Source organism: Fringilla coelebs (genome assembly GCF_963513975.1).
Source record: "Fringilla coelebs genome assembly, chromosome: 6".
NCBI lineage: Eukaryota > Metazoa > Chordata > Aves > Passeriformes > Fringillidae > Fringilla > Fringilla coelebs.
This window is the reverse complement of record NC_140034.1, coordinates 15,421,880-15,555,677: the sequence shown is the minus strand read 5'-3', so window position 1 is coordinate 15,555,677 and position 133,798 is coordinate 15,421,880. Positions and strand designations below refer to the sequence as shown.

Genomic DNA, 133,798 nt, shown 5'->3' with positions numbered 1-133,798 from the left:
AGAATCTAGAAACTCTCACAAGAAAAAATGGTTTCAATTTCCTTTGCAAGAACTAATGATTGCTTTGGCTTCAATACCCTGAGAGAGGCGAGGAGCCAGAGGAACTTGTATGGGAAAAGGTGCAGGATGTCATGCATGCCCAGGGGTAATGAATATGATATACATTATTCCTTATTAACTTTGTTGCTTAAATACTTCTTTGGTGATAAGATGTAGCTGTTTTGAGATCACTCTACCAAGATTATATTTCCCCTTTCAGGAGGAATTTATTTAATTTCTGTGGTTGCTGACACACATCCTGAAGTAAGGTAGACTTTGCCTCAGTGCATGACTTCCGCCTCTGCACAGTAGCTCCTCACAGAAAATTTTTCCCTTTCAAACCCAATCAAAATGAAGTCCTCACTCTTCTGGAAATGTGACATGAGCACAAAGGGGAACACCCAATATCCAGGCCCTAAGACCACTTTTAGGTGTCCAATGACTCAGCCCTGCCAGTGAGCTTTGTAAGAGTGTACAGCTACTACAGTCAATGCCACTCTGCAAATGTCACCATAAGGTCACATCCACTGACTCAACCTGAAAGAAGAATCAGTCAGAGGGAACATGAAAATCTAATATGAAGTGAACACAACCCAAAGATTATATAAACAAATGCATGCTCCTTGGAGGAAGAGTGAAATCATAAACATTATCATTTAGTTCTCTTTGCTGTGCAAATATCATTTATCTTATGTTATAATGTATGTTAGTAAGAATTCTAATGAAAGACTTGCCTTTACCTTGACCTTTACAAAATCCACAAAATTCAGAGATATTGCTGCAATCCCAGGGCTCTGAGGCTCCTGCAGGGGAGCAGGAGGATGGGAATGGCAACCTGAGACACAAGCTGCTGTGAATAGCAAAGGTCCTGGGAAAAATAGTGTCTCCATATTGATGGAAAGATGAAAACAAATTTTTATGGAAAACAACTTTTTCATAGGTTTTTAAAAAGAATCCTTGGATATATGCAATGGCTGTTTACCTCTCTGTTTAGTCTCTTAGGATAGTTTATTAACAGTGTCTCTCTTGGAGCTTTTCTGTGGTACCCTCTAATTCCTTTCAGACTGATTTGTTTTTAACTGCTGTGCCTGCTGTATGCAATAAGACCTATTGCATTGCTCTCCTTCCCTTCCTGCAACAACATGAGAGGCTTTCTGCATATGGATCTGTCTTTGCTTTACTCTTGTCACAGATCAACAGACCTCGAAAAACAAAAAATGCCCCTGCCTAAATTCAGCAGCTTGCAGTAATGTGCATAACTTTTACCACAATGAAGTCCAAGGAGTTGCAGGTCTCTGTATGCTTGGAGGGAAGCTGAGGCAGGTACTAACAGAGCAGCAGGGCAGAGCAGGACCCTCCTGTGCACAGCCCCAGGTGAGAGGTGCAGGAGTTGGGCTCTAGAAAGATGGGCTCCAGCCTGGCTTGGGATGGATGCTGGAAGTTGCTGCTGACCAACTCAGCTGGAAGAGACTCTGCTGCTGTGGTGCTCAGAGACTGAAAGCAAGGGGACAGGTTGTCCTCTACATTGATCCTGCTGTGCTGGCCCACTCCCCTGATGAGGTGGCCAGGCCTGGGACATGGGTGCTTGTGTGCAGACAAGAGCAGCATAGGCTGGGCTAAAGGACACTGCACCAGCCTCTCTATTTACCCAGCGCTGGTTTTGTGTGCTGTCAAATTTGTATGAAATAAATACAATCCCTGAAGCCCTGGTCAAATGAACTGTCCTTTATATTGTCATGGAGAAAGCTTCCTTGTCCTGCACAGACTGAGCATACAACCAGAGAAGAGCAGAGCCTCCTTTAAGTTCAAATCACAAAGCAACAGGTTTGATTCATAAGGCTGACATTTAATTATTTGCCCTACATCTCAGGTTAAATTTAGAGCTAAATTTAGAACAAGTGTCTGGACAGAATGTCATGACACTAGTGTATATCTGTTGCACAACATACCATATGAGCATGTAATGTTTAACTGGGTTAAAAATAACTGTACACTTACCTAACTCAGCAGACTCCTGTAGTCTGTCTACTGAGTTGGTAAGCAGACAGTGCAGTAGTAAGAGTCACAAGTATATTCTGGAAAGAGATATTACTAAAAACAAGAAGACAGAAATTTTATTTTTTTTTTCTGTTCTAGTTTAGCTTTTTTTAAATCAAGTAGTAAGTGCTGTTTCATTGTAATATAATCATGAAAGTCCAGATAATCTTCAAAATTGATGTGAATGAGGAAATGAGAGTGAAGTTGTGAAGAATTTTTTGCCACTGAAGTGAGAGATCACTCATTCCTTAAGAGCAGACTTAAATCTGTTAAAGATTTAAGCAGACTTAAAGCTGTTAAAACTCCCACCTTAAGCCTAAAAGAGGACAGATTCTTTCACAGTAAAAAAGTAGCTTGTTACATACAAGCTACCACAGGGCCATGCAACACCAATCAATGTGGCTGAGTCAGGTACACCCAGATCTCCAAACTAAGCATCATTATCTTCCTTGAGTTGTGTTTGGAGATCATAGCTCCAGGAAAAACCACACCTGTTTTACAAGTGTCAAAACCACAAAGTGAGATGGAAAATCTGCTTAACACCTTTATAGATAAGATGAGAACAGCACGAAAGCACAGATGAGGGCTGGAGTAAAGAGCTGATGCTTTGATGTCACTGAGAGCTGCAACAGTAAGCAGAATATATTTTCTGTGCTTGAGCTGCAGCTGCACTTCTGTTCTTTGGCATTTATCTAGACCCACCCTGCTGCTAAGGACAGGTTAGGGTGTTTTCACCAGGCCTTGTTTGTGGGGCTGCAGGTGCCTCAGCCATGGGTGATGGCCAGCACTACCAAGTTCTCCTCCAGTTCCAGGAGCTGGCAGCCTCCATGGCTGCCTGCTGGGGAAACATCCTTGTAGGGCTCCAGCTTCACCTTGGAGCTACAGCCTGGCAGAGGGCAGGCCACCAGGATGAGACAGAATGCTGAATGCTGCTGACCATCAAATGCAGAGGCCAACAGCTGTGCAAATCAGCTGGGTGTCAGGGTGCATTGAGAGCCTCCAGGCAGCGTGCAGGGCGGCTGAGCAGGCACGGGAGAGTGCTGTGGTAGCTGAGCAGGGAGAGAGTTTTGTTTCAAGGCCTTACAAGTGGGATACACTTCCCTGGGTCATGAGGCTAAAGGTGGTCCAGCCCAAACGGAGTGGGCTGGTACCTGGCAGTTGCCTGGGAGGCGATGGGAGCCTGTGCAGGCTCAGTCTGGGGACAGGATGATCTATTATATCCTGGTCTCCTCAGCCAAAACTCTCACCCTCAGGTGGGACAGTCCTTTGGGACCAGAGCAAGGAACAACACCATGTTACTGTAGGGAAATGTATCCATGTACTTTGTGCTTGCTTTCTGGATACCAGAGCACAGACATGCCAGTACAGCACCTTTCAAAAGCGCTCAAATAATTTAATAATTTTTTCCTTTAATGAGTGATTTCCTTTTGACCTGAGATTGTGAGACAAGATAGGGTGTCTTAAACTATTCACAGGATATATATGAGTGAAATGGGTGCATGCAGGATGTCAAAGTTATTTTCTCTGAAATGCTGCAAAGACTGAGTCATTTCTTGGTTGGCACGTTCTATTTTTCATGAAAATGGTTTTGCTTTCTCTGCTGCAATTGTACATCATGTCTGTCACATCAATTGCGGCCACTATTATGTGTCATGGGTTAACCTCTGAAATAATCTTATTTTCTGTAGCTTGGCACCTAAAAATCAATCAGGCCAGTGGTCAGCTTGAGTGGACCCTATAGGCTGACCGTAACAGTGGTAGTTTGGGAGCATTTGCAAGAAACTTTGGTCAGGATAAATAGTTCCCCACAAAGACATCCTGCCAGTTCATGATGATTGGTTTAAATTTTCAAAACTTGGCACTTTGCAACCTTTCCAAATATTTTTTGGTTATTTAATCCTCAATATTCTTGTTTCCATATAACACTGAACTTAAATATGAACCTTGCTAAATTATTTATCTCCGTGACATTTTTAAACAACAGGTCCCAGAGCCATAAATAGCACATTCCTGTGCTATTGTTGTCAAACTTCTGACAACCTCTTGCTGTGACCAGTGAAGACCTTCATGTGGCTGGAACACCAGGAGCAGGGACCTCACTCCCTGGTGCATGCTGGCACTGTGGGTCAGGCCCGAGGGGAAAGGCAGGCTGCAAACACCAGCCCAGATCTGAGTCACACGGAAATGACACTGGGGTGTGCTGGAAACACGGAGGTCAGGTCGCACAGAAAAACTGTGGTTAGCTTTAAAACATAGCCAAAGGTAAAAAAAAAGTCCAAAACCTCATACATGCACCAAGACTTCACTTTTCCAGGCAGCAGCTCTTAATGAACATGCTGGCAGACTCACCAGGACAGCACATGGCAGCAGCAGAGTTTCAGACACATTTGTGTCTAGCAAGAACCAAAACACTCCTTCATATCTCAAAAAAAAAAGTGATTGATAGTGTAAATTTTCACCAGTTCTATTAAACATCTGTGGTTACTGGTTCACTGCTTAGGATATGAAGAGGAGTGGAGTGTTTCATAGTATTTTTATTTTTACAGAGGAGGAAAAAGGAGAATTTACTAGAAACCACTAGACTAAGTGAAGGGTGTTGCCCTCATTACTGATCTTTGTAATTGCAATCTGTACCACATGTTTGGCCTGAGGATTAGTTTGTTTCTGCTCTGCATCACATCTGTGTAACAAAGCATGGTAACTAATATTTGTTTAGTGGTATGCACAGGTATAAAGTCATAAAGTCCCCAGGACAATTGGTTCAGTACTAGGGAAGCTGACAAAGTCACACTGGAGTAAGTGAGGACAAAGCTGTCAGCCAAAACCCCTGAAGGTCTCATAATACACAAGAAATAACACACATAAATATGTAAAGAAATAATAGGACAACCAGGCATCGTCAAACTTTCTTTGCCTAGGGTAATTATGTTTTGTTATTTATGAAAAACTATTATTGTCTCTGCTGACCCTCTGTCAGGAGACACATGAATAAGGACTCTCTCTCTTCATATGAATATGCACATATGAACAGATATTTTACTACAAATCTGCTATACTTGGGTAAAGACTGAAGTCCTTTACCTGAGATATCCATTACAGGTACAAGTTAATGTGGCAAGAGAATAGCTGGGGAAAATAATACAGAAGATATGGGCTTTTTCCAGCTTTCTTCCTATAAAGAAATTGTTTGTATAGTTAAAACTCTACTTCCAGACAATTTCCATCTCTCCTTGCTGGAAAACTGACAAACAAGGGCAGAGAACATACATTTTTAGCATTTATTTATGTAAAGAACAGGCAGATCCCTAGGTACTATAAATCAGTACTGTCCTGATTATTTTAATGGAACTGTACTTACTTGCTTCCAAAGTAAATGGGGCTCAGGCCTAGGAGCACAACAATCACTTCAGGGAGAGGCAGATGTTCCATCAAGAGATTTTTAAAGCTGTGCCACAGATCTGTGAAATAGCAACACACGAATGGTGCACACTGACTCGCAGTATGAATTTCTCACGACACATGAACTCTTTTCCTTTTTGAGCTCCAGATCAATATCCTATGTTGGATAAAAAGAGGCAAAAAGACTTCAAGCTCATTCAAGGTGAGTAAAAATGTCTTTGCTGATCCCATATGGTTCAGGGTAATTTACTGACATTCACAATTGCAAATACATCTGGAAAGGAACTGAGTCTACCACTCTGTCTGAGTCAGGCATCAATGCAATGCAAGTGGTTAGGCTGAATTGCAGTAAGCAGGAAAAAGAGTTTATTGTATGTTTCTATTTCTCTACCACCTTGAGTGCACAGATCAGAATTCTGTACTGACTAAACTTCCTTAGGAAAAGATCATCAGAGAGGTTAGCAGCACAGTATGCATAATATTAGAGAACCAAATCAAACCACACCAAAATAAAGCTACTGTTCCAAGCTAACTAAAATGGAAACCAGATATAAGCATGGGGCTCTGCGCCTCTTGCTTTTTTCATACAAGAAAAACACACTTTGCTGTGCAAATTAAACAAAACACTGCTGAGACTACTTCCACTGGGAGGAAAATTTTTTTTAAAATAGATAAAATTCATGTGCCTCCACACATGCTGCAGTAAATATGCACAATTGCACCAGAGATGCAAAGAGAGGACTAGGAACTGTGTGAATAAAGGGCAGCATCAAGAAAGCCAAGATCAAAGAAATCTCATCCCAGCCCTCCAATTCTATTTGTAGCATTTGTATTTTGAAGCTATCCTCAGAACTGTATTGCATAACCTCAGATTATATTGCATTTTTTGCAGTTGATTTAGAAGCTTTCAGGCTGAAAATTCTCCCAAGGTCCTACACTCAGCAAGGAAGGGACATTTTCCCAGATAAGGGTGTTAGCATGACTTGGCAGGTCTCTGAATAGTGGCATGCAGAAGAAATATTTGCCAGGGTAGGCCTGGAGGTTTGTGATCTGCCTGGCCATGGCTAAGGCTGCTGGGGGAACAGATCTGCGGCTGTGGCCAGGAATGTGGCTTCCTGCAGCCCCTTTCTGCTCATCAGAATGATTGAGTAATACCTTTCCTGTACACACAAAGACCTTTTATCTGTACACTCTATCTGTATACCTAGTGTTGTACATTTATGGGTGGCATCCCAGAACAGAAAAGCAAACTGGAATGATGGCAGTAGGCACTGACTGAAGTTAAAGCTGTTTTGCAGCATGGGGAAGTGAGATTGTAGAAGACAGTGAGGTGATCATCACTGCAAAATCAGAATTTATAAAAAATTATCTGGAGTAAATAAAATTAAAAGAGAGAGTAACATCATGCATAATAGGACACATAGTGCACAGTTGGTTAACTCAGCCCCAGAGAAGCTTAGGGCAGACCTGGGAAATTGAGTATGTGCAGCTGCTGCTCATGCATTGAGTCCATCTAATCCATCCCTCAGCCACAGTGTGCCCACCACTGTGGTGTCTGTTTACATACCACAGAGCTGTGGCAAACATGCATTGATCTGCTCTAGGTTGCTGCACAACCCTACTTCCTCACTGCTTACACTGAGCTGACTTGTCCATCAGCCTTCTCAAAATGCTGCAAAAGGTTCAAGAGGCACAGTCCTTCCCACAGGTGCTGGCAGCAGTTCTTTCCAGTAGAGTATCTCTCCAAAAGAATCAGCAACATACCAGACGTGCCCATTAGTTTTGCACATTTCAAGGCCATTGTCTTGCAGTTTGCCTTCAAAGACACTCATCCCCAAACTTTATGAAAAGCATGAAATGCATAAGATCACCCAAAACATTTTGTACAGCACTAATCCTGGAACAGATTCTGTGCCCAGTGGAAAATCCGTAGCGGGGCCCATATCTCATTTTCCTTTTTGTAAGCCCTATGAGACCAGGTGCTTTCTCAGATATTCCAACCATCATGCCCATTGAATAAATCTCTGCAGAGGTTGTTAGGACAAACACTTCATTTGAAGAAAATCTTCAGGAGCTGTTTAGCATCCATCCATACTGAAAGCTCCATTCCAAAGACCATCACATGGAATTATACTAATAAATACATGACAATCTTGCCCATCAGGACTTGGGCTCACACTTTTATAAAATTTCAAATCTTTGGAGTTCAACAGTGATGTTAAAGCAAAGTGGAATACAAAGGTTGTCGTGTTGGTAATTTCTGTGTTGAATCCTCTGTTGGAAACCCCACCTTTCTCCATTGTGCAATATGATGTCATGTATTTGCTGTTTGGCCCCTGTGTAATCTTAAAGTATAATCTTTGCACCAACTTGTCAGGAAGCTGGACAGGTCTCTGTTTAGTCCACTTTAGTCCACTTTGTCCTCAAAAGGAGCCCTGCCCACATGGATATATATTTTATAAAAACACTGTCATGGTTTGATGCTGGCGCAATGCCAGTGCCCCCATGAAAATACGTTCTCTCTGGTGTCTACGGTGAGATATGATCAGAAATAGAGCAAAGCAGGCTCCAGCTTGGGAATAAAGGGAAAAAAAAAACTTTATTAACCTACAATATATAAAAGAAACACACAGAACTCAGGATGAAAACCTTCCAAATATTCCTCCTCCCCCCACCAAATTTCCAACACATCACAGTAAGACAAAACCTTGGATTCTCAATTCAATTACCACCCCTCAGATAACCAACTCTCAGTCCATCACCACCCCTCAGATCATCAATTCTCAGTTCATCAAGGAGTCCCTCTTGCACCATGGGCTTTCCCAGGAAACACAGTTGAAACCTTGTGTGTTTCCATGTCACACATGACACCGCCTGAAGAACATTTGCCATCGTGACATCTTCCTTCCATGCCCAGTGCTCTCACCACTGCACATGGACCAGAGCTGCTTCTAGGGTTTTCCTTTTCAAGGATGCTTTGCCCAGTTCCAACAAGACCACAGTCTCTCACTTTTGGGACACCTGTACCCCCAAATTTCACCCCCTGGGGCTGAGGGGTCTTGAGAACAGAGATCTTCTCCTTCACTAGAGATCAAGAGCACTAACCACCCTCCTCACCCGTCGTCTCTGTTAATACACTCCTTCACATAACAACACTGCACTCTCTTGGCTCCAAGCCATTGCCTCCCCCTAAATGCAGTCTCTGTGTCACAGGAAAAATGGTTCTGTCCATGGCTATACAAGAAAAGTCCAGCCAAAGGCCACTCCATCATCTCCTCCCACCTAGGATTCTTCTCAGCTTCTCTCAGACATCTTTCACTTGCACAAACTTGGATCACACTTGCACATTTCCTGCTATTCCATCTCTATCTCTCTCCTCATTCAGCTGCAGGAGGAGCATTTGTAAGGTTTCCATCATCCAAGAAAAGGGTTAAAATATCAGGCTCTGTCTGTCCAGAACTCCTATGCTGCCCTGCTGGGCACCTTCTCGCTGCACCCCCTTCTCCTTCACAGCTGGCTGTGCTGCCGGCACACGATATCCAATTCCAAGGTGGCACAAGCTCTCTCTCTCTCTCTCTCTCTCTGGGGGGCTGCCTGATGTCTCTCAGGGTTCCTCCACCCTTCCATCCTGCAGGGGCCTTCTCCTCCCTTCTCTGTCCAAGGCCTGGCCTACCTCACCTGGCTGCATGGCTCCCCCTCCCCCGCCCAGCCTGCAGCCAGGCAGGGCAGGTCTGACCTCTTTCACTCTTTCAGGGATGAACCCAGCAGAGATGTCTCCTGGGAGTTCTCTGCTTTTAACCCCCCTGTGTTCTCAGAGATATATTCACGTCCTCAGTGGCCACACCAGGTGCCAATATTCAAATCTGAGCACCTATTGGTTTGACCACAGCATCCCAAAAAACTCAGTTCCTCTCAAACCAGGACAAACACCCATTCATTTCATATGCAGAACATCTCAGAGTCAAATCATCCCCATAAAGACTCAGACCAAAACTCCTTTGGCACTGAAACTGCTGATGCCAGAGCAATAGAAGAGACTCTTTCCTTTGTCTCAACACAACCCTTCCTCATCTTTGCTATCATGCAGTACCAGGCAGAGCTGTGTGGTTGTATGCCATGACAATGCACCACATACCATTGCTATTATCAGGATCACAGAATCAAGAATCACAGAATATTCTGAGTTGGAAAAGACCCACAAGGGTCATCAAGTCCAACTCTTAACTGAATGGCCTATATAGAATCCAAAACCTTGCCATTATTTAGTACCATATTCTGATCAACTGAGGTAATCTGTATTAGCTCAAAAAATCTTACCACTGCAAGCTGGTATTTTTCATGCAAAGTTTGATTCCAGAAGCAAATTCTTGATCTGTTTCCAAGCATGCAGTGTAATCTTTATTTAAAAACAAAATCTAATAAAATACATCAGATTTCATGTTACATTTCCATTAAACTTAGTATTGAACCTAAAAGATATGTCAAAATAACAAAAATACTGAAATGACCTTGCTTCATAAAATTTTCCAAGTCCTGTAATTGCTTCTGAAACCAATCAACTACATAAAAATCAGAATACTAAACTTTCCTGTTATAAATTCAAAATTGTTTTAAGAACTTTTCAAGCCATCACTGCATTGAGTATGCCCAGGACAAATTTACTATAGAGAAGTAGATACATCCTGCCCTCGTCTCTTCTAACTAAACTGATTATAACACCAACAAATGCAACTGATTCCCTTTTAATTTGCATTAGCATCACTGAACTTATGACTTGGCCAAAGAATTAAATAAGAATGTCTCAAAAGAAAGTTGGTAACTAGGGATATCATAGAAGGAAAAGATGGTGTCTCATTCACCTGTTAAATGCAGCATTGTTTCTCTTGTGCCTGAAGCAAAATTTCATTTTAGTAAGTTTTTTAAGGACTAACAGTGGAAAAAGGAAATAAGGCAGCAGAAACTACTGAGCAGAAACAGAATTGAATGAAATGACAGAGGGAGAGAAAAATAAACTGGTACCAGAGCTTGAAAATTGAGAACCAGGTAGGGCTAAGCTCACTCTGCCACAATATAAGATTGTAACACAGGGCTGCCTCTGACAGTCTCATCTGACCTCCTGCAGGTCTGTTGTTTCATCTGTTCTGTTAGTAAAATAAATCAGCACAATGCTACAGTATTGGTAATAGGAGCGAGGTACTAAAAGGGACTCATTGCATCTTTAGGTCTTGTCCCCTGCTGTAAATAAACGTTATGCTCAATCTTCATTCAGAATATAATGAGACCCATCAAAAAGGAGCAAGGAAATTTGGGCAAAACACTTTAAGAGGCTTCAAGAACAGCTGAGCTGGACAAGACAAATGCTGATTTAAAACAAAAGAGGGTTTGAAATTTGTGAGCTCAGGTTCCTCCTGCAGTCAGCAGGGATTAACCTCTATTATCTAGCCTATTTATCAACAAAGCAGCTGCCTGAAAAATGTGGGTGATGGAACACTCTCTCCCCCTCCTCTAGTCATGATTTAAATACAGTGACTCTTGACGATGATGAGAAGACATCCAAGTTTAACCCCCAGGATATCAGCTGGTGATCAACCATTTTTGAAGGGGCTCATAGATGAGCAATGAATGAAGCTGCTCATCCTGAGCAGTGCTGGTCCTGGACACAGGACCTGCAGCTCCCCAGAGGCTCCTGATGCCTGTGGGAAAGTGCTAAGTGATTTAGGTACACCCAGCATTAGAGGGCTTTCAAGAGGCTGTACTTGCAAGGACAGGATGCAAAGGGATAGTGTCCAACATGGCTCTAGCCACAGCTCCTGTTACACCCAGTAATATATTGTTCAAAACCTCTTTCCACTGATTACAAGGGTTTTTTTACTTGTCTCATGGTCCTGTATTTCTTTTGCTGCCAGCTCTATCGTTTAGCTCAGCTGGCTTTCCATTCTCCCTGATGTTATGCCCTTGCTTTATTTATAGAAAGCACTGGTATCCACTCTGGGATATTTTCTCAGTAGCAGTGAGCCAGCCAAGTTCCCGTTGTTCCAGCCAGGCTTTCTGCTCCCCTGCTCTGCTCAGATCTCCCTACTGCACCTGTGTGGTCTGCAGCAGCCTTTTGGGCACACTGCTTGCAGTATTGGGAGTAGATCTCATAAATGTCTAGTGCTACGGGACATTAATGCTTGCTATTATTAAGTATTATGGTTATTAAAATTCTTTTTATTTTTCAGGAGACTGAACTGTCAGAACTGCTGGATTTCCCCCTCAAAGCATAGTTGTTTTATATACTCCTTCAACATCATAGAAATTCTCTTCATGAGGCATAACAGGATTAAAAGCTCCTTTGACAACAAAAGGACCCTTTAACAACACCTTTCATTCTTCCTGTTTGAACTAACTCTTCTAGAACTGCCTTGTGTGTTTCTCCATTTTCTTTGCAGAGGAAAATTGCTAAATACAAAGTATATGAAGGATTTCCTTCTGAAAAACAGTGACAAATTGCCTGGTATTGTTACTCCAAGGCACCTGCTGTCTCCTTTACTGTAATAACAGCAACTGGTGCTGCTCGCTTTGCTCCTAAGCTGGGTCTGGTTACCAGCAATCAGCTGTGCCGGGCTGTGCTGGGGTGCACCTGGCAGCTGATGGCAGGAGCAGCAGGGAGCCAGTCAGACCCACTCCATGGGCTGAGCCTCTGTGCCTGGTCAGCACGGCCAGGGGCAGCAGAGGGTGAGAGAGACAAATCCCTTCAATGATAGCAGCAGCCCAGTTTGACCCTGGGATCTGCATTGCCTCGTGGCTGCAAACTAGGAGCGCAAACCCCTGCAGCTGACACCAGCACAAGGGGCAGAATTCTTCAGCTTACCAATACAACTTGTTTGGGAAGAAAGTCAGGACTGCATAGTGCAGCTCAGCAGCATCACCACAATTAATTGATGGTGTCCACTCCGGAACTGGGTTGGACCAAGATGACATGAAGTTGCCGAAAGGATTCACAAAGTGTCTGGTTCATTTCTGCCTTGCTGTGCTTGCTTTTGAAGGTGGGCTCTAAAGCATGCCTCTGGCACAGGGAGCTCTTAGACCTGCAACTCCAACCATTTACCACAGGCAGCAGGTCTGCTGAGCCTGCAGAAGTGGGCAGTGGTGCTTGGATGGCTACACCACATTATCCCTGCAAGCACAGGCTGGACTCAAAGTGACTATAAGCATCCTGAGCCTCCTGACCCCCTTGTTTCCCATTTCCATTGTTGCTGTTCTGTTTTTCTCCTGGCTCCACACAACCATGCAACACTCAGGTGAGGCCAACCTGAAGAAAACTACCTGGACAAATTGCAACCTATGTATGGCCTTGCTCAGCACTTTTTTCAGACCACACAGGCACATCTTCAGACCCCAGGAGTTGGGTTTTGACTATGGTTGGTTTCCCTTGCTCCAGGGGATTGTGAATCTTGCCCTAAAATGGCTCTGCAGCACATGCTTGCATGGGAGCAATGTGGATGGGAGACAGCCCTGAAATTCTACTTCTGCCCTTTTGTGAATGACACAGTCTGATTATTTCCACTTCTTTATTAGGGGATTAGAGCTGCAGTAGAAGAGGCTCCAGACTGTTTTATTGCTCAGTGTTTTTCAGTAAATTGGATGTGACCTCTGTAGCCCCATGCAAGAGGGTTGAGATATGTTTAAACTTTTATTACACTATAAAATGAAAACAGTCCTGCCCCCTGGCCCCCTCCCCACCACGTCTAAGGTCAACTATGCTCTGTCAGCTTCTCCAAGCAAGCAAATCAGTCCAACAAGCTTTGATTTTTTTTTCCTCTTGCTTTTATAACAAATATACTGGGGTCAGGGGAATATTTATGTTAGAATGAGGGGGGCACCATCCAGTGGAGGCTGTTAAACATAGATCCAGCTTGCAGAAGGCTCGTTGGGTGTAGATAAATCCATTTGTGGTTTAATGCTGTATTTAAACACATAGGTGATTTTCTTTCAAATACATTCCCTGTTGTGTTGTTTACATACAGGCAAAAGACCTGTCTATCATTATCAAACTCCATAATCCTGCTGAATTACACAACCTTAGAGAAGATACATTAAATATACCTTTTAAAATGCATCTTAAATCCTACCTGAATCCTTTCTAGCATTTCAAGTCTTTGGGTGTCCAGTCTTAATCTGGAGTGATAATTTTGCACCAAAAGCTTTATCAGCCAGAGCTATTTAGCACCTAGTCAGGTGTTAAGCTTATAAATAGTTCATCTCGTGGCAACATTTAAACCTTGAGCTAAGAAAAGTCACTGGCTTGCTTTCACTGTCAGGTCAAGTCTGTTTGGAGGTGTGGCCTATTTAAAGGACATGAAGTACCCATGCAGACATTAAAAAAACCCCAAAACAACAAAAAAACCCCACCCTACAAAAACCAAGCCAAAATCCAAACCAAACAACTTTTCTGAAAAACTCATTTCACCCATTGGTGTGAAGTCTCACAATGGATTGATTTCCTTGTTGGATCACTGTATTCATTCTCTATTGACGGAGCAGCATTTTACTTGGGAGAGAGTTTTCCTTCTTTCTGTCCTTATCACCACGTTTTACAGAGATTAAGTTCCCTGAGATTAGAAGTTTAAATCCCTCAGTAGGAGAGGTATGAAGTCCCACTCATTTCCCTGACAAAACTTTAACATGAAATCACTTCACCTGCCTTGTTTTCTTACCTTTCACATCCTATGAGTAGAACAGACTTTTGCCAGACTTCCACCAGCACAGGCATTTTACATAATGTTCTCACCTCTCAATCTAGCTCATGCTTTGGATTCAGCAGGTTAAGCAGAATTCCCCCTGTTCAGGTGGGAGTGGGAAAGAAAACAGTGTGATTTTTTCCCTCAGGAGTCTATTTCAAGTCTCTTCAAAGCAGCAGGGAAACCTGCAGTTGCACCTGAAAATGTGAAACTCCCACATTTAAAAATTCACAAGCACAAATCACTCCCAATTTCCATTTTTGGAAATCTTCACTGTTCTGAGATGACCTTCAGATGCAGTAGAGGGGAGCAAACTGAGAGCTGAGACACAAGTGCTCCTAATCAGTCATCTTGAATCACTTCCCACTACTAGAGGCACTCCCAAAAAGTGAGATTAGGTTGTTATGCAGAGGTCCTGGTCCTTTGTGACTTTGTAAAGTGCAGTCACTTCCTGAGAGGTCCATGAGAATCCTTCAGGAAGAAATCTGTACATCAGTAGGATTTGTCTCCTACCATGCCATGAAAGGACCACCATGTACATGTGATACATGGTAGGTGGCACCTCTGTCCACTTTGTGTTTCATTTCTCTCTGTCCTTTACAGATTATTTGGAACATTTGGGAACCATCAGGAAACACAAGACTCACCTACAAACCAGATCTTGACAAAGAATTTAGTCATCCTGTCAGATGACCACAAAAATACCATGACCACAAAAATAGCATGACCCTGAAGCCAAGCCATGGGAACATGATACCACAAAAATTGTAATGTTATTAAGCAGGTTATTTATGGTTTATAAGGTGGTATTTAGGTCGAGTCACACCACCTAAAAATCAAATGCATAGTGGTGCTGAACTTCATCTTCTTGAAAGAATTCTTTAGACTCACATGTAACAGCTGAGCAGGGGAACATTTCTTCAGTTATTGCTAACCATTAATATAAAATATATCTCCCTCATTTGAACAGGAAAAAAAAAATCCCTCTTGTCAAATGAGTGGTGTCAGTGGCCACTGCACAGTCTGGATACCATCCCTGTTGGAATCTCTCATGGATATCAAGTAGGTTCCTGGAAGGAGGCCAAGTGCAATCCAGGCCGTGGTGATACACAAACATGGTGACTGAAGCCTATTTTGAACATATGTTTACAAAACGCTGCTACTGAGTCTGCGATTAAAAGAAAACTGATGATATTTTTGCTTCAATCAATCGTTATTTATTATTTCAATTGGGATAAATTGAGAAACAATGCGTTTGCTGTGAGAGAAAGCAGCCCCAAAATACCCTTCTCCTCATATTATCCCCCTGGATCTGATCAATACTCCAGAGCAGGTCCCAGGGAGGCTCCAGTGGTGCCCACCGTGGGCTGTGTCTGGGTGGCACTAATCTCATCATCGACCTCTCTGAAAGCAATGGCTGAGTGCTGATGGCAGAGCTGCTCAAGGTTCATTTGGTATCGAGAGTGAGAGAAGGAGCTGGTCCTGCCAGAAGGACAGAGCTGCACCACCCTGTGCAGAGCCCTGGTGTTTGTGGAGCTGCCCAGCCTATGCTTGTCCCTGCCCAGCCCCAGAGCAGGATTGGCCAATTTGCAAAGACTTTTGGAGTCACTAAGAAATCCATTTGGTAACTGGAAGCAGCCAGAGCCAGCAGTCACTCTGCAAGTGAGAGGCACAAGAGTGGGTCAGCTTGCTCCTCTCTTCATCCAGGGGCTGCTAAGTGAGTTTTCCCACTCCAGAAGAAGGGCAGCATCTTATGGAACAAAACCAAAGAGCTACACACCACCCAGGAGAAAGGTCATTACAGACAGCAGGTGAGCAGGTTGCACAAGGCCAGCCAGAGTCACAGGGAGGAGATGGGGACAGGGACAAAAGCAGAAGTGGCATTGGCTAGCTGCCAGAGGAAAGAGAGGATCTCCCAAAGGGATCTGTGCTGGGCTGAAGCCCTGCTCTGTCAGCATGGGAAGAATGGCTTTTTCTGTGAATTTGACAATCCTTACCTCTCTGCAGGGGGCAGAAATTCACACAGGGCTTTTGTGCTGGGGCAAAACCAGGAGGAAGTCAGGCTGTTGTCAGACACCCCACCATAAGCAGCCCTGGCAAGGAGGTGGGATGTTCATCAAGCCTCAACATGAGGCAGTTAAGTAACAAACTTTGAGTGTGGCACATCTGTGGCACTCCTTCTTGAGGACTACACACACCCCGTGTCAGCTAAACCTCTGGGGAATTGCCCTGGCTCACCAAAGCATTCTGGCAGCTGCAGTAATCCTCAGATTAGCAGCATTGCTGATGACAGCAGGAGTACAAACAACCAGGAATAAGGGGCTCCAAACTGTCTCTCTGCTCTACCAGCAAAGCTACAAAGAGACTGGGGAAAGGTGACATAATTCCATGCTTCAATTTCCTCACAAAGAGCAATATTTCTCCAGCTCTCGCTTTTTCTCTGAAAATTAATAGATACATTAAACAACAGAAATACTGGGGGAAATGTGCTAAAAAGGGCTACATATCACCAGCAGCACATGCACGTGTGCAGGTGTGGTGTGCACATTGCACAAAGCCCATTATGAGTCTCATCTTGCTGCCAGTCTGCAACACAAACAGTGCTGGTGGACTCAGCTCCTTTTAGGTGATCTGACAACAGACAGGCCATCAGACCAGGACAGGTCATAGAATGAAATGGAATGAGTTGGAAGGGACCTTAAATATCCTGTAGTTTTAACTCCCTGTGCCATAGACAGGGACACCTTCCACTTCACCAGGACAGGGAGACTTGTACTTTTTGGCCGAGGCCCCTGGGAATCTAAACCTGGTGAGCAGTGTTAGAGAAAGCCATAGAACATGCAATCTGCTAGAATAAATAAATCCACTTGGAGACTGTCTAAGTTTAGCTATATATGGACATTTCTAGAAAATGAGAAGTACCATGGTTTTTCCATCAGTGTTTCAAGAGTTTTCTCTGGCCTTTTCCAAAGCCCTGTATTAAAGAGGTTTAAAAGAATAATCCTGTCTTAACAGAGAGATAACAGAGACATGGAGACGTGCTTGGTCAGATGAAAGGGCAAAGAATAGCATCCAGACAGTTCCCAAGATGTTACCCCTTTGGGTCTTACTCTGAACCATGTATTGGGTCTCTCAATCTTCACCTGAAATCCTGGCCCTGTTGAGACAAGACCAATTATTTTACCTTGCAAAAATAAAGAGGAAGGAGGAAATCAGTTCAGCTTTGTGGTCTCATATCTCAGATTATGGACCTAGTCTGTGTGTACATGCATTTCATAGCAAGGGCAAGAAATCCTAAAGGTAGGATATGCTAATAACAATAAATAGTCCCAGTACTGGCCAGGACTAGTAAAAAGTGTACATAAAGATATACTTTATATAGTGTGCATACATAAAGATATACTTTATATAGTGTGCATAAAGATATCCTAGTTAATGTGTACTAGTTAGTAGTGTACATATCACTTACTGTGATTCACTCTGCCTGGATTCTGGGCTACAGCATGTCCCTGCAAGGCACAGCACAGCCCCATGACAATAGTATGGTAAAGGCACAGGCTGAGGAGAGCAGAACTGTAACTCAAATCCTGTAGATTAGAAGGGTACTTAGAGAAATTAATGGTTTCCTGGAGAGTATTCCTCTCCTTTTCATCACTAGAATTTACTTCTGAAAAAATTAATATCATACACTTAGTGACACAGACAGATGAATCCACAATGTAACATTTGGTGTTGGAGACCAGACTCTGTGCAAGATGCTGCAAAGAAGGCACAAAACAAGTTACCAGTGGGTAGTGATGGAATAATACAACATGGTGAGAAAAAGTGAAAAGTGTCCACATGCCACTATTTTAGATTAATGTACTGCTGTTTTTAAAATTGAGAACCTCAGCATTAGGCTAACTGATTTTCTTAACTAGTTCTTCTTCTAATGGCCTTTTAATTTCTTTTCCCTGCATATCCAACTTGGTAAAAGTAGAATGGAAACACACTGCAGAATGGAAACACACTGGTAATGCAAAACATTGTCATTACACTGATCATGATGGGAATCAGTGGGACTAATGTACATTTTGGTACATTCTGATTCAGGGCATCTACTTTGAAATTAGTGCGGGACTCCTCATTTTAATTCCTTCTTCTCTGGGAAAAAGAAGGTGTTACTGGAATCACTCACAGCGTCAATACCATATCATGGTACTTTAGAATCTTTTCAGGCTGAGGCCAATGGGGTTCAGAGGTTTTTGGCCTCTGTTTCCCCACACTAGCTCCTCACTAGCTCACTTTGCCCATTGGATTTATGCTATTCCCTTGAAACTTCCCCTGAACCTGGAGTTGAACAATGCTGTGCTGAAATTGGCCCTCACCCCTCTCCCCAATGCACACAGTGCCCTTCCCAGTCCATTTTTCAAAGACTGACACAAGCCAGTAGCTCCAAGAGCACCAGAAGCCACAAAAGGAGAGTGGGGTGTAATTCACTTTTGCTCATCCACCTTCCTATACTCCCTGCTTGATGACACTCCACTCTGGGGGGCTCCTCAGCTCAGGGGGGGAAGAGAGAGGAGGACAGCAAGATCAGAGGCTCTCCAGGGCCAGCAGATGTGAATAGCAATGGAGGAACAAGAAAGGGAAAGATGCAAACCCAGAATCAGTGATCTCATGACAGCACTTTGGTACTGGCCAGTAACACAGCTGTGTTATCACACCACGCATCGCTCTGTATAAGAAATTATTTACTCACTGTGAAACTCTACTGGCTTATGCCTGGTGAATACCTTACCCAGGATTTCCAGCAGCATAACATGCTGCATGTTCCATTCAGTTTTCCTGCAAGTTGCCAAATCTCTGCACTAGGGCAAGCTTGCTAGAAAACCCTACCAAACTAGAAAGGAAGTATCTGACGCTGCTTTGCACCAGGCTGCAGGGAACCAAGCCCTTGATTTCTCTCACACCATTCTAAACAGCAGAGCTGGTTGGTGAAGTTTTGTTTCCTAAGAGTCATGGAATTAGACACTCCTAAGTGACTCACCAGCGCATGAAGCTGGAGGCACTCATTGCAGGCAGCAGAGCTCTTTCAGATCTAGCATCAAGCTCGTTGTCTTTTGTCTCAGTCCAAAGGTAGCATCACCTTTAATAACTCTGGCATCATACCACTTGTCAAGACCAGCCCTCCTTGAGTCACAAAAAATTATCCCCAGCTAGTAAAAGCCCTGTGGGACAGCAGCTGAGAGCAGTTCATGCTGCATGCTTATTGCCAAACTCAACAAAGAGTGGTACTGGTGCCAAGGATGCCAACTTTTAGGACAGATAGGCAAGTGGTGGTAAGAGCTTGCACTGGTGCCTTGGCTGGCAGGTGTGGATCTGTGTCCAGAGCAGAGTGCAGATTCACACATGCTCTCCAAAATGTCCTACCACTGTGCTGCAGATCCTGCTCCCCCCCTCTCACCTCATGAGTCCTGAGCTGCTCCCTGGGTAGCTGCAGAAGCAGGGCTTGTGACTGCCTCCACCTTGCTTTTGCCCAGGCACTGCCATGAAATGTCATTTGGGCTCTCAGCCTGATGACAGGGGCCTGGGCAGGCACTTGTGGTGAGAGGCTTGGCTCTGGTTCCCCCATGCTCTCCAGCAGGGGTGTGGTAAAGATGGCTCTTCATCCAAAGACTGGGATAGTGGGCTGGGCTAACCTGGGCTGCCCACTGGATGGCACTGGATGATATGGAATGAAATTTTGTCTAATCACACAGAGGATGAAAGTAACACCTTTTCTCCAATTGTACCACAGCCCCATGTCCAGTTAGTCCATTGGCAAATGAATAGAAATTTCTTGTTTCAAAAAAGTGTGGTATAGCAGTTCATTCATAGAATGAAATGGAATGAGTTGGAAGGGACCTTAAATATCCTCTAGTTTTAACTCCCTGTGCCATAGGCAGGGACACCTCCCACTTCACCAGGCTGCTCAAAGTCCCATCCAACCTGGCCTTGAACACTTCCAGAGATGGGACATCCACAGCTTCTCTGGGAAACCTGTTTCAGAGCCTCACCAGCCTCATAGGGTTGAATTTCTGCTCTATATCTAATCTAATCCTGACCTCTTTCAGTTTAAAGCTATTGTCCTATCCCTACATGCCCTTGTAAAAAGCTCCCCTCCAGCTTTCTTGAGCTCCTTTATGTACTTGGTAGGTATAAGGTCTCCCCAGATTCTTGTCTTCTCCAGGCTGAAAAACCTCAACCTGAACTCTTTCAGCCTGTCTTCACAGGAGAGGTGCTCCAGCCCTCTTGATCAGCTTTGTGTCCCTCCTCTGGACTCACTCCAACAGGTCTATGTCCTTCTGATGCTGGGGGCCCCAGAGATGGCTGCAGTATTCCAGGTAGGGTCTCAAGAGAATGAAGCGGAGAGGGAGAATCACCTCCCTCACCCCAATTCAGTCCCCCCCGATTCGGTTAAGTTCCACACTTCAGATTTTTGAATGCTTTTATGATGCCACAGCTACTACATATAGTGCTGCTGTATGGCCAAAGACCAGAATGAACCGGTACTCCTATGGTTTGTACTGATATAAAGAAAACCCCAAACAAAATCACTGAAACCACATCACCTGTGCTCATTTGGAGAAGGACATGGATTTTCCTTTGGTCTTGAAGGCTCAGTTCAATAGTATTTGGAAGCTGATATTATCTGATAAGTAGGAAATATCAAAGTTCAGTTCACAGCTTAGAAGCCTTTAAAAGGCATCCCCTATATAACAAATGTCTGTACAAGCAACCAGGACCAAGTCAGGAGATCAACCAGCTGCAGATTAAGTTGTACAGTAAAACAAAGAAGAAAATAAGAATGTGTTTAAAGACCTGAGGAAGGCAGGTGCTCCTGTTGCTGATGTGTTAAGACAAATGATTGAAGAACAGTTTGTGCATATGAAACCTGACCCCAGTAACTGTCCAGTTCAGTCAGCTGAGGGACAGCATGATTTGTTGGGAAGGGACAAGCAGTGCCATTGTGCTCTGCAAGATTTCATTTACCAGGGAGGGCACCACATCTTATGTGATCAGCTTAATTAGGACTTAAAAAAAAAAGATTTTAAAGGGACTGCATGCTTCCCCTACTGCCTGGCTGCCTCTGTCCTTCTCCTGGCCCCCTCTCTTTACTTGGAGTGTCCTCCCCCAAAACTGCTTTGTGGGGTCTCTCCTCTCATGTTTATCATTGTGCAGAGGAGAGGACAAAGCATCAGGCATGTGGAATAGGCTGTTTGTGCACCAGTCCTGGAGTGAATCTCATTAACTCATTAACTGTTAACAGGCACTGCTAATGCTGAAACTGCTTTTGAATGTAAACAGGACTTTCTGAAACTGTGGGGTTGGATAGAAAATGAAACTGACCCTTGAGATACTACAACAGCTATGTAAATACCTGTAAAATGAAAGTCACAGGGTCTGTAGACTAGAGCTGCACTTTGCTCTCTGTATCCTTCAGCTTTCCTAGAGGCCAGGATCACCCTGTCTCTGCAAATAGCAAGGCCAGCACCTCCCAGGGAAAGGAAGCTGAGGGGTCCCCTCAGGATCTCAGCCTTCAGACAAGAATGACAGCTGCAAATGTAAAATGTGACTTTTCAGCAGCATGACAGCTCCTGTTTTGACTGCAGTCTTTCATGTTTTCAGAAATTAAATCAGAATTTTCCACTGAATGAAACATTCTATTTCAGCAACATTTTCCCTGGCTTTCCCTCTTCTACCAAAATGCTTGGAAGGATTTCAATTAAAACTGTAAACTACAACATAAATATTTAAAAATTTTAGTATTTTTTTTTATTTAGGCCACACTCAGTCCTTTTTCTATAAGAAAACCAAATTTTTGGGGCTGCTGTGGTCTTTCTTTCTGTGACAGACCTGCAAAGTCATAATGGTGCCCATGACATAGTTCCTCTGATGGAAATCAGGAGCTCTGACTATTAAATGAACAAAACTCAGAAATATCTCGTTCCTCCTCTTTGCACCTTTTTTTAACCTGTGCAGTAAAATGCAATGGAATTGCACTGGCCCCAGGCAGCTCTGGGTGCTGGGCAGTGGCATCCAGGTGCTCCTATTCCTTACCTGCAGTTCCCCACCACCTTCTTCCAGCTCCCATCAAGACTCCTGCCTTCAGATGCTCACCATTGCCCACTGCAGGAACATGATTTAACCTAGCCCAGGTCATTACACACTTGAGCAGATTGGAATTTAGCGGCTCCAGCCTCTTGGGGGAAGCTGAACAGAGGGTAGCAATGTTGCCTCTGGCTCATGCCTGTGGATTGCCCCACGGCACCCCAGGTTCCCATGGCTTGGCTGCTGCCCCACAAGGATCTGCACAAGCTAACCAGTTCAAATGGAGAGCTGGTCTCAGACTGTGAGAGCATCACAATTAGGAGTCTACAGAGAGCCAGACTGAAGCATCTGAGTGAGATTTCCTAAAGAGAAACCCATGAGAAGTGTCTGCTGAGACTATTTATGAACAGAAGTGAGGAGAGTTAAACAGTCTTTGTTTCAGGCAGGAGGCAGATGGGGAAAACAATCCAGAGCTGCTGTGTCTCCACAGCTTTGGGACAGTAACCCGGTTTATCCATCTCATAACAAAATGCCAGTCCTTGCTGTCTGGAGCCACACCTGATTGCTTCACAGCACTGTTTGGCTCAGAAGTTTTCCAGTTTCCTTCAGCCTTCCACACTGGGGAGGACATAAAAAACAACTGTGATCATCGTCATCCCCAGGACTAAAGACAACCAGATCAGCGTGAGGGCACAAGAACAGAATGGCTGAACTATTCTGAGGATTTAAATGAGGTTAAAGTGCAGTCTGCTTCACCTTTGTTGCTGAGACAAATGAGTTACGAAAAATCGGCAGATTTGGGCCAGGTAAAAGGGGCAGTGCAAATACCCAATGCTTCTCATTTCACTAGCGAAACGAAAGCAGGAAGATTTACAGAGAGGTAAACTTGGCCAGGGACACCTGTCTCAGAGGCAGTGAGAGGGGGATTACGGGAGCAGAGGGAATGACGCTGGGGGTTCGCAGCAGCTCTGGTGCCGGCCCCTCAGGCCGCTTTGGCCGCAGAGGCCCAGGCCCGGCCCGGGGCAGGGGGATGCGGCAGGCCCGGCTCGGGGCAGGGTGATGCGGAGGTTCGGCTCAGGGCAGGGGGATGCGGAGGCCCGGGCCGGGGCAGGGGGATGCGGAGGTTCGGCCCGGGGCAGGGGGATGCGGAGGCCCGGGCCGGGGCAGGGGGATGCGGAGGCCCGGGCCGGGGCAGGGGGATGCTCGGGCCGGGCCGCGCTGCCGCTGCATTCCCAGCGCAGCGGTGCCACCCAGCGCCCGCTGCCCGCCAGCAGCCCGGGCAGGCAGGAGTCGGGAGTCAGGGGGCTGTGCGCTAATGAGCTTAGCTGGGTGAAGGTACATCCGACACAGAAGCAGCGCAAGCGCCACTGCATCCATAGACACGCGGCCATTGCGACATTAAACACCAGGGACGAGTGCTGGCCAGTTATTTCGTGGACTCATGGAATAGTTTGGGTCAGAAGAGACCTTAAAGATCATCTTCTTCCAGCCCCTCTGCCACAGGCAAGGACTCACCCCATTAGACCAGGCTGATCAAAGCCCTGTCCAATCTGGCCTTGAACATTTCCAGGGATGGGGCATCCTCAAATTCTCTGGGCAACCTGTGCCTGTGCCTCGCCACCCCCATAGGAAAGAATTTCTTTCTAGTAGCTAATCTAAAATTTCTTGTAGGGCCCTTTAGATACTGGTCTAGTGGAAGGTGTCCCTGCCCATGGCAGGAGGGCAGGAACTAGGTGATATTTAAGGTCCCTTCCAACCCCAGCAATTTTGTGATCCTACATTTTCACCTAAAAGGTAATCGTACTCCACAACACAGGGAAAAAAAGAAATAAAACCAAAAACCCCAAAACCCAACCCTGAATAATTCACCCCCCAATCTATCAATTTCTTTTAGCCTGAATCTTACTTTTAACTGTTTAACTGTTTAAACGAGACATCAGAGTTCTCAATTCTTTTTCCAATCCAATAAAATAGAGCATTTTATCTGACATCACATCTGTATGGCTTCAGAACACACAAAAAAGCTTAAGGATTATAGAACAGTCTTTCTTTGAGGCTTGCAGAGGATCAGTACACTCTGAAATGTGGAGCCTGCTGCCTCCTGCAGGAGACAGGAGAGCGGCTCAGGCAGGCCTGCAACCTGGCAGAGAAGCCATCGGTGAGCGCTGCCTGACACAGGCAGAAACAGGCACCTACCAAGTAAAACTGCAAACAGGGCTGATGTTTTGATGGGAACCTAAAGAGCATGCCGAAGCTGGTACATGCAGCAGCTTGAGACACCTTTATTGCCACGTGGTGCTTTCAGTGTGCTGGAAAAAAGCACCAGACAGCCCAGGCAGACTGTGGTGCTTATGGGCAGAGCAGCTGATTTCGTCCTTCCACGGTGAGTAACGTGCTAAGCTGAGCACCTCCAGAGCAAGCTGCAGCTCTGCCTTACAAACTGCCCGGAGGATCACCTGCTTGACACAAGGGACAATGAGCAGGCGCAGAAAATGAGACAGAATGTGAGCAAAGGCACTTCAAGAAATCGGCAACGCTCCAGGAAACTCTCCTGCTTGTACTACAGCTGTGGCAGGTAGAGCCATGTTGTAGATCTGAAACAAACTCAACTGTCCTGTGAAAATTTCTCCTTTCTCTTTTTCTGTCAGTGCTTTGCTCTGTCCCAAGTGCTGCCCCATTTTGGTTCTGTCTGCTATGGGAGGTACAGGTGTGTGCTGGCAGAGGGCAGCAGCCACCACACAAACACAGCCATTGCCAATCGGAGGATGATGGGAACAGCAGTCAGCGTTTCAAGGTGTGCCAGCGGTCCAGGAGATAAAATGTGGGAGGTTCTGGCAATATAAATAGCTATTGCCTTATGCTGGATTAACAGGAGAAAGGCCAAGCTTAATCCCTCTCTTAGTGTGCTTCTGCATACTGGAAAAGGGCTAAGGAAGAGACTCGTCAGAGGAGGACTGACAGACAGGTACAGAGCATTTTGCTTGAAAGAGAGAGACACTGAAGGAAAGTACATTCCTACACCCAGAGTAGGAATTCCCTGGCTGTAGTTGCTTAAATTTAAACAACACTGTCCTATTACAATTTTTTTTTAAAGCGTATTAACAAGAGATAACAGATGCTTTTGCTATGAGTATTTATCATCTTTCAGGACCTCTCCTTGTAGTCTCCATCACAGCAATGCAACAACACTTGGCAAGATTTGGTTTTAGTGCAATAGCTGAAAAAATAAATAGGAAGGAAGGCTAAAATATAAAAAGAGAAGGATTTCTATGGTGATAAGACTCAGGGAAGCAAGGCAGAAAGGTGGGTGGTAACTACAGGCAGTGGTGAGGGACTTTGACATACAAGGAGAGCAAGGCTCTTCCTTTCACCTTTATGGACTTCATTTCCCTTTTGCAAGAAGGAGGCAGGATTCCACATGGGGGATAACCACTGCTTGTGCAGCAGCATCACTCTGGTTAAAATTTGTACAGGGGACAAAACAGTATGTCCACAAAAGACCTTTGTGTGAAATTAGTACAGGACTTAATCACTGTACCAGCTTTGCCTCTCAATGCATCCTCTGCTGCAATGTGCTATGCACTTTATAGTCCAGCACCAAATGGAATTTGTTTACTTTAAATTCCGTGCTGGGTAGGGAAAAATATTCTATCAGATTTGCCAGGATGAATAAAACCAGTGGCTAAAGCAGAGAGAAGACCTGTTTACAATTCACAGCAGCCACCTTTTGAATTTGATGGTTTCCTTCAAAACTTGTGAAAAAGATTTGAAGGATCATGGAATTTTTCTGCAAAGGGCATACAGACACAATGCCTGATATTCACCAGTCACCAGATATTAACAGAGGAAGACACCTGGACAGCATGCAGCCTGCTCAACAAACAGGGGTTTAAAGTGACAAATGATTTGGCACCCAAACAGGTTCTGACTTAAGGGGTGTGAACAGCTTTTTGATCCATGCTTGTTAAGCACACAGGAGCCTGGTCTGCAGCTGGGGATTCTGGCTGTATTACTAGTACTGGATCAGTAACTAATGAGAGCTGTGAGGAATTAGCAAGCACCACTTATAAAGCTGTCACTCAAATCTAGTTCCCTCTGTACACTTTAAGATATTTAACAAATTTTTCTAAAAGAGTGTTTACTGTTCACGTTAACTCATCTGAAAAGTTATGCTAATAGCTTGAAAATAAAGCAGAGAAAAAGAACATGAAGTTCCAGTAATTGCAAGGTCACAGAAATTTTTTCTTGAACTTCTTCCTCGCTAACTCCTCTGCTTTGGCTGTTGTGTAGAGCAAAGCTCATTTACCAGCCCTGTGTGTACCTGTGCCTTGTCCCTTACATCTCTGCTGGGGAAACAGGGCCATATATACAAGCGACTGACTTGCTTTTCAGAGCATATAAAATGGTCATAAATGTAAGTACACCAGGAGCAGAAATGTTAATTTATGACATTGATTGCCCAGCAGTGGAATCAGTGTCTGGCTGTTTGCTCTTGCACAGTAACTCAGCTCTGGGAGGCTATAATTCATCATAAAATAGGTTCTGGTTTCACCATCTGTGTAAGGAACAGTTTAATTAAAATACAGGAGTAACAGACAGCTTCCAATTATATACAACAGATAAACTTTTCCCAGTCTAGGGTTTTGGGTTGTTATTTGGTTTTGTCTTGTTTTTAAATAACAAGGCATTGCAGTAAAATATGAATGCCCTATAATGGAAGCTGCAAACATTTTCGTTATTTGAAGAAGGAAGTTGTCCCTGGTTATGGGTAACATCAAGACTTTTGAGTATAGAAAGTACAGAAAAATGCTTTTGTGTACAGAAAAGTGCTTTTGTGTACAGAAATGGTGGTACCTTTTTCTAATTAACACTTCCTGATAAATTTACTTAGTGTTTATTTTTGTGCTCACACTGATCATATTTTAAAAATAAAAAAACAACATTAAATTTCAACTTGATAAACCTGTCCAGGGGTTTTTATACCTAAAATATCAGGTCTTCATTCCTGGTTTGTTTTTGCCAATAAATCAATGTCATTTTTGTTGTCCTTGTATAAAAAATAGGAAGAAAAAAGGTAAGACAATAAGAGGAATCATACTTCAAGGCTTAAAGGAAGCTGCATTTTTTTGGCTCAGATTTAGTTGAGATAGAACATTGAAATTTTCTTGTTTCTTTTGAAATCTGTGATGGCAGCACTTTTTCCAGTTTGCTTTCATTTATCATTTGGTAAACATATATTCATTTTATTAATGAATGAAACAAACAACTCCCAGGGCAATGGAGATAATGATAATATTTTTTCTTATATAAAAATATGTAGTTTAATTAGCTAAGAAGTCACACATGTGCATGTATATACACATATATAGTTGAATGATGTAGTAGGAAATAGACTTTTGAAAACTTCCATGATGAAAGGGACATTATTTCCAATCATGTTTATACCTGCATATATGCAGAATAAACTGCATATGTGCAAGACCTGCATATGTGCAAGAATAAACTTTTTTCCCAGCTGGAATTTAGGAAATTTTGAGACCTAGAAAAAGGAAAGAAACTTAGTGAGAAATATTTCAGCAAATTAATTCTCACAATGTTTTTTAACTTGCCAAGAAAACCACACTGTGATGTCATCTCAGAATATGACGATGGAAATGGCCTCACTTGAGCCAGCTTAGAAGTAACTTGATGAGAAAGAGCAGTGACTGCACCTTATACTTTATTCATGTGTTATAGAAGTCATGATTATGCTGTGTTTCACTCCAACTGCACACATGAAGATCTGCTGCATCAGCTTCTAGAGAACTCAAAACTAACCCTTATCACTGACAGATCTTTATGCTACATGAATGGAAAATGATATGTAGGCTATGCAGTGGTGAAAAAGCCAAAGGTACTTGAAGCAGAACCTCCACAAGCCTTGATGAATTAATGGTGTTAGTATGAGCAGCCTGGTTGGGACATTAGCAGTGTTTATTCTTATTCTAAGTAAACTTTTGGAGAGTGTCATGCAATGGGTATGCTCTGGAAAGAATGAAGGTTCCTTACCTCACCAAGAAAGTATATTTCTAATGGAACTGAAATCTGAATGCTCTTGGGAGCTATTCAGCTTCCAAGGGAAATTGCTGTAGTGCACCATCCAGCCCAAATCAAAGGGAAACCTTCACTTGGAGTTGACATTAATCAGTGGGATCCTAGGGTTGGACCCTGTTAAGACGGCCAGTGTGTGTAATTCGTAACACCTGTTCGCTTATACTACTATAGATATTGCCATGAGTAAAGAAAAAGAAACTTTACTTCTAAAAAACCATCCACACTAGTGATTAGACTGATATGATCACATCAATAATAAAAACTAATCAGACCTTTAATTAGCCCAGTGGTACTAAAGCCCACATGTACTTTGTACTGCCTGCTCTGCTTTTCCAAGCCGGGTTTTGTATTTATGTTCTGTATGTGCAGCTCTCACCTACAGAAATTTGGCAATTTGTACCATCTAAAGTTGGTTGCTCTGGAAACTGGCTACAATTTCTTCCACTTTCACAGCAAGAGCTGCTGAACTCCAATGCAAGGAAGCACAGCAGTTCTTATTCATTTGCTTCCTCAGGCCAATAAACTTGCCACAGGAGTGACAGATTATTTTCTTCTTTCTTACTCACTCTGGGAGGCCAACCCCAGGAGGAGCTTATGACTGACTTGAGAAAACACTGAAACTTTTCAACACCTTTCACAAAAAGAAGCTGAAATAGAAAATCTCTCACAGGCCAGAACAGTATCAGACATCTTCCTCAATGCCAAAAGGGGGCTATATAGAGGGGATCTACAGAAGTTACAGAACCAGAGTAATTTTCCTAAAGAAAGCCCTTCTGTCTTGTGCCTCCCTTCTACTTCCCAAACCTATGACCACTGACAACATCCTACTTTTCTGCAATGACTGTTGGGTATTACTTACATATTGTTGCTTGCTATATCATCAGTCATTCATTTCATGTCTTCTGAGTTCCTTCTTTCACCAAGCCATTCATCAAAAAGTCTGGAATAGCTCAGGCACCCAAAAACCACATCCTGCTAGCACAGAACATGGCAAGGAGTGTTTGAACACCCAGGAAAGCACAGCATTTCTTACCACATTTTCCTGCTTGTCAGGCTGTGTGAGGTGAGGCTGTCATAAAGTGTCCCTTTCCTATCTCCTGTCCCTCAGGGAGTGATACAGACTAATTGCAGCAAGTGTGGGGTACCCGGCCCTCTCTCAGGAAGGTGTGAATTACCTCCCCTGTGCCACATGGCCAGCCCTGTGCCTGGGCTGCAGGCATATGGCAAGGCACCACCCCAGCTTTTGCTCTGCTAATTTACTGTTTTATTAACTACAGGAGAGGAAAGAAAAGGCATGGGGAATGTCAGGAAACTCTCTTGTCTAATATGTGAGATCCTGTCCAAACTATCTCCTCAGCAGATGCCTTAAACTGCAGGGACTCTTCCTTTTCATTATAGAGTATGACAGAGCAGGAACTCAGTGGCAGGGATGACATCAACTGGCCCCATGCGTTCAGAAAATAAAAAAGAAGGTTCAGAAGCTATTGTTTCACTTTACTGTTAGATAGTACTGGTTGCTCTGTATCAGCTTGAGGACTACCACCCCTCTGCTGAAGTCATGCTCTTATTAAACTACTTGGAAGTTGCTTTGACAGCTTAAAGAGACTTAATAAGTCCTTTAATTATGGGTATTTCAGCAGACATAACCTGCCACAAAACGCGAGATTACTGGTTAGAGGCCGCAGTATAACTGCTGTGCCAGCACAGCATTAGAGAAAACATTTGCTACTACATATTTGATAAACATGAAGATTACACTGCCCATATGGACTTAATGTAAAACTCTTCATGTCTAATATGCACATACAAATCAGAGATAGAGAAAACACTCCACTTTACTGTCCTCTTTCTCCAGTCATTCACATAGGAGTGGGGCTGTTAAATGGCAATATCTTTCAGTTATAGATTTAACAATTTTTTAAAATTAGCTAATGCAAATATTAGGTTTTTCCTCTAGTTAGAAGACTCAGGGTATCCTGGTAAGATAATGACAAGGCAAAACAAGCAGCCACAAGACAGCTTTCAGAGCTCTAGACAAGTGTTCTTTTTAAGACACTGAGATATTTTTAGGGTCCAATCTCTGCTTTAGTTCCTGTGGGGGTGCAGCATCAGTAGATTTAAGCATTGAGAGTTCATGCAGAGCACATAGGAGGCTGCAGAAAACCAGCCCCAGAGCATGTCTCACAAGCAAACATGAACCATTAAGCATTGGAACAGGCTCTCCAGGGGAGTGGTGTGGTCAGCACCCCTGGAGTGTTCAAAAACAAGTGGATTTGGCACTTTGCTATTGGGCATGGTGGAATTAGGTTTTATGATTCTATGAAAGCAGCAATGAGGGCACAAGTGCCACGCTCCATCCTGGGGAGACTTGGCAAGACAGTGGGCTGGGAGTGTGACAGCTGGGTTAAACACAGGGAAACAGAAGCAGCTGAAAAACTTCATAGCAATGATAGAAATGAAATAACAATACTCTCAGTGTCCCCCAACTCAGTTCTCTTAATGATCTCATGGAATTAGAAATTGACAAAGTTCATGCGGATTCAGATGGGGAGATGCTGAGCTCTGTTGTCAGGATCCAGCCTTGATTTTGTTAATGAAATGGAAACAGAAATGAATCATAAGATTCAGAAAAGGCTTGCCTGGTCTTCAAACCCTTCAGGATGCAAAACCAATACAAGTTTCCTTATTATAATGTAAGACTCTGATTAAAATGGCATGCAAAAAAAATGAGGGCATGCTTACCTTTGTTCAGTTCCTTTTTTCAGCCTTCCTTACAAGGAACTGTCCTAAAATTGTTTTTATTTTTCAGACGTCACATTAACTCCACAGATGCATCTCCTCACATGAGGAGGAAACACAACCTTCCCATCTCTTCTCCCCAAAACTTTCCCCTCTGCTCCCAAGAGCATGAGACAAACAGTGCCTTGTAAGGAAAGTCTCATACATCATTGACAAGCTCTGTATGCTTATGATTACACTGTCAGAGCTCTTCTTCAGTAATGCAAGAAAACAAGAGAAAAGCCCTCCAGAGACAGAGGGCTTCAATTATTTACACAGATGAAAGAATAAAGAGTATACTTTTCTCACTTAACTAGCAAGTCTCAACTCCACAGACAAATTTCCCTGGGTAGCTGAGTAAATTGGTGCTTCTTGTCATGGCAGTGACACTGGTTCATTCCACACTGTCTGAGACACAGAAACTAAGCCTCATCCAGAGCCAGCAGGTGAAGGTTACCTGTCCTCCCACCAATGCAGATTCCATTGTCTTATCTTTTGGGTACTTTTCCCCCCTCCTTGCCTGCTAAGTGTAAACAGCATTAGCTGTGAGGGATTTAGAAATTTCAAGTAACTCAAAACAGACTCAGGCTTTGAACTTTATGGCAGATATAATTTAATAAAAATTCAAAATATATTTTTCTGACATATTTTAAAAAACAGTTAAAAATATTTGCCCAGATCAGATTAGAATTATTTAAAAGCACAATTATCATGGAGCAATATTCAAAAGTAGCATTTCAAAACATCATATCTTCTATTACAGTGAAGATCATGGTTCTAACATGTTTTCAAATACAGGCTTAACTTCAAATATTAATCAAAAAAACACTGAGTAGCAACACTTACTCCTCAGAAATCTACACATCTCCCAAGGTCAGTCTTGACCCATTGCCACCCTATCATTTTTTTGCACATTCAAATGTATTAACACAGGACTAAGAGAATTAAACCTGTGAAGAACAGAACAGAAAAATTATCAGAGGAGAAAGAAAACAGGGACATTTCCATAACCAGAACTGTAGACTTACTGGTAGCATTATCTGTGTTTTCTGCCTTCCACACTGAGCTAGAGGCAGTAAAAGCCAAACCTCCCACTACCACCAGCTCAGACTGTACTTGCACTGTATATAGCTGACCTTCCCCTGTCCTTCAAAAACATTAAAATTCAGATCAAGTTTTACCATTAGAGTATGTCCACAGTGAATTCCACTCAGTAACTCTTACCCATCTCAAAAAGTGGAGTAATTATCAGAACTATGTGAAAACTAATTAACTTCTATTAATATAGAGATTTATGAAAAAAATAGGAACATAAAAAACCAAGATCCAAGACAAGATTCAACAGTAACTAACCAGATGTTAATTAAGCCCTTTAAATCAGCATTTTGTTTTGTGCCTGCACAACCAGTACACGGGCAACATCCTTACACAATCTGCCTTCTAGCTGGGTTCCTCCATAAGCACTGACAGCCTTGATTGAGGATAGTCCTCGCTTCTGTCACACTGAATGATCTTGCTGTTATCTAATTTTATTTTATTGATTTCTTCTTCTTGGCTTGCTTTTTGGACATGGCACCTAGAGCTGAAATGCTCTCTGATGTCTGAGGCAAGAGTAGCTTTCCAGACTGTGTCGGGTACTTGGTTTTCATAAGGACTTTAAACAGTGGCTGGGACAACATATGTTTCAGTTGTTTTTTCATCCCCTTCAGCATCTTTTGCTTCTGGCTTTCTTCTTGCTCACTAGCTTTTCTTCCTTGGGGCAGAAATCAAAGATAAAGAATGTTACAACAAGAAAAAAACTTGCATTGAAGGTTTTTGTAAGACCTGATAAGGGCAGATGCTGGCCCCAGCTTTCTCTCTCTAATAAGGTCACTCAACTCCTAGTCATCTGTGACATTTTCAGATCGCTCAGGCTGTTCACAAGGTAATGAGGTCAAGAAGAATCCTGACTACTGAGTAGCCGTAGTTAAGGCCTGAACTGAGGAGAAAAATGAAATCAAGCTTGCTGCAAGGTAAAATTGAAAGCATATTACTAAATCTTTTGTAACTGTGTAAGAGGCACTTCACTTATGGCACGAATGACTGGGAGTTTAATTGGGATCCAACAAGCCACACGAGAATTAGAGACTGAGTACACTTTAAAGCATAAACCTGGCAAGTTTCTGGGTGGCAATTAGAAAGTGTTTCACTTGGGAGTCCCAACTTACTTGGACTGGATGTGCTATTTGGAAACTCATTCCAAAGCACAGCATACTCAGATTATGTCAAAACAAGAAAGCAGAGTGCTAATTATCTGCAAGCACTCTTGAACAATGCAGACAGAGATGGTTAGTGCTTGCTTGCAAAGTGGTTGAGAAGCAGCTAGTCCAGGCATGAATGAACAAAGACATTAATCTAAACATGTTTCAAAATAAAGGCATTGGTGAACTTAGCAGCTAACAGGTTAGAGCCAGACTAATCTGAAATGGTCTCTGCAGTAACCCTATTCAGCCTGCCTTCAAAGAACTGGTAGGACATCATACCTACAGCTCCTGAAATATGAACACACAATGGGGCATTTTACAGTGCATCTAAGGTTTGCAAAATTTCATGGAATTGCACTAACAGCCACTTGCAGTTGTACAACCCTACAAATTCTCTCAGTTACAGCCTGCAAAATATTTATTTTAAAAATGTAAGAAATTATTTACCTTTAACAAACCACCAAAAACCTCATCAACTTCAATATATGCATCGGCCATTTAGCCCACACAGCTCAACCTACTTAAGGCTCACATAATATTTGGTGTTCCCTAGCACTTCCTGCTTGTTCCCACACAGAGCTGTCAGGCTCCTGTCCCGATGCCTGACTACAAGAGAGTGGGAGAGAGAAGCAGAAGTGTGGAAAAAGCCTTCTCTACGACAAGAGGGGACAAGACTCAAATCAGGACATACTGGGCTGCTTAGATTACTTTGAAATTTTCGCCAGAAGCTCACCAGTTCTGGTCCTACAACATGTAGACTTGTCTGCAACTTGCCAGAACAGTCACACCTCACTTCCTCAGCTCCAGCTGCCCAACCACCCTGAAAACAGCACTAACACCACGCACCAACAACACTCCTTTCGTTTCCCCCAACCCCTGCCCTGCAGCTTTTGAAGCTTCTCTGCCATGGTGAGGCATCTTCTGGACACCAGCACTAAGGGCCCTACTGAGCATATCCATGAAAAAACATTTTCTACTTGCCCATCAACATGTCATCATCAAGATCAATCTCAAGAGCCTCTGCAGCTTGCTGGAGCCAGGAGTTGTGTTGTTTTGCCCGACTGTTGAAAAATTCTGCCTTCTCAATCTGCCTTGCCAAATTCATCCGTTCCTGCAATGAAAGTACATTTAGACATCATGATCAGGTTTAAATGTAGGCTACTTCAGCAGAATAAGTGTTTGAGAGCATGCACTGCAATACAACTGGGGTGCAGAGACACTTTTGTTCCCTACTCACGTCCCACCTAATAAACACATCACCATTCACCAGCGTTTTCCTTCCTTAGATCCATGATAGAATCTGACTTCTTAAACATCTCAACTACTAAACATACCTGAATGTTAACTCAACTTTCTATGAATGAATCATTTATAAACGCTTGACAGACATCAAGAACAAACCATGATTCAGATACCAATCATTTCCAAGTTACATACTTATATAGTACAGCTTGATCTCAGAGTTATTAGTCTCAGCAGTAAGGAGCAGCCAGTACTTTCATTCCACTCTGAAGAAAGTAAACTCCTGCAGGCCATATGGAAGAAACAGATCATATTTTCTGGAATGCACCTGGATCTCGTTTAGGCACAGGACAGAATGTCCTGTCCTTTTTCCCAGCTGCACACAGGTGGAACAAAGATGTCCAGCAAACAACCTGACCTGCAGGCTTCCAGCTGGGCCAAACAAATAACTAATTCTCTGTGGAAAGAAAATCTGCACTAACAGAAATTATGAACCAACTAGAAGCAAGTTCTGCTCTTTGGAATGTGCCTGAAGTTGCATAAAGCAAAACCATGCAGGAATCAGAATAAGTCAGGTGCTGCACAGTAACATCAGCAGCCAGGACTGCCAGGGTAATTACTACAGAGAGAGAGAAGTAACACTCACAGTGGACTACTAAATCAGTCACTTGTTAGATCATTACAAGAAATTTAAAGTAAGCTTTTCCATCTCTGTAAAATTTAAGTCCTCTTTAAATCTATCCTGCTTCAACAATTCTTTTCCTCTCAAGTGAAACCACTTCAGACTTTTCCTGAACTTGAATGAAGGCATGCAAAAGGAGAGAAGGAGTGTGCCAATGGGACGGATACAAAGAACCAGCAGCACTATTTGTCCCAACTACAATGACTTTGTGATTAAACCCAGGACAAAGCATAAACAAGATAGGACTGCTGCAAGGGCTTATGAGGCTGGAGTCCAGCAACTACAATTAGAGAGATCTCTTCTGGGGAGAGGAGCACTATTACAGATAGGAGAGTTCATTGTGCGATGGTGACAGGAAAAAGAAAAGTGTAGAAAGAACATTTATTTGCCCATTAATTGACAGAGCATGATCAGAGCCAACAACTACTCATCAAGAATCACAGAAGGAATCTCTGAAGCAACATTCTTCAAAATAACAGATTTCTCTCAGTAACTAGAAACATTTAGTGGGTGGAAGGGGACAATGGGGGAGACAGGGGTGGAAATCAGATTCTCTTCATTACTCCCAACAGGAGAAAAAAAAGAATCCATGGAAGCATTTACTTGATTTCCTTTCCTTTTTCAGAAAGCTGCATTTCCTGAAAGGAATACTCTATTTGCAGCAAGCCTGGGTTTTGAAAATTCCTGTCATTATTCCCAAGTATTGCTGTTGCCACTGGGGTAGACGCTGGGCTCAGTCCAATCCAAGTAGGTAAGCCTGAATCAAAATACCATGAGGAAGACACCTGCTGCATTATCTGTCTGCTTGCACTCTTCCCTGTTGTCAATGACTGTGCAATATTCAGACATTTCTACCCCAGCTGGATTCCTTTAAAATCTAGTATTTAAATATGTCCCATTTATATATGACTGACCATCCAAACTGCTAAGAGACATGAAATAGTCTCTTACTAAAGCAGAAAATCTGCAGTGACTAGATGCTTTCTTAAAAACACTGTTTTGTAAATTCTAGCTATTGTCTATCTCGTGAGTTAGTGACCGAATTCTCTTTAAAATGAGCAATAACCTAGGAAAGGGCAACACAGTTTGACAGGGTTCAGTGGCAGCTGTGGCTTCACAGCACAGGAACTTTTAGAAAAGTAGACAACTCACAACTTCAGATGGGAAGAAGCAGGTGAAGACCACTGAATATCCCTGAACCTGCTACTGTTCTCTAGTCTGTTCCTAACATAAGAGGCTTTAAACAACATACTTAGCAGAGACATCCCAGCTCCCCAGCCACAAAATATATCCACTTCCCTATACTGTTTCTCAAAAAACATAAGCGATGGTTATGTTTGAACAACTTTCTTGGGCCAGTTATTGATGAGAAATAATAGATAGTGCTTTTTACAAAGTATAAAGTAATATAATAATTAATATTTATAAGTAATATTTATTAAGTAATATAATAAGTAATATGTAATAAGAAATATTAAGTAATTAACTCAATTTTCAAATCCAGATCCTCAAGAGTAAATTTCATCTGAAACCTGGAAAGAACATGACAGGCAATACTGTATCAGTAATATAAATAAGGAAACAACTACTCAGGCTGCAAAAAGACTGTTATTTCTTTACCTTAATAGAAGTCATGCACTTGGCGTCAACTGGGAAAAATGGCAGCTCTTCACTCTTCTCCAGTGTTTTATAGATTTTCCGGAAATTGATCAAGTCCTCGGGGCCAATCAGCAGCAGGCTGAGGCCTTCGTTGGCAGCTCGGGCCGTGCGGCCGCTCCTGTGCACGTAGAGCTCCGAGGTGCGAGGGACCTGCAGGAAGGCAGAGGAGCCATGCAGCTGGCCAGCACAGCGGCAGCAGCCTGCCCTGCCTTGGATAAGAGGCTGCCAAAGACTATTGCGTTTTATACACAGTACGTTGCATGTAACACAGATGAAAATAATGTAAAAGATGATGTCAGGACAGACTTTGTGTCCTCTGATCCAGAATTTTTCCTTGAGTGATCTTTTGTGAGTCTCTCCTAACTTCTGTCCCTCTGTCATTTCATTTGCAAAGCAGAAAAATTTTTTATGCATCTTCAGAGAAGAGTTGTAAGACTGAGTAATTTGACATCTTTGGATATCAAAGCAAGGAGGCTTTGCAAAAAGCAAGGAGGATCATATCTATTATGTCATTTCTGATACATAATCACACATTCATAAAATGTTACCTACAGTCACTGCAGAAATGAGATCTTTAGGTACAAAGCACTAAGGACAGTTAAATGATTTAATCTCTATACTATAGATTGGGACAATACTATATATGGGACCGAGAATTACAGCTTTACAGTGTTCAGGATTTGGATCAGCAAAAACTTACATGAAACCAAAATAGTAAAAAGAAAAACATTAAAAATGCTTAACCTGGTAGTGGATGACATGCTGGACATTAGGAATATCAAGACCACGAGCTGCAACATCTGTTGTCAGGAGGACACAGCTGAGAAAGTGACAAAATTTAATGAATGTAAAATTGAAGAACAAATAATTTGCCAAGGAACATAAAATACAGTAACCAAGAATTCCACCACAGCAGTTTAAGAAACAGGTTTATACTGTATTTTCTGTAGGACTTATGCATTCTGTTTGCCCTTACAGAAACGATACCCAATTTACCTCAAGGGCGGTCTTGAAACAATAATTCTAAAAGTAAAATTTAAAATGCAAGTGTTGCCTTCAGCAGGTCTATTCTGTTTTCAATAAGTAAATGCACTACTAGATTCTGTTTTTCTATGTTTTTCTTCTCTCTTAAGTTCACAAGAATGCTAGAAAAAATTGCTATTCAATGAGGAAGGGGGGGATATGTGCCCCTGCATAACACTTTTCAGTGCACTGTCTAGGTTCTAAAGAATTTCTTTAACCTGCTACGACCCCACCATTAACAACACAGTTGATCCCCTGGCAGTACATATTAATAATGTGATTTTTCTCAACTGGTGAAACTTTTAATAACATTATCTATTTAAATAACAGGTTTTTGGGGATGAAGTATCTTCTACCAACTTGCACTCAAATACACTCAGTAAATTAAAACCTAGAAATAAAGGGGGGGGGGAGTTCTGCTCTAACAATTACTATTTCTCTTTATTGTTAGTCCAAATGAACTACTCAAAAAAGTTGTTCTTTTATATAAACAGTCTCTACAGAAACAGAAGTCTCCCCAGGATATGGAACAGTTTGTTTTAAAAACATCTCCCAGCAACTGAAATGAGTAACTTTAAGGTAACAGAAATTTGTTAAGATTTTATGGCATCTGACTGCATACTCTATTGCTACAGGGTTCAAAGCAGAAATAACAACAGAAAATTCTACAGCTTGCAATCTGCAGAAGGCCATGAGAGATGGTCTCATAGATTTCTTTCCTGCCTTGAAAATCTGCAGTCTCTGAAAACACTTCACCTGACCTATGCAAATGCTATCAAATACATATGCCAAGGGATGCTGCAGCTCCATCACAGCAATTCAACCTCTGTTCTCCAAGCCTGGATCTATTAACAAGGTACAAACTCCCAGACAGCACGCAGCAGTTCACAGCAGGACTGAACTGTGAGGCTTCTGCACTATGGAAGTAATGACATGAAAAATCTCCTCCCAAAGGCCACGCCAAAGGCAACCCAAAGCAATGTTTTCTAAAATGGCAGGATGAGTCTGCTTGGGTAAGCCCTGGCTGCCCACTACTGCTGGAAGGCACAACTGCCTTTTCTTCTGCATTACTCAAACATACTTCAACCCTTGGGATACTGATTTATGAAACTAAATTAGTAAGTAATAAGTGGTTAATTTTCTGATGGCTTAGGGAGATTCAGTAACTTACAGAGGATTAAATGAGTTGCAGAGCCCAGACCTGGGCAGAGCTGTGTAGGACAGTTCTAAAATGTCTGAAAACAAAGGGAGTCACAGCTCCTTCAGCAGCAACAAGCTCCTGGACCACAGACTCTTTCAGGCTCTAGTGGACCTCAGGAGATCTCTAGAAAGATCTCTTCAAAGCAGGATGAGCTGCAAGACTGGACCAGGCTGCTCAGGGCTTTTATCCAACCGAGTCTCAAAAAAAGTCCAAGACAAGCAGCCTGTTCCCATGCTCAACTGTCCTCACAGAGAAAAGGCTCTTTCTCATATCCAGCCTGAATCTCTTATTTCAATTTGCACTCATTACCCCTCATCCTCTCATCAAGCACCACTCTGAAAAGCCTGGCTCCATCTTCTGGACAATCTTTTTTTATGGTGTCAGGGGGCTGGTATTAGGTCCCTACAAAATACTTTTCCCAGGTAATACAAACACCCAGTCCCTTCAGCCTCTTCTCTTGCAGATCCAGTGCTTCTTGAGTATCTTGGCGGCCTTCCACTGAACTTGCTCCAGTTCATCACCTTACCTGTGAAACCTCATCCTTAATCATTAATATCTTGGGCTCATGACCAGGGGATTCACATCCTCAGCAAACTTCCCCAACCTGCTCATACTCTAACAGAGTTCTTACCCCTCACCACCACCCTTTATGCAATTTCTTTTTTTCTCTACTAGGAAGCTGAAAATCAACTCACCTCTCTCGCTCAGCAAACCTTTCCAGGTTTTTCAGCCTTTGCTTTTGGTGCATGTTGGCGTGCAAAGGAAGAGGATCACAATTTAGGATTGTAAGGAGAGAACTGAGGCGTTTTACACAGTCTATGCTGTTTGCAAAGACCATGGTTCTTCCTGGATACTGGAGAAGAAAGTAATAGAGATAATAGTCCTTCTCATTTGTGTTACAGTGGATTCTGGTTTCTGTCAGTGTCTCAACAGTAGCCTCTTTCCTTGTTAAGTCTATTACTTTGGGTTTGCCCTTTATTCCTACTTTTTCCATTAATAATTCTAGTTTGGTCTTCTTGTCCATCTTTTTAGCATTCTTTTTTTGTAAAACTCTTGCGGGAGTCTGATGGACTAAAGTCAAAGTGGCAGAAAATACAAAAGTCTGTCGTCGAGGGTTATACTGTGAATCATTTAAGATTTCCAGCAACTGAGACAGCTCTAAGAAGTGACCTTTCTCAACCATTCGGTCTGCTTCATCAATCACAAGGCACCTGTCAAGTAGAAAACACACAGTAAAAATACACTTGTGCCGCTAAATACAAACCTGATACATTTAAGAACTTTTCCTGCTAAACACATAAAGGACGTTATGCAATAAAACCAAAAGGAACACCAGGTATGCTGGGGCAGCTACAGCCTTCTGCATTTTTTTGAAAAATCATGTTTTTACTACTGTCTTTAACTGACATATCCCTGCATCAAAATAACCAATGTGTGTTTCAGTAAAACACCAACACAAAAATAGGTGACCTTGTGTAGCCTAAATTATTTAATCTGTTAGTAAACATAACCAGTATGAAGGGCTGCCCAGTTCAGTATCCAGAAGTTATCTGAAAAGGCACCCTTACCTGAGCTGACGAAGATTTGAAAGATGTGGGTGTCTCTCTTTAACTAACTCCCACAGACGGCCTGGGGTTGCAATCACAATTTCTGGCTTTCGATTCAGCACACGTTCTTGCTTCTGTGCAGCCATGCCTCCTACTAGGATTGCAGTCTTAATGCCTAGAACATATAAATAACAGATTTTATTTCACTAATTTACCAGTGAATGTTTTTATATACCTCTGCTTCATGAAGTATTTTAAACAGTCTACATTGCAACTTCAACAAGCGCTTTGGCCAGGAAACTTCAGGGGTTTTATGTAACATTGAGCATACAGAAATGCACTCAATTTTACAGAAGAATTCTCATTATAGTCAGATGTCAAGAATTAGCGCACCAGTGTTTCAACAGCATGAAGAATCACATCCATAGCTGCTAGTTTTGTTTAAACAAATTTCTGAGTCTTGTGTTTTCTCATTTATATTTGCATGAACAAACATATTCCTGTTAAGAACAACCAGCAGATCCTTTCAAGAATAAGACTGAGAAATGCTTGTCTTGCTAAATAGCTGCTCATTTGCTATAGAATAATCCTACAAAGTATGCTCCCACCTGATTACTGATTCTTGCACAGTAGCACAGACCTCTTTAGCTTTAAGTAGATTGCAGAGGCACTAAAAGGAGTTTATCTTTGGAAGCAGACTCCACACACAGCTTATTTCACTCTATTTCTTCAACAAATACACTCGGCACTGAAAAACTCGATGCTGCTGTGCAAGACCCTTACAGTATCCCAGTTTCCACTGATCTCTCTTCTGGATTCCTTGTGAAACACTACAGCAGTTTTTTTTTTCCCCAAAGTGAGTTTGAGACAATAAAAAGTCCACATCAAAATATTGCCTCTCCTGCTGCAGCAACTATATTATCACTTGGGCAGCAGATTTTTATACATAAATAGCACTGCTCCTATCAGAACTGTATGACATAAATTGATTATTTCAGCCTAGCAGTTAAAATAAGCTTTGTAATCAGATGCAGACTGAGGAGCATAGCAGGACATATGGGCACCAAAGAAAGATGGGCTTTAAAGTAGTTGCACTACATAACCTCTTTAATAAATAAACAATTACTGGTACTGGAGAAGTGGAGAGAATTGGGAAGAACTCACTGTCTTCAACAGTTTCATGTCCTCACTCATTCACTTAACAGATGTACTGACTTCTGGTTTGGAAAGGAAAGGAAGAGGGGGGAACTGTTTTTGTCAGGCATATTATTTAGTAACACTACTGTGGCTTGACTGCTGCAGGAGATAAGCCAGACGATCCAGCAATGCCATCTACCCTAAATATTTCTGGCCATAACTTTTTTTTTTTTAATTAGACAGAACAAAGTTATGCATACACAGTATATACAAAGATTGATATACTTGTAAAAATGAAATTATTATACATATATAATCAAAAATTTATATATAAATGAAATTAGTAATGATATAGAGCCTACACTATCCAAAACTAGAACAAGGTTAGCTGTCACCAGGTATCTGGTACTGATTCTATGTTGTGAGAGCAGGAATCAATACCTCTTTGAAGGAAGACACATTTTAAAGCAAAATACCTCACTTTAACTGTTTACCTCCATGTGCATGTCACTGAAGAATCTCCATGCATTTCTCACTAAAAACTCTAAAAACTCTAACCCCTCAAAAGCTGTACCAATTTTATGATTTTATGGAAGAAAGTGCAGCACACATTCTGGCTCAACACCAATGCCAAGATCCAAACACAGTCTAATCTGGCTGTGGAACATGGCCTCTGTGATTTACATACCTGTAAACTTTGCAACTGCATCAATGTGGTGCTTTACTTGTACAGCTAATTCTCTTGTAGGAGTAAGGACCAGTCCTAAAAGAGGTCTGTTTTTATTGGAGCCAACAGTGTGCGTCTCATCATCGGAATCAAATTCAACATTTTCCAGCACCTTCACACAGCCTGTTGTGAAAGATGCATCATCTTCATCTCCGCTGTCTTCAACCTGCTGATGGGTTAGTTTTTCTGCTTCATCCTCATTTTCCCATCTTGGTTCATCATGATGCTGATGGGACTCTTTAGGAACACTGTCATTTCTGGTTGTTGAGTTATTTGATTTTTGCCACTGCAGCACAGAGTGAATCATTGGAATTGCAAATGCAAGCGTTTTGCCGCTTCCTAAAAAAAACAAACAAGGATAAAAACACAGACTGACAAGTCATTTATTTGAAAGGATGAGAAAAGCAACAGCCAATCACACACTGTTCTTAAAACACACCATTGTAACAGATGCAAACTCATGATCTTTAGAAGACCAGAAACTTGCAGCAGTAGCATCTTTTCTCCTGTTCCCTTTATATATCTCCATTCCCCTGTTCCTGGGGAACAGGTATTTTTCCAATCTCTAGCAGGTCAGGCATATTTATTTGTTCTAAAAGTGTTTTTAAAAAGCTGCAGTTGCAGTCAAGATATTTTTAAAGAACTGTATGCCCATAAGGAGAATTCCATGCCCTAATTAAAAGTTCTAATCAACATTCTCCAAATAAAGGAATAGCAAATGAGGCCAAGGACAAACTGGAATGCACTTGAAGGATTAGCTTCCATCTTCAATTTATTGTCCTGTATTTACAACTTTCTAAGATACTGTATTTTGAAACACTCCACTGTCTAATTTCCTGATCTAGCACTGGGTCACATTTTTAAAATCAGAACACACGCCTCTAATTTAAAAGAGAGAATCCACTTTGGAGAGACAGGGCTTGTCAAAAGCAAGCTTAATTGCAAAGGTTCACTGTACTAACTGCAAGTTACCTCCCTGCCAAATATTCCCTTCTGAACTATCTGTCAGTAATAAAGACATTAGGAAAAGCCTGGTAGCACATCCACCCCAGTTAAGCTTTTCAGATCTAGCAGTTCACTAATCATGAAAGCAGCATCCAGAGTACAAGATACTATTACACCATTCCTGTAATAGCCCACCACTGGAAAACAGTCCTCTGGAAATTTCATCTCAATTCTTTCCACATCAAAAAGCTGCAAAGGTTTTCCAATTCAGGAACACAGAATTTTGCCTATTTAAGGGCAGTACCTTAATATGAGTTAATATAGATAAGCCCAGTGTCACCATCCTAACCAGTGTTGCTGCGAAGTCTGGTATCCATCTACCCACCTTTCTGCATGGCTGGGAGGTATTTTATGACTTTGGTCTGCACTTGAAGTGGAAAATGTTTATAACCTGTATTTAGAGCACTTATACAACAAAGTTCTGGTAATACGGAATATCTGTTTTTAAGGTGAAGAGCACTGCTGATTTTGAATTAAATGCATGCAGTTTGCTGATGCAAATAGTAGTACTGCACCCAGACAGATTATGGCTGTGATAAATCAGGACTATTCTACAGGCACTAGATTCACCCACAAATTAAACAAATTATCACCTCACAGGGCATTATCTTTATAACACACAAACCACAGACAGGCATGCAAAACCAGTTCTAGTACTCCAGTTCAAGCCAATTCGCGCTCTTTAGAACAGTTTCATTTGTATAATTTCACACAGATTTGGCTCCTTAACCAGAAACTTCACTAGTTCTACATAGTAATGAACAGCAACGGTTAGACCCACTGCAAAACCAAGTCTTGACATTCCCTTTGTCTGATCTTCACATGGATCTACTGCCATAACAAAATCTTCCCAGTCTTCCCAATGTTGCTACTACTAAAGATTATTAGTTCTTTAACTCTGCATATTCCTCCCTTAGGCCCAAAGCTAAGAGGTGCTGCTTCAGAAAGAAGAACTAGAGTGTTTCAACCTCTCCCAACTGCAGCACCTCTTGACAGGCACCTGTCCACATCTCCCAGGTTTCTACAGGAACATGATGATCCTATGGACTCCCTGGAGAGAATCTGGATTTCAATCTGGAAAGAATAAATGAGCAAAACACATTCCTACTAGCTCAGGGGTATACCAAATTATAAAACAAGAACACAGCCTGCCAACAACCATGCTTTCCATTCTGCAGCTAGAGAGGAATTTGCTTACCAGCACTGCCAAAATGGCACTTTTTTGCAGTACAAAAACATCATTTAAATTTTCAGTTCCATTTTTAAAAACACTCCCTGTGGGGCTTTCTAATCTTGCTAAAGATAACAGCATCAACGCAGCTTCTAATTAAAATAAAAATGCAAATGACTACATATCTTATTACTTACTGTACCTTTTTGCTGGAGAGCAGTAAATGACTTTACAGAGAAGCAGTGAGATAAAGCAACAGGAACAAATGAAGAGAGTCTAAAGGGAGCTTTTAAACCAAGGCAACTTCCAATTGTGCTTCCTCTCTCTAGGTGTTTTAGGGAAAAAAATATTGCTAAAGACAAAACTTCAAAGGTATGAACCGCAAAGTTTGAGGGAACATAACATTCTGAGACTTCACAGCATTAAGTAAACAAGCATTATGAAGCGGCAACAAACTTCATGAAGGCTAGCAATGCTCAAAGCATGAGCTGAGAACAAGATGGATGCAAATCTACCTCTGAAATCATTAATGCAATAACTCACTAAGCACTTTAAGCAGGGAGAAGGGCTGGTGACAACACACAGCCAAAGCTGGGGGACAGAGCACAGGGTGGGCCCGTTTAGCTCTGGGTCATATTCACACTTAACACTGTGCCCAGTGTTTATTCACTACTCCACACTAGCATGAATTATCTCCACGGAAGCCTGGGAGCACGTGTTTGGCTGCTGCAGAAATGACCCTGCTCGCTTCATTCATTCTGCCTTTTGCAGAATATCACCTTACCATTCCCAAAAGAGGAAGCAGTTTGAGAAACAGGAAAAGAGACTTCTGCCAAAAGCACAGAAACATTGAGACTTCAAAGCTTTGCATGCTTTGTAAAGATGGGAGTTCCCATGTTTACAAACACCTAAGTTTCAAATTTTTAAAACTCTATTAATACGCTTGATATGCAAAAGACAAAAGCTCTTTTATAATACAGAAAAGCTGCTTCTTCTGCAATAAAACCTTGCAGCCAAGGGCTACATTCTAAGGAGAGACAGGGATGCTCCCAGCACACAGGATCAGCTGAACAGACTTGTACCTGTTTCTGCAGCACCAAGAACATCCATATTATCCCGAATGGCAGAAGGCAAGGCTAAGGCTTGAATAGGAGTTGGAGCACTAAACCCCAGGTAGCTCAAGGCCTGCAGCACTGGCTCAGGTACAAACAGGTCTTTCCATGCAGACACATCAGCTTTTTGATCAGTTGAGGCAGATAAAACTTCTGTTGTCCAGTTTTTGACCTTTTTAGAAGTAGCTACTGATGGAAGAGCTTCCTGTGCTTGAAAAGCCTTGTTTTTAGGCACCTTCTTTTTCTTCTTCTTTGGAGTGTCTCTTCTGCTTGATATGCTCTCAGTCACATGTCCATAGTCCTCACAATTAGCTGCTTCTTTGATTATTTCATTACACTTTGCCTCTTTATCAACCAGCACATCAATTTCTGCTGCATTAGGAGTATTGCCTTTATCTGTTTGGCTTCTCAAATCTTTGTTTTTCTTTTTCTTTTTTGAAGGAACAACCTGTTCTTCCACCTCCTCATTGCCTTCTCCCGAAGCACTCTCAGCCTTTCTCTTCTCTTTTACTCTCCCCACCTTGGAAGAGCTTACTAGCTTGTACTCTGTGAGTTCCTCCAAGCACACTATATCTTGAAACTCCTCCTCAGCAAATAGATTAGGGTCGATCGGCACGGTTTTCCATTCTCCTAGTACTTCAATGCCTTTTCGTTTCAATTTAAAGGAAGATCTAAATCTCCCTCCTTTTCTGGCCTTCATTTTTAACCTAAAAAAAAAACTGAGGGAGGAAAAAAAGGCCTTAAAATCCAAGGAATGGAGACCACCTTGATGTTCAAGCAAACGGGTATCAACGGAATAATTACTTTACTTCTTTTTCAAACATATCAGTAACATAACTTAAATATAACTTCGAGCTCTTATATATATATATATATATATAGCTAAAATATAACTTCAACTATAAAATAACTAAATACAACACGCCTACTGCGTTCCTCCTGGAACACCTCCGAAGATAAAAGCAGGACGGCTGGATAAATCCCCTCAGCAAGCCGCGCAGCGCTCCCACCCCTGCCCGCTCCGGGAACCACCGGAGCCGCGGCGGGGCCCAGCACGACCTCCGCCGCCACACGCGGGAGCTCCGGGCGCTTGTTCCCCCCGCCCCGTCCCGCCCAGCGCTTACCGCGCTCAGGAGCCCCGGGACGGAGAGGGACGGAGAGCGACGAAGGGGCACGAAGGGGCACAGAGCGGGACCGCGGGCCCTGCCCAGACCCGGCCTCCCGCTACCGCCTCTGCGCCCCGCGTGCGCCCCTGGGCGCCGCCATTGCCGCGTGACGTCACCCGGCGCGTGATGTCACCGCGCGGCGCCGATCCCGAGGGGAGGCGTGAGGGGCCGCGGGAATGGCGGGGGAATGGCGGGGGAATGCCGCCCGGAATGCGCACCTGCGGCGGTGCGGTGTCACTGCTCCGCCAGCAACGAAGATTGGTCATTCACGCTTGCTTGGGTGTTCGTGTGGTGCTGTTTTTAATGCCTTCTGCGGGCAGAGTTAGGTGTTGTAAATACCTGCAGGGAAGGAGCGAACATCACCGAAGTCACAGCCAGGGTCTTTTTTCCCCTCGAGTGATCCATGCTCTTCGCAGCCGGGTACGGCCGTAGCAAGAGGACGGCATAAATATAGTGGAAGGTTTTTGTCTCTTCTAACAGTTTGGCTGATGTTCAGAAGAGCACTCTCCCCTTGCTGTGAGACGGGGGAGTGAGTTAAAAACCAGGAGCTTTGTAGGTGATGGAGACTGGGACAGTAGACTCAAGTAGAATTACAACAACAGTTGCAATTACTTCTTCTGTTTGGTGTTTGTAGGTCTTTCCTGGTTCTGTGAAAAGATGGGAAAACAGAGGATTGTTTTCTCTACCTTTTTATTATTATTATTATTTTAATATTTTAAGGCCAAGGGCAGAAATAAGCATATTAAATGTTTTCAGTGACAGTTTCAGTTCCAGGTAGTTATCACTAATCAATGCACTTATCAATGCACAATATGAGGAGTTTCTTCCAATTCATATTCCATGAGCAAGGATAAAGAACTTTTGATGCTTGGTCCTGATGTTCTGTATGAGATGAGTTTAAATCAGCGACAGTCAGGAAGTGAGTTCAGAGAGCAGGGACTCCCCGGTAATTCATTTATGGTGTAGTTCTTGTAAAATATATCAGTGTAGTTTATTAATCATCTAATTATTAGAGCAGGATTAAGTGTATTTTTTGGCACTACTGAGTCTTGTTAGAATTTTTCCTGGGATTCTCTGGACAGAAATATGTACACACCCTTGAGTTCACTTGCTTGTAAATTTGTCTTGTGATGTGCACAGTAAACATGTCTCAAATGCTTAGAAATCCCCCAAAAATGTGTAAGATACTGTTCTTCCCACACAGCAATACCAGGGCAATGTGCCTGTGGAGATGGAGACAGTGCTGCTGGTTTTTGTGTGTAGAACAGACCCCAGTGAGTAAATTGCTCTTTCTGTGGCAGAGAGGACACATTGCAGGAGTATTCCTGGAGTGGATTTGGCAGAGGGGAGAAGGTCAGGCTGCCAGTCAGGAGGGAGCAGTGCCACTTGTGCCCCCACTGTGAGCATTGCTGCCCTGTGAACTGAGGCAGTGACTTTGGCACGAGGCAAAAACCCCCAGCCTCAGCTCTGGGGCACTTACAGAATTCAGTTTTTTCAGAAGACTCCCCCTTCTTGGTGTGCATGGTTTACATGTTTTACATGGTACCTTTTGCACTACAGCCATCCAACCTGATTTAGGGAGCGCTGATCTGGAGGCAGAGATGGCTAACAGGACTGTTTCTCTGACAGGAACTGGGACTGCATCCTCATGCCAGCCTTAAGGAAGGCTCTCAGCACTCTGCCTGCATTCCTTCTTTAAAAGTACAGGTTTATTACATTGCCTTACAGGTGGTTTAGCTTTAAAACAAGTGACAAAAAGGCTTATTTACAATAATTTTCATTTTTTTCTCTTCTTATTTACTGCATGTAAGCAAAAGTAAATTTGCAGAAGCAAAATAAATAGATTACTCTGAAATTCTGGTGTGGTTGACTTAACACTGGCACTGAATAAAAATAATGAAAAACCTTGGACAGAAGAGTTCTTACCTGTTATTCCTAGGTATAATTACATGTCCTTTCGTAGTTGTAGAATTTCCAGCTTTGTCCTGAAAGAAAAATTTATTATGGAAATTATTTGCCAAATTATGTTGAATTTTGCTTTCTAGTGTAATTGTGGACATGTTTTTATGGGAGAAAGGAGTATTCTGATTTTTTCTCTAAGAATTCATGTGAGGGGTGTAGCTGATTTTCTTTTTGATCACTACTGAGCTCTGTATTCTAGACAGAGGGACTGAATTGCAGGCCCTAAATCTCAATTTGAAAGAAGGGATGTGCCTGTTTGTAATGAGCAATGAGCTCAGAACAGCCTACACAGGCATGGTAACTTTCTGTTTGGTTATTTGAGTTGCTTTGAAATGGGATAACCAAGGGAACTAAACATTTGCTCAGTATGACAGTAACAATAATCTTTCTAAGCCTGTGTAGCATTAATCTTTCTGACCTTTGTGACCTGAAAGAGGCCCAGCTTTGGTATGTTGTGACAAGGCTTTTTCAATGAGAAGTTCACCTTCGTGTCTAACAGAGAGTCAGCTGTTAAACTCCTGGTAAATAGAATTCCATTATCAACAATGCAGAGTGAGCTCTTAGTTAAACTGTAAGTGACAAATGAAACAGGTCTGCTTTACCCCCCTAGGGCTTCTTTAGGTCAACAGTTCTTTAAATACGAGGAAATTGTGAATTGAAGATAATAACCTGTATTAATAAGTTAAGGAATTATGTCATTTGCTTGAAGAACTAATGTCAGTACATGCATATTTTGTTATTTTATCAATAGTTTCCAAGGTATTTAAGCCAGTATGTCTGAGAGCCCAAGAGAACTTGAAGGGTTTGATGTCCTCGTTACAGAACTTTACCTGGTAAGAGATCCTGTTCTTCCCAGCTGTAAATTTACATTCCTGCAGATCAGTAGCCCAGGGATGGTGGTTTGGTCCCTACTGTGTAGTATGACATAATAGATGTTATATGTTTTTTCAATTAATATTTTGATTTTTTTATAAAATATGGAAGAATTCTCCTAAGGAAACTTAAGCCAGAGAATGTTTTGACCAGTACCTCTAATTTTGGGATTAATGTAGCTGAATTCAGCACCAGGAACAGTTGAATGTGCATGTCAGCAACTGATGTAGGCTTTCACTAAATTCTTTGGTTTCTCTCTTCTTTTTTTTTTTTTTTTTTTTTGTCTCTTGCAGGAATGTCAGTATGTGCTTAATTACTGATTTTGATAGCTATTTCTGCTAACAAAAGAATGTCACTGTACTGTGATTTATATTAATACTCACAGTGCACTGTGCACCTGAAGAACATGCAGCTGCTGGCCAGTGGGGGACCTGATGCCTCCTGTGCTTTGCAGACTGTAAAATTTGCTCTTCTCTCTCTTCTCTCTCCAGGACAACAAGCCTCAGCCAGATGAGGCTTGTTGTCCTGGTCCTGAAGTGGCAAGGTAAAGCCTTGGTTCTTGGGCTTAAGGCCTTTGCTGTCATTTTCAGAAGTTCTGGAATACTGTTCTAGGACTGACAAGATCTTACAGCATAGCACCATGGAAAAAATAACTCTCTATTGTTCAACCTCATTTGAAAATATATACCCCTTTGCCTGTGCTGCCTTTTTTTACTTTTTCTCTGTTTGTTCTTCCAACTTCACAAATCATTTCTTACTTTTGCCAAAAATCATGCTCCTCCTTCAGAGAATGTGTTCATAAAGCCAGGAGAACAACATAATCTGTAAGCAGGAGATTTAAGAGTACTGGCATGTTTAGTTCTAATAGCAAAGACTTTTTCAAGTACAGATTTATCAAGGTGAAGATTTTTCTGTGTGATTGAAGAATAGCAAAGACAACTCCATTTAAAATAAGAGAAACATTTGGAATGGTTGCAAATGAAGTCAGTTGCAGTAGATACTTCAGAATGTATCTTCAAGGGAAGAATGCTAAAGGAAATTATGAAGGTAACAGGAAATTAAATAAAAGTCAGTACTGGTTAACCAAGGGGAAATGGGAAATCAGGCCATGTCCCTTAAGAGGGTAACTGGTTTTCTGGGCAGAAAAATAGAGTGCATGTAATTTTGGACAACCTCAAAGTATTCTTCATAGGGGAAGAAGGAATAGGAAAGAACTTCAAGGGGAATGAAGTTGGCTGAAGAGGAAGGGAAGTGTCTGTTTCTTTTGGGGGAGCACATTGGTGTGTATATTGATAGATTAACCTATCAGCTATATGGAGTTTGCTTGAGTTTCCTAAAGTCTCGTGGGCTAATCTTATTTAATGAATAACTGTGATACAATATTAAATTTGCTGATGACACAGTTATTAATACAGAGGGGAATTATGATATCAAGGCCAATTGAAAGGACCTTGAGAACCAGTATAATTGGATGAATGGTATTATCCAAAGTACGGCACTATTCAGCTAAAGCTAATACTGAGAATGTATACCATTAAGATGGGACTTAATTAATTTTAGGTCACTGTGGACGACAGGAGTAATTGACCACAAGATTAACTGTGAGCTGCCAATGTAGTATATTTGGTAAACTAACTTCTGTACAGATGTTCATTCTTTGCAAGAGGCATTCTTTCCCAGAAATTTTTTATTTTCAATACTATATTCTGATCACCTTAATTCAAGAGAGGTGAAGTCAAACTGCAGCAGCTGCCAAGGGAACTGCTAGGGTGGGCAGGAGAATGAAGAGCCTGTTTTAGGAGTGTAAACTAAATACTGAGTTTAGTTTGTTTGATCCAGGATTAGAGCAAATGTGACTGTAGTTTTTACATATCAGGAAAGGAAGAATAAAGTAAAGGACACTGACACACAAAGAAACTTGGAAAACTCACCAACAGTAATTTTATGTAAGAAATCTTAAGTTTCTATGACAACTAATGAATAAAGAATACTTGACGACTAACAAAAAATTGTTAGTTTTAATATAATATTTGACATGAGTATGACAGTGTTCATGGTTGTCATAGCAAAGAACTGGACTGATCAGCTTCCTCTTATGAATCTGGCAGAGCCAGTTTTTACAATAGAAAATCATTCATTTAAACTTTGTAAAGTAGTTGGGTATTAGGTCCTACTGCCAGGTAAAAAAAATCATACAAATAGCTGGAAGATTTGAAGAAAAACACCACTTTCTGTTTTCTCTGTTGTTATTCTTTTTGGATGTGCTTTTAGCTACTTTTGGACAGAGGGCAGCAGATCAAACACTGCAGGAGCACATTCCCAGTTCTCAGAGAAAGGGTGAGCACAATGACTGTGATCTTATAGATTTTATACCTTACATGAAAATAAATTTAAGGATCTTTTCTGCGTTCTCGTAAAAAAATCTATTTGATTTTTTAGATCTTTTTGGAGAGAACTAAGTTACAGGAAAGACAAGGGGAGACCAGGCTGCAGATGAAAGCACATTGAATACAATCCAGTGCTTTTCCCTTTATAACCCATATATTTATATAGCTGTTACAATGAGATGACCGAAATGGCAAAAGAACAATCAAAATTTTTCTGCAAATGACAATAGTGAAATGAAGCAACAGTTTCTTAGCAACAAACTGGAAAATACACTAAATCACATCCTTTTCCTACCGAGGTTTGTGTGTGCTACATTCCGAGCATTGTTCTGAAGTAGATTCATATTTTTGAGCATGTTTCTTTTATATTATTCTTGTTACAGGTTTGCCTTGACACAGAGATTTCCTGAAGAACCACTTTTCATGGCTACATTTTTACTTGGAGTACAAATAGAATAAAAACAAGTTTGTTTTGTAAGGCTAAGGGATTAGATTGAACATCAAAATTGCATTTTTTAAGAATCTGGTGGACTGTAAAAACCAATTCCATTTGGAAATGGTGAGCAACAGCTGCTGCAGCTTTGGCTTTCTCTTAGTGGTGGTGAACAGACAAAATTCTGAATTGAACTTCTACACAGTTCAGGTGCTGAGTCCTGAACAGAATTTTAATTATGCAGTGCATAGCCTATGTTGTGTACATTATGAAGTGATACTTATTTTTCTTTGGACTATTAAATTAGGGAAAATGGAAAATGAAGAATGATTTTGGGTTTTTTTGTGAGTTTTTTTTCCAACATAATTAAAAAATACTTTGCTGAATTTTTCCTTCTTTTTTGGTTTGGCTATTGCAAGAGAAATTCTGACTCTTAATCAGGAGCACACATGTTTTGCCTGAAAGCATTTCTTGGCATGTCTTTCTGTATCCCCCAAACCAGTTCCTTCATACCTCACCTGATTCAGGCATTTTAATACATTCTGAGACCTCACAAGTTTTCAATTTCTCTGTGAATAGTTTAATTTACAGGTAGATTCTTTTGGTACATTTAACAGGTATGGTAAGAAACACAACTTTTTCAGAGCAGTTCCTAGAAGGCAGATGCCTCGCTGCTGGGTAGCAAAGGAGAACTGTGCATCTGTCCAACATGACAAATCACTTCACCCCAGAATCCTTAGGTAGAGTCAGAGTACCTAAAGAATCCTTCAGGTACAAAGTCCTTTCACCTATGTTATCTTCCTTTTTTTTTTTTTTTTTTTTTTTAATCTTCATCTGCATTGAATTTAGAGCTCATTGCTTTGGAAGGCATGAATAACACTCTCTCTGTTTTTCCACTAGGTATGGATGCCACTTTCCCAGGTGCACTGCAGTTGTCTTCCTCAAGGAAGGATTATTTGAAATCAGCCTGGAATGAAGCTGAGAGTAGAGTTTTATTTGAGAGAAAAGAGGAGTGGAAAAGGGAGGAGCTGAAAGCAGCAGCAGTGGAAGGGAAGTCATACCTGACTTTAATCATAGATGAGAATGAGACACCACTTGCCTGCAGATTTACTGTCAGAGGGGATTCATTTTTATGTATGTGGTTTTGGAACAAAATATGCAAACTTTATTTTTTCTGTCAAATGTATGGATCAAAATAAGATTCCTTCTGTGTTCTTTAATAATCTAATTCTTTCTGTGTTCTTGATTCTACTCAGGTACTATATTTATTGGAAAAAAAATTTTTTTTTTCTGCTTTTCACATTTCCAGGATATTTGTAGATATCTTTGACATACCTACAGATTTTAAAGTTAATGGGAATCATATTTGCTCAGTGTTTCCTGGACTGAATTAGAAGTACAGTTTTTTAAAGGCAGTAAGGAAGAGATGTTTTTCTAAATGTTTACACATTTATAAAAATCTCTCTTCCTTAGTGCCTTACAAAGTTGATGTAAAATATAACATGAGAAATCATCCTAATTGCATATTTAAACTCTGTATTCTTCAGGCTATAAAACTTAATTCTGGAATTCCTTGTTTGAAAACTGCATTGACTTCCTAGTTCAAGGCATTCAGAAGAAAATACCTTTGATCTCAGAAGATCTCTATAATTCATGAGAGCTACTTGCAAAGTGAAATAACCACAGATTGGCTGTAAGACAACTTGCAAAAGCATTTTCCTAACAAACTGTGTTTGGGATTTCAGTATGTTTTCCTAATACTTATCACTGGCAGAAGCCTGCATGCCAGGGTTTTATATTTGAGGAGGGAACATTGTCTAAAACTCTTTTTTCATTTCCTCTCGTAGAGCTAGTTCCTTACCTACTCTGAGAGGACTTAGGTTCAGTTACAGCTATTTATTGTATTTTCTGTCTAATGATGCTCCCTGGTTAAAAAGATTTTTCAAAGTAAATGTTCAAAAAAGTGTTTCTCATTTTAATTCATCATGCCTTGAAAATTCCAAATGGTTTTGGTTTGCTATTACATAACACTTTAATTACTTATATGTATATTGGATTTGATTTTTCTGCTAATAAGTCTGTTGTACAGAATTTGAAATTAATGAAGAGCCTGTAATTTTTAATGTTTTACTGCTTTATCTGAGCACAGGATTTGGCCTAACTGGTAGATAGCGAAGTAACAAATAGAGGACAATGTTTATTTTTTGCTAGATAAAAGCTGAGGTGCTTGCTAGTCACAGAATAAAAATTAATAAAATTCTGGGCAATATACCACATAGTAGCATATAATATTTACAATTTCTGGAATTACCTCGAATCTTTTGTCAACAAAACTTACTTGGTCACATGGGCATTTCCCAAGGATAAAAAACCATTGTGCCCCCTCAAATAAGCCCCTGCAAAATACAGGTTTTTTAATTCCTGGTCTGAGTGTGGCTGATGTGTTCATATAACCATTGCAAAGGCCACTTTCTAGAGGTCTGATAAATTACTTATGTCAGTAAAAACAGTCTAACTCTGTATGATGATTCTTGTCCTGTATTCATTTTGCATCACTAACCCACCCCAAACAAAGCTCTCTTACTAAGTTTTTAAAGATTATCCATGCTTATTTGTATATGAATCAGACGTAATGCCATACTTTTATTTTGAAAAATGTACTCTCCCTTCAACCCCCAAGGCAATTCATATTTGTGAGCCAAAATGGTAAAGGCATCCAAGGCCTAACTGCATATATCAGGAAAACTATCCGCAAGGAAATCCGTGCTGCTGCTGTGAGTGGTGTGTAACCTGCGTCTAGAATGCAAAACATGAAGAATAAGAATTTATGAAGAGTGTAAGTGATGTCTTCATCAGAGTTTCAGTTTCCTGCCAAAAAAATGTTGGGTTTTTTTTTAACATTATATAAAAGCATTCATTGGGGGAAGAACCTGGTTTGGAGTTTTCATTAAAAGCAGCACTTGTTTTCAGTTTCCCCGGTGTAATTTGATTTGACACAGCTGTGAGACGGGCGGTACTGGTGGGGGTCCCAGCGCCGCTGGCGGGGAACGCGGCGCGCCCCAGGGCAGGGGTCGAGGAGCAGCGGCCGCGGCGCTGCCGCCGTGCGAGGGGAAGCCCCCGCGGCCGCACCGCGGCCGGGCAGCCCCGCAGGCCCGGGGGTGAGGGGGCCGCGCCTCCGCGCCTTCCTCCGCCGCCGCGCCCGGCGCTGCCCTGCCCGCGGAGGCCGCGGTAGCGCCGCGTTGCCGCGGAGACCGGCTCGGCGGGGCCGGGGCTGCCCCGGCCGGGGGCTGCGGCGCCCACCCGGCGAGGGAGCCGAGGGGCTGCGCCGCGGGACGGGGGCGGGGAGCGTCACTGCACCACAGCGACCGTCCCTCCTCCCGGGGCGGGCGGGGAGGCGGCACCCGGGCACCGCGGCGGGGCCGTTTCGCTCCGCTCCGCGCCCTGCCCTGCCCTCCTGCCCCGCCGCTGAGGAGCGAGCCCGCGGCCGAGGGCTCCGCCGGGCCCTTCTGGCGCCCGGAGGCACCCCGGTCCCCGCGCCCTCGCTGCGGACAGGGTGGCCAGCGACGAGGGCAAACTTGGCTCGAAACTCCCGCCCGCCGAGGCACCTGCGGCTGCAGCGGGCTCTCGGGGCTGCGGGCGCCGGCCCCGCCGCCTGCCCGCCCGGGCGGAGCGGAAAGTTTGCCGGCAGGAGGCCGGGCGGGGGTGGCGGCCGGCGGCGCTGCCGCAGTGTGTGCGCCGAGCCGCCGCTGCCGCCGGCCGCGGGAGCGCCCGGGGGCTCCGCTCTTGCCGCCCTCGCTGCGATGTGAGGCTCGCGGACAGCGTCGGCTGCCGAAGGCTGTAGTTGTTACATGCGCCCAATAATCTTCTCCAAAATGGATTTTAGTCATAGCAGTCTTTTTGGATACATAGAAGACCTGCAGGAACTAACTATTATAGAGAGGCCAGTGCGCAGGAGCCTGAAGGTATATACCTCGAAAAAGAACGATGCTTTAAAATCCAGTTTAAATTTGGTCTGTTTTAATTGTGCACAAATAGGTGAATAGACCGCTTTTCTTGGCGTTTGTTTGGGTTTGTTTGTGGTTTTTTTTGTTTGGTTGGTTTTTTTTTGTTTTGGTTTTTGGTTTTTTTTTACAGCACCAGGATATGGAACATTGTTGTCAGTCATTTTAGAATAAACAATCTCGAATTCTATATAGCAGGGATTTGAGGCTTTCAGTCAGTATAAGAATATTAAGATGGGTACAAATAGACTAGCTTGGGTCTTTAAAATTATATAGTGATAGTTTCTGACTTGAAACTGTACTTCCCTGATGTTCCAGCTTTTCCTGGTGAAAGATTTATTTGATTGAATTTGAAATGTTGGCTAGAGGTTTCATGAATAAATTCAAATTACTCATGAAGTTATCCCTGTATGTGTGGGGAGAAACGGGTTGTTTTAAGATTAAAACAATGAAGTAGTCAGGCATTGTAAACTCATAATCTCTATTTCACACTTGACAGACACCAGAAGAAATAGAAAGATTGACAGTTGATGAAGAACTCAGTGATATTGAAAGGGCTGTTTATCTACTCAGGTATTTCCTAAAATGTTGCTGTAAAACATTGCTGACCATTGTGTTTACATACAGCTTTTTTAGTGTTTTGCTCTTCACTCCTTTAATTTTCTGTCTATTAGTAGTTCTTTTTTCCTTCAACTGTGTTAAGCATAGAGGCAAGATGAAAATAGGTACTGTAATTTACAAAAAAATCATGCTATAATGCGATGTCTTTGTACATGTATAAGAATTTCTGAGCTTTTAATATGCTCCTCACCAGCGCAGAGTTGTACTTAATCTTTTCCCCTGCAGTTGATTTTGCAGGATTCCCTGAGTGTCAGTGTTATTAATATCAATAATTCATGGAGTTCATACTCACTCCAAGCAAATATTCACTCATGGGCAGTTAACACAGGCTGGTAACAGAGCCATTCTAGCATCTTGTGTGTGTTTGGACTTTCAGAAGAGAACACTTGAAACATTAGTTCTATAGTCCTTAGAAATTACTGTCGAAAATACTGTGTTAATACTTCCCTCTGTTCTAGTTTTCATCATTTTACTTTCATCTTCTTGTTGAAAGTATTTGTTTGCAGCTAGTTGAATAACTTAAATTTGGTAGTTTAAAGTATGGATTTTTCAACTACTGTCTAAGTCATCTTTGAGACTACAAATGTTCTTGGTGGATTTTGAGTTGAATATGCATTTTTCAACAATACCTAGTAATTGGAGAACCAGCTGCAGCTCCCTCTCAGTTTGCTTATTCTGCTATTTTAAGTGCTTTTCTAGTCTATGGCTGTGCTGGGTATTTAGAATAGATATTCTTGGTGATACACTTTTCTCTTTTTGGGGTGCATGACAGTATTTGTAAGTTACCATTTTTGTCCACTGATACTGCTTTTGATATTGACTACTGAAATTTATTAAACAGAGGCTTTTAAAACTTGCTTTGCTCTTAGATGCTGTCATCAGAGCAGTCTGTCGACTGCAGGGAAATTCAGAGGAAACAGTTTGCATGTGGTACATATCACTGAAAGGATGTGTATCCATTCTGGGTTTTACCTCACAACAACCAGCATAGCTGTTTTTTTTTTTCTTTTCCAGTGTGGTAGCAAATTTCTTTGCTCCTTTTCCAGTTAAAAATCACGTTTCCAGCATATATGTCCTAACTAGATCATTGCCTTTTTAAATGGCAGAAGGCTCCACATCATGTCTTTCATCTTATCAATTGCTTTTCACCCTGGCCTTCACCTTCTCCTGACATCTTTATCTGTTTTTTCTCTACTCGAGCAGCTGTTTGAGACATAACATTCTTTTTCTTTTAATGAAGAATTCATTTTTCCCTATGCATTGTTCTCATTGCTGAAAAGTACCTTCAACTCTGCTTGCTTTTTGTAAGCTAGTCTTACTGTGCATGTATGTTAATAGAGTCATCCAGTGGAAGCTGTTGCTGTTGAATAGCGTGTTCCTGTCATTGTGCTGAGTGGAGTAAAAGCAGAGTTGAAAAGCTGCCTGTAACCTAGTAGTAGCTTTTATATAATGTTCAAGAGTATGTACTTTTGGCTCGTCAGGAATTTTTCCTCTGTTTTAATACAACATAACTGCCTGTTGCTGTTTGATAGTAATGTCAGTCCAGTCTTCCTGTGCCTCGTTTTCTCACACAGATGCATTATTCACTGTCCTTTAGGTTGTTCCCTATGTGGGAATAACTTTGATCTTATCCAAAAAGCCACTGCCTTTTCTGAAAATCTGTCTATAGAAATAGGTTTGCTGAGGTTATCCAATTGTTAATGATACCTCTGTTGTATCCCATCTGGAAAGGATGGTGTTATCTCCATATACATTAAAAATATACAAGAACAATAATAAAAAGCAGATCTCTCATCTTAAATATCTACAGGTAGCATCAAAATACTACTTTTGTCACAATATTTTTTGTATTGTCATTTACTTATTGCACCCTAATCTGCAAGTGAAGACTTTAAATTTACTGAGGCGAGTATCTTCAATGTTGCTTGTACAGTGCAATGGAGCTGATTAATAATGGGTAAAACCTGTGTATGCTACAGCAAAGCTAATGTTTACTAGTGACTTTCCGGAGAAGTTCAGAAAGAGTCTTCATGTTTTAAAGGCTTTTATTCCGAACAAAAAAACCACTTTCTTCTCTTTTCACATCCTTTCCTTCTAAAACCTGCCCCCAAACTTCTCCTCCCCACTCTTGAGCTTGGATTTGCTTATATGCAGAGTTGTTGTATGTTTGCTAGATACTTGTTTTTAGAAGATTTCTGCTCCTGAAATCTTTTACTATAGTAGTCTGAAAATGGGTACATTGAGATCCAAGTTGGAGAGGATAGATTTTTTTTCCCCCTAGTGACTGATTCTTGCTTACTGTATATATGAGAAGGTATTAATTTTCCAACTCTCAGAGTTTAATCAGTTATTCTTCTCTTTTCACTTCTCATTTGCCAGTAGTACCATACAGTTTCTGGTGTGGGCTTTTACTTGATACAGTAAAGTTAATTGCATTGCTCATCCTGTATGTATTTGTAACCATCTAATGATTATTTTGTATTTCCACAGTGTCTTGTCTGTATCCAGCCATGATGTTTGGTCACAGATTTTGTAAATTTCTGTTCATTGTGTTCTCTTAAGTATGATGTAATTATATGCCTGCAAATGTTTTTAGCATGTGGGGAGTACGTTAATAGATTGCTCTTGTGTGAGATCTCAGTTCCATAAAGACACGATTTCAATGTAATTGTTTTTTTGTTGTTGCCTATCATAATTTGGTTTCACATTCTAAAGTGAAAATTGTAATTTTGATAATCCTGAAAAGTTAGTCTCTCTCTCATTATTATTTCTAGTGGATGTCTTTGCTTGCACTCTCCCCTTTTCTGCTAGTACTGTTTTTCAGATAACTATGTAATGAGATGGATTGATAAGAAAAGCTAGCTAAAGCTGATAATTTCTAGTCTCATTGATTTTCAGATAAATCAACTCTTTGATTTGCTTCATCATGTGGATATAGAAACAGTTCTGCAAGCAAAAGGAGAGGCTGTAGTACCAGCTCTCCTGGTGGCTAGGGTTACTTTAATGACTTGAGCATAAGTGAACTTCTGGTTTAAATCACTGATGCCCAGAATACTCGGTTTTAATTAGGTAACATTCTGCAATTAGACTGAGCAAGTTCTAATTTAATAAGAATGTAGAAACAAAGTGGTCTGTAATTTATTTTAATCTCATTTAACCTTGTTTCTGGTAGAGGAACTGGGCTTCCTTAGACCAGACTGTCAGGGATGTTTGTGAACTTCTCATTGAAACCAAATGGGTTTAGGGACTTAGGGAGGGAGAGGCATTTGAGTGTCTCAGATCTATGTTTTAGAGCTTCAGCTTGTGTGTTTGGTGGTTTCTGGAGCCTCTAACAGGAATCACTGAAGAGTTGTATTCTGTCTGTACTGTGCATGATGCTGGCCCAACAGAAGAACAAAGGCAGCAAAATAGCTGTGCATCTCAACCCAGTCAGTGTCAAGATTGATGGCTTATCATAAAACCATCAGCAGATTAAGAGAAGCTGCTGGAACACACTGAAGCAACTGAATAGTTTGCATTCCACCTCAGGGCATCATGACTGTTACCAGGACAGTGGCAATAAGCAGCTCAGGGACAATAATTTTTATTCCTGCTGTGAATTTTTGCCTGTAATTAGTTTTTCCATGTTTTCTGATGCTTGATTGGTTTTATTACTTATATTAATTTGTCTTACTGTAGCTCACTCTTTTATGGTAAGTCCAAAGTAAGTATTTTTTGGCTGATGAGAATCTGGTTCTGGATGCTTACTGGCATATGCACTGCAGGGTGGTTTGTTTTCTGAGGACTGTCTGATAGATTTCTCTAGGGCTTTTGCATTTTTGTGTGTATTATATGATTTTGTATTCAGCTACTTTTTTTTTTTTAATTTGTGCCTGCATAGTGTTAAAGCTTCCAGACCTTGACATTTGTGTCTTACTCAAAATAACACAGTAATAATGAGTTTTCAAGGTGGAAGATTGAATTATTCACCCATTTAGGAACAAAACCATTGTTTTTGGAGAGATCCTGTCTATCAGTGTAAAAAACAACACAATCCCTTTCTAAAACATTTAACACAGTTTTTGAAGACACAATAGATACTCTGTCTAGACTGGAAAGAATTCAATGCTTCTGAAGTTATGGTGACTTAAAAAGGCCACAGAAACAAGAAGAAAAGTTGTACTTTTTTGTACAAGCTATCCTTGATTAGCTAGAGCATTCTCAAATTCTAAAGATATTTTAATGCATTATATGTTGTTGATTTTGAATGTCAAAATCACTGCTGTTTAAAAGCTTGTGGTTTTGTTTTTTTTTTGTCTGGTTTTTAGTGATGGTGTTAATTTTGGAAGATTTAATTTTTCTGTAGGTTCAGGCAAATCACTGTAAAATAATTTGATTTTAAATGTAAGCTTTCATTTACATGTAACTTTAGGAGCTGATTTTCTGCATTGTATCAATTTTTTTTTGTGTTACATAATCGTGAAAACTGGCTACTCTATTCCAGTTATACAGTTTATGGTTCTAATGGTATGTTAAATGATCCAGCTGTAATGCACAGCATATTGGAAAATAGTTCTTCCATTTGTCAAGCTGTAAATATCAATGTAGAAAGTATTTCTTCATTTTCCCCATCCTTTATTTTTCAAATTGCAACTTAAGTTTTATAAAAGTTTCATTCCAGTTCCCTTAGTTGGACAGATGAACAATTTTTTTGACCTTATGTTATGCAAATAAACTAATGAGTATAAAAATTATTCTTTCACCTTAAAGTAAAAGGTGTACCTATAGACTTCTAAAGTGTTGCTAAGTCACATACTTCTACTTAAATTTAGATTGGTGCAAATACTTCTGTTAATCATATTTGCTGAGTTGAAACTGCAGCTGAGGAGCCAGCTGTGAATATACAGAGCAGAGTTAATGTAGTGCATTGAGAAACATTAAACAAAAAGGAGAGAGAAAAATTTCAGTTTTCTTTCTCAGGCTACAGTGCAGGAAGATGGCAGTGCAAGTCCTCTCCCTATTCTAGTGTTTGAACTATGTTTGCCCTTTTGCCTGCATAGCACATTGGGGACTTTATCTGAGGCAAGTTCTGAAAATGATGGTTAGTTTTAAAACTGATCAACTGTGTGGTCCAGGACTTTGTATACTTTAAAGAAGACCTGTGCCAGCACAAAGGAATTGAATAGCATTGGGAACAGTGCTTGAGAGGGGGTGAGATGCCTGAAACTTTGACTGGCTTATGGTATTTATGAGGTTATGGTTTCCTTGTGTCTGGTTTGACAGTCAAGTTAAGCTGAAAGAAGCTTTCCTGATATTGGAGAGGAGCTCACCTGTCCTTTCATTATGTGACTGCATGGTACTGATAAGTTTTGTGTTCCAGTGCTGATGTTGTTGCAGCCACACAATCTCACAGTCAGATTAGGAAATCCATTCTAATTCTAACAAAATTTTCAGATGCTTGCTTCCAACGAAGTGTGGAACAAAATGCAACTGCTCGTGCTGCTATAAGTGGGAGCATAAACAAGAAGTCACAGCTGGTAGATGACTTTCCTGTCAATAGCAAACCAGATTTACTTCTTGTTACTCTAATTTTGAATGTATACTTTGAATCTGTGAAGTTAAGTACTGGTTGAAATGAGCAGAGGATAGAAAGTATCAGCGTTGTTTGCATAACAAGGCTTCTGACATAAAATGGACTTAAAGAATCATTAAAGTTGGAAAAGACCTCTAAGGTGTTTGAGTCCCACCTTTGAATAAACACCACCATGTCAAATAAACTGCAGCACTAAGTGCCATGCCAATTCATTTTTTGAACGCTTCCAGGGATGGAAAATCTACCACTGCTCTGAGCAGCCTTAACTAAGGAAAATTCTTCCTGATCTTCAACTTGAATGTCCCCTGACACAGCTTGAGGCCATTTCCTCTCATCCTACCACTTGCTGCCTGAGAGAAGAGTTTGATCCCCACCTGGCTCCAAACCCCTTTCAGGTGGCTGTGGAGGGTTATAAGGTCACTTCAGAGCCTCCTCCAGGCTAAACACCCCCAGCTCCCTCAGCTGCTCCTCACAGCTCTTGTGTTCTGGACCCTTCCCCAGCTCTGTTGTCCTCAGTGCTCCAGCCCCTCAGTGTCTTTCTTGTCATGAGGGGTCCAGAATTGAACCCAGGATTTGAGGTGTGGCCTCACCAGTGCTGAGTACAGGGGGACAATCCCTGCCCTGCTCCTGCTGGCCACACCATTGCTGACACAGGCCAGGATGCCATTGGCCTTCTTGGCCACCTGGGCACTGCTGGCTCATGTTCAGCTGCTGTTGACCAGCACACCCAGGTCCTTCTCCACCAGGCAGCTTTCCAGCCATTCTGCCTCCAGCCTGCAGCGCTGTGTGGGGTTGCTGTGACCCCAGTGCAGAACCTGACCCTCCCTTGGACTTGTTGAACTTCATACCAGTAGCCTCAGCCCATGGATCCAGCTTGTCCAGATCTGCCTGTAGAACCTTCTTACCTTCCAGCATAGTGACATTCCTACCAAACTTGGTGAAATCTGCAAACCGACCAAGGGTGCCCTTGATCCCCTTGTCCAGACCATTGATAACAATATCAAACAGGGTTGTCACCAACACTAAGCCCTGGGGCACACCTCTAGTGACCATCTACCAACTGAACGTAGCACCATTCACCACCCCTCTCTGCATCCAGCCTTCCAGCCAGTTTTTAACCCAGCCAACAGCACACCCATCCCAGTGGTAAGCTGTCAGCTTCTCCGGAAAGATGTGGGAAACAGTGTCAAAGGCTTTGCTGAAATGCATGTAGCCTGTAGCCACGCCCTACACCACCCCTACATGGTTCACCTGGTCCTGAAAGGGAGGTCAGCTCTGCATGAGATTTGGAAGTCTCCTTGAGCTGGGATGTGTGAGACCAGGTAGCTCTTCCTTATGTGTTGTCAGATTCTTCTCTGGAGATGTCAATTATATTTGTGTTTCAGAGCATCTTTGCTCTTGACATAATAAGGAGAAACTAGATATATTTTTGAATATAAAACGCAGTTGAAAAATCTGTGAGTTTTCTTAACTTCTAAAAATTGTTCTGTTGTCCTAGGAAAACCTTATCATCCTCTCCTAGAAATATTTGACATAGGAATATCCAGCAAAATATTTCCCATATTTCTTTATTTCTACATGATGGATCCCATACATAAATAGCCTGCTGCCCAGCAGGAGGGTGCGTTTCTTTTGTTTTTGTTTGGATGAGCAGTGGCATTTAGTAAACAGGTTTAACAGTTGCACAGTTCATTTTAGATGTCACATAATTAATGTATAAATATTATAATTCTTCTTTATATCACCTTTCTTAGAAAGTTCCAAGTGTTTATAAAAAACATTTTGTGCACATAAGGAGCTTTTATCCTCATGCTTGCTTAATAATACTAATTTAAATTTTATCATTATTTGGCAAGAGATGATAATATTGGACTAGTTTTTGTCAGGTCCTGGAAATGCATCTATGAAGAGGTAGATGGGAAAATATAATATTTTGTGTTAGAATACAGCAAAGGTACAGACTCTTAAAAGAGTAGATCAAGCTGTCCATTTTTGGCCAGTCCGAATATGCTTTCACATCATAGTACCCTGTAAAATAATGACTGTTGTATGCTAGTCACTGAAACACAAATCTCTAGTCAATTTTTATAGAATCATTGAATGGCTGGGGTCAGAAGGGAGCAAAGGTCTAATTCCAGCCCCTTGCCATGGGCAGAGACACCTTCAGCTAGGCCGCTTTGCTCAAGGCCACATGCAACATGGCTATAGATGCTTCCAGGGTTGGGAACTCTGGGCAATCTCTTCCAGTGCCTCTCCACCCTCACAGTAAAGAATTTCTTCCTAATACTCAATTTAACCCTACTCTCAGTTTGAAGCTATCTCTGTTTGTCCTATCACTACATGCCCTTGTAAGAAGTCTTTTTTCAGCTTTCCTGTAGGACCCCTTTAAGTATTGTAAGGCTTCTGTAAGAGGTTGCTCTCTTCTCCAGGCTGAACAACCCCAGTTCTCTCAGCCTTTCCTCACAGGAGAGGTGCTCTATCCCTTTAGTTGTCTTTGTGACCCTCCTCTTGACAGGGTCTTTGTTACCCTTCTTCAAACACGTTGGTGTCCTTTCTCTGCTGAGGAAAACTGACCCAGCACTCCAGGCTGGGTTTAGGAGAGCAGGATAGAGGGACAGAGTCACTTTGCCTTGCTGGCCATCTGCTTTGGATGCAGCCCAGGAGACTATTGGCTTTCTGGGCTATTGCACAGTGCAATAATAGCCAGCTCACATCCATCCTCTCTCCCACAAACACCCCCAAATTTTTCCCAGCAGGGCTGCTCTGCTCTGTTCATCCCCTGGCCTGTCTTGATAACAGGGTTTGCCCTGACCCAGGTGCAGCACCTTGCACTTGGTCTTGTTAAACCTTATGATGTTCTAGCAAAGCTCAGCTTGGTGTTGATGGCAGACTTGCTGAGGCAGCACTCAATCCTTTTGTTTTTACCATTAATGAAGATACTGAATGACAGTGGTGCCAGTATGGACCTCTCAGGGATACCACTCATCACTGATGTCATCAAGACTGAGCTAATGACTACTATCCTCTAAATGTGAATATCCCACTGCTTCCTTATTTACTGAACATGTCTTTCTTGCAAAAGAAAAGTATGTTTTTCTTCCTTCTGGTGTTTTGAGGACTGCTTTGTTGTAGGCATAGGAAGCCCTTCATATGTCATGATGTGATGCTCCTGTGGCCCTGCACTCTGACTCCATATCTTGGTAGCACAAAGAAGAAGCAGAAGTTAGTACTGATTCAGCCAGTCCTTCCCTAAAGGCAGGTTAGTAGTATGCACCACTACTTGTCCCAAAACATCTGAGTACTCTGAGACTCTTCAGAAGAATGACTCTTAGTGCTGCTATGCTGATACACCCTGTATTTTTGCATTCAGGGCTGTTTAAAAGCTTTTCTGAATCTCCGCAAAGCAAGGTGATAGAACTCCACTATATATTGGTTCATATTGCTACACTGTAAGCTTTATGCAAAGTTGTTTTACTGAGGTGAAATTCTGATTTTAATTTTAGGACTTCAGGAACTAGGACTGCAGTCTTGGGCACATATCTGTGCCTTTGCAGATATGCTGTGACAGAAGAATTTGGAACAAGACAAGAAATAGCTTTGTTGAGATTTAAAATTAATCCTGCTCTCTGGGGTAAACTTGTATAATAGTTCATTTAGCTATTTTTAGAGTTAACTTTAATAATACTAATGTTTTCCTCCTTGTTCCACCAGCTGGTACTCTAAATGCCAGCACTAAGTTACCCTGGATTTTGTCAAGCCTTGGAGCCCAAAGCTTTATGTCGCAGGAAACAAAACCAGGATCATTTAATCAGACAGAATTTTTTACACTGTGGAAACAGAATGGGAATGTAGACAGTCCTTGGGACGAAGCAACTCAAAGAGGTCTACATTATTCATTGAGAAGTTCTCCAACGTTGGTTGGAGTATCTTATTTAATCTTTTAGGTGCGGTTTTTTGTATAAGAGAAGTTCTCTTTAGTTCTTGAGGACAAATATAAAAGGAAATTGAAGTGATTTCTATAGCAAGGGCTTCTATTGACATAGTCTGGCAAAGCGTGTATTACAGCTGAAGAACCAACCGTTTTCATTATACACAATTATAGGACTCTGTACCTGAATAAGAAGGTCGCTTCAGATTCAAAAACTGAGGCCAGAACTGGCATCTCTAGCCAAAGACAGGTATATCCTCAGGCAAATTTTTTTTAAAAAACACCAGTAATACAAAAGCAGATTGATGGGAATTGTTCATAACTGAGTTTTTCTTGAAATTCACCCTTTGAGAACTGACATGTCACTGGCATTCTTACATCTCGATTCTCCTCTCCTTCCCCCCAGTGTATCTTTATCTTTCTAGATCAGGTTGTGGATGTGTCTGAATAGTAACAGTATCCTTTGCAGGCATTGAAAACCAAACTTTGACAAGATGGAATGTTTGCCTTTGAATGCTTATTCCCTGTGGCCTATCCACCCTTATATATGGAAGAAAAATGTCTTTCTGGTGTAAGAGTGGTAATTAAACAGAATGAAGAAAGGGATAAAGAACCACTTGAAAATTTTTGCTAGATCTCCTGGATACATCTGTCTTGAGGCTTTTTTGCTGCTGCCTGATACTTTTACACAAGCAGAAGGTATCAGATGTTTCACATCTATGTTATTATTTGAATGGACTCTTGATGATGCAGGCATTCTTATTTAAATTATTCTATTCAGCTTCTTTTACATTCAAATAAATGTTTCTACATGTTTCTCTTTGCTAAACATTACCCTCTGAGGGGTTAATGTTAAGAAATAAAAATATCAGGCTTGGGATAGGTCCCTGTATCTTGGTAGCAGTTGTTCTAGCAGCAGTTTTGTTTATTCCATGTTAAATGACTGTGGGTTGTGAGAATGTGTCCGACTCTCATGTACAGTGGAGCTGAGTCATTCCTTGTCAGTCAGTCAATTCAGAGCAGTACCAAGGGTAATTGCTCTGCTTTGCTGAACTCATTAACTGTTGTTGGAAAGGTCTTGCCCATCTATCCCTTATATATTACCTTTTCTAACAGGCTACACATAGGCAGTCCTTCTTAGTAATTGCATAATTCCAAAATTGCAGTTGCTTTGTTTACAGAAACATGCTATGGTGTGAATTTAGCCTCAGTGTTTCTATGTAATGCTTACTCTCACGTTCCTTCTACTTGTTCTTGAATTTACTATAAGAAAGTCAGGTGCAGGCTGTGTGTAAGCAGGGTTAGATGAACTGGCATGAATGGAATTGCATCATTTTAAGTGTGTGTGAGTCCAAGCTGAGTATAGTAACAGAGGTTGTTGTAAGACTTCAGATATTCAGATTTTTTTTTTAAACTGACAATGTTTGTAAGATTCTATAAATGAAGGTGACCCACATTGCTAAGTCAATATGATGTGTAGTGGTGAGGAAAGGCTGCAGTCTCAAAGAGCATAGTCCTATAGTATTTCTAATAGGGAAAAAAATAATTTCTGTGTTCTTCTTGTACTTATCCATTTTTCAAGAATCATCCAGTTTAAGAGAATACTTCCAACTTTGGAAACAGACCAATACAGGATTTTTTCCTATGACATTTTTCTCATAAGTTTTTAGAGTTAAATCTCCTATTTGATTGTTGGGGAAAAAAAAGATTTTTTTTCTTTCCCCAATCTATCTTAAATCAGAATGATAGAATTTTTTTCTTAAGTTTTTTAAATGGCAAAGCAGTGCAATTTTAAGTAAAATTGCATAAGTTTCCACAGGGTTTTATGTGATAGTCTAAGAGGAAAGGTATAAACAGAAAATCTTGGAGGACTTTTGTTTAACGGAGTAGCTTTGTGTCCAAATTGTCAATTATGCCTCTAGTAAAAATTCAACATTTTTTGAAGTAAAACCAGTAAATTAATTTAGGTAGGTAGCGATTTACTTTTCTCTCTCCCCACCCCTGCTGCCTCCCCATGGCTATTGTTGAACAACAAAGAACAGCATTAAGCACTGCAGCCACCAGTTTATGCTACAATTAAATAAAGGCTGTTCAAAGCTGCTTGTTTAATTCCAAAGCATTTCTCTTTACCAGTTGGAGTAGACAAGGAAAGTTGGATTCCAGGTGGATCAAAGCATTTGATAACACAATTGATTTTAACAGAGCTGCACAGCAGAAGTGATGTTGCACTCAATAATACCATTGCATTTTGCTTGCAGTAGTTTGTGCCTATAAAATGGCATGATTTATTGAGTTTGTCTGTGCTGCATGAGAAGTGCAGCTGACCAGCTTATGGTCAGATTTTCTGAATTTTTTTTTTTCCTTCTCCTTAGTGAAATTGCTTGGTAACTTCTGTTACCAAGCATATATTGAGAAGGCTCAAGTAGGGACAGAAAGAAAATGCTTTAAACATGCTAACTGTATTTTTGTTGCAAATAGGGGTTGATTGTATAGTTTCTAGCAGAATAAACATATATAAAAGAGAAATGTGAAAGGCATCTGCTTTAATATACTTTTTTGCATGATAATATTGCTTACATTGTTGGGCAGGCTGGGAGATAAAAATCCTATCTGTAAATGGAGAAACAGAAAAGATGCCATTTTCACTGCTGAAATTGTAACTGAGCTTTTTGAGGGGGAGGATTTATGTCCATATTAAATAGCAAAACATGAGTCATTGCCTGATTGCTTCTCGCACCAAAATTTTTCTGTTATAAACATTTAATCTCTTTTATATAATTTCATTTCAAAGCTCAGGACTAGGACACCTATTTCTCTGCCATTTTGGGAACTAGAAGTTAGTTAGACTATAGTTAGTTAGATTCAGGGCAAGATTCAGTTTTATTTTTGTTTTTTTTTCCAACTGCAGCAATTGATAGTCATTAAATCAATGGAGAAAAGAATTATAGATACTTAAAATTAACCTGCTTATTTACTACAGGTTTTAACCCAAGAGTATGTCTATTTCTTCTTGTTTTTAATCACCATGTAAAGCAAACTTAGGTGTATTTTAAGGGTTACTTGTAAATTCCTTTGAACCGTGCATGCTTGTTGTATTGCAAGAAAATACTTGCACTATAAGTTTGTAATAAATCATTAGATGCATACTGGTATGTAAAAATCAACTCTTATTGTGGAGAGATACGCTTGGGCTTTGATCACTTAAACTGTCTCACCTATTTGAGAATGATGTGTTAGAGGGTAGAGAGATCAATAAAATTGATATACAGATCTTTTTATCTTACATATTTATTGCAAATGCTGGGGGCATTAAATAAAAAACTTTTTCAGTGTCTTATCTTCCTTATCAAATGAAGAAGTTGTGTTTGGTCTTTTTAAATGAACAGTTGGAACATGGCAGCTTTTGGATCTATTTGGTATAATGTTCCACACCTGTAAAACCCATGAGCTGAAAAAGAGTGGGTTAAAAAAGAGAGTTTAGTACTTGATAGGTCATTTGAGATGTTCATGACTCACTTTACCTGCTTTTTAGTAAAGGATGCTGTGAGTATTTTCCTCCAAGTGTTATTCCTTCCCCTTCTTCGCTTTCATTTTCTTTACTCTTGTTGCTGTGACTGAGAGTTTGCCTTAAGCTCATTATTTTCAGGAGACTGCACAGTGAATACCAACTGAGATGGTTTTTGTGGCATCTGTAAAGACTATGTTGGCCCAATGGAAGTTGTATAGAACTTTGGAGTTATTTATGCACTAGAATAACATTGATAGCTTCAGCACTGTGGGCTGTGTTTACAGTAAATTATGCCAGTCAGTATCCATTTGCATGGATGCCTCTTCACATAGCTAATAAAAGTACTCTTCATGAAAAGAATATATTGTGTTAATACTACACCATGAGCTTAGACTAAAAATTTATTGTCCCAAACCTTTCAGTGATCAGTTAAAGCTGTTTTTCAGTAACAAAGAAACCATAGGGAGGACGGCAGGGGAATGGCATGCAAGTAGTGTTGTATCAATGGATGCTTTTTAACATAATTTTTCTTCTTCTGTGTTACTTTTTCTTCCATAGAATGATATTGATATCAACATAGTAAATACATAAGCCAGAAATTCTGGTGCTTAACACTGAATATATGCTGTGAAGGATCTATGCAGCTGAGCATATTTGATATGCATTCAAAGGAAAGAGATATTCTTTTCTTCAGAGATGGCTCTGGACTAATTTTAGTAAATGTGGGTGGAATTACTGGTAAATGTTTTTGTTTATTCTTTCCATTGCAGCACATCAAACTCTTTCTGGGATAACTGTATCACTAGAAATAAGCTAATATGATGGTGTGAGGAAAAAATAGTGCAGCAAAAGGCTATTTAAGATTATTGTAGTGATTTTGAAGATAAGGAATGTTACTAGGACTACTACAGTTACCTAAACATAATTGAGTAGTGTCTTGGATTAACCCCAGACAGCTGCCAAACCCCACGCAGCCACTCACTCATTGTGGGAGAATCAAAAGGGTAAAAGCTGGAAAGCTTGTGGGCTGAGATAAAAACAATTTAATAGGGAAAGCAAAAGCCATGAACACAAGCAAAGCAAAGCAAATTCACCGCTTCCCACATGCAGGCAGGTGTTCAGCCAGCTCCAGGAGAGCATGGCCCTGTCGTGTGTAATGGTCACTTGGAAACTGAAACACCATCATTCCCCTTCCTCCTTTTCCCCCCCACTTTAGATACTGAGCATGATGCCATATGGGCTGGAATATCCCTTCAGGCAGTTTGGATCTCCTGTCCTGGCTGTGTCTCCCCCCAGTCTCCCATGCACCCCCAGTCTCCTCCCTAAAACATGGAGCAGAAAAAGCCTTGGCTCTGTGTAAGCCCTGCTCAGCAATAACAAAAACATCTATTATCTACCCTGTCTTCAGCACAAATCCAAAACACAGCCCTGTACCAGCCACTGGAGAGAAAATTAACTCTACCCCAGGCCAAACTAGCACAGGTAGGCAGGAGGATTCTGATGGTGTGCTGATAATGGTTTTATAAAGAGTGCAGATAGACATTAATTATCTGTATATGTAATGTTCATTATTATCTACTGTCTGAAACTATTCTGTCAGAGAGCTGGAAATTCGAAAGATTTGTGTCACTACTTCAATTTATTATGTTAAATGTATTACCTGGTTTGATTGTCCACTCCAACGTGGAACAAATCCTATGTTTGTTTGAGAGACGTGATTCTAACTCTTCTATTTAATTAAGTAGCTGAATTTTTTATCCTGCTTTCCAGAGTGAACATAAAGCCAGTAAAACATTTTTTTTTGACAGAACATAAATCAGGAACAGACTGAAATTGAAGCAGATTTTAGTTATTTGTGTATTTGCCTCAGAAAGCTGCCTTCGATCTGTGCTTGCTTTTGATACGTGAGAAAGCAGCACTAGAGTCAGCTGTTTGAGGCTGTATTGCTGATGCATGGAACTGCATCAGTCTGAAGTAGCTGTCCAATATACTTGAAAATATGAGTATACTTGAAAATATGAGTCCAAATTGCTTGAAAGTGTGAGTATTGAAGCTATGTATACTCTTTGAATAACGAATAGAATGTGAAACAGCAAAGCTTTCCACTTCTAACTTGTCAAAAATCTAGCTCTTATATGGAGTAAGTTCACTGCTCATGTTCATTTCCTAATTATTTTTTGCTTTTGAGTCATCAGGCTCTTTGAGTATAACAGCAGTAAATTGATAAAAATTTAATATGAACTGTTGAAAGTCATTCTGAGCCCACAGTTAGATTTCCTTGGCTGGGAATAAAGCTGCTTCTACAGCTAAAACCTCAAATTGTTTCTAAAATTTTAGATATATTTTTCAGTGCTCACATTTTGGCTCCTGTATTTTTCAATTTAGAACATAAGCTGAGCTTGCATTATTAGATATGATGACTATCTACTTACAATATATAGATATCTATATAAAGTGTATCTAAGATACCTAGATATGGTTTTCTTGCATTTGAGGAAAATGCTGTGATCAAAACCTTCAACCTCTCTTTACCCTTTTTTATTTTTATTTTCTTGTGGCTTTTCATTCAGTCACTGTACTAATACCCTGTACTTTCATTCTGTACTCAGGTTTTTTTTCGTGTCTCTATGGTTCTTTTTCTTTTGCATTTTCTTTTGATCCAGTCCCTGTGATTTTGAAAAAGGCTGGTTAACTCATGTACAAAGTATGTTTTGTTTAGCATTTGTCTGTGTTCTACTGTTAGTTGGATTTTATTATGAGGATTATAAGCCTATTCTAAAAAAGTTTGAATTTTTTGAAAAATTGGAAGGAAGTTCTATGTGTACTTTAATTCTAAAAGGTAGGGTTATTCAGGCTTTTACCATTGTCTTCAACTCTTGCATATGCAGAAAGGTCTTTTTTATGAAGCCAAGCAGATATAGGCAGAAAACAGTTAACAGTTGCTTTCCTAACCTTTAATGTGCTTTTCTTAATAGCACGCAGAGGAATTGCAAGTGGATTTAGCATAGCATAATTTGTTTTTAAATGATTGAAGAGACTCATAGCAAGGGTTGAGGTGAAGTGGCAGCTTCTGTTAGAGCTGTCAATAAATCTTGAAAAAGTAAACAATTTTTTTAGACCTGTGAGTCAGTTTAGAAAGGAGAGGTTGAAATGTGCATCTACAGCTTTCTTTTTTTTAGAAATTGTCATCAGCTTCTACGACTGTCAGATTAGAGTTGCTATGAAAAAAGAAATATGGAATTGATTCAAGATGGAATATGCCATAGTCAGAAAGGCTGAGAAGGCATGATAGAAATACATACACTAATAAAGTGCAAGCTTTGGGATCTGTTGTTTATAATGCTCCATACAGGTGAGACCCACAAACTGAAGAAGACTCTAAGTAGATTTTAGTACTTATTAGGTCATTTAAAGTTTTCCTTTCTGTGTGAATGAAGTATACTGATAGGAAAACTAAGACTGGAGAATGAAAAGATGTCCTGTGTCTAAATTAGGCTATAAGAGAAATTTAGGTCAACAGAAGTAATTTACCCTTCTAGAATTCAGTTAGCATCTGTGATTTTTTTTTTCCACTTTCAGTTTAGAAAAATTACAGGCCTTGTACTTTTTCAGAAGACTTCTTATAGCACATAATGCATGATGTGAACATGACAAATCTTGTTGAATGTGAAAATTATAAGTTCTGGGTCAGTGAATGAAGACTGGCAGAATGAAAGATAATACCAGCTCGTAGCTCATTTTTGCTCTATCACCTAGGAATGGGAAATGGCATTATCTAGATCTTGAAATAAAAAGATTGGCTTTACTTTTCACATTCAACCTCAAAATAAAAAATGCCAAAATGAATTCTACCCAGAAACCATACAAAATGCAGTATGTGTTATAAGTCCTCTAAGGAAAAAGAAACATTTCTCTTCTAGGAGATTGTAATGTTGATATTGAGGTAATATTTGAGAGGAAAAATGTGTTCCTTAGAGGCACATTCTTGAAACTTTTCTTTTAATTCAAGGAAAAAAAGCTCAATGTTTGCTCATAATAATTAATATATAAACTCATAGATCTGATGGTATTAGGAAGAAAGAAATTATTGTGTCATTATAATGTATTTGGTTTGGTTCAGGAACAGAAAGGGGTATCTGTATGAGTTAGAAATTCTCATTTCTCTCTTTGACAGATATTCAGCAAGGAAACAAAAATAAGAGACTTCAGTTGACCAAACCTATCCTGGTAAACAAGGTTGCTATGAATACAGAACTACTATGCAGCTAAATCTTGGGTTTCAGTTCTTACTTTAATTACAGCAGAAGTTTCACATGTAGTGGTGTAATTTCAGATATGTACTAAGATCAGATTAGTTTCTTCTTATTTAATATATAGACCATGTAGATTTTTCCCAATAAACTAAAGATAATTCACACTTTTATGTTATTGACAGATGTATTTATCTGGATTTCTAGTTAGCCTTGGCAACTGTAGATTGTACAGGAAAACAGAAATCCTGGAGGGAGAACTGAAATGGAATATTTCTGAAAAGGCTAAATCCAGTCAGATACTGAGCTTTTATACAAATAGGAAATTAGGTCTAGGATTTATGGATCCCAGTCACAGAATAGTTTAGGTGATTGGGGACCCCTGGAAGTAATTTGGTCCAATGCCCTGGTTAAAGCAGAGCCAGCTTCCAAGTCTGATGCCATTTGATGTTAGATCACGTTGCTCAAGATATTGTCCAGATGAGTTATGAATGTGTCCAAAGATTCCCACAATCATGGGCACCCTTTTTCAAGTTTGAGTGTTTGTGAATTTCATTTTCCTAATACCCAGTTAGTTACTGAATACTTTAATCTTCTTTTTTTTTAATTGTGGAGTTCTAATCCCTCACTTATTGAAGTTGCTAATTTTTTTCTTCTGTCTTCAACAAATTCAGATATAGACCAATATAGAACATTATAGAATCTTGCACTGAAAATAATGGCACTTAAGGGGTGTTGAGTTAACACTGTATTTCCCTGCAGCCACTCATCAGAACTGCTGTTTACACAGAACACAGACTTGAGTGGTTGATTCAACAATGGCTATTTACAAATCATTTTTGCCAAACTGCTGCAGTTAGCCACAGTGTGAAAGAAAAGCCTTTACACAAACAGAGCTTGAGTTAGAGCTTGGGTAAACATTGTACCTCAGTCTTCTTTACAGTACTGCAATCTTTACAGTACTGTATTCTGCTCCTGCCATTGTGTTTTGTAAGCTGCTGTGAATGAAGGAGAGAGAAATGTAAATCTGTCTTTTCTTTTTCAAAATCCTTTGTGGTAATATTGTCTTGCAGTACATTCAGTGACTAATCTTCATTCTTCATGCTGCAGAAGGAGATGGTCCTTCCATCCATTTCCAGATAGAAATGTTTCCAATTCAGTACCCAGAGACTCTTAAGATTTTGTTCATTCTTACCTTGTAGAATCTGTTTTTAAAAAGGCTTTAAAAATTAATATAAGAAATCTTATTGTCTTCCTTGAGCTTCATGAAAGTTTGCAAAATTGGCAACACATTCCCTGAATAAAATCAGTATAGTGGGAAGGGATCTCTGGAGATCATCTTCCTGCTCAAAATAGTGTCAATTAGAGCAATATATTCAGTCTTGTCCTGAATGCAGGATTTTGAATCCTATGGATGGTGACTGCACCACCTGTGTGGGCAACTCTTTCTAATGTTTGAATACTCTGATGTAGAAGAATTTGTGGTTTTTTTTAAGGTTTAAGTGGAATTTCCTGTGTATTGAATTAGTTCCCATTGTTTTGCATCCTATCACTGGGCACTGCTGGGAAGAATCTGCCTCTGTCTTCTTTGCTGTCTCACATCAGAGTTTATACATGTCAAATAAGGACCCCAAGCTTTCCCTTCTCAAGATTAAAAATCCCTTTTGTCTAAGCTTCTGCACAAATATTGTGATGAACTCACTGCCACCTGTCTGAGATTCTTGTGTTGAATAGAGAAGAATAATTATGTTCCTTGAGCTGCTGGTGATGCTCTTGAGTGCAGCCCGGGATGCTGTCAGCTACCTTTCCCTCCAGGTCAGTTTTGTGTCCACTGGGACCTCCAGGTCCTTTCCTGCTGGGCTATTTCCCAGGTGGCTGGCCCCCAGCCTCTACTGGTACACAGGGCTGTTCTGCCACAGCTACAGAACTCGCATTTCCTGCTGCTGGACTCCGTAAGATCCCTGTTGGTTTGTTGCTTCTGTCTCCAGCTTGTTGAGCCAGCAGAGTCTTCTGGTCTGTCAACACCTCCTCCTGGTTTTGTGTCATCTGCATACTGAGGGTGCACTCTGCCCCATCACCCAGGTCATTAATGAAAACTTTATTGCCCCCAGTAAGGTAAACCATGAGGTAAACCACCTGTGGCTGGCTTCCTTGCTGCTCATCACAGCCCTTTAGGCTCAATAGTTCCCTCAGTTTTCAGTCCACATCACTTTGCATTTGTCCAGCTTGTACTTCATTTTAGAGAGTTTTGTAGATGCCTGGTTAGAAGAGAGGGGTCATGATAAGTTGCAGCTGGTAAAGCAATAGGGTCGTGGGCAGGGACACTGTCTCCTTGAGCAAGAAGTTATATAACAACAAGATAGAGAAAACAGGGTCTAGCCAGAGTAGCAAACCACAAGCATCCTGAGTATGTGATAGTAGAGGTGGAGCTGACCTCCACCTGTGGACCAATGATGAGCTCTACTTTTGCAATATGTATGAACCTTATTACTGTGCTTATAAAAGTATGCTTATTGCCTAAATAAAGTTGAGACTTGCTGATCATCATCGGATGTGCTTGTCTCCCATCAACTCCAACACTTCATCAGTTTATCCATGGGGATATGGTGGTAGACAATGTCAACAGCCTTGCTAAAATAAGTTAAACAACTTCCACCATCTCAGCCAGTCACATGTTGTCAACTTGGCTGGTCAGGATTGATTTCCCCTTCACAAATCCAGGCTGATTACTCACAGGCATGTTTCTGTCCTTCAAATGTTTGTAAATGGTTTCTAGGAGGATTTGCTTCAGTCTCAAGACATCACAATTATTACATGAACTTCATTTTATGATGGTAAAAGAAACAAGCAAAAGCAAATGTAGGGGCTAGAAGGTGCAGGCTTAGTGCTGTGATTGTGCTTGAGAAGTGTTTGAAAAGTGCTTTCCAATGGGTCTCACAGTTAGGCCAGGTCTGGTACCACTGCCCAGCAGCAAGCAGCTGCTGTTGCAGAGGAAGGAAGTATTTGGACAGGAGCATTGGGGCCCGAGAGCTTCCCTCCCTGCATGAGGATTCCCAGCATTGCTAAGTCACTGGGATCTCCTGTAGGATGAACTCAGAAGATGAGTCCTGAAGTTTTATATTTAAATGGTATGTGTGGATTTTGCTAGCACAAAAGAGGCTGAGCTAAATTGCTTCTAAGTATAGGGCTCTGTTGTGTTCTTCTATAGTTAGCACTGTTAATAAAGGAATAGTGCCTTCAAAACACTGAGCTTATTGTGACCCTGAAGAAAAGATTAGCATTTATTTTAATTTGTTTATTAGTACAAAAATGTGTACATCTGAGCATTTAGCAATAATTCACTATAATTCTGGAGTCTTCAATATTTAAAGAAAATCTGTGATGCAGCTCATTTGGTAGAAATAGAAGAGAAATCTTCTGCAGTTGGAAAATTACAGACTGTGTAGGTGTTGAAATGCCTCCTGCTTCACTTTCTTAATTGGCAGTAGGCCAGATACTAAGAATTTCTGGTTTAAAGGGAAATGCTTCCCTTTTCTTTACATTTTTAAGGATAATGGCTGCATTTTCTTTGCATTTTTTTAGCAGTTAGGGTTTTTTCCATCTTGATAAAAAATGAATAAAATTTCATTTAAATAACTCCAAGTTACCTTGGCTTTTTGCATTACTACTGAATAACACAAAGATATGCATGCTTTGCCAAAGGAAAAGGATGTGTTGATGTTTAGCTTTAATTTTGGCATCCAGACCCTCTTGCTTTCTGATTCTATTCTAGGAGTTGATCTATTTGAGTAATTTTTCTTTTCTTTTCACCTCATACTTTTTTTCATTGCTGCCTACCATTTCCTTCCCATCCTGCTTTTTGTTTTTTGCTTCCTTTTTCAGTTGTGGGATACCATTGAGAGACAGAATGAGGAGAAAGGTACAAGATCTGTAATTTAACCAAGTTTTTTTACATCCTTTTTTAATCATGTTTGTGTGCATATGACTATACGTCTGACTGCTTTCCCTACAAAAAGGAAATAATGGTAGATTTTAAAATTCTGTACCATGTATGTTATTTTCATGTATATCTTCTATTTGCCCCCTTCCTATGGTTTATCCCTTGTATTGCCAAAAGGCAAAGGATTCCATGAAACCACTGCCTTGATCATCTGGTTTGAAAAGTTCTTTCAAATGTTTCATTTTTTATGCAAAGCTACACTAAAAATGAAAACATTCCATGTAGGAAATGATATATAATAGCTTGATAGGTTGATATTTTTAAATGTGGTTTTCTACCACATATTATTAAAAAAAAATAATGTCTCTGCTTGCATGAAAAACCTGAGTAGTGTAGGTTTGTTCTTCTTGATTTTGTTTTGTTTTCTAATGAAAGCCATGAGCTTGTAATCATCATAGTGAGTAATGTATTGTGTGTTTATGTTTCTGTAAGTTCTGGTCAGGATATACAAGGAACAAGTGTGGTGGCAAATCTTCCAGTCCTTATGCGACAGAATCCTGCAGAAACGCTTCGTCGGGTTTTACCAAAAATCAGAGTAAGTTTTTTGTGTTGAGGTTTGAATGTGTCTTTTTCTGCCTGTTTAATTGTTTTAACAAAGAAAAAAAAAATCTTTTATTGCAAACTCAGTCTCTTGGAGGTGTATGTCCAGTAGGTCTTCCGCATTAATTCACTGAACTTACGAAGTATTACAGGTATTATAGTTTTTAAAAATTGTTACAACAGGGGAAAAAAAAGCAGAATTAGTAGTACTTAAATGTTCTAAAAGATTTACCAGTGTTTTGATAGCTTTTTTGAGAATTCTTTTTGGGGACTATCCAGTCATAATGGCTGATTCTGATGTTCTGAATCTCTTTTCATCCGAACGTTAAGATCTTCATGGTGCTGTCCAGAAGAGTATAGTTTGCTTTTAGCTGTCTGTGCAATTTCACATTCTGCCCTCCACATTTTAGTAAGTCACTGCTAGTTGTGATAAATGCATGCTGACCATGTAATGTTGTACAGTAATTTCATATAGAGATATGTTTTTATAAGGGATATTTGGATTGTTTAACCTCGAGAAGGGAAGGCTCTGGGTACATCTTGTTTTGACTTTTCAGTTCTTAAAAAGGGCTTATAAAAAGATGAGGACAAACTTTTTGGCAGTGCCTTTTGAGATAAGACAGGGGCAATGGGGTTAAATTGAAGAAGGATAGATTCAGACTAGAAATAAGGAAGAAATTCTTTGACATGAGGTTGGTAAAGCACTGGAACAGATTGCCCAGAGAAGTTGTGGATGCCCCATCCCTGGAAATGTTCAAGGTCAGACTGGATGGGACTCTGAGAAGCCTGGTGTGGTGGAAGGTGTCCCTGCTCATTGCTATGGGGGTGGACTAGCTGAATTTTAAAGGTCCCTTCCAACCCAACCTATTCTATGATTATGTGATTGTAAAGAAGATAACTGTCTCTATATTTCCACTCTGTCCCAGATATGTACCCTTGCCCAGAAGAAATATGCAAGTTCATTTAAGGTGTGGTTTTAGGAGCAACCTTGGCCAAATAAGAACAAAATAAATCACAAATGCAAATGCAAAACTTAATAATACTAATGACCCCTAGGACCCCTGCAGAAGACGAGGGTTGGAGAGGGCCTTGTGAATGTATACAAATACCTGACAGAGCAAAGACAGAGAGAGCCTCTTTGCTGTGGTATCCAGTGACAGAACTGCAATGCAATGCGCACAAACAGAAACACAGGAGCTTTCTTCTGAACATCAGGAATCACTTTTTCACTGTGAGGGTGACCGAGCAGTGGCACAAGTTGCTTAGAGATGTTTTTGTCTTCCTCCTTGGAGGTATTCAAAGGCAGTCTGGGCATGTCTCATCTGTAATTGGCCCTGTTTGAGCAGGGGGATTGGACAAAATGCCCTCCAGAAGACTTCCAGCCTTCAAGCTTTCTGTGAATAACAGATATCACCTCTCAACTTCATGTTGTGTCCTGAAACGTCCTGTCCTGATCTCAGGAGACTTCTCTTTCTTAAAAGGAGCTATTTCAACTTTTATCTGATTATTTAGATTCAGCAAATGGTCAAGAAATAGCTCTTCTCAGGACAAAGAACTGGTACAGACTGACAGATGGTTTAGAAAACATTAAAGTGCTTCTGGTTGCCTTCTGCACTATAAGATTCAGGTCAATAGGCATTTTGCTGAAATATGTATGAGTGTAAATGTGCTATGAGAAGAATGACTTAAAGTTGCAAAGTAATTGGTAACCCTTCAACTTGCACCAAATATCTGCAGTTACAACCACAAATTAATCTGGCATATGTAATGCAGTCTTTCTAAACCAACCTACTGGCTTCAAGAAAAGTTGGTTTGGTTTTTTATGCTTACCATACTGAATCCATTTTTTTCCTCTGGTTTTCTACTTTGAGAGCAGAATTCTTCCTAAAATTAAGGAGGAATAAGAAACACTAGAGATTTTCTACCTTTATTTTTCAGGCTATACAGAAGTAGTGGTCTTGGCCTGTCTTCAATAAAAAGTCTAATATGGGAATACAGTTTTTGATTCTAGTTTTAAGTTTTTTATTTAGGCATAAAGAAAATATTTGGAAGTATAATCATTTGCATGAATAAGAAAGTATTTGTACAGTGGGAGTTGGATCTCAGCATGATATTTGATCAGGCTGTACTTGGTTACTTTGTAAAAGTATCTTCCTATATAATATTAAAGACATTCAACTGAAAACAGTATAGGAAGAAAGAAGCAGTAGGAATTGAAGATAGAAATATTTGAAATGAAGCAGACAACTTTAACAATAAATGCATTCAGTCTTTGAGCAAATTAGTGAGAAAAATGGTGTGGATTTAATCTTACAGTATCATTTAAACCCAAACTGGATGTCTTCCTAGATGATAAATTAAATGAAACCTAAGCTAATGGGTTCCAGACAGAGGTAAAAAAGTAAAATATAACGAGGTCAGTCTAAATCCAAGAGTTCCTTTAAAGTTTAAGCTTTATAAACTGAAATTTTGTGGAATGTATATGAGTTAAGTTCCTTTCTGTGGCATTGCTCTTATAAAGCCAGTCCTTCAAGGGTGTTCTGTTATCTAATATTATTTATCTGTAGTAGAAGTAAAGTGATGTTGTAACCATGTGCACTGCACTTTTAACTGCAACACAGTGTTTGATATCATTAATTTGACCTATTATTTTTTTCTTAACCTTGTTTTTTATTGGAGGAATCATCCTGACCATTATATTGAAACTTTTACAGTCTGTAAAAGCATAATTGAACTCCACTGCGCTTAGAGTCTTGCAAATGTAATCTGCCATTGCAGGGAAATAAACTGATTTAAATTACTGCACTTGGTTCTACTTCTTTAGCTTGGGAGTAATCATTTGTGAAATCAAATTGGCACATGAAAAATGAATTGTGTAGTAGTTTCAGAGGGCTGTTTCTTTGAAGGTATTGTTACCATATAATTGCATAAGGAAATGAGTGTACTTATTTAGCACACTTGCAGATGCCCAAAGCAAAATTAATGTTTTTATTGGAGCTGAGGGTAAAGCAGATGAAGAAAGAAATAAATACAAGGAATGTTCCATCTGAATACATTGCAAATTTGTATTTCATTTGTGAAAAATTGATAAACCTGGTTACTTCTAGAAATATAGAAATGAGTGTATGCAAATTGCTTATCTTTCTGTGAAATCTAGTTAAATTAAAATTGTGTCAAAGACACTCTATGTTTAAGATGTGTTTTAGATCTGAGATGAGTAAAATCAATACATCAATAAATGTGACATACATAAGAAATTATTGAATTAAGTGTTGGCATTTTGGTTATGCTGTTTAAACAAACATAAGTATAAAATTTAGATGTTAATGCAGGAATGGGATTAGGAAGTTTTCTTTTAAAATTCTGCTGTTAAAATGAAGTTGCATCCTTGGATGTGTTGTTCTGCATAGAGAAGCCCACTCTGGATTTCTGCATGCACCTCCTCATGAACCTTGGAAGTCATTGAAATGCAGATTTAGGGAAAGCTTAAGCATTCTTACAGGCATTTCTCTTTGTGCACAAAATGGCTCTTTTCAAATGATCTTAATAGTATTTTTCCTGCCTTCCATCTTTGAGCTCTGCAACCAAAAGTGATGGAAGGAGATTGCAGGTGTCTCTCTAAATGACTAATAAGACATTTTTCCAAATGCTGTGATTGCAGCAAACTGTGATTATTCTCGTTGTTGTGTATATATCAAGCTTTATTCAGTGTTGTCTCATTAGTTCCAAATTCATTTTCCAAGTTACTTTTTTTCCTAATAGATCAGCCTCCTCTTGAAAGCTTTTTTTTTCTGTAGCTGATTTTATAGTTTAAGAAAAGGTGGGGTAATTTTTCTCCTTCCTTATACCGTACATTAATTTTAAAGTCCATTCTCATTATATCCTTCAGTGTCTGTAATCTCCATTATTTCTGTGTCTCTTAGTCTTTTAGTCTAAAATTTCTATCATACCAATGCAATTACTAAAATGATTTGACAATATCTCTGCTTGCAGCATTCTTTCAAGAGAATTCTGTTGTTGCAGGACAAAATGTGCATTTAAACTAGGGATGAACTTTTGTTTTTCCAATTAGTGGAATAAACTAGGCTTTCTAAATTTTAGGTTTTGAGGCCTGAGTTTAATTTGTAGACATTAGAATAGTTAAGAACATGTTAATACCCTTAAATTCCATTAAATACTTAATGCTTGTCTGAACAAGATAGACAGGGAGAACTTTTTTAGTCTGGAGTGAAAATTTGTGTAGTATCCATGTATAGAAAAATACATTACTTTCTAAGTAAATCAATTTATATTAAGTAAATATAAGTTACTCAGCTTGGGTTGTATGGAAATGGAAAGAGGAGACCCATACTTTTCCAAATGCAGAACTGTACAGTTCTGAGTGTAAACATCAGTGCAGGCAGGTGTGTAAGCAGTCTAGAAATTTATATTTCAATGTCTCCCGAGGTCCATGAGGAGGCACATCCAGAGAATGTGTTCTCACACATGACTATCCAGAGTTATGTGGATCAGTGGAGGAGACTATTTGGGAGCTTTGTGTGTTGGTAAGTAACCCTGTTTGTATCGCGTACAAAGTAAATATGTACGGAAAACTGAATTCATAGAGTCACGGAATTATTTAGGTTGGAAAAGACCTTTAAGTTCATCAAGTCCAGCTGTTAACCTGGCACTGCTCCATAATTTTCTGGTCTGCACTGCTGTGTTAGCATCTACAGTGTGTGGATGGTTCTCTTGGTTTTCTTGGTGATGTTTTTTTGAACAAGTGTTAAGCCAGAATCCCAGAAAAGTATGGACATGTATCCCAAAAATGTTCAAAACACAAAACTGGTAGGTGTCCTTATTCTTTCTTGGCTGTGGCTGTAAGAGCAGTGGTGAAACAAGGACAGAGCCTGTGGAAATAAGAAGAAGGCGGTTCCATGGGTGTTGAATGCAAATACTTTGATGGAAAGCAGCACAGTGCTGTTTATTTTTTTCATTTGCGGGAGCAAGGACACAGAGAATCCTTTTAGAATGAAACATGGCTGTAAACTGGGACAGGTCTTGAGAGATGAGTTATTGTTCTCCTTGAAATAAGCTGATAATTGTACAGTTGTATGTACAATTGGTTTGACATTTGTAGAATGAGAACTTGTTTTATACCAAGTCAAATAGGAATTTCTCAGATGTTCTCTACAAACTCTTTTCTCAGCAAAATTCCTTTGATATGTAATGCTTAGAGTCTTAGAATCGTTAAATCTGGAAAAACCCTAAGATTATCGAGTCCAGTTGTTTACCCAGCAGCACTATTTTCACCATGTCCTGAGTTCCCTTTCCAGGTGCCTTTTGAACACTTCCAGGAATGGTGGAAGTGGTTCCACCACTGGCAGCCAGTTCCAGTGCCTGACCACCCTTTCAGTGAGGAACGCCACTCTCCAGCCACTCTGTCCCAGGCTGTAGCGCTGCAGGGGTTTGTGTGACCCAGGTGTAGGACCCAGTGCTTGCCTTTGTTGAACCTCAAACCATTGGCCTTGGTATTGATTAAGAGATTAAACAGGACTGGCCCCAGCACTGAGCCCTGGGGATCCCCCCTTGGACTGGCTGCCAACTGGATGTAATTCCATTCACCAACACTCAGGACCTGGCCATGCAGACAGTTTGTAACCCAGTGAAGAGTGCAATCCATAAGCAACTATGCACTTAGCTGCAGAATTAATATATTTTTTAAATCTGATCCAGGCTTATTTTTATTTTCAATTAATTTTGGCTTATTTTTGATTTTTGGTGAGTGACCTGAGAAAACACTGTTCATATCAAGCAGTTTAAAAAAGAAACAAAACCACATATATAAAGTGCTAAGTAGGAAGTATGGGCTTTAGACTCCTACTGAATTTGGAGTAATTTGTAAATGAGTGTAATGCTTTAGTAGTAGAATAATGAACTTTTTATTTTCTCAGGAAATAGAAAGACACACTTAAAAAAGTAAGCAAATAGAATGTTCACTTAGTTGACAGATATTTACAGTTACTAATACTTACAATGAACTCTGTGTCAAAGATTTCATCCTGTGAGGTCTGTGCATAAATCTGAAATTTAAAATTGCCTGTTTTTAACTTTAAAGAAATAGTGATATTTCATTTCACTTCAACATATTAACTTTGTTTAACTTTTGACTGTATGATTTTAAAGACAGCCTAATTCATGACATCCTTGTGTGTCAGAGCTCAGAAATACAAATGTTTAATTAGCTAGCTAAATATTCTAGTGTATCTTGCTTTATTCTTAAGACTGTATATATGCACTTTCCATTTGCATTCCATGTTAGTCAAAGGATGAAATTTAAGTTGCCTTCTGCTATTTTAGTATCTCTTACTGAATGAATGAATGAATGAATGAATGAAATACTTATTTTTAATTCATGTGCATAAACAACAGGAGTGCAATTGTTGGCTGGTCTGTTTCTACCTCTCGTTTTGTAAAGTAGAAAAATCCACGCATTGCATTGATGAAACTTAAAGTCACAAAGAATATTATAAGTAACTTTTTTTTTCTTAGAAGATTGATGGTATATCATAAGAAAATTTAATCTCTGCAATAAATTGCTATTAAAAGAAAATAATTCTACAGCAAATTTTGTAGTTTATCCTGGTTGTTGCATATTAATTCTAAGAGTGAATGTAAAGATTTGGATGTTCTTTCAGTTCATTTCTGCCTCACTCTCTAAATTGTTATAATTTGTAATTATACAGGAGGTTCTGCATGTTGCAGGAGTGGAAATGCAGTTAACAGCTGCTGTTTCTTTTTTGACTGTTCTGCAAGAGGAGTCGGTGTCCATTCATACGTACTCCCACTCCTTCCTTCACATCATTCTCCAGAACCTGGAACACAGAGATGCAGGTCAGGGCTGCACAGCTACTCTGATGGCTGATGACCTCTACATGTTTTGTTTCCTTAGTGACCCTACAATACTGTGTCAACAGCGAGTGCAATCACTGTGACTTTGTATCCAGACTTGCATGAACTGAAAGATTTTTGCATGAGGACCACTTTCATACTGCTATTTAAATGTAATTCTGATTGAAGCAGAAAAACCCCTCTCACTTTGTCTGAAGGATTAAATCCCAAACTTGTTTCTGAGTCTGAGCTTCTCCTGAAGTACCAACATTTTGTGGCTGAGAAAATGGAGGGGGGATGGTTGATATTTCTTCTGTGTTGATTATTTTTTCTTAATTTCTTTGACACTAATTTTAGAATACAAAGGAAAGAAAAGGCCTGTTGTGTAACTAGAAAGTTTCAGTGGGCGTAAGAAAAGAATGAAATGAGGGAAATAGCTTTATAAAGCAATTAGAGTAGTTATTAATTTTATATAGGAATTGGAAAGGGAAAAGAAATGAGAACAGACCTTGCTTCTTATCTATCCTACTTTGTACTCTGAAGCTTTGAATGTTAATATTGTGGCTTTCAGATTCATAGCTCCTTCAAGATGTGTGCAAAAAGTTAGAGCAAATTTTGTAAAACTGGTATATGTTTTGGTTTAGTTGTTGTATGTACAATTTAAGACATCATATATAATTCATATCTTTTAAACAGGTGTCAGCAATGCATGGTTAGAAACTCTTCTTGCTGTAATAGAAGCTTTACCAAAAGAAACTGTCAGACATGAGGTAATACTAATTTTTCATGATCACAAAAAAATATTAAGTAAATTGTAAGATTATATTACAATTGTACAATTGTATTTCCCTGCAAGTTTTATTCACCTCAGTCAGATTTGTGGCAGTTCCATACCTGTGAAAATGGTAATGGTTGTGGAACACACTGTAAGAGTGTGCAAAAATGGGCAAAAAGGCGAGACAGGAAGGTCACCTTAAAAAAAGTAGTGTTCTTCAGCAAATAAAGTTTACTTTACACTTATTTACACTCCACTGTGACATTTCCCCTGCACTTTGTATTCTCAGTAGCACGTTTTCCTGCATCCTATTTTTGTTTACAGGGTAGTATCTCACTCTATGTCTTCATGAAGAAACATTTTGTTTACTATTGGACTGAAATTCCAATATCTGCTAAATGGAACTGAATGTTGGAGATCCATTCCTTAGTGTATTTCAGTAGTTCTTGGTGTACCAAAACTCTAATGCACTGCAAACACTCTTAATTTTTCGCTGTGTAGCTCAAGAAAGAAAGAAGAAGAAAATCTTACACTAAGTTATAATGCCAGTCCCCTTTAGTCAGCTAATTTATTCACTTTTAATTGTTCATATTTCATTAAGTTCAAAAGCTTTGCAACAGACATATTGACTGTGTTTATAATTTAAAACAATATGAAGATTTAAATAAATGATTGTTTATGTAGTATAAAAATCCTCATTAAAATAAGAGTAAAATTCAGAACTGTTTAAAATTGAACTTGTCAAGGGTAAAAAATAAAGTTGGAAGAAACACAGAGAAGTTATTCTAGTCACCTTCAAAATCTAATTGCAATGTAATTTGAAATACGTAATTTGAACAAAATTGACTATTGATGTGCATAGGTGCCATTATCGTTAGTACTGATTAATTCAGTGAAAAGGTTAATGACATTTGGGATATGTTTTTGTAGATTTTTTTTTTAAGAAGAGGAATACTTTATTTGATGCTCACAATTTTTTCCTCTCGTATTTCTTTTTTTTTTTTCCATGTAGATTCTGAATCCACTTGTTTCCAAAGCACAGCTTTCTCAAACACTCCAGTCCCGCTTAGTTAGTTGTAAAATCATGGGGAAAGTAGCTAACAAATTTGAAGCTCATATGTAAGTAGACTGTCAATATATTTTCATTCCATAGTGTAAACCAGTATTTCTTTATTAGTGGACAAAAAATTACTCCAAGAAAAGTAGACTTTATTGCAAAAATTAAATCCTTTTTTTTTTTTTTTTCACAAATCGTTTTCATTATTTAACTAGCATGTTTAGACTTGCTGATGTTCATCATTTTATAACTTGAGTTTGTGTGTTCTTTCACAGATTTGAAAATGGATACCATTTTCAGGTCATACTTCCATATTGTTTTTCTTATTAGAAAATAAGTCACACAGTGGATTTCTCTGCAAACTTACAGGCACAAAACACAACTTCATCTCCTTTGAGTTTCTTGTCTAAGTTTTTATTATGTAACCAAACCTAGCATGTAGATCTGTTTTTTTTTTCTTCTATCCCTAATTAAAATGTAGATGTATGAGGAACTAATGCAATTCCCTGGTATTTTCCCGCCCTTAGACTCAGGGTCTGTGAGCCTGGACAGAAGAAGGTGCAATGCTGAAAGTAAATCTGAGTCACTCATCTGCCCCAAGCAGTGGTGTGGTACATTCCTTGGTCAGTTTAGCCAGGCCTGGGATAGCAGGACCGCTTCCCCAAATGTGTTTGGGATCTGGGCAATCCAGCACAACATGATTTTGAATTACAACAGAAATCCACCATGGGCCACTAAATGCCCAGAAACTGCCTACTTGAGGAAGTCCATTCTAACATTGATTTTGATCTGCCCTAAAATTCAGCATAACGGGAAAGAAGAACAATGGGACAATATGACAAGACATTTAGGAATAAATTTCTTTAGATTATGGGGTTTTTTCTTCAATAAAAAAGAGCAAGAAGCACCCAAAATAAAACTATCTAAATCTTCATTTGTTCTGTGTGTGTATATCTATATTTATATATATATATACTTGCTGAACATTCAAACTTTAATGAAAATGGTAGAATAGTATTTTTTGACAATGTTACCAAATCTTTATGTTCCAAATCTCTAGGACTCTGTCATAATACTAGCTGCATTTATTTATTTGATGTTACAATCTCATTGAAATACTTTATGGACTTTATGGATTACTTGGAATCTTCTGTGAAATATAGTAGTGTTAATTAGTAGCAATAACTATCACATCTTTTGAGGTATTTCTTCAACATGATTCCTCGCTCTTCAGAAGCAGGAATCCCCACATTTCAGTAAACTGCTCTTAGCACCTTTTCTGCACAGCCACTACATTTTACAAAGATAACTCAGAATTTTCTGGGATGTCTTGTTCTTCTGGTAGAGAGCTCTTGAGTGCAGTTCAGAGCTGGTCCTCAGGTTTAGAATGTGGCAGACTGAGTAAAATTCAGGATGCACTCTCATTCCCCTTTCAGAAGGGCTCTTGGTACAGGCCCAGAAGACATATATATCCTCAGGAGTAGGCAATATGTAAGCATATCTCCACTTTCTTCCACAGAATGGCACAGTTTTTCCTCATAAAATGTATGCTATAATTAAAAACTTTGTATTTGATGTTATTCCTAGGTTTTTTTAATATCCAGTCCTTGTCATGGAACATTAGTTTTTCTACCCTCCAGTGTTCCAAGTTAAAAAGTCTTTTTTCCTTTTTATGTAGCCCTAATTTAGTGTATTCTAAAATGCCAGACTTCCAAGACTGTACAATTTTTGAAACTTGAGGCTAATTTTTTTCTGTATCAAGTAAATTAATTTCCACTGAAATGAATAGAGGCTGTGCAAGCTGGCTTGAAAATTTGCTTGTCAGTGTCTACATACTATTTATCTTGAGTTTTGCAATAACATAAGGATTTTTATAGAGATATTTTATGAATACTTATGACAGAACCTTGGGCAGTGAAAGGAAACACAATGGCTGATTATGCCAAGTTGTAATATGAGTTTTTACTGAAATAAGGATCAAAATTTTTATTTTGTATCTACCATTGATTTACATGAATACTTGGTCTGCTTTCCTGAAGGCATTGCAATATTCAAGCTTCTAATCTTAAATTCTTTCTCTCCTTTCTTCCTAATTATGTCTTGTGATACCTGCATATCAAAGATGAGGTATTACAGACATTTAATTGGTATTTGCATTCCCATTTATATAATCTTTATATTGTTTCAGTGGCTGTTCAGAAATTGTACTGAAGATTAGAAGTTATTAAATGAGGACAGCATCCCACTAAAGTAGCCTACCTACTATTTCTGTAGAGAAATTATTTCTTTTATAAGAAATAATAGATGAATATGAGGAAATTATAATGACAGTAATTATTCCTTTTCCTGTTCCTCTTTCTTTGTAACATGTATTTGCATCCAATGTACAGGATTCTTTTCTAATTGCTGATTATCAGAAAAGTCCTTTACTGTGAGTGATAAATTAGTAATATATAGGATAAACAAATAATATGTGAGTAAAGTTCAGTACTACTCAATGCTCAATAGATTTTATATATTCTTGTTCTATATATTAATAAAAAATGTTCACATTTTTAGTGTTAAAAGAGAGGTTCTTCCATTGGTAAAATCACTGTGCCAGGATGTGGAATATGAGGTTAGAGCTTGCATGTGTCGGCAGCTGGAACATGTGGCTCGAGGAATAGGGTGAGTGCCATTTGCCTGACTGATCTTAAATGCAAAATATTTCTCTAAAATGTTAACCTAAAAACTCCTTTTTAAATTGCTGAATTCATGCATACTCAATATGAATTTGGAAGGTACAGATGTGTTCTTAGTAATTGGCTGTTGGCAGTTGTCTCTTTTCCACTTTTAGATTTTTCTTTCTCATTTATAGTAAAATTGCTGAACCATAAACCCAGCAGATTTTTTAATTAATGACTTCATCTATAGCTTCTTGAAATGATCTCAATTATCCATTGGTGGTATTTGTCTTATTTAAAAATTCTGACAAGTATTAGCAGTTTTCATAATTATTGTGCAGCATTTTGAGAAAAAATGCTAAATGGCTTTTGTAAGCAAATTTCAGCTCAGTATCAACTTCTACTCAGAGCTTGAAGGCATTCAATGTTCACCATAGGACTGAAAAATGTCTGGAACTTTAATAAAAGACAATGTTAATTACATTACAGGATTGGTGTCTGAATGAACAAATATTTTAAAACTCAAGGTCTCTCTACCTGTTTTTTTGTCAGGGAAGAAAAAAAGCGGTAACTTCTTTTACAGATTGAAAATTTATCAAGTAATATTCCTTACCCAGTGCTAGACAGCAGAGATATAGATTAGATCTTATACTAATAAGTAACCGTACTGGAAAGGAAATTTTCTAAATTCTGTTTGGTGTCTTCAAAATGAACTAAATTTCACTTATTCTAAATTTCACTTATTCTGGGAGTTGAAAGTTTTAAAAAAAATCGTAGGTATTATGCAGTGGCAAATGGCAGCACTACTGGTAATTTACCCCCCTTAGAACAGTGGATTTGATAGGGCTAAATACTTTGTTATCAATTACTGATCTGCCCTGTGTATTTTTTCTTTAATTCTTTCCTCACCAACTTTTATTTTTAGCATTAATGTATTCATATAGACTGCTCTATCTCTGAAGTTTTTGCTTAATTCCTTCTCAGTGCTTTAGATGATTTAATCTCATGAGAAATGGTGGACATTGAGTGCTTTCAGTATGGAAGCTATTCCAGTGTGTCATGTTGAGGATGAAAAGGTAGTAGGTAAATAAAAAAATAACTAAACAGACATGAGCAAATTTTCAGGTAAATATTGAAGGTATAATGTGACAGCAGTTCAAATACTTATTTTTACTAGTTAGTGTTATTGCCACTAAATGATCTGTCATTTTCTCATAACTTTATTTGAATGTTTAATGATTTGCTTGGAAGAATACTGTTAACCCCTCTTGATTTGCTGGTAGGTATAATAAACTGTAAGATGCAAATCGCTTTGATGCTGATTATAAACATTTGAAAGGATTATTGTTTATATTGACTTACAAAAGGGGCAGCTGTTAACTGCTTTTGTCTGATTGGAAGGGATATTTTCAGCATTTTTATTTCAGCATCCTGGAGTTAAGTATCAGCAGTATGCTAGTAGGTCAGTATGTAACAAGGTAAAAAAGGACAAGCAGAGCCCCTTTTTTTAATGCTTTAAACCAAGGCCAAAAGTCAGTGTTTAGACTAGCTGGGAAATGGCATTTTCTCTGAGCAGTAGATGTTCTCTGTAAAGAAGGCTCATCTTTGATGCATAAAATTTCCAGACACTTCAATCCAACATGGCTTATATTTATTAAATTTTGAATTTGGACCATCATATTTAGCATATTTGATCATAAGAATTTTCTTAGTGATACAGTGAAATAGCTGGAGTACTTTGATTTTTTTTTCAGACAACATTTTCTCTGATTTATTTTGAGCTAATTTGAATGCTTTTTTAATGATGAAGTTCTGCATTTAAAGTTTGTATGTTTCCTTGGTTGACAAAGAAGAAAAGTCCTGATATTGACTGGAGATTTTTTATTTAACTTTAATTTCCTTAGAACTTGCTCCGTTTTTTCTTCTTGGCTACCCAAAAAATATCTAAATGAGTATTTCAAGGCAGAATTCTGTTTTGCAGTGGTAGTATTGTTTCGTTGTAAGTTTTCTTTTGACTGCTTGCTTCATGTTGCAGGACAGAACTAACAAAAACTGTGGTGCTTCCTGAGCTAGTGGAGCTGGCAAGAGATGAGGGCAGCAGCGTACGCCTGGCAGCTTTTGAGACCTTGGTGAACCTGCTTGATATGTTTGATGCAGGTAAGAACCTAATTTAGGCTTCCTAGCCCAATTCCTAGTGCTCTAGTGCATCTTATAATTGTATTTAAATGCTTTTTGTTCCGACTGCATTATTCAGATATTTCTGATTTTATTTTGTTCATTGCTTTGTCCTTTATATTTCCTTATATTTCATGTCTTGCAGTGCTTTATATGCAGAAAGTTTTAAGGGAGGTGAGCTAGTTGTCCATGAAATCAATTATCATATTCCAAGTTTCTAATATAATATGTATAAATGGAATGAGTAAAATTAATGCATAAATTATGGGAATATTGTCTTGCTAGTATTTAATTAATTAATGTAGTGCTATCAGTACACAGAGTACACAGTGTTAGCTCAACAAAAATGTACGGTACAGCAACTTGGTGATGAATTACTACAATGTATGTATTTAAGCCATATAGAGGAGTGGATAAGGAAAAGAAAAATATAGTATAGTTTTGGGGAGAATACTGTAAATGGTCTTTTTAGCAGTGAGTGTTTATATCAGTAAGTGTGATAGTAGGTTAATTTTCTAGTTCTTGAGCCTCTGTATTGATGCTATCAAGTTTGTGCCTCTCCTTGTACCTCTCACTCTTCACTCCTCCTCCCCCACCCCTGGCTGTAACTACTGCTTTGAGTTACTGTAAGCAGCTTAGAGAAAGCAATCAGGGGTTATTTACAGGTTTTTAAGGAATGTTTCTAGAAGTTGGGTTTGTGTGGGTTTTGCTTTCATGGTTGAACTAGAAAATGAACACTTTTGAAGGTAGATGACCCAAAATTACATCCTAGAGTGTCTCTCCCACAATATCAAAATATTTCTTCAGGCCAATCTAACTTTGTTCAGCCACAATTATTTGCTGAATTTTGCTGTTGATCTACCATTAAAAAATCATTATCCCTTTAACATGCAAACATTTTAATACAATGATTTTGTTTAAAATAAATCCAAAGATATAAATTTCTTCAAACATTTGCTCTTTTATTTTATAAGGACACAGAGTGTTTGGATTTGGCTTTAATTTCTAAATTATTTAATTTCTTTCCTGTGTCCTGTATTAATTTGTTTTTCTGTGAATTTATTGTATGCCAAAAGATTTTGAAAAACTTCTCAGTAGGTTTAAAAAATTATCTTGCAGAATATCCTGATTTTTCTATTTACTGTCACAGTCATGTTCAGTCTTTATCTCCCTTTATTCCTACTATTGTAGGAAATCTTATTGTAGGAGTACTGCAGTATTCTTTCTCTCTGTATATTCTTGGTGAATGGAGAAGGTAGTCACTGTTTATTTATTCTCTGCCTCATTCTTTTCACTAACAACAAACAAAAAATGAGCATAACAGGAAAGGTACTAAATTTAGGATCTTTCTCTCTACCTCTTGTTTTGTACCTTCAGTGAGTGCCTGCCAGAAGTAATCCTGAGAACGTTAAATAAAATTTTTCTCAATTTATTGCAGAAGTTCAGTCTTTGCGCTCTTTTAAAAATGTTCAAATGACAAATGGCTAATTCTAAAAATTTCTTTTGTTTTTTCAGATGATCGGAGTCAAACTGTTCTCCCCTTAGTGAAATCGTTCTGTGAAAAATCCTTCAAAACAGATGAATCTATCCTAGTTTCTTTATCTTTCCATTTAGGGAAACTGTGTAATGGATTATATGGTATGATTTAATTTCTTTTTAAAAATCTGAAACACAAGGGAAGATTGGAGAATTTGAACCCCTTGGAATGGGGGGAAAAATGAAATGCTAGTTAGTTAGATTTTGGAAATTTCCTCTTAGGGTGACCATCTTGTTTATTGTTGCATATTGTTTATTGTTGTTTTTGTTTTGTTTCTACAGGGTCAAAGATGGAAACATGGTGTTTCATCTTTATTGGTTTGACTAATTTTTTTTGGGTATCTTGAAGCTTGTGATTTGGATGATTGAATTTTTGAAACTAGAAACTTTTGAACACATTATGATGTTTACTTTGTTCTTTTCTGTGCTTGATCTGCTTTTTAAGGCACAGTGCAGAGTGTGGCCCATAAAGAATTTCAGGGGAGACAGGAGATGCCATGTGGATTCCCCAGCTGCAGCTGAAGCCAAATCTGTACTCATTACTTTTGCCCATCATCTGTGCTTGAATTTTCACTTGAGCACAGCACAACTTTCCTTGATAATGCTGCCCACCATATATTACCTGTGGAGGAAGAGCACAGAATCATGGCTTTACATTATAATTTCCCCTTAGACTCTTAAAACCTTTGATCTTTCCTACAGCTCTTTAAAATGAGCCTTCATGATTATGTTAGAGATGATCAAAGTGACTATGGCTTCACTGCAGATTGCTTTAAATGGCTGTTCCACAGTGTCAAAATGCTATTTTCAGAGACAGAGAGCTAGGACAGTCCATCCTGTGTTTATCATGTTTTTCCAGTCTTCTTTTCTCTTGGTTGAATGACTAACTCCTGATCTTTCTTCACCTCTGAACTCCATCTGGCAAGTTCATATTTTTCTCAAAGTGTTATGCCTTAGTACAGTTGAATGAAGTGAAAGGATTGGTTCACATGTTTTGCCAAATATATTGCTGTTCACTTTTTTCAGTATGAAAAATTGCCTTTTTAAAGAAATCTAGCAGCTAGTCTTTCTCTTTTCCTGGCCTTGTGCAGGTGGTGCAGATCAGGCTAAGCATGGTACCCTACTGCTGTTCTAATGGAGTAATAGTCTCAAGTTTTAAGACCATATGTCCAGTTATTGAAGATCATTTTAATCTCTGTCTTTCTGAAGAATAAGCAGTCCCTGTCCTTGGTTGATGATTTCAGAATGCTGAATAAGCAAAATTTCTTGTCTAGCATCCAGAAAATCAATGAAAATACTGTGAAATAGTACCACAAATAGGATAGAACTTACTTTATTCAGTTACCTATCCTAGGCAAGTGAATAAAGTACCTTGTCTATCCTAGGCAACTACTTGTCACTAGTATATGGGTAGTTTTCTCTTTGTTTTTTTTCCAAGCAGTTTTGGAGCACATTTATAGTTTTTAATCTATCATTCCCTTGTTGTGAAAGTCATGACCCTTATTGCCTCTTTTGTTTCACAGGTCCTGTTATCCCATACTAGAAGGAAATTGAATCAGTCTGACAAGTTTTCCTTTTGCCATGTTGGCTACTGCTATTTTGGGGGGGGGGGGATATATGTGGGGGTGTGTGTATGTTGGTATTTAGTAGTAGATTTGTTTTTTGTTTTTTTAAATTTTATCAAACATGTGAAAGTAACCTGATTTACATAATTATATAGCTTGTCCTTTCCCTCTCCAGCTATTAAATATAAGTACCCTTTCAGCTCTTTTCTGTTCTGTTATTTAAGATTTCGACAACTAGTACTTTGAGTACTGGAATGAAGCACATCTGGCTGCACATTTTGAAAACCTCTTGTTTAAGATCAGATCCACTGACCTGTTGTTTGTCTGCTTAAAGATGGAATTTTTGTCAGAGTTATTAATTGTACTCAGCCTGATGATATTAGTGGAATTTGAAAAAAAAAATTCTTAAGAATCTCAGCCTTCTTGATACCAATCAATGATAGCTTTTCCTTGTCATCTGGAATAGAAAATTGAGCCTTTTCTTGGTTATTCTCTTATTACTAATGTACTTGTAGTTTATTAGTTCTTCTTGCTAATTGCATTCCAGTTTGTTCTAAGTGTACACTACGCTTGCATGTACTAATTATATTCTGCTCGATTCAAGGGGGGTAGGAGGAAGAGGAGGGATAAAATCAAGATATGTGATAGATTTTACAGTGAGATTTGTTTGGGTACATTATTAATAGCATTTGTAATGAGGAAAGTTTGTTGTTTTGTTTGTTTGTTTTTTTCTTTTTCTTTTTTTGAGGCATTTTTACTCCTGAACAGCACTTGCGGTTTTTGGAATTTTATAAGAAGCTTTCCACACTGGGTTTACAGCAGGAGAACGGGCATAATGATAATCAACTCCATCTGCAAACTCTGGAACAGGAAAAGAAGTATATTTCGGTGAGAAAGAACTGTGCTTACAATTTTCCAGTAAGTAATATTTATTTAAGGTTTAATATTAGTGTTGTGCATATGTTTGCTAAATACTATACAAGTGATGGAGCAGTTATTCCCAAATTGTTCATTATTAGCTAGATTTTAGCTGTTTCCTGCAAGCTTTCAGTTAGTGAGCTTGTGCAGAAGAGTTAGCAGGAAATACTACTCTTTGCAGAGCCTCAGAAAATTATTGGCAAATTTGGACTGAGGAAATGGTGTTCTAAGAGTTTACTGGTCTTATTCTTTTCTGCACATTTTCTCCAAATGCTTATCACAAAGGATTTGGGAAAAAGTCTGTGAAGCAGAGTCCCCAGTTTCAAACCACTTGAATCTACACTTTCACATTCACTGTGTGTCACATCATTCTAGGGAGTTGGAGAGTGAAACTGAATGCTCAGATTGATGTTTTAGTCATGTTCCTGCCTGAGTACAGAAAATCTTTTCAATTTTATGTGGGGTCTTTAAATACACAAGTCATATTTCTGTAAATCTGCTTTGTATTTTGACATCTTGCGTTTGTATTCAGTGAAAACATGTTTGCACTAAGAGCCAGTAGACAGCTATTTTTTTATTCTGCCTTTTAAAGGCAAACACACTGAATGTAGGTAGACATCTGTTGGTTTGTTTGAGCAAAACCAAGGTATGTACAAACACAATCATATTGAAATTCAGATTCTTGCTTTGTTGCTTGCTAAAATGTTCTTTGTTTTTGAAGAATCCTTTTGCAGTTTTTGCTAGAGTACAGAAACATTAACAATATTACAAATCTGAAGTTTTATATCTCATGGTTTTAGATTTTACCTTCAAAAAAACAGCCTGCAGCATGTCTGGAAGATAAATAAATTTGGTTTAGTTCTCAGCTCTGGATTTTGTCTGGTGCCTGTGTTTTAACATGCCAGCAAAACCTCCACATTTCCTCTGTAAAATAACCTGTTACCTCTCAAGTTCATCTGATAATCTCTGCTAATGTCATCCTTTAGCTGTGCAGTTAAAAAAGGATTAATCCTTCCACAGGCCATGATTGTTTTTGTGGATCCAAAGAACTTCCATTTAGAACTTTATTCTATATTCTTCTGCCTTTGTCATGACCCTGAAGTTCCTGTCAGATATACCATGGCCATAAGTTTCTTTGAAGTAAGTCCACAATGGTTCTTTGTTACTGCTCATGTGGTTTTATTTTATTTTGTTTTCATCTTTAAAGCTTACATTTGTGAGAAAAGACATGAGAAAATGTATTGAAATTATTTCGTTTTTCAAGGGTGTTCGGTTCCTTCTAACCTCTGTATATCGCCCATATACACACATTATTTTATTGAAGTTGTGGGATATTTGTCTACAAGAGATTACTGCTAGGTCAGATTGTAAAGAGCAATGAAAAAAATGTACAAATTAACTATATGGACTGAATTCCAGAAATTAAAATGTGTTTCATAACCCTCGTGTATTTCAGTCTTTGAGCTTAGCTTTGATGCCATTTTTTTTTTTTTTGCTGGGGAAATTGGTAAATTAAGCAGTCTGCTAAAAACTTTTAAATAAATAGTAGAGAGAAAAATGGCTTTACTTCCACCATTGTAAGAAAGATGTATGGATTTCCAGTTCTCATTACTTATTGATGTCTTGTTTTAATGAATGATAGTCCAACATAATTGTTGAAATTGTAAAATTAGCATCAATTCTACATAATATTTGTTTTAGCTGTATAGCACTCTTAAGGTACTGCCCGAATACAGGGAAAGTATTTTAGCTCATTTAAAAAAACCAAACCAACCTGTAAAATTATACCTTGGTCTAAATGTACATTTCGTTCTTGTTGATTTAATTTTAACAGTTTAACTAGGCAACCACCTGACAGGCAAAAAGGAGTAATTTATGGCATTCCCTGCTAGCTGGATTACTTTCCAAAACATAAAAGTCCTTGTAGCCATTTCCTTAAAGCTTCATCTTGATTGGAAGTAAGCTCTTATTTTCACTTGGCTTAAAGGAACATTAAAATAACCATCATCTAAATATTTCTTGTGGCAAAAAAATCTCATTCCTTGTGTTATGCTAGCTATAAAAGCTTTTTAATAGCATGGAGATGGACTGCTGGTGTTTTTTAAAAATTTACATGAGACTTATGAATCACATGAGTCACTGTCAAAAACCAAAAGGAGTAAGGAGCGGAAACTTCAAGTGGAAGATTGGGGAAACTTAAAATCCAGCACAGGATAAGAAAATTTTGCGTTTCATCTTCTGTAAATTATACAGCAAGCTGAGTCTTAACTCTCCTAATTTACAGCATTTGAATATTCCTCAAGGGAATTTCTAGCCTTGCAGTGCAGCCTAAAAAATTCTTGTTAAATGTGAAATAGAGTTAATTCTAAAAGCATGTTTCATAGTTAGATAATAGACCTGTTTCTTGTCTCATGTTCTTTATATAAGCATATTTTAATGTGATCAGTGGGAAAGTACACAACTTTAGGAAGCTGATATTAAACACTTTTTTCGGTGTCTCTTCATGCTTGCTGTAAAGAAAGAAAGTAGTGTTGTGCCATAGAACTAAGGAATGTTTCACCTTGCTATTTTGCTGTCATTTTTTAGGTTGCTAAGCTTTTAAATTCTGATGTGTATACAATACATAAAGAACTGGTTACACTATTACAGGATGAGTCACTGGAGGTAATACACTTTTATTGGAACGTTTTTTGCTTGCTACATTGAGGCAGATTATCTTCATGTTTAATAACTCTTCACTAACATAGTAGCGTAACAATTTAAAATGATTAACAGCTTTTACTTTTATTGCACAGACTGTGCATAAAGACACCAGTCTTCTGTGAATAAAAAGGAGGAAAATAGGAAGGTGTTTGAATTTAGTAAACCCACATTAAATTTATTAGCTTTAAAAATTACTAATTCTAAATAGTTTTAATTGCTGTGTTATTTATTACCTTAAAAACTCTAAAAAGCTTTGGGTTTGGTACTATATTAAAATAATAGTTGAGAGGATTCAAGGAGTTTTGCTTTGTTTCATTTTTTTGTGCATTTGAGGAGGAGATAGAGAAGTTGTGCATGCTTCAAAGATCAAGATTTACAGAAAGAGTTTTGGTCCATGGTAGCTTGCATAGACCACAAATCAGTTATATTGCAGTAAGCATAGTGAGGCTTTTTAGGGTGTAAAAACCAGACATATTCAAGAAAAAAATCACCATTTCCTCTGATACTGGTTTCTCTGGTAGTAAGTTAGACTACTCCAGGTAGAAATCTTGTCTGATCACATAAATAAAAATCTGTAATGCTTATGTTACTTACTGCATTAAAATATCAGTCATCAATGCAACTAATCAGTGCAACTAATCTCCATTTTCTTTTCAATATGAGAGAGCAGTAACTTGAAAGGTGTCAGCAGGGATATGTTGGTGAGAGTTAAAAATGGAGTTGAGTTGATTTACAGACCTCTTTCATGCAGCCTTTCTTTAAATAGGTGTTAGATGCCCTAGTAGGTCACCTTCCTGAAATCCTTGAACTAATGACTAACAGAGGAGAAAACAATGGATCAGAAAGCAAGGTGGGTATTTTCATGGGGTTTTTCAAATTTTCTTTCTAAATGAGGGTAGTAAGAAATTTCAGACAAATTTTGTAGGAAGAGGCTTTCCTGATTAGTTTCTGCTTTGAAGAGATATGAAGTTTCTACTTTTTATTTTTTAAAATTGTTGACATTATAAGCTTTACCATTAAAAAAAAATGGAAAGATTAGACTTAATATGAAATGAACAGTTTATACATGTTCTTTTTCTAATTAACCACAGTTAAGTGAAAACAAAACTTGATTTTGTGTTAAGGGATTAATAGCTAATGCCTATTTTAAATTTTTTCATACTGATGTATCAATTGCTCATGGATGCCATTTTCAGGCTTTTGCTAGAAGGAAATCTATTTTCTGAAGTGAAGACACTGAATTAAGAAATCTGTACTCAGCTTCCACTTTTTCTGATTTAATTGTATGTGGCTCTGGATGATGGTTAATGCATGACTCCTCACCTCTAAGATGGAACAGAAAGGATGCTGGTTTTGAGCATACTTCCTAAATGTATGATAAATTGAGATATTGCAGCAGTGTAAGAACTGAAGAAATTTATTTTCTTGTACGTGAAGAGTTGACAGTGTAATTTAAAAATTTGAATTTGTCAGTTCTTTACAGCTGTAAATATATATAGCATATAGAAAATGTAATGTCAGGTGTGGCAGTTTGTTACATTTTTCTTATTATTAAAGGGAATTTACCTTGGCTACTGAAAATTCTTTGCCTTCTACTGAGAAAAGGTGTACAATTCCTACTAAAATTAATTCCTACTAGAACTAATTAGGGGATTGAGAACAATAACTGCAAAGATTAAGAGTATAAAAGAGAAATGGGATTCATTTGGTTTGAGAAAGAGAATGCTGAGGAGAGTTGGCGTAATGGTTTTAATATCTGTAAAAGGGTGTTACATAGAGAACAGTGTTTAGTTTTCCTTTGTCAGGAGAAGGAATTGGAGATGAAAGTGTATTTAACTAGGTACTGAAATAGCTTTTGTATTAGTCTTCCCTTCTTATATTGTTGTGATTTGCTTTTTAAGCATAGTGACAAGACACACAGCTTGAAAATGTAAAATTATTGTTTATCATTCTGTTTCTAGTTACTCTCTATTCCTGACTTGATTCCTGCATTAACAACAGCAGAACAGAGAGCAGCAACTTCTTTAAAATGGAGAACACATGAGAAGTTACTACAAAAATATGCATGTCTCCCTCATATCATATCAAGTGATCAGATCTATTACCGTTTTCTTCACAGGATGTTGACAATCATTTTGACAAATGTGAGCCCACCTGTCACTTTCTCATTTGCTTTTATTTGTTAATGCAAGTTAGACCACTGGATATTTGCTATGTGTAGTACTTCCTGTGTTATATTAATCTTAAAGTCCTATCCCTTTCATATGGTATATCAAACCCCGTCATTATTTCTGTGAGAATTTTTGCTGAAAACTTGACCCCATTTGAGGAGCAAAATTTGGATTGACAGTTTTCCTCCTACCCAAGACTTCTTCCTTTCCTTGTGCTCATCAGTTTGTTTCTAGCTAAATCAAAACTTTTTTTCTCTGGAATATGCCTGCTTTTTCCTGATTCCATACATTGCATTGTGTTTGTTCTTTATGAAAGAACTCTGCATTTCTAAACTAAATTATTATTTAGAACTAAGAGTCTGAATTTTTACCAAGTCAATTCAAGAATAAAACCGCTGTAAGAGAAAATGAATAAATTTTATTTCTAACACCTGCAATACAGAAGGTGCCTTGCAAACATGGGATATTTTAAGGTGCTTATGAAACAGTTAAATCTACAAGTTGGGCAGAAGGAATAAAGAAGCAGGCTATGAATTGGCCAGACTTCCTAATTCTCCCTTACGTTATGGCATTTATTTAAAAATTCATAAAGTTAGGCTACCTTTTAGCTATTTTTATTCTAATTCTGTATATGTTTTTAGTCATACTCCTGCAGACAGGTTTAACTATGTTCCCTTTATTTCTTTCAAGAATGTCCTGCCGGTGCAAAAAGCAGCTGCTCGGACCCTGTGCGTTTATTTGCGCTACAATCGCAAACAAGAACAGAGACACGAGGTTATTCAGAAACTGATCGAACGTAAGATGATCCTTCCTCCATTTCTGAGAAATGAAAGTTGGTTTTGGCTGAGGATCTATTTACAGTTACATTTATTCAGTGCAATTTCCTTCCATCATTGGAGGGACTGCGCTTGGAAGACATTCAGTTGTTCATATTATCAGCAGCAAAATGTACTGTGCATATGTGAGGAATAAGCTGGAGCTTATGTAAGTTTATGTAAAGGGCTTGGGGAAGAGGCAGTGCAGAAACAGATAATATGCCAAGGCCCTTCCAACCCTACTTCCTTTAGCCAAAATTACTAAGTAGTGGGTGCAGCAATAAAAAAAACAGGGTTCTGCTGTAGAAGTAAAATTCTCTGGAGACTTCAGCATAATAAATCTCAGAAATTAATTTATTAATCAGTCACCTAAATTTGATGTTTTGGTGTGTGCTATGTGTTTTAAAGATAGCTTAGGAGTTTTAACAGTTCTCATTAACATTCCTTGATGTTTACACAGTAATTTTGATACTCCTGTGACATGGTTTGAAAGGCATCCAGGGCTTTGTTTAACACTGTAGCTAGTTCACTTGCTCTTTTGCTTTTTCAAGTGCTCACTGACACAGTTAATTGATTTTAGAATGTTAAGTTTTTTAGTAAAAGAAAGAATTGAAATAGGTTGAGAATATGTCTTTTGATGCCTGTGATTATCATCTTTTAAGTCAAAGGTCAGCCTGTGAAATGTTTTCTATCTGACATTGAAAACTTGACAGATAATATCTGCAAATTTTTATTTTTCAGAACTGGGCCAAGGAAAAAGTTACTGGAACAGACTTCGTTTTTTAGATACTTGTGAATTCATTATGGAACTGTTTTCAAAATCATTCTTTTGTAAATACTTCTTTTTACCTGTGCTTGAACTGACACATGACCCAGTGGCAAATGTCAGGTATGTAGAATATGTAGCAGTGTACAGGAAAAAAAAGCTTTAAATAATATATTAAGAAATACTGTTATAAGCTTTATGTTTGGCTTAAATAATGGAACTTGAGTAAAAACATAAAGAGCCTTCAGAATGACTAAAGATGCAGGAGAGTATGGGAATGGTGCTAGAAAATCCCAGAAGCAGGTCAGTAGGTAACTGATAAAGTTAGGTCTGCATATCACTTGGGAAATCTGGAGGCTTCCTTATTTTTCTAGATTTTAAACTGACAAACCAAAGATGTTTATGGGCTGTATTCACGATCTATAGAGATTTTTTGAAAACAAAATGTCTGGAATCAATACGTAAGCCACAATCACTTCTGAAAAATAAGACCACTTAGTTACTTTGTGTCAAATGCTAGCATGCAATGCACTGAGAATTAGTGATTTATGTTAAGCATCTGCATTAAAAGGTGAATATTTGGGTTGTCTCTTTGGGGTGTTTTTTTTTGTAGAATGAAGCTATGCTGTTTGTTGCCAAAAGTGAAATCTACTCTGAAGATTCCCACTGATAAACATTTACTTCAGCAGTTGGAATTATGTATAAGGAAACTTCTGTGTCAAGAGAAAGACAAAGATGTCTTGACTATTGTGAAAAGAGTAAGCGTTTTTCTTTTTAAGCAGCATTTAATCTTGGGTTTATCACTGAAAGTTAAGATGACTAAAGTTATGCTTTCTGTGGATTTTCTCAATGTAAGAACAGGAGATTAAAAATTTCCATTCTCTATTATGTAATTTTGAACAATTAAAACATGATGTGGAATAGTATGTTCTGTGAAATTTAGGAGTGTTAATGTTTCCTTGGTTACTTATATTGCTGTTATTTTGTAGTGATTCAAATTCAAGATTTTGGCTTAATGACCATTTATGAAAAAAAAAAAGGCTAGAGAAAGATTGAATGTTGATTCTAGTAAAACTCATCAGGTTTGTGAGGCAGGGATATCTTGTTAGACTAGATATTTTACAATATACAGACAGAGCATTTGCAGACTTTTAAAATGTTACAAACGTGTTTTTAATGTGAATATTTAAAAAATGCATCTTAAAGGAATGTCCATGCTGAGTCTCAAATTTAGAAACCATGAAGTGAAATATCTCAAGTAGATGGATGGCTTCCTTAGTGGGCCAGTCTGCAGGAGAGAGACCGGGTGAACACTTGTGTGGAACCTTCTGAGTTAGACACAGCTTTCTGAGTTGCTTTTTTCAGTCCTGGTTCCTATGCCTGTGCTATAGCTGTTCTTGCTGTGGTGCTTCCTTGAGTATATTTTGATTTCCATACAGATATTCTGTGAATCTATTCATTGTGAGTCTCAGCAGGGCTCTGAGAATACTCTCTGATGCTTTTAAACTGCATTTGTGCCACAAAAATAAAAGCCTATGCTTCAAATATGTAGGAAGAAAAGGCAATTCTTTGCTACATAGTGTGGCATGCTGTAGAGTAATAATAAATAATGGTTTAATTTTCTTTGTAGACAGTGTTAGAATTGGACAGAATGGAGATCTCTGTAGATGCTGTAAGTACTTACTAATTTTAATACTTATCAACTACTCTTAGTTTCCATTTTCATGTAGTGATTTTTTATTTTTATTGATTTTATTTTGAAGTTTCAGAAAAGATTTTACAAAAATGATTTATTGGATCAAGAAAAAGAGAGGCAAGAACATCTCCTTTTGGAAATGGTATATTTTATCAGTACACTGTCATTATCTTAAAATAGTTTCTAGCTCCATATTAATGAGGCAGTAATTTTACGGCAGGGGAAATTTGTATTTTGGAGAGACCTGATAGGTTCATTATCTGTGTGTGGTTTCATTTTACACTTTATAATAGGGTTAAGTCCCTCAACATTTTTTTTCTTTTTTCTTGACTACCTAAATTTTGCTGTATCAATTAGAAAGGCAAACTGGGGTTTCTTGAGGAATGCCATGTATAACATGATAAACTGACCAATGAAACATCTCAGAATTCACATACAGCTTCCCTAGGCAAAGAAATTAATCTCATAACTTCTTTTGTCCCAAGGGAGCTGAAGAATGCTCTGTGTTACAGGCTTTCTAATTAGCCAGGAAAGAGAGAAAAGCAAAAGGTGCAGTGGGCACTTCAGCACACAGCTTATATTTTCACCACATCTCCACAAAGCCTAGATTAGACCACTGCAGTCCTCCCATCTGCTGCCTCCCCTCCAGCCTGAGGTGGGAGAAGCTGAGCAGCTGACAGGATCCAGGAGATCCTAAAATTGTTTGTATGGTTCCTGTGACTTGTAGTAAATAAACTTCTTTGTAGTGAACCAGAGGAGATTCAGGAGTGTCCCAAACATGTCCTTCTTTCCTACCTTTGTGGTCCACTTTGACGTCAATGGGTATTGCAGGTCAGTATGAGCAAATATACCTGAGCCACAGATTTCCTGCTGCTTCCAGTGTCCCGAGCCAGCGGGGCTCTCAGACCTGCATGCACACCCTCAACTCAAAGCCTTGAACTTGGCTCAGGCACTCTGCAGGTAGATACAGTTAGGGCTTTTATACTGAAAGTGTTTGCCTGGTGCAGAGGAGCATCCAGTGCCACCGTGTGTTGTATGATGACATCAGTTTTTACCCTGTTTCCACAGCTACACTTCAGAAAAGCACCTGAATGTTTATGGTATAGCCACTGATCTGTGCCACCCTTTTGTATCACAAAGGCCTTGTGAGAGGCATGCTTTTGGGGAAGCTGAGAGGGACACAGTGAACTGGGACATGCTGCAGTCCCAAACAGATGAAGAGCCATGCAACCTCCTTAAATGTATCTGACTGCTAAAGATTTTAATACTGAATATGTTAGTACGTTTCCTTCATTTTAGTCGCTGATTTTGTAGGAACTATTTTCCAGCAAGCCTGACCTGAATTAATTACCTCTTTCTTTTCTTGACTGGGTAGTAATTAGAATGACATGAAAAATACAGACTAGAGCAATTATAGTTCACTTAACAATTTTTATTGTGAAAATGGTATAGAAAATAAGCTACAATTGTATAGCTTTTTGAAGCTGGAGTGATATCTACTCACCAAATGGAATATATTTTTAGGCTGGGTAGTATTACAGAAGGGCAAATAAATTACATGAACCTGAACAATTTTACATAGTTGGTTTTGTTTGTCATAAACATTTATCAACTGTAGATATTAATTTTAAATCTTTATAAAGTTTGAATATATGTGACACACCTTAAAATTTAAGAAAAACATTTTCATTGAATTATATGAAATAAAAGTGTTGCATATTCTATTTTCAGAGTGTGTTACAGAAAATTTTTACATTGCAAGCTGCCAATGTCCGTATCTTTTTGAATATAAAAAATGCCGAAATCCAGGCATAATTTTAATTATAAGTTATAGATGTGAACTTCAACTGTGAGCTTTCTTCAGACTGGGGTTTTTAAATGAGATATGTGCCCTGATTTCTTTTTATACTACTTCATTGGTTCTCTAGATATTCATCAGGGATTGTACTAGCAGGAGAGTAGAAATGAACTGATATTTGGAAACACAATTTTTTTTACTTTTACCTGAGTAATATCTAAGAAAAATATTCATTTTTTAGGAACAACTAGAAAAAGAGAAGCAGAAAAATGAAGGAAGATCGACAAATATTAATGATAAAATGTTTGAAAAGAAGCGTAAGTTTGTTTATTTGTGTACATGTTTATGCATGCTTTACCCCTACAAAGGCAGTAGAGAAAGGAGCAGGAAAGAGACACTTTATACAATAAACAGAGATTTAGAAATTGGATATAAAAATTATTTTTATGTATTTCTGGAGTTGTTGATGAAAAATTGGATCATATTATATATAATATAATATATATTATATCTAATATAATAATCTAGTATATATAATATAATGTTTTTATTTTGGCTTTATTAATAAAACACATTACAGTTTTGGTTCTCTGTTATTTTTCATTTTGGGATATAGTGTAAGTACTTTTCTGTGGTATTTCTGAAGTGCTAGTAGCACTGGATTAGATAGTATTACTCTTTGCTCCAGGACTGATATGTTATATCATCTCTTTCTTTTATAAAACTTTAAGTTTTAAGAGGGAAGGGATTTTACTGGATGGTTTTTTGTTTTGCTTTTTTTTTTTTGTAGGTAGAGACAGTAAAACATCATCAGTGTTGGCAAAAAGTATCAATCTCTCTATTTCTGGAAGCTCTTCTGGTACATCAGCAGGTAAGAATAGTTCAAAAACTCACCTGGAACACTTTGATCTCACACCATCAGGTTAAACCCCAGCAAAGCTGCTGTTGACATCTGTGGACCCAAGTTACTCCTGCTGCACAGAGGAAAAGATACTTCTCCTAGAACTGAATGCATTTTCTATGGTTTCTAGTTTTGTTTTACTCTGTAATATATAAATAATAACCTAAGTTGTTTTTTTAATTGAAGTATTTAAATAATCTCGTTCCTTCATTTACCATACATTGACAGAAAAATATATTTGAAAGTGTTCTTAATTATTGAGGAAATTCAATATTCATATTTAAAAATGTTCTTTATAATTTTAGGCAAAGAAGAAAAAAAATCCAAGCTGGTTCGAAGCCAATCTTTCAGTACTCAAGTACTGCATCCAAAATACAGCAACATAGACAAGTGTCCTAAGTATCTTTATAATCTTCATTGCTTACCTCAAAGGCAAATGTTTGCTAATAGACAGCTCTTATGAAATCAATGCTCATGGATCTCTGAAAGCAGTGATGGGCTCACTGAATTGTGACTTATTTTCAGCTTTCTGTTTAATTGATTAACTGAGAGGGAAGAAACATCTAATGCATGCTGAAGCTGAGAAATGGTTATGAATTCCTTTTAAGTTAATAAATGTAGCCTTTTATCATATATTAAAAGTAATTTTCAATATGAATTGCTAAATTTAATTTCATACATTTCTTAAATACATTTCAGCACAACTTTCTCATTTAATTTCTTCATATAAACTCAGAAATAACCTCCAATACTATTAAACTGCAGGATGATACAATTGAGAGGAACACTTTCAGAAATAACCAACTTGATTTTGTTTTGTTTGGTTTTTTAAAGTAAAAATTCTGCTACAGGATATACATCTTCAGTACCAGGAATGGGAAAGAGTTGTATGTTATCCTTTAGTGGTAAGTAGGTTACTGTAATGTGTTTTACTTCAGGGTTTTTTTGCTTGGTTATTGAATATGTGGGCCAAATTAGGTATACCCAAGATATCATAGATATCTAGAGTATATCAGGTGTACTCTAAGATATCATTCTCCTAAAGAAAGCAGAATAATATACATTTTGGGCATTTAAGAGCTAGTAAGTGTATTTTTCAGATTTTTTTTTCCCCCTACACATTTGTTTAAATTTACATTTAAAAATAGTAAAAATAAACTGAGTTTGTCATGTCTTAGTTGGAATTTCAGGTATCATAAAAAGGTTGAGTTTGGAGTTTTTCCTCGCCTCTTTTACATGAGGAGAATGAATATTATGTAAAAATTCTACCGAATTAAGAGAGATAAACTACTGTTTGCAGTTCTGTCTACTAAATTTTAAAGAGTTGGGATGATTAAAGACAAGACTGAGATGAATGGCTTCCTAGAGAAACCTGTCTTTCAATTCACTACCATTAACCACTAGGCAATTAAATTACATTAAATAGCTAAATTTTAAGCAGCTAAAGATTGGTGCAAGAAATCCCACTCTTTACATACATTAAGTGTATGAATATTTTTGTTGAAAATGTGTATTTCAGTTATTTAGTGGGGCTCTTTAATAAAAATACTTGAAGAAATATTAAGTAGAAACCATTCAATTAAAATTTTGGATTATTGCCATAGGAAATAAGCCACTATTGTCACAGGAAAAACAGTTCATTCTGTTTACTTTCTGTGAAGTGTTTTCAACCAAAGTTCTTTGTCTAAGGTGCCCCTCTGTGTTTCAGATGACTCATTCAGGACTCATGCTGCTGGCAATAGTGGGAATGCTGCCTTCCCTTCCAGTTCTTCTTGCAACTTATTCAACTCAGCTGACCAAAAGAGCAATGGGAACAAGGAGAGTCTGTCCCGAAAGATGAGCATGTAAGTTGTTGACAAGATGTTAAACTGAGCCTAGGGGTAATGTTTTCAAAGGGAACTCAGAAGAGCCATGTAAAATTAGGCCTGTATTTATTATACTTCTGCACACAGATCTTGAAATACTAAAATAGCAGGGTAGAAGTGTGGTGTGTGCAATTGTAAGTGTTTCTAAGATGGCATTACCTTCTAATTAGTCTTTCACATTGTTTCTCCTGCACATATTTGCATTCAGCTGGTATATAATCGAGAGGGTGGAATGGGAAAAAGTGAAGGTTTGTGCCTTTGATATGTAATAACTACAGTCACAGTGATTTAGCTGCCTGTAGTTGGAGAAATAGAAGTATTTTTAGACTACTTAGTTTCTGATTTTCCTTCTTTTTGTGGACTTATATATGTTTTATCATTATGTAACAATGCCATCATGAATCTTGAGACTTATGATGAACTGGTACTGGTATTTGTTATTAATGCTGCCTTCTTTGCCTTACCATTTACAAAAAACCAAAAATTCAATGCTAGGCATCTCCCTCAGGCTGCTTTCCTTTAAACATCAGCCAGTGCTATTCAGCATTTTGCAAGAACAAAATCAAAGATGTATTTTTTGCTCCTGTGCTAAAACTGTAAGTCATACAAAATCAACGTGACACACACTCACCCAAATCTCTGTAGACTCTAGCAGCAAATTCCCTGCAGATTCCTTTTGCACTATAACTAAATTACTGTCATTGGACTAGCTGTAATTTTGTGGGCTCAAACTGAGACTTTTCTTTGCTGGCAGAGATTTGCATTCTTAGCCAAGGCAGAATGGAGAAAGGGAAGGAGCCAGCTACAGCAAGAAAGGGAGTCTGGGAAAGTAGACTTCAATGTAACAGAAACTACAGAAACTGGAAGCTAAGATAGGAAAAAGAAAACATACTGGTTTGCTAGGTAGAGAGGGGAAACAATAGTGATGGTCTGTTTTGGTGAATTAAATAGCTGGATGAACATATTTTTTCACTTCTGTATTTTCAGTTTCCTTTAAAAAATAAAACAAAATATCTTTCCAGCTTTAGTCAGGATTTTAAGTTAAAAAAATTACTAAATTGTAAAATAAAGCACTAAAAACTTTAACAAACAAAAAAAGAAATTCTCAGGACAATATTCATTTAGCTCCTTGTGTACTGGATTTTTTTTCTGTTGGAATTTTACCATCTTCACTGTACAAGATAAATTGTTTTCTGGAAGGAACTCAAGCTTGCATAGTGACCTATAGTTTTTAAAACTGCTTTTATTTTGTGGAGAAGGTTGGAGGGTAAGTGGTGAATGCAGATGGCCTCTGTTGAGTAAGTGGCTTCACAGGAATAGTACTTTAAGGTGCCAAATCACTTTGCCCTCTGTCCCTGTCTTTGCCAGTGTCTAATGGCTTCTCTTAATGCTACCCACAGTACTTCAGACTTTTTATAGGTGATCATTAGGGGGTCACTTATTTAAAAGTGCACCATTTCAAAGTCAGCAGTTAGATTAGTAGACATGCTGACATTTTCAGCTATCTCTAAAGTAAATGGGGCATTTATCTTGAGAACATAAAATGTAATGGAGTGCTACATACTTTAAAAAATTAGTTGTGCTCAAAACCTCATTTTCTTTCACCCCAATCACTGTGTGCCTCGTCTCCTTGCTTTAAAACCAGAAAATTAGTTCAAATGTTGTAAATATTTTTAGCAATCTGTAGAAATTCTAATTACTTGCTGTCCCACAAGGATTTGGGGAAAATGAATGGATTAATATTCACGAAGCAGTGAGGTGCAAAGGTTAGTTAGACATATTTTTTTATCACGTAAAACGTTTCCAAATTTCAAAGGTTTTTCTGTCTTTCATTTAAAATAAAACTGGTATCTTTTGTCTAAATACAGAGGGACAGGAAAAGGCTCACACAGGACAGTTTGCACTTTTGTCTTCGGGCAGGAGAGTGGAATGTAAGAAACACAGCTTCAAGTCTCTATGTACCATTCCCAAATGAATACCCTAAGAGCAGAGTATTTGAAAGTAGGTATCTGATCAAACGCAGTGATCTGGGTGCTTTGTCTTGTTCAGAAAGTCCCTGAGTTGCATAGGGTCAGAAGCTAAAGAGGGTGAATCAGGGGAATAAGAACATTTTTGGGAAAAAAAGAGGAAGCTTAGGACGTCCTACGTTTAATTCTGAATAAGAGTTTTAGTATTTTGTGTTCTTATGGGAAAAGACATCTCTCAGGTTGGTCTAATGTCTGCTGTGCTACAGATTCAACTACTCATTTGTAAACTGACCCAATACTTAACTGTTTTCATAAGAAAATGAAGCAGCTCTATAAGGAGATATTAAGGAATGTCTGGTGGTAAATGCATTCAATCACAGCCATGTTTAGCTGTACTTCTTTATCTTTTACTCAGGAAGTCAGGCCTGGTGCTAAATATATGCACACTTAAATGAAAAAGAAACAACAACAAAACAGCAAAAATGTCAGTTTCAAGGAAGCATTATTTTCTAAGTTTAATGATGGAAAAAATTGATATCCAAATATATAAGCAGCTGACAGAAATAACTGTGAGAAGACTTTGACAGTTATACAGTGAGAGGTACGATTGAATAGATGCTCATCAATGAGCATCACTTTTGGTGGACTGACTAAGGCAGAAAACTCACTAAGGTGAGAAAATAATATCTGGGTGTTTTCTTAGACTGCATCATCATGCAGATTCATGTATGTGGTGGTTAAAATTTGCACTGACCATCTTAATTCTGGCAAGACCTAACTTTTGGTTTCTTGGCGCTGCAACTTGAGTAGGGTAACTTCTAATATGTTTCTTTTTGGAAGTAAATATGTGGGCAGAAACACAATAATTAAAGTATAAGCAGATAAAATGAATGATTCTTAGTTTGAAGTGGTATATGTTTGGATAAAATATTGTTTAATTGCTTAAGCCTAATATTTCCTATAAAATTGCTCTACAGAATATTGGCAAGTATTCACTTTTGACAATGTAGCGCAGTTTGCAGGGATGAGGAATTTCTCATTTCATGTATGATAGTGCTCCAGGAATCTTTCAAAACTCAGAGTTACTTTGGTGGAGAACTGAAGTCTTTTCTTACCACACTCATGCATTCAAACATTCAGTTTGAACTAATTCATAAGTATGTGCCAATAAAAGTTTATCTCTTTTTGAAAATAATACAGCTGCAAGAAAAGAAATAGTAAATCATGATCCAGTGCTCACAAGCAGGTGACAAGGAAGTATTGTTTTAGTGTAGGGGTCAGTTGCTAGCTCTTAGGTAACACTTAGGCCATAGGAAGTGCCAGAATTATGCTAAAGCAGCACCCATATAACTTAAAGAGGGAATCACAAAAGAGAAGGCTACCTGCTTCAAGTACCTGATGGAATAAGAAAGAATCAGAAAAAGCACTGGTTGAGTACTTTGTCCCACAAGAGATCTTGCTTAATATGCAGAGCAGAGAAGTTTTTCTGACTTCCTGTTGAAGAGTTGCCAGTTAGATCATGAATCATGCTAGTGCAGACATTGACATAAATCATGAACACTGTGTTCTATCAAGCAGTCTGATCTTCTATCATTAGGCTATGTAGCTTTATATTCTTCTGAATGTTTTCAGCTTTATTAGATTGTTAGATATAAGATGTTTTGCTTGAGTTTATATTGCTGTAGTATGATTGCAATGTTCAACATGCAATTGTTTAAAACTATTTAGAAACTTTATAGATTTGTCAATGAATATATCCACTTAATAGATAGCATTTAAGTATTTTGCATCTTGCCTATAGACATACAAATATTGATTGATTTGATTTCACTTTTAATCAAAACTTTCTTCAAGGATGTGTGGTACAGGTTTTCCATCTTGTAAAAAGAGGGAACAGATTCATTGTTGCATAAAAATTATATTTCTAATTTATTGTTAGAAAATGCTAATTTATTATTATTAAGTTAATTTTTATGCAACAATAAAACTAAATAAATACCAGTATTTTATAAGATGTCCACAGCTGACCTATAAGACATCCAGTTTGGTGCATGTACCAGTATAATGTTTAAGATAAGTACCTTAAATAATGTCTTTCATCCAGTCATATAATTGCTTAGAAAGTTAAGCACAAGATGGAAATAGTTCTGCCACTGATCTGCTACCTTTGGAGTTGGTTACTTACAGCTTTTAATCATGTTTTCATCATGACATTTAAGATGCTGGAAGTTCCCAGTTCCAGTGGGACTGGCTTGTGTTTTGTGTCCCATTTCTATGATGAAGATAGTAGGTATCCTGACACTGATATATTATCATATAATATATTCAGTTTTTTAATATTCAGCATTTTTAAAGCTGTGAAACAGAACAATATATTGTGTTATTTGTAAATGATAATGTAAAATATTGATGCAAATTAGTTTTTCCATGGGTTCTAAATGCTATGCCCATCTTGGAAATATTTCTGTCTGATACAAATAGTTGTTTATTGACAGCTACAGCTATTTGAAACTGAAAAACAGTATATCTAAAGATTAAAAAATTAAGGCATGAAAAATCCAGAAATTATCCAAAAGACCTTGTGGTCAACAGAACACCTAGAAATCACAGTGCAATGTGCCAGACTTTTGGCACTTTCTGTAGCCATGAATAGACTGCTTGTGCCACCTTAATCATCTCACTCAGATGCATCTCTACAAGAACTTCTTTAGACACCTGAATGGAGAACTTCACCCTTCTTCAGAAGACTGCCCTCAGAATATATCCATTTGGCTTTTTCACTGAGTGCAATAGAACAGCTCTTAATTTTTAAAGTACAGCAGCTAAGAGTTATGTTTGAAATGTTCTGCACAATAGCAGTTTAGTATGAAATGCAATTTAATAATATAGTAACAACATATTATGTGTGTTTCTTCTTTTGTATGAAGAAAAAACAGAAAATCAAACTCCTAGATCATCTGAAAAATGAGGGAACCAGAGACTGGAGGAAGCAACATTCTGGTGGGATAAGGTGGGAGCAGCAGATGGGACTCTCTAATGCCTGGACTGAATAAAATGCATCCTGCAATGTTAAAAATTTTAAATTAATCTTTTAAATAAAATTCCAAGCTGGAAAATATGTTCTGATAAACAATGTAATGGTTGCAGAATTCTGACATCATAGTGAAATGATATGAACTTTAACTTCAGCTATGTACTCTTAACTGCTGCAGCTAAGGAGAAGATTTTGTTTTCTTCAGTTATGCCTTTGTAGTTTGAAGTCTTGGATTTAGAATGCACATACCCATTATTTAATTGGCTGATTTACAATCTTAGCAACCCTTAGCTCCCATATTTTAAGGAAGAAATAGAAGGAATTGTTATGAATATGAAAAAGGAATCCCACATTTTAGAGAATCTGCAAACCTAATTTCAGACCAAAGTCCAGAACCATTAAAAAAAAGCATAGACTTTTGAAGCATTGTGCTGTGAATTTGGAATTAATGTTTTTACAAGTACTAAGTTCATAAAAATCCTGTGTAAGTTTCAAAGCAATCTAAAAGCAAATGTCTCCAGATGAAGTAAAAAAAGCTTTTATTTCATAAGTTTTGTTGTAAAAATACTTGTTTTAATTTTAGTATTTCAAATTGTATTTTCACTTTAATAATTTGTAATAATGAATCTAGTTTTTAATCAGCTGCTATTTCAAGCTGTCATGGTTCAGTGATGTCATCTGCATTTGTTTGTATTAATGCTAATGTTTCTAACAAAATTTATGTGGAAAAACATGCAATCATATTTTGAAAAGTTCTATTTATGCCAATACTTGAGAGAGATTATGAAGCTATTGTCAGCTTCTCTTTCAAAATGGAGGCAGCATAAATATATTGATATCAGAAGTATATGGTTTTTAAAATTTATTGGTGTATGATAAAGATGATCTGGTCTGTGTATATGCATATGTGAGTGTGGTTACTTTTTATAATGTAAAAACATGAATGATGATTTACTCAAAATAAAACCTAGGACAATGCTGTACATGCATGTTCTTGAAAGAAAAATTCTCAGGGCATCTTTTATAATTAAAATAAATAAAAGCACTTACCTATGGAGGGTATTTATTTAAAATAATATTAATGCTGGCTGTATGCTGTCTTGTGCAAAGTACAAAATGTTTCTTTGGATTAAGCACTGTCTGAATGCTTAAGTTTCCTACACCTCAGTTAGATTTAGCAATAAGTATTCTCTGTCTTAAGTCACAGGAATTGTTTGGGTTCTGTGGAAATACTTCATTTTTCAGTTTGTTCTGCAGGATCTTGTAAATCACAGATTTCTTTAAAAGCTTCTTTGAGTTTTATGATGTTTAACATTCAGTATTGACAGAGGTGTACAGATGACCTGGGCTGGCTCCTCCTGCGTTCTGCTTTTGGTTCATTGATGCAAGCAGACACTCCCAGTTCCCCAGGCACAGCTGACTCAGGTGCAGCTACAGCTGCTCACCTGTGGGCCACAGGAGACTGTCCAGGCTCTGACCTTTGGGAGGGACCAAACTCAGATCATCAGTAGCCAGCTGTAGAACAGGACTCAAAACTGTGTTTGCTCTTTGGATGCCTTGCAGAGCAATGCAGGACAACCAGTAAGTTCAGAAAATTGAACTTCTTTCTCCCCGTAATAAGCAGATAATGAGTTCTGTAAACAGTCTTTTTTTCCTTCTTGGCTGTCAGTGTCTGTCATTTTAAAGTGATTAATTTACTTAATGCTGATAACACATGCTCTACTCAATAACTTAGAATTCCTTCAATGTAATCTTGAAACGCTCTGTTTAGACATTTTTGGACTGGGCATTTTCCTTGTGCAATACCTCTGCTGTCTTGTGCATACTTTCATCAGTCCTTTGCACTACAGACCTCCATCCAAGCAGTCTTTTTAGGGGCCACTTACTTCTGGGTTAGTTCTGTTAAGCAGCACCCATGTATTTGAACCCTTCAGTTCACTGTTCATACCTGCTGGTCAGCTGTAGCTCTGGAATAACAGCTGAAGGTCAACTGTGCAGTGGCTTTTGTTGGTTTTCATATAGACCAGTGGCAGGAGGAGTGATTCTCTTTCTGGATACATTTGTGATGCAGTCTGGAGTTAGGTTAGATGCACCTTCACAGTCTAGTCAGATAGCAGAGCCTGCCTCCAAAGTCCTTTTGCGAGTGGGGTACATCAGTGTCTGCGCTCTTGTGGGCAGACACCAAATGGTAACTGAGGTGATTTTTAGAGATTTGCCAGCTTTATCCTATAATGTATCTTTTGTATCTTCTTTAGCAGAGGTATCTTGTGTTTACTGATAGACACCTGTGAAGTTCCTTGCCAAATGATTTTGAAAAGTCTTCTGCTCCTTTTTGGGCAATTATTTTGTGAAGGTTGTATGAGCAAGCAGAATAATGCTGACATCTGTTAGTTACATAAACCTAGAAGTAGCTTTTTGCATTGTTTTCTTTATACATAGGACTATGCTAATTAAAATCTATTATATGTTAAGATCTTGTCATTGCACTGCTCTAGTTGAATAAAGGAAATTGTGGTTAGATCATGGAAATATTTTTCGGAAAATATTTCTGAAATATTTTTCTGAAACATCATGGCAACACCTTTTGGATTTTAGGATCAACTCTGTGAATAGATTTATTACACTTTAACAGAGGTATGTTTTTTCCTACCAAAGTCTCCTTATTTCAGTTACAGTTCACCCTGGTGTCTAGATGATATTACAGGTAGAAATTCTGGGGTTAGGAGAGGTCTATCTTTGTGCTATAAAATAATAAGGCCAGATTTTCCAAAATCAGAATACCTAAGTTATTCTTCAGAACTATTTTTTTTTTAATTCAAAGAATTTTTAAGGCACATTATGTACTCTGAGAAAATGAGGTGATTTGATAGCCTGCATAAATGCTTTGAAAGAGGTCACACTTACAAGGTAGACTTCATGATAGACTTATTTTCTACAGTAATAAAATAAAGATCTCTAGACAAAGGTTGTAAATTCTCTTTTAGGACTTGATACTGTTTCTGTTTTTATAACTGGCAAAATTCTGCTAACATTGAGGTCACTGGGCTCTTCAGTCTCTTTGTAACAGGAGATAACACTGAGGAATCTGCAGTGTTTGGGAATGAACTTCCTGAATATTTTGGCATTTGAATGGGGCTTTTTATTCAGATTTATCACTAAAATACTGATTTTAGAAATTTCACTTCTGTGGTTTTTGGGTTTTCTTTTACCAAAGGTAGATTTTACAAGTCACATTTTTGTTGCTTTGAGCCTTAATGAAGTTAGGTTGTTGTGTGGCATTAATAAAATATTGCTAGGATGACCTAGTGCTAGCTAGGAGAGACAGAACAGGTTTTCACATTTCAAATTTCAGTGTCTTTTTATTATAAAATAAATTCATAAAAATAAAGCCTCTTACATACCAAAGAATAGAAACTATTACCTTTATTCACATTTCTGTTGGATCAACCACCCTGCCAATGAACAGTAATGTTTTAAAAGTTTCTTCAAAAATCATGAAGAGGAATGGCCGGTCCACTTTGATGACAGGAGGCACTGTGAATGCAGTTATTTCTGAGCCACTTGCTGCTGCAGCCTCAGTTCCTTCCTCATCCACTTCAATAGCTGCATTTTGGACAACCTGAAGTGCAAGGCAGAAATAAGGATGTGACAGAAGTAAATACTAACATGAAGAGTATTTTTCCAGCTGAAGGCATTCAGTTGAGGTAGGCTTCTGTTAAGGATTAAAATGAGCAGTTCAGTGCAATCTACCTCTGTCAGACTGGTAGAGGAGTCAGCACAGCCACTATGCCCACAAGGCTCACAGTGTGGATGCCAGTTCAGGAGTGATTGCACTTTTCCACATTTCTGGGCACAGACCTCACTTGAGATTGGGGGTTTTGCATGAAACAGCCATTGCTTTTTTTTTTTTTTTTTTTTTTTTTTTTTTTTTTTTTTTGTGTAGAGTGCTCCTCTTTGACAACTAACTGTGCAAAGGAGTTTCTCAGTTGCAGGAAATGTGTTTTCACCAGTCACAAACACTGACTGGCTGGATATGTCATTCACAGCTGATTTTGTGAGAGCTTAGGGAAATGCACCAGTCTTTGTTTTTTCGCCTGTATATTTGTAATTTGTACATTCAGTAGCACAGACTAAATATGTAGAGCAAAGAGGTACAGCCCTGCATTGGTTTGAATATTTTCCACTCCCACTGAAATTGCAGCCTGGCAGAATCTGATTTTTCATTTTTTCATTTTTTCCATTTTGTTCTTTCAGCCTGCTTATACCTGTGAGTGCTTGTGCTGTGTTAGTGTCTGTACTGGTGAACTGCCTGGTCATCTAGTGGATTTACAGCTCCTAAACTCCTAATTCTAGGAATTACTTATGTGAAAACAGTTGAAGGACTTCGTCAGTGTTGAGGTTTCTGCTACATGTTCTTAAATAATATTTTTGTCTTTCACAATTCCCAGGGACAGGATGCTCCTCCGGCACTTTGTAGCTGATGCACATATTGCTTCTAATATCAGTTAGCAGTTCCTGTTAAAGTGTGATTTTTTGAAAACACAATAGAGTTAACTGCTGAGAATCAGCATGAAAGTTACATGATCAAGAGGAAGAGAGAAAAGTGCTGCAGATAGCCATTATATTTCCCAACAGTGAAATTGTTCATACCAAACTGAAAATCACTGCAATTTTATTCATTAAATATTTATTCTTAGGATGTTAGATCTTCTCAGAAAGGTTGTTTTTTCAAGCCATTGCAATTTTGAAAACCTTTAGAGCAAGTATGAGAGTCTTTGCGACTTTTCTATTATCAGCAAATTGTCCTTTTTATAGACTAGCTGTTTCTTTTTCATTAGACATCCCTGGCCACATAGACCTATTCCTTCTTGATACTGATGTGATCAACAAGTCCTTTGTCTTCCATTCTCTTCTGCTTCTCATTCTACCTCTGTTTTCCATCAGTCTTCTGAAATTCATCTGTGCTCTCTCTTCCTGCTCCTCTTTTTCTGTGGGGCTGTGTTCCTGCCTTCTTGGCCATTCACTGCCCTTGCCTTTACCTGTTTAAAGGTTCTTTGAAAGTTTCAGCATACAAAATGGAACATCTGTATGGGTTGGAGTGCAACTATATTGTGCCAACCCTTTCCTGTGAGATTCTGCTTTTTCTCTGCCATGGTATATAGTGGGGAAAAACAGTAGTGCTTTGACTTCTCTTCCTCACTGTTACCTTTTTGAGATTTTATTATTTAAACTTTCTAAGTTTCTTTATTTTTTGAGACATATAACTGTCTCTGGACTTTGTATGAGAAATTCTTTCCTTGAATTTCCTTCCTTGCCCGGGCTTTAGCCATTTGCCTTTCATTTACAATGTCTTATTTGTTCACAATTTTGTGAAATTGTGCTCATTCCCTGCCAACCATATTCCTCCTGAGGCAGAGCTTTTCTCCTGTGATGGGTTAGCTCTGGGAGGTGTTGAGCACCTATGAGATGTCACTCCCCTTTCCTCTAGACACCTCATACTTGAAGTGGGATCCATCCTGATTAAGATCTGTAGATTGCACATACCTGGCAGATGAGGTACTGTTAGTGTCCCTATAAATCTATATGACCATCTTGGCTGGGCTGTTAATATATACTATTATAATCCAAATAGCAAATAATTTTAGTGGGTTTACCTGTGAAACTGCTACATATTCGTGATCTGTCAGATGACTAAGATCTGCTGAACGTGTAAAGAGCTTTTTAATTCCAAGACCTTGAAGCAGTTTCTTCATTTTGTATTTTTGCTCTAGTTTAAACTTTGGAAATGAAATATCCACTTTTCTGTTAAAAAGAAAAATTAATGCAAATGGTCACTTGACTGCTGAAATGCATACTACTCAGGAATTAAGCTTTACACAGAAAAAGGGACAAAAACTGGAAAGTCTCTGCTGGCATTAAGTTGGCAGAAAATAATTGCTAACCTGTTGGCTGCCAGTGATGCTAGAAATAATTTCCTTCTCTGTATAAATACTTTCACCAGCAGTCACAGTGCCCTGACACCAGAGCAACACACTAATTTATTGACTGGTGAAAAGAATTTTCACTTCAGGAACTACATTTCACAGGAATCATTTGGGTTTACATTTTTATATTCAAATTTATCAATTCCTCTGGGTTTCCCTTAGTAAGAAATGTTTAATAAATGTCTAGATTTATAGGGGGTTTTGTTTGGCAGTACTAAATTTAAGGAGAGAGGAGACCTAAGGAAGAATATGGAAAGACTCACGCCCTCTCTCACAGAACCATCACATTTTTAACTGAGATGAGCCAAAGTTTTGTTGCATCTGGGTCACAACTTTCACATGCCACTTGGGCTGTGGAGAGGCCATTAGAGGACCTCTACTTTGTAGAGACCTCTTGCCACAGAGATGCTACCATGGGAAAAGGCTTAGGAAGACCAGCTCATCTTTGCTGGGCTTTGTTGCTTTGCTGCAGTAGACATCAGACATTAGGGCCCCATGGGTGTCAAAACAATACCTGGTTTTCATGTTTCCAAGCCAGGATTCCACAAGCTCTGTAGATAGATGGTCTTCAATTGAAATGTAGTCTCCCTCTTTTTCTGGGATAACAATCAGCATGTGGGCATTCCCTTTGTAAGGTATCTTTATCACAGTGCATCTTAAGTTCTCATCAAAAGTGGAATTAATTTTATCTGACTTGAACATCATGGGTACCTGTACACTTCTGTATTTGTTTATGTGAAAAGTCTCAATTTCTGTGAATTTGGAATTAAATGGATAGACCCATTTGCCTGAGGAAAGAAAGAAAGAAATTAAATCATTATGTGTGTTTAGATTTGTTCAGAAAAATGTTCTAAAAGGTTTAAAAAACTATAGGATATTTGTATCTAGTTGAAGTGGCTGTCAGTTGTGTCTGGGATAAGTGGATAACAATTTCAGTATATTTTCTCTTTATTGTATATACATTTTTTTACAGAAAAAACCCCAAAGTAATCCACAAAATAAACTGCTTCATTTGCACAGAAAGAAGGGAAATATTTTTCTAATGTTGGTTACTTGCCACTCAAGTTCAGAATTTATGTTATCTTTGTTTTATCAATGCCTGGTGAGCATCTGACTTTTTGTAACATGTAACCTTCTCTGAAATTCTCTACCAGCTGTTCCATATCCTGTATTTAATTTAATTATCCAGTTTTTTGGATGGGGATTCACTGACTTCTCCATGGAATGGTTTCTGACCATCACTGGTATTTCGTTCCCTCCCCCTGTAAGGTAATATAATGGGGTACTTGGGTTCCCCTGGGGCAGATGATTCTTGATGGAAATAGAGAAATTATTTTTTGCTTCAATGATTTTGTGTACTATGTTAAATCAGTGCATGATTTTATGCCCAGTATTCAGCATTTAAGACTATTATGATTAAGAATTTTTCATTTTAATGGGTGAATTAAAATAAAACATTGTGTCCCGTCATAAAGAGGTATAATTTGGAGATGGACTGAGAGAGTTTGATACAGGCCTTTTTGTTCTCTTTGAGACTCTATTTTATGGAAGACAGCATAGAAGAATTGTGGTTTCCTATCATGAAAAATAATTTCCTATTATATGAGCTGAATAGAAAAAAGTAATCTTAGATAAAGACATAGAGAAAACGGATATCTAAATTCATTTAAACTCCCCCTAATGTAGCTGAAGTTAGTCTCAGTTATCCTAATAAATAATTATTCTGCAAAATAAAACCAGCAATTACCTTTAAAGAAAATGTAGTCCACAAGCACCACTTTATTATGGAGATCCAGCTCTTCAAAAAGCCTTGGGATTTTTCCTTTGGTCATTTTGTTAATGTTTTGATTGATGAAAAGTTTTGCCTGTGTTAAATTTTCAAAGTCCACTTTCAGGAATTCCATATCAAAGTACTGCTTAGATAAATTCAGGAAAGACTCATTGAGTTTGAAGTCCTTTTGAATAAAAGAAAGAACACCTTGCACAAGGAGAAATTCTTCATTCATTGTGATGTTACCTATCAGTTGTTTAAACAAAGCTGGTAAATGTTGGCGATCCACTCTGTCCTTCACAGCATGGAGGTTTAGACCTTTTACAATTTGTCTGTGGGTTTCTCCTGTGGCTGCCATCATATAGACACTCATGAGAGCTGACACAGAAAATGGAGAGATTATGACATTGTTATCATGTGTCATTGCAATTTTTCTGTAGAGGTTAAAACCAAAATTTGCTGTCTTTTCAGTGAAGTTGTGAAGAGTGAAGTCTTCGAGACCTTGGTCTTCAAAACCTTTGTGTTCAAAAGGCTTAGAGATATTTTTGTGATGATACAACTCTTTGGAAATACTGATGTTATTTCTTTCCAAGAAATTGCTCTCTTTTTCCTCCTTTGGAAATTTAGGTTTGATATCAGCCTGGATGAATTCAAAACATATTTCACTTAAGAGAAGTATGTAGATTCCTGTTTTCATGTTGACATCAATAATGAGCTCTTTAGAGCTGTTTTTTACCCTAGGGAAAAAAAGGCAACATAATTACTTTTTTGTTTGTTCTTCCATTCACAATGCAAAAGGTCAAAGATGTAGTAAAGTGGTCTTTCTGCGTCTTCAGGGTATTTGCTCCCAAATATTCAGAAAAGACCAGGTAGATCTTACAGGACACGTAAGGCAAACCTCAGGATCAGACATTGTGTAAATTTGCAAATGAAATGTACTTTGCAAGCATAAAGTGCAAATATGCTTATTATCCATCTTTCCATAAAACAATATATGAATTCTCCTCTTTCCATAAAGCAATATATGAATTCTCTACCATACAGCAGTGTTGAATTGCACCTCATAGAAAAATTTTGAATGGCTACAATCTTTGGAGTTGTGTTTTCCCATTGTAAATTAAACGGGATCTTCAAGACCACCAAACCTGCACAGATTCCTTTTGTATAGCAGTGGGCAAAGGGATAAATGAGATTAAAAGATGCATTATATGGCCCATCATTAAAGTAGTAAGTGATTCAACAATCTAGAATCACGTGGCAATTGTTAACTACTCCTTTTAAGCTAAGGATCTGTAACAGCAAATTACGGTCATTGTATAATTTGTGATTTGGCATATGGGAAAGCTGGTTTTATCTGGTTTATTCAGAGTTCAGCTGAATTTCACAGTTGGCTGATTCAGGCTGTGGGAGTTAGTCCTGAAAAGGTATGTTATGTGAGTACTGAGACATTTGGGTGCCAAGTCACGAGGTGCTTTTGGCAGTCAGGTGGTGTGCTATTTTCTTTTGAGATAATAGGTCACGTTCTGTACTTGCTGCAACACAGATGGGCTGTCATGACTTAATCGGGAGGCAGAGAATTCGATGAATGTTATGCCTGCACTCGAGTGCATGGCAGACAGAGAACAGAGCAAAATATGCAGCAAATATGTTGTGAATGGTTTTTTTTAATTTTTCTTTCCCATTAACCCTTGATTTATTTTTAATGACATTCCCAGTGTGTGTATTTTCAGGACTAGATTAGGGAAGGGGATGACTTGACTTCAGCTCCTGCCTTGCTGGTCAAGTGGTGCCTGTGACATCTGGAGTGCTGGGATACTCACTGTCCCCTGGCAGGCTGAAGCTGTGCAGTTCAGAGCTAGTGCAGTAACTGCTGAGCATTCCTTCTGCTTGTGTAGTGACCCACTTCTGTGGGAAGGAGCACAGGCACAGAGGTCCTGTTCCTGCTGCAATGCTGAACCTGCCCTGGCAGCAAAGAAGGAGGTTCTTTCCCCTGGGAGTCATCCCTACTTTGAAGAAGCATCCTTGGACATTGCAGAGTCAGCTCTAGCAAAGAGGCAGGGATTGGAAAATTTTGCTTTTGATCATATTCAATCACTGCAGCAGCAGTGCCTCCCTCTAAAAGCAGTTAGCATCAGTCCTAACTGCTCACCAGGTATTACAGAGCACAAGCCCTTCCTCATCTTTTCAAGGCAGGGTGCAATTCCTGCACACAGTGTTGCATCTGGCAGACGTCACTCTCTGGGAGGTCTGGGACAGGACTTGGCTCAGGTGGCACCAGCTTCCCCGCAGGAGATGTGAAGGGACTGGCTGGGCAAAGTGCTGAGCTGCCTTCCGGAGGGCTCTGCCTTCCCAGAGAGGTTTTGGACAGAAAGGGCAGGACAAATGCAGAAGCTCTTGTTTACAGGTTTATCCCAAACTGTTCAACAGTCAAGAAAAGATTCCTGAATCCTCAGGCAAACACATACACATCTGCTACTGATTTGGGTGCAATGAAAATGGGAATAAAAACCTTGCAGTTGCACTAAGTAATCACTGAAAATCTGAGATTGCAAACATTTAAAGTTAACACTAAAGCAGCTGTATCATTCACCTTTATTAGTTAGAAATAGAGCATGTCCTCTAGAACTAGGAAAAACAGTTCTGGGAACAATAAAGTGGAATTATAGACATTATAGACTTGTATTTTTAGACCTGTGTGAAGCTTATTGCTAATTTTAGACAACTCACTGTATTTGTAGAGCAGACAGTTCATTAATAAATGCATGTTAGAGCAAAGTGAACGTTATTTCCATTTAAAGAAATATTTATTTCTAGTAATATCAATATCAAAGAAAAAAGATTCTTGTGCAAATGCCTTTTTCTTCTGAAGGCATTAGAGCAAGAGGAAAATCCTTTAGAATCTGATTAAGGTCTATAACCATTTAAAACATCACATCTAGAGAATCATTGATAAATATATAAAATTGCATTTTATATATATATATATATAAAAGACATAATAATCTCTTCTTTCCTATCTAAATGTTTCATATAAATCGTATCTTACCTATTAGGTAGCTCTTCTGTTACGTTTCTCAATCAGTTATGTTTAAAAATGAGATGAAGATGTCTGTCCCATTTAGAAATTCTTGAACAAATATTTGCTCTTCCAAAGACAGATAATCTGGTTTGTCTGTTATAAATTAACTGCTTTATAAACACTGAATATGTGTTTCCTATAAATGGCATAATAAGGGAGGGTTATATTCCAGTAAATATGTTCTGTCGGCCTGAGAAACAAGAGAACAATTTGCATTTAGCCCTTCAGCACCCTATCAGGACGTAGACCCCACATCCAATAGCCCATGAGAATTATTTTTCAGGCAGGCTCTGAGCTACTCAGCAGAGTATCCAATCGTGTTTAAATGATCCCCTTACATAAAAGTAAATGTCAATATTCTCCAAGGCAGGGGGAACATGAGGGAGGGAGAGAGGGAGAAGGTACAGAACATTGGTAGGGGTGTTACCAGCTCCCTTGCTCGGCACTTTGGCCACACTTTGAGAGGAGAGGCCAGGGCTCCACTCCTTCTTTGAAGAACATGCCAGGTATTCAGTGATGTATCAGTCTGTCAACATCAATGCCTGATAACCACTGAGGGATGTTCTCCCATAAAATACAAAGTGGGCCAAGCTGATATTCCTGCAAAAGTTATACAGAGCTATGGGAGGCATTAATAAATTTTTTAAATTTTCAGTTGGTCTTGCTTGAACAGATCTGGGTCTTGAGCCTTATTAGTTGGGCAAGGCACATTCTTTAATACAGATAGTTAATTCAACAATTTCTCTAGTGTGGGATGGTCTAAACTCTTCACTATTTTGATCATTGGCCTAATTCCAGATAAAACATACACAAGGAATTCCGTATTTTCCCCTCATGGTCCTAAATTGTTTTCAAAAATACTCGCAAATTAAATAGAACACTTAATTTTGATTTGGATTGTAAAAGAAAAATAATTTGGCTTTAAAATGTGACATAAGGTTACTAGTCTCTAATTTTTCACTGAAATTAAAAAAATAAATATTATATGCAGTCTAAATGGATGTATTAGACATTTTAGAAAGCCCATTAAGAATTAGGGCATCCAGGACTCAATTTAAAAAAGGCTTTTGTTTGTTGCTGAAGAGTATTGCTTCTACAAGACTGTTTGCTTAGAGGATGCAAGATTTCATTAGGAAGGACTTAAGAACGGAATGTAGCCCCTCTGTTGTCTAAGGAGATTTGTATCCTTGTTGCAAGGATACCATACTGGGGGGCAGTTGTGGGGTTTATGCTCTTAAGGAGTTCAACAGAGGGGTCACAGGCTCTAGATTCTTAAATTCTAGTTTGTTTCAATTAATTTAAAATATTCTTCCTTTTAGAAGCAATCCTAGTCATAATAGGCCCCCAGTGTAGGCATTGTATTACAGAATATGGGAAAATAGGATGGGGTTACAAACTGAAAGCCCTGTAATGTCAGACAGTCTAGTCCATAAACATGAAAAAGCTCTGCTGTGGATGCCCCAGTGACTTCAGAACTTCTGTTCTCTGTCCATGTGACTGGACTTTTTTTTTCCTACTTCCTAGCTTCCTCGTCTTTATGTATTTATGGTTAATTTAATTGGATTGAAATTCAAATGTTGTCTCATCGCATGGAAGAAATTTGCATCTGATATGGTTGAACAAAGCTGCATTACTGTGGTGTGCCTCTGAATCTGTGTGTCTTCTGGAGACTGTGGTACTGTGGTTGTGGCCCAAAAGAAAATACAAGGAAAATTTGATGGACACAAATCCTGGCTTTTGTGTTCAGCAAAATCAGCAGTTATTTGCAAGGAGAGTAGCAAACAAGCCTCTTCCTCCTTGCACCAGGATGCTGACACATGTGGTTACTGCTAGAAGCTAAGAAACTCAATATTGTTGTTAATATTCAAAAAATTAAAATTGTTTATAGATGGTACTGAAAAGAGGGGTTTGAAGAAACCTTAAAGTCTTTCAATTTCTAGGCTAAATCTTTGCTGGACCACAAAGCCCGTATCAATCCTGTTTTACCCAGAGGAAAAAGGCAGCTGTTATGAGATGTATTGGCTGTGTACAGAGATCTGAGAAAATTGTCTTCCTCTCTAGTTACTCACAAAGCCCTAACTAGTTTTTTATGCCAGGTAACACCTTGCTGAGTGTATCCACCATACACTATCAGGAGTAACATACTCCTCCCACCAGCTCCTATTTATATTGTCAGTTGCCCTTTGGATTCAACAGAGCTTTCTGAGCAGTTAAACTCCACACAACATATGGGTAACACTCTGCCAAACTATACATGTTCAAAGTGATTTACTGGGAGAGGATTGCCTGTGTGTGACTCTGGCAGAATTGCACTTTTCCACAGTTCAGGACAGAACCACCTCAAACCAGAACAAGCAAGGCCAATACAAGTGCACTGCTGCCCAGTCGTGTCTCGGCTGGGAGCTTGTGCCAGTGCTGAGGCTGGGCAGTAGTTGAGCTAAAGATGGTCTGTTCTCTAATAGACAACTGTTTTTTGATGCATATGCAATTCTGAAAAACTTGGCAGTGATGATGTAGTCCAGGTTCTCACCAATCTGGTTGACAAAGCCCTGTGACTCCTGTGTACCTGGGGGTAGATACTGCAGAGACAGATTCAGCTGCTTGTTCCAAACAGTCAGGGAGTTTCTAAGGCAGAATTCTTCCATTTGCAGTTTTTGTGGGGCTGGCAACACCTCTATTTCAATGGCTGCTTTTCCTCTTACTTAATTTCCTCAGTCAGTTTTAGGAAACCTTCTGTGACCATGAAGAAACCAGTCATCCTAATTTTGGGGGTTTGGGGGCTTAGGTTCCCTGTGCTGAGTCTGATTCCTCCCAGTTATGATCTCCTTGGAACAGCAATAGTTCTTGACTAAGTAATGCCTCTGTTCCACATTCCGTGACCCATTTTAGCAGTTTGTAACTCGACCACAGCTGAGAGTCAAAGTGGGCTATGAGATATGGTGGGCATGATTGCACCACTGAGAGCAGGTTCCAGGAAGGAGACAGGTGGTTTAATTACTTATATCTGTACCAGCTTCCCAGTGAGATTTTTGGAACTGAATTTCTTGCCTTGCTCAAACAAGGTAGTAACTAAACAGATACATTTCTCTCAAGACACTGCAAATTTCTGTCCCCAGCTAGTGGCTACCAGTTTAGTACTCAAGGGCAGACACAGGGTATTTACAACTGTCTTGAGGGATCTAGGTGAAATCAGTCAGAAATACTGACCATACTGGAGAGTGATGAGAAAGTAAAAAGTGTCAGTTTAGGAAAATATTTACACTGAATGTGATCTAACCTCTTCCACGTTTCTTAGACTAAACAAAATCCCAGGAATAGTGCAGGGGATGGATGATTTGCAAGGATCTGTACTTTGAAATCTCACTGTGAAATTACTCATAACACATAAACTAACATGCTCCAACAGTTATAAAACAGCTCCTTATACAGTCTTCTGAACATACTTAGTTTGTCAACGAGCTGATTCATCAAGGTGACTGCTGCTTCTCCCACTCCAAGAACGCACAATAATAACTGAAATCATCAGGATGCAACTGTGGCTCCAGGCCTACACTGTTCATAAACTTGACCCTTTTGTACAACTGTGCCACTGTTCATGTGACAGGATTGCTGTAGTGAAAGCCTCTCTGGAAGGCACCTATTCCTGCATGTCACCTGGGGTGGGATGTGTGTGCTACTGTACAAGGTGGACAAAGCAGTAAAGCTGTAGTAGCTCATAAACAGGGCAGAAGTATCTCCATGATGCTTTCAGTTTCACCGTCAAAGGTTGTCTAACTGTCCTTGAACACACAAATGAAAGTATAATTGTATGTTAATAACACATCTTACAGTGGAATCTTTTATAGGAAATGCAAAAATGATGAAACACTGTAACACTGTGTCCAGAGAAGTACTATCAATTTTCAGTAAGAGGTAAAACAATCATTTATGATGTATGACGGAAAAAGCACAAACCCTGGTTTTTTTTCAGGTAATGGAGTAAGTGACCTTTTAAAGTTCCTCGCCTTGTTTCCTGTGATTTTCTGGCTTGCAGTAATGAAAAATTTTAATTCACAGTTATTTATTTATCCTCATTTTTACCTGAAAGTGTTGAAGAGCTCTAGAAGGGGCTGGCTGGTGTTTGCCGAGTCCCCATGGAGCCAGCAGGTGTCATCACAACCTTTAGTTCTCCGATGGGAAGAAGGATAATTTTGTGTGTTTGGACAGCTGCCCTTCTCTGTGCCTTACTAAGGTTTTGTCATGAGACAGGACTTGAGCAGGCAGTAGACACAAACTTAAGAAAATGGCACTGGTAGATATTTCTGTTCTCCAGGCAGGGCATTTCAAAGTTTCTCCAGTAGATGTGAAATGCAAGTGCAATTCTATTTTAAATTCCTGGAAAAAATTCAACTGGAAAGGCAGGAATGACAAAGTGTGTAAGAGATTGGCATGTCTAAGGGGAAAAAACCTTTTTTCACACCTTCAGAAAGGCAGAAAATTTTACAGTCAATAACCTCTGATGACCTGAACTTGAAAAATTATATATTTGCCCACTATTTGTTATCCAAATTCTATATTTACATGCACTGCACATGCATCTCCTCACTTCTATGATAATCAGTCTAAGTCCCTGGGACTTGCAGTGTTTGACTGTTTGGCCTGAAGTAATTACCTGATGTAATGAAGAAATTTCTGCACTATGGTCTCTGTAGCAGACATGCAAAAGGTGCCCTCTGGCACCTGTGAAATGTGCTGAGGATTACTAAGTACCAAATGAGTGCAAGTTAGTGCTACCTGCATTGACTGGCAAAGAGCTCTGCATTGTGGGGTTGGATACTTGTGCTTCTTAGGTGTTTTTCCATTTGAACAGAAATAATGCAGTAACCAGTGCAGGCCTGGCACTGAGTGTGCTCTTCCTGTTGGAGGATGCATGGATTGGATATTCAAAAGCAACACTTCTTCCTCAAGAAAGTTTGTATCTCCCTGGCTGTGCTCTCATGGAAGTATTAAAGGAGGAATTAGTTTTTATACAGGACTTGGTGTCTTTGTTTAAGCTGCTCCAGCACTTTACATTACCTGTCCTTCCATGAGACATGTCCATGCCTCTCTGATTTTATTCATTTCTACATGCTGGTCTGTGACCAGGCCCTTCCTGAGGTTTTTAAAGACAGTATCTGTGTTGTGATCTATGTATGTATATTTTGAAGACAGTATCTACAGTATCTACATTTCCATTTTCTTTCTCATAAGGAAAATTCTTTAGATGGTGAAATAATTAAGTGGACAGCAACCTCTGTCTGTGAGCTGTATAGGTACTCAAATGTGGCTTTCTTTATGTTTTATAAGAATATTGCATTTAATATGTGGGCAGCGTCAGATGTGAGGTGTTAATTTTTCACTTCCTTGATTAGATGCTAATGTCACTTAGCAACCTTACTCATCTTTGACATGGAGCTTCTTAAGGATGCACATACATTGCTAGTCAGAAGATAATTTGTATTGGAAAAAAATTTGGCAAATGGAGCAAATGTATGAACCATTTTCAGTCCTGATGGAAACCAGGTGCTCAGTTTAAAGCTCTTTTGAGACATTTCTTTTAGGCTGCTACTTCTCCCAGAACTGCTCATCCCAGTTCCTGGTGTTTTCTGGTTAAAATGCCATCCAGCTCTGAACTTTAAGTCAATAAATTTTCTGCTTGGGTTTTTTGAGATTTAGGTTGTATTTTCTTTATCTCATTCTCTCTCTCTTGCCTTCTCTCAATTGTATTTTGTGTATTTTGAAAGTATTCTCTTTTTGCATCCACCGTTACAAAATGATAAAGGTCTGAAATATACCATGTTCATGAAGCTGAATGACCTGATCCAGGGTAGACATTTTTACAGCCTGTTCTCTGGGAGGAAGTGGTGAGCTCATCTTTGCCAGACATCAGATAATCCACACCAGAGAAGTTATGGAAACCAGGTTTCACTGAATCTGCAGGCCAGATAACTCTTTGTATGTACCAAAAAAGTGCAAATACATTTGCTTTCAGATACTTATTTTTATGCTGGTAAATTAATCACATCAATAGGTCAGAGGCAGATAAAATCTTAATATTCACTTCTGGGATAACAAAGGGGAGTGAGATATGTTCATGATTAACAGTTTTGGTATAAGTATCCATTCCTACAAGGTGATAGGGCAGCTGGAAGGAGGAGAGAAGAAAAGGATGAAAATCAAGGTTGCAGAAAGCTGAGACTTTATCGAACAGAGCTCAGAAAAAGGAACCCTGTAGGCACTCAAAGTGTGGCCCAAGATTCCACCAGTCCATGAAACATAACTGGCTGTTTGAGGTCTGTTCCTTGGCTAGTACCAGCACGTTCCCAGGAGGTTGGCATGCACAATGCAGTCTCTCAGGGAACTCTCTGGGTCGCTTGGAGTAGAAAGTTGTGTTCCCACAGGATGTGGACCATGGGTCAGCTCAAAGCACCTTCACTGTCAGGACCCCGGTGGCAATCCAGCTGTAGGTTAGTCTTGCTTTTCTGTGCTACAGTCATAACTACAGTGTCAGCACTGTTCTTTATGCCTTTTCTTGGAAAGATTCCTAGCCTCCTACAGTCAGGATTTCGTGCCAAACTGAAGCATTTAAAAGCCTATAATACACTGTATTATATATTCCTTTAAAGAGAGTGGTATCTCTAGTGTGGGAGCAGTCTTACTTCAGACACTTCCTGGGGCTGTGGCCAGATCAGAATAAATGACTGAACACATCCAAGCCATCCTTCTTACCTCCCAGAAGGCCTCATCTAGCATCTTTACTGTTCCTTCTTAGGCATTTTTGATTGAAAGCACCTATTTTGCTCCCTATATAATGAAACAATTTTTGGATCCCACTGAAGTTGCTCTATAGAAAATGATAGTAACCTTGGTCAGCATGTGATTATAGAATGAATGCAAGATTTCTGTATCATATAATTTGCTTTTGATGGAGGTATTCATTTTTCTTTTTGGCATTGTAATGAGCATGGAAGCATTTGCATTGACAGGAGGCTTAAATTACAAGCCACCACCCATTCTTCTTCAGTGAGCAGCGGTGTCTTCAAGTTCCAGTCACTGTCCTTCTAAAGGACAGCCAGTCCTGTGGTCAGACATCTTGTCAGCCAACATTTCTGTTCAGTAGAAGATAAGCGTGGGGTGAATATGATATTTCAGCTACATTTTATTGAGCAAGTGGCTATATTTAACAAGACTTTGCTCTCTCTGACCAAAAAGCAAACAAGCGCTCTTGTGAACACACAGTGCAGTAATAGCAAAGAATTGAGGACTCTATCAAGAGACTGTAAGATAACAGACTTTTTAAAATCATGGTTCATACACTTGCCACCCAAACCTGTATCTTCTGCTTGACTGTAGTTATCTTACAGCTTAGGCACAAGGTAGCCCAGGTAGGCATTGGAAGATCTAAGCTTGGACACAAAGATGCTCCCTTTCTCAAGGCAGAATACAGTCATTGCATTGTATTGTATGCTTGTAGGAGCTCAGACCCAATGATAATCCACCCTGCCTGCACTCCATATAGGTTGGTCTGGCAAACATCTTTGCTTTTAACCTGCTGCAGACATCCTGTCTCAACTCCTTCTTAGGCTTGTGTGCCAGCAACGTGGATCACATGTGACAATGTGCACAGATGCTCAGCCTCCTGCTGCTGTGTACCAGATCAAATTGCTCCTCCCAGGTAAGTGTAACGCCATGGGCTGCAGCAGATCAGGAACACAAAACAGGAGATCAAAACTAGAGAACTGATGTTCTTCATATGAAAAAGAAACATACAAGATACAGACAGTTCCAATAGTAAGGGGAGCAAAACTACCAGTGCTTTCTCTGTAGATGTTTCATTGTTACATCAGTAAATTTCAACTGACATAGGGCAGTTTACCTGAAGAAATAATGCAGTGAAATGTGACAGGAAAGCGTTACTATCCTAAATCCTTGTGTGAACTTCTGTTCCAGCATGAGTGACTTCTTGGGCGAGCTTAAACTCTCAAACTCTTCAGCAGATGACAAATAAAAAAAGATTTCTTATGTCAGAACAAAAGTTTCTGTACACAATTTTTCCGATCTAGAACTATATTATTTTAAACCAGTCCCTTTAGATCATAGCAGAACCTTGGTTTTGTGTGCATCTAGTGTAATGGAAGATGGAATGATTCAGCACATCACTGAATATAATTTTGGGAAATTGATTTAACTCTTTCTGCCTTTTTGACCAAAATTCAACATGTGAAGCCTTGTAAAAAGGCTTCCACTGCTAGCTAGCTAGCGCCACAGGATTAGGTCTGTTGCCCCTCTGTGGCTGTGTGACTTCCATACTCAGCTGACTTGCACAGCAGCTCTTCCTCTTGGCATGCCCAGACCTGCCATGGTGTTCTCACTGAGAGCTGAGCCAGGGGGAGACTCCCTGTAGGAGCAATTACACCAATACAGCTGTGCCTGTAGCAGTGCAGCTCATGCTGCTCAGAGAGGTGACATAAACAGTGTCCCTATGAGACAGTGGTATAATGACATAACTCCATCACTCCACTGAGCAGGCTGTGGGTTT

The 133,798-nt window shown here is 39.0% G+C and overlaps 3 protein-coding genes across 6 annotated transcripts; 1 reads left to right on the top strand and 2 right to left on the bottom strand.

Annotated features, from left to right (window-relative positions):
* Positions 1–31,820: 31,820 nt before the first annotated feature.
* On the bottom strand, positions 31,821–47,153 carry DDX24 (DEAD-box helicase 24). Its single transcript, XM_084207754.1, has 9 exons — positions 47,016–47,153; positions 45,862–46,610; positions 42,565–42,942; positions 40,761–40,914; positions 39,888–40,403; positions 37,713–37,788; positions 36,930–37,118; positions 34,363–34,496; positions 31,821–32,891 (listed from the first exon to the last, which is right to left on the bottom strand). The coding sequence occupies exons 2-9, from the start codon at positions 46,589–46,591 to the stop codon at positions 32,672–32,674; spliced, it is 2,397 nt and encodes a 798-aa protein (XP_084063880.1). The 5' UTR covers positions 46,592–46,610; positions 47,016–47,153; the 3' UTR covers positions 31,821–32,671.
* A 9,007-nt stretch (positions 47,154–56,160) lies between these two features.
* On the top strand, positions 56,161–115,443 carry PPP4R4 (protein phosphatase 4 regulatory subunit 4). 4 transcript variants are annotated; one of them, XM_084207445.1, is made up of 25 exons: positions 56,161–56,674; positions 57,213–57,286; positions 79,025–79,127; positions 85,858–86,005; positions 86,699–86,772; positions 87,790–87,896; positions 90,394–90,501; positions 92,533–92,654; positions 94,188–94,310; positions 96,522–96,691; positions 97,712–97,831; positions 99,278–99,355; positions 100,161–100,244; positions 101,356–101,538; positions 102,256–102,361; positions 103,122–103,269; positions 103,760–103,904; positions 104,777–104,818; positions 104,910–104,984; positions 106,882–106,957; positions 107,431–107,511; positions 107,847–107,940; positions 108,376–108,446; positions 109,250–109,385; positions 114,301–115,443. In XM_084207445.1, exons 1-25 carry the CDS (start codon positions 56,561–56,563, stop codon positions 114,323–114,325), a joined length of 2,607 nt encoding a protein of 868 aa, XP_084063571.1. In that variant the 5' UTR covers positions 56,161–56,560; the 3' UTR covers positions 114,326–115,443. The 4 variants fall into 4 exon arrangements, 3 of the variants coding, with proteins under 3 accessions (XP_084063571.1, XP_084063572.1, XP_084063573.1); XR_014616215.1 differs by lacking the exon at positions 114,301–115,443 and having other exon boundaries at positions 107,847–107,899; positions 109,250–109,261; XM_084207446.1 differs by lacking the exon at positions 104,910–104,984.
* A 2,391-nt stretch (positions 115,444–117,834) lies between these two features.
* Positions 117,835–122,862, bottom strand: SERPINA10 (serpin family A member 10; the record flags this gene model as incomplete). Its single annotated transcript, XM_084208089.1, has 4 exons — positions 122,139–122,862; positions 120,906–121,179; positions 120,062–120,209; positions 117,835–118,026 (listed from the first exon to the last, which is right to left on the bottom strand). Exons 1-4 carry the CDS (start codon positions 122,857–122,859, stop codon positions 117,835–117,837), a joined length of 1,335 nt encoding a protein of 444 aa, XP_084064215.1. The 5' UTR covers positions 122,860–122,862.
* Between the last annotated feature and the right edge of the window lie 10,936 nt (positions 122,863–133,798).

Bases quoted from the DNA above. Each gene is read 5' to 3' on its own strand.
- DDX24 (XM_084207754.1), bottom strand. From the start codon at position 46,591: ATGAAGGCCAGAAAAGGAGGGAGATTTAGATCTTCCTTTAAATTGAAA. The intron at 42,943-45,861 runs GTACAAGTCTGT...TGTTTTTTTTAG, and splicing joins TCTTGGTGCTGCAGAAACAG to GAAGCGGCAAAACGCTTGCA. The intron at 37,789-39,887 runs GTGAGTTGATTT...TCACTTTCTCAG, and splicing joins AGGTTTGCTGAGCGAGAGAG to CTGTGTCCTCCTGACAACAG.
- PPP4R4 (XM_084207445.1), top strand. From the start codon at position 56,561: ATGCGCCCAATAATCTTCTCCAAAATGGATTTTAGTCATAGCAGTCTT. The intron at 56,675-57,212 runs GTATATACCTCG...CACACTTGACAG, and splicing joins CAGTGCGCAGGAGCCTGAAG to ACACCAGAAGAAATAGAAAG. The intron at 99,356-100,160 runs GTAATACACTTT...TTCTTTAAATAG, and splicing joins TACAGGATGAGTCACTGGAG to GTGTTAGATGCCCTAGTAGG.